Here is a 107296-nt window from a genome sequence, read left to right on the forward strand (position 1 = left end):
GAGCAATAACCCCACCCCTTTAAGTGTTTTGGTTTTTTTAAAAAGAAAACAGATTTTTCTTTTGTACTTTTTCTGCAACCTTTGAAGTTCCACCATTTGTGACAGTCATACCCTTTTGTTTCCCAGTGTTCCCATTTTGGCACTTGCCACCTGTGTTTACTATTTAGAGGGAGTGATTTGTTAGAAGGCTTCTCTGGGCTAATTTGTCATGAAAGAATATGGGTCGTGCATACAAGCATAGACCTGAGACCCTGTCATTTAAAGATACCTTATTAGCAGAGATAGGGAGCCTGTGGTCTTCTGGATGTTGGTTGGACTCTGGCTCCCATCAGCCCCAGCCAGAATGGCCAGTGATCAGCTGACAATGGGTGTTGTTGTTTAACATCTGGAAGGCAACAGGTTCCCTGCCCTGCCTTTGAACTGATGTAGGAAGCTGCCTTACACTGAGTAAGACCTTCTCAGTTAGAATTAGACACAGGCTAGCCCAGGCATCCCCAAATTTCAGTCCTCCAGATGTTTTGGACTACAATTCCCATCTTCCCCAACCACTGGTCTTGTTAGCTAGGGATCATGAGAGTTGTAGGCCAAAACATCTGGAGGGCTGCAGTTTGGGGATGCCTGGGCTAGCAGAAGTTTTTAGGATGTTGGACAGGGGCCTTTCGCAGTCCTTCCCTGATGATGTCAGGGATTGAACTTGGGACCTTCTGCATGCAACACATGCTATAAACTGTACCATTGAACTGCAGGGGTTGGGCTAGATGACCCTTTGGATCCCTCTCAACTCTACAATTCTATGATTCTGTGATCCAAGAGGCAATATTGAGCTAGCTGGATTCTTGGCCTTATCCCACTTCATGTATTCCTTTATATAAGACAGCAACATTACATTGAAGTTGCTTGTTCCTTTTTTAAAAGTGGCAATTTTACAAAGTATACTTAGTCCTCGACCAAACAAAAAATCACAGAGGAAGGGCTTCAAACTGAAACAAAATCAGTTTAATAAAAAAACAATGTACCAAAAACAAGACAATATACAAAACAGAATTATTATTATTATTAACCTGTCTCAGATGTTCTTCTACTACAAGGATTCTTTTCTGAAAAGGAAATTCCAAATCGAAACAAAAGCCAAACTCATGCAGGCAACTTATTTTAAGAAACGAAGTTTAAAATGACACTGCCAGACCCAATTTTTAAAAAAGAACTCTTCCCAAGCCCCATACAACACCTTCGATCTTAGGGGAAATAGACCCCGCTCCCCGCAAAAAAGCTTTTTGTAGCTCCCCAGTAGAACTAATGCTCTGGTGCCTCACTTCAGGCCTATTTTGCCACTTTCCCAGCCCTATAATAATTACTTTCCCTAACAACCAAAAGAGGTGCAAGTTTCTGTCTGTTCACAGCCCTCACCCTTCAGCTGCTCTGCCAAGGATTTTGTTGCTCTGGGTAGGAACAAGCGCCCTGAAACTGCCTGGAAGTATATGTGACAGAGCGCTGACTCTTCCAATTTTCTGATGGGGCCAGAAATGGGAGCCTGGGAAATGGCTGAGGCAAATTTTATGGCCCAGGACAGAAAAGCAGTGGTAGATCCTTCCCACGAATGGGCCACAAGGCCGTATCTCTGGGATCGCAGCTGTCTGCTGAATGGAGGGCAGGCATTCCCCTTTAAACTTCCCACCTCTAGTTTAACAGTGTGACCCAGCGAATTAATGGAAAAGTAGATGCAGCAACCCCACACTGCCTGCTGCGGGGCAGCTCTTTGCTCATAAATGCAAGACACTGGTGCTGTTCCTTTCCATGGGCTACAGAGACGAATGCGAGGCTACCCTGGCCGGCTCTCCTAGTTTTCAATGGTTCGATGACGGGGCATCGCTGCAGCGTTCCACCTATGTGGGTGCTTCGGAGAGGGGGCATACTATGTATCTGAAGCCAGGGTGGGAAACCTTTGACCCTCCAGGTGTTGCTGGGACTACAGCTTCCATGCTGGCATTGATGGGAGTTGGGAACTGGGAACCCAGGTGTTATGGGGCTCCAACCAGAAACCAGGCCTGTAGTGGAACAGAGGAGACTTTCATACTGACGTGATCTTCATCAGTCAAAGCCAGGGTTGTGTGGCCCTGCTTGTGAGGCCACTGCCAGCTATGCTTCTCCTGTCCCTTCTTTCTTTCTCCTTTCTTCGGCAAAGGGTTTTGCTTAGGAAAGGCAGTCACCCATGCTGGATTATCTGGCCAAAACATCCTCCTGCAGCAAACTCGCCTTACTTTACCCTGTATGTGAGTTCATTAAGCAACATTCACCAACACTCTGCTTGGCACAAGGTGGCTAGAATCCCCCAGGTCTAGCAGGAGGACACAATGCACCCATTGGCAGAGAAGATGGAGAACTGTGTTGGTCTGTTAGCTGCCAGACACAGCTAATACAAACCCATAAGCTAAAGTTTGCCCACCTTGCCTATGGAAACAACTCCAAAAGGATTCTGCCCAATCTCTGCAAACACATTTCAATACAGTTTCATTTCTCTCTCAACTTACTCGCAGATCTTTTGTCTACTTCAGGGCTGGGGGGGGGGCTGGGGCCCTCCAGGTATTTCCTGGACTCCAGCTCTCATCAGCCCCAGCCCACGTGGCCCATCATAGTCAGAGATGATGGGAGCTGTAGTCCAGCAGAAGTTGGAGGGCCACGGGTTCCCCTACTAACAGAAAAGGTATATACCACCCACAAAGTTTTATAAAACTTGTACTGTTTAGGCATTAAAAAAAAAAACCCTACTCCCTCTCCACCGCACACTGCTATAGTTTTAGGAAGTGTTTGTCCCAGACAACTCAACTCTGGATTCACAATAGTTTAGAAATCTGAAGCATGTAGCCATGGCCAGGCCAGTGTGGAAATCTGATTACGGCTTGCATCAGTTCATTGGCTTGAAGATAGCATGCTTGCCCTATATTGATCAACAGTTGTTACCAAACAAGGCACCAAGAACCCACACAGATAGTGTTATTTGCCTGTAAGCAACTATACAAGAGATGCTGCGTGTGTCTGGGTTTGACACCAACAGCAAATGAGAAAAAGGGCCTTTTAAGTAGCAGTTAACGTTGATGAAAGGAGGGGGGGTGTGATTCAGCAAAATTAGGCCAAAATCTCATTGTCAAAAGGAACTCAAGCCTTGGTATGCTTTCAGTTTCACTGCTCTCATTGAAGATTTTACAGAGACTCACGTTTGCTGAACCGGAGCTAGAGGCTTGGTTCAGATTTCATAGCTAAAGCACAGTGTGACTGTCAGGGTCCTGCCTTGGGGCTCACCAGCTCTCAAGTCTTCCTGTGTATGCTCCGACTCCCTCTCCAGAACTGGAAACCCATTTCAAGCCATGGGTTCAAATCCAGGTTTGCGGTCAAACTCTGGTTGGCTGTAACCACCAATCTGCACAAATCGAGGAGGAACACCAAACTACTGTTACCACAGACTAGGAAGCAAGGGAACACCCTGGAGCTTGCAAACAGGAGAAGGGAGCTCTCAGTTTGGCTGTGGCTTCGGATCAGAGAGCTCTGTTCTCCTGTTTGCTAGCTCCAGGCTGTTCCCTTGATTCCTAGTCTGTGGCAACATTAGTTTGGTGTTCCTCCTCGATTTGTGCAGATTGGTGGTTTGGCTAAACAGCCTAACTGCCATAGAGTTATAAAAGACAATTAAAGCACACCCACACCCAATTCATTGGCAGCCATCCTTCAGAGTCTCCCCCCCAGTCAGTTTCATTAATGGTCCTAGTCCTTGTGATTGTCGCTGGCCTCTGCCACCTCAGTCTTCTCCTCCACTTTCTCCTCATTTGGTTTCCCCCCATCCAGGCCCCCCTCTTGGGACACTTTGGAAGCATTCTGCTCCCCCTCCCCTTCCTTGCTCTTCACCACTTCCTGGAGGTTGTACTTCCTGAACAGAATGTAGTCCTTCACCACACTCAAGCAGCAGATGTTCTTTATGATCCCCACCACGATGGTGAACTCGGGGTTGCTCAGATCGACTTTGTTTTCTGGGTTGAGATGGCCAACGACTCCTGCCAAGGCAACAAAGAAGGGTTGGGGAGGCAGAAAGCCATCTGATAAGCCTGTAGAGTAATACTTTTGATCAGCCACAAATGAAGAGACGGTGTCCCATAAGGGATAAGAGACTAAGGACAGAAGAAGAGCTCTGCTGGATCCTGGCCAAAGGCCCATCTGTTCTCACAGAGGCCAACTAGATGCCTCTATGGGAAGCCCACCAGCAGGACCAAAGAATCCTGGGAGTTGCAGTTTACCCTTCACTGAGCTACGATGCCCAGCACCCTCAACAAACTATACAGTTCCCAGGATTTTATGGAGGGCACCATGCCCTCTCATTCTGTCCTTCAATAGCTCACGACTGCAGAAACGGAATAAGGAGCTATCGCTGCCAGGCTTAGTACCCGGGTAGCGTTTTATGGCCCTCCCCCCCCCAAAAAAAACCTGGCAGAACTATGATGTCGCCCCCCTAAAAGAAATCTGAACAACTTTGGCCTGCCGCCCTAAAAAAAAACTGAACTTTGGCTTGCCCCCTCCCCCAAAAATGGGTAGATCACTGCCAGCTCTTTTCCCCTGGGAGTAGATCGCAGTCTCTTGGGAGTTTGACGTCCCTGCCATAAATGTATGGCATGGATGTGACCCAAGTTTGTAGCCATAGCTACCTCCCACAGGAGGTAGTAAACTGCAGTTTAACAGTGTGCTGCATTGTCTTTAGCAAGCCACCATCCTCTCATCTTCAGCCACTTAAGAACTGCCTAATGATGAGGGCCAAACTTGGCATGATGAGAATCACACATATTTTATTTCATCTTAAGTATTTAATACCTTCCTCTTCCATACAAAGGACTGTATCCAGATTAAGGCTGCAATCCTCTACCTGGGAACAAGCCCATCTGAACTCAATGGGGCTCACAATTAAGGATACGGATTTTTAAAAAGTGGCGCTGTGGGCTAAACCACTGAGCCTAGGGCTTGCTGATCAGAAGGTCGGCGGTTCGAATCCCTGTGACGGGGTGAGCTCCCGTTGCTTGGTCCCAGCTCCTGCCAACCTAGCAGTTCGAAAGCACATCAAAATGCAAGTACAGTGGTACCTCGGTTTATGAACACAATTGGTTCCAGAAGTCTGTTCATAAACCGAAGTGTTCATAAACCGAAGCAAACATTCCCATTAAAAATAATGGAAAGTGGATCAATCCGTTCCAGACGATGAAAAACACCCCCTAAAGCTTCAATTTAACATGAATTTCACTGTCTGCCAAGAGGTTTCCGAGGCCTATGGAGGCCTCCACGGAGGCATCGGAGCGTCCGCGACTGGGACGCAGCCACAGAAGCGCTCCGATGCCTTCACAGAGGATTACTGTGTGGAAAGGAGCCCTGCGGCTGCGGCCGCGTCTCTTTCAAAGCGGGTGGGGGGGTCCCTTTGGAAGCGCTTACCTCGCGCATAGAAAACAGCGGTGAGAGGCTTGACTGCGCGGCGGTGGCGCTCGCAGCTCTCCTTCCCTCTCTACGTGGTGCCAGCCGGGCGACCTTTCTCCTCCTCAGAGCAGCCGCCACCACCACCAGGCGCCAGGACTGGCTGGGGTGGCTCGAGGTGCGCCTGGCTCTGGTTGGAGTGGCGGCGGCGGCGGCGGCCTCGCGGAGGGCTCAAGAGAAGCGGGCCTTCGCCGTCGCGCTCCTGCGACGCCTCTCCACATTAGCGCGACGGCGAAGGTGGAGAGACGTCGCAGGAGCGCGACGCTGAAGGCCCGGCCTCGCGGAGGGGTCGAGAGAAGCGAGGCCGGGCCTTCACCGTTGCGCCCCAGCAGAGTGGAGAGGCTCGGGCTTGAGAGAAGCCGCCGCTGCTGCTGCCGCCGCCGCTCCAAGCACAGCCAGGCGCACCTCGAGCCACCCCAGCCAGTCCTGGCGCCTGGTGGTGGTAGCGGCTGCTCTGAGGAGGAGAAAGGTCGCCCGGCTGGCACCACGTAGAGAGGGAAGGAGAGCTGCGAGCGCCACCGCCGCGCAGCCAAGCCTCTCACCGCTGTTTTCTATGCGCAAGGTAAGTGCTTCCAAAGGGACCCCCCCCACCCGCTTTGAAAGAGACGCGGCCGCAGCCGCAGGGCTCCTTTCCACACAGTTAGCCTCCGTGAAGGCATCGGAGCGCTTCTGTGGCTGCGTCCCAGTCGCGGATGCTCCGATGCCTCCGTGGAGGCCTCCATAGGCCTCGGAAACCTCGGGTTACTTACTTCCGGGTTTCGATGGTTCGTAAACCGAAAGTTCGTAACCCGAGGTGTTCGTAACCCGAGGTACCACTGTAGATAAATAGGAACCGCAGTAGCGGGAAGGTAAGCGGCGTTTCCATGTGCTGCTCTGGTTTGCCAGAAGCGGCTTTGTCATGCTGGCCACACGATCTGGAAGCTATACGCCGGCTCCCTCGGCCAATAATGCGAGATGAGCGCGCAACCCCAGAGTCAGTCACGACTGGACCTAATGGTCAGGGGTCCCTATTTTTAAAAATACACTGTTAAGTTGGTTGCTAACTGGTTCACTGAAATCAACGAGGAACTCAATTAGCTTAGGCTGCAACCCTGCACCCACTTACCTAGGAGTAAGCGCACTGAACTTGATGGAACTTACTTCTAAGCAGATATGTTAAGAGGGATGTATTGTTAGTCTGGGTCCAACCCACTGTTCCACCCCACCCTGAAAGCACTAGTGTTAGAAATGGACATCTAAAAGAGAGATAGGGAAGCTGAAGGACTCCAGATGTTGCTGCACTCCAACTCCTGTCAGCCCCTGCTACTACAGTCAATGTTCAGGAGGACCACCAGTTCCCCATCCCAGATCGAAAAAATCTGCCAACCCAAGTCATGTGAAAAATAGTGGCTGAGAGATGTGACAGAGGCAAGGAGAATGGTGCCCTGGAATCTGTTTTCAGTCTCAGAATAGACCCCCCAGTCCTTTTCGCACACAAATCCCACTTGTCGTCGCCCCCCCCCCCCGGCCTAAGCATGTTTTGTTTCAGCAACTTAAAAGCAAAAAACTAACCTGTTTTTTGTTGCTGTTATTAAACAACTGGGAGTCAGAAACCTTACTACAAATCACCCAGAGATCCTCAATAGATCCTGACTTACCTTCTGCCTATTCCTGCTACTACGAAATAAATCACTTACCTGCCAGTTCTTTGATGACTTCTTCCCGGCTCAAGTGGCTGTTATTTCGAGCCTTGTAAACAATCTGAAAAGTGCCTTTACGAGGACTTTTAAACCAAGGTTCAAAGAAGGTCTCTGAATATTGTTTCATGTCCTCCAGGAAAGCTTTGCAGGTGCCCGAAACAGGTAACATGCGCAAGATGACTCTGGTCTTCTTCTTCTTGGTGGCTTTCATGTCCTGCAGGATGTGGTGTACCAGCTTCTCTGGCTCTGCAAGAAGGAGGCAGTGCGACAGACTTTTTCATTCATTGCTCTGGGTGAAGAAAGGGCATCTCTAAAGGCATGGAAGTCTAGGCGCAAACACAGGAAGATGCCATACCGACAACCGGGCAGAGCCACCTCTTTTCTCTCTCTTTCTACCACCTCTCTGTCTCCCCCTCTGATGTCCATCCTATCCCACTTAGTGTATTCAGGACTCAGAACTAACGCTCTTGCCCATTACGCTACCTCTTCCCATTCCATGCACGCTTACCTACACCCAGTGTCCTAATGAAAACTACATTGTTGGCACCGCTCTCCACCGACTGGAACCGTCGCAGCTTCTGCTCTGTTGAAGTGCGAATCTGATCGACTTCTTTTTTCAATGCAGCTTCAGCGTCGTCGTCATCCTCCTCATTTCCTGACAGTCTGCTCTCATCTTGATCTGTTAACTTTACAGACACATGCACACATATTGTGTTTGTCAAGTCAACCCAGTGAGGAAAGCTTCTTTAGAGCTGGTACAAGCTTAAATTCTTATACAGTGGAACCTCGGTTTACGAACACCTCGGTTTACGAACTTTCGGTTTATGAACTATCCTAACCCGGAAGTTAGTAAACCGAGGTGCCCGAGGCCTACTGAGCGTCCGATGCCTTCGCTCCGATGCCTCCTGAAGGCCCAGAGCGAAGGCCCGGCCTCCCCGAAAGCATCGGAGCAAAGGCCAAACCTCCCTGAAGGCATCGGAGCGTCCGATACCTTCGGGGAGGCTGGGCCTTCGTTCCGATGCCTCCCAGAGGCTGGGGAGTGTTTCCGCGACTGGGCTCCAGCCGCGAAAGTGCTCCCCTGCCTCTGCGAAGGCATTGGAACAAAGTTCCAGCCTCCGGAAGGCATCGGAGCCGGGACTTCGTTCCGATGCCTTTGCGGAGGCCGGGGAGCACTTTCGCGGCTGTAGCCCAGTCGCGGACACGCTCCCCGGCCTCCGCAAAGGCATCGGAGCGAAGCCCCAGCCTCCAGAAGGCATCGGAGCCGGGACTTCGTTCCGATGCCTCCCAGAGGCCGGGGAGCACTTTCACGGCTGCAGCCCAGTCGCGGAAACGCTCCCCGGCCTCCGCGAAGGTATCGGAGCAAAGCGGTTAATCCGTTCTAGACGAGGAAAAACACCCCCTAAAGCAGCAGGGCCTTCGCTCTGATGCCTTCGCGGAGGCCAGGGAGCGCTCCCCGACCTCCGCGAAGGCATCGGAGCGAAGGCCCTGCTGCTTTAGGGGGTGTTTTTCCTCATCTAGAACGGATTAATCAACTTCCCATTACTTTCAGTGGGAAAGTTCGCTTCGGTTTATGAACACTTCGGTTTATGAACAGACTTCTGGAACCAATTGTGTTCATAAACCGAGGTTCCACTGTACAAATTCAATAGGTCTCTCCTTTTAAAATAAAAAATGAAAAAGTCAACACAGCCGTGTTAAAAAAGCAATACGGCTGAGTTAACTCGAGTCTCCACAATTTCTAATGGTGTGAAGCAAGGGGAAGTTTTCTCTAGCCATTTTGGCCTTACCACACAGAGCTGTCTGAATTTCTGTCATCTTATTTGCAGTTTCTCTTAAACGAAAAAATCCCAAATGCTGCAGCGTCTCCTCACGGGGGTGTTGCTTCGTTCCCTTGGTCCTTTTTGGTCGCCCTTTTCTGAAGCTTCCCCAGCTCTACAATATCCGTTTTGAGGGGAGAAGACCAGGACAGCACACAGTATTCCAAAAGCAGCTGCACCACAAATTTGCGTAAGGGTTTTACGATACCAACGGTTCTTCTCTCCCCCCCCCCTTCCCAAGCGATATATAATTTTATAGACTCCTATCGTGCCGCATCTTGCTCCCCTTTCCTCTAGTCTACAGGTGAAACTTGGAAAATTAGAATATCGTCAAAAAGTGCATTTATTTCAGTAACGCAACTTAAAAGGTGAAACCAATATATGAGATAGATGCATGACATGCAAAGCGTGATATGTCAAGCCTTTATTTATTGCAATTATTTATTGTTAGGCGGGTCAATGATAAATGGAATGTAATAGCGATGTTTATTTTTGTATTATTATAACTATTTGTTTTATTACTGCGGAATTTCCAGAAGCATTTGTAAAAATTAAAAGAAAAAGAAAAAATAATACGTTGCATTACTGAAATAAATGCACTTTTCGACGACATTCTAATTTTCCGAGTTTCACGTGTAAACCCAAAAGTCCCGCCGGCCTTTGCTCCTCTTCCTACCTGCTCGGGCCCGTAGAGCTGCTCGCCGTACTCGCCCAGCAGGCTGTAGGCTTCGGCCACGCACTTGCGCTCGTTCATGTTGCAGGTGATGAGGATGCCGCACATGCCGGGCTCCAGCTGGCGGGAGCCGCCGGGCCGGGCCCGCTTGGCCGCGTGCAGGTACTGCGCTTTGGGCCGCCGCTTGCGAGAGGCAGCCGGCGCAGCTCCTTTCGCGGCAGCGGGCGGCGTCTCCACGGCAGCCATCGCGGGCGTCGGGAAAGGCTTACCGCGGAGGCGGTGTCAACGGCTCGTCCCGCAACGGCGCGCGTGTCGGCGCCCTTTCGATGGCGTCATCGGGACGCGCCGGGGGGGGGAAAGCACCATAGAGATAGGAAACAAAGCCTCAGAGATAGAAAATATTTGCAAGCTTAATTTTTATTCATTTATTTATTTTTCTGCCACGGAGCGGGGTGTGTGGACCTGCGGTTCTACTGGTGCTGCCCCATCGGCTTGGCCACCAGGGATGGTGCGGGTGGTAATCTGACAGCATCGGGCCTACACCTATCATAGAGGCGCCAAGGGATAGAGTGGCGCCGCCCTGCAGTCATAGAGTATCGAGGCTCTCCCTTTTACTCTGTTTTTGTTAAAGGATAGAGGTGCTAAGGAAGCGACACCACTCTCTAGTAATGCGGAAATCGGTGGCTTTCCTCCCGGAAGTACAGGCCTTAGGCTTTCCCCTTCTCCATGGCAACAGGCAACATATTTTCCGCCACGCAGTTCCGCGCTGTGCTCCAAAATAGTTTCCCGCCGGGTCCTAAAACCCGACTGATGCAGCAACTTGGGAAAAGCTGTTACGGAGCTAAAGTCTACACGCCTCCACTCCCCCGCTATATTTCTCAGTTATCCGTGTCAGTTTCCAAAAAGCTGCCTAATAAATTGCCCATTTAAACTACCAGCATATGTCGTATAAACCTTCCTCAGGAAACAAAGCCATGCATTGCCAAAATGGGTGATTTCAGATATATTTATCTCCTTATTGGAGAGAGTCCAGCGTAGCAAACTACAAAGTAGCAAAAGAAAAAAAGAAAACATATTAAATAAAATAAAAAGTATTTTAAAACATAAATAGTGCATGAACATAGTCACAATCCTAACTACAGCTAATTTTGTAGTTTCAAGGTTGCCTGGAATGGTGTCTTTCAGCCATCAAATGCTTGGGCAAACTGGGTATGTTTTTAAATCCCCCGTGAACATTAATGATGAGGAAGAGGGACACACCTCACCAGGGAGGGCTTTCCTCAAAAGGAGAACTACCACCGAGAAGGCCCTGTTCTGGGTCAGTGCCAACCAAGCAGCATCCAGCAGCAGCAGCAATATCAGTGGGACCCCTGAAAGCTACAGATTGTAGGCTTTTGATATCAGGGAACTTTAAAAAATATATCAATGTACACTAGTGTTACTGTACATGGTCTAAATCAGGCACCCCCAAACTGTGGCCCTCCAGATGTTTTGGCCTACAACTCCCATGATCCCTAGCTAACAGGACCAGTGGTCAGGGATGATGGGAATTGTAGTCCAAAACATCTGGAGGGCCGAAGTTTGGGGATGCCTGGTCTAAATAACTGGCCCAGGGTGGTGGGTGAGCTGTCAGGGTAACAGTGACCTGCCCTTGTTTTTATGCTGCTGGCTTAAAAGTCACCAACCACCAGTGACGTAGCACAGCTTGACAGGGCCCGGGGCGGGCACATGCACACTGGGGGAGCAGAGGGTGAACGGAGCCTGTAACAGAAGAGGAGAAGCAGGGAAATCAAGATTGCTGTACTGATCATGGAAAGACTAAGAAATGAACTAGACTGTCGGCACTCCTTCTCTGCTTCTCTCAGCGCAATTCCAGCAGAAAGCCAGGCCTTCCCATCACCTGAAGTTAGTATTTGAGAAAACAGAATAGGAGAGGCACTGAATCACTCAGATCCCCCATCCAACCATAGTGTTTGCTTTATGTTCTGCAGTCTCAGATGCAGATAAGTCCTCGTTGCTTGAATTGACTCCTGGCGTTTGCAATTTCAGCAAGTGGACCGAGATTTTTTTATTTTTTTTAGTTCTGGGCACTGAGACTGGACACTGAGGGACCTGCAGACAGTGGCTGCAGTCCAGTTGCCACCTGTGTCCGATGCTCCTGAAAAGGCCCTCAGGAAGGAAGGAAGGGGGATCTGGGCAGCAGGAAATCTTGACTAAGCAGCTTGAAAACCTTCAGAAAGAAAAAGAAGAGTTTAAAAGCATGCCAGAGGGGCCTGCAGACTGGGTTGTGCCAAAAATCTGGCCACCAAGAAAATTGTGGTGAGTGAGACGATGGATTGGGTAGGACTGCCATATGTCCGTATTTCCCCAGACCTTACCAGGATTTCAAAGGTGGAAGTGACACCCAGGGGGAATTTCCAGAAGGTGTTGGTCTGCCCTGGATCTCTGGCAAGTAAACAAAATATCATGGTTTTTTTATAGCATTTTTCGTTAAAAAGCTTGACAACAACCCTGGGGGTGTCCCGGCTTTTTCTTTTTGAAATATGGCAACCCTAGGATTGTGGAGGGGATGTTTGGTGGAAGGCAATTTGTTCTGATTATACAATAAAGAGGATTCATTCTGGTTACATTCTAGTTTGCTTGCATTGAGGTTATTTGTCTTTAACCAATTGTTTCTATCATACAATTATTTTATTGATTTGTTTTTAAAGAAATGAAACATAATAAAAAAGAGAGAGAGCAAAACATTTTAAAGCATCACACCCTGGAAGGACAAAAGTACATAGATACAGCACAGAAAGTACTAATTCATACAAAGGTTCTTTGCACCAGTAATAAAGATATGATTACAGAGTTGGTAGCTTTGGGGACAAAGGAGGGCGAACAGCAAGCCGCCTGTGCGTGGCAGATATTAATGCTCACCTTGTTGCTCCCATTATTTACTTCTCTCTGCAAAATGTGGGTGAAAAGGGAAGACGAGAAAGTGCTGAAGGTCATATTTCATTGATTATGTCAATTAAAAGACGATGCTGGCATTCAGCCCCAGTCAGTGTGCACTTTGAGCTGCCTCACAGCTGTTTATTGTGCAAGCACAGGCCAGAGAGCAATGGCACCACAATCAGGGTCAGACTTTGAGGCAGAAGTCCTGGGCCTCAGCAAAATGAGAAGGAGAGCCCCCAACACATTAAATGCAGGTGACATTTTGAAGTAAGTGGCAGGGGGTTGGACTGGATGGCCCTTGTGGTCTCTTCCAACTCTATGATTCTATGATTCTAAGTGAAGTATGGTAATGCAAATTACTATCTAATGCAGGGTGTGTGTAAAACTATTGCAGTATAGCATACTGTTACTCTGGGACGCAGGTGGTGCTGTGGGTTAAACCACAGAGCCTAGGGCTTGCTGATCAGAAGGTTGGCGGTTCGAATCCCCGCGACGGGGTGAGCTCCCGTTGCTCGGTCCCAGCTCCTGCCAACCTAGCAGTTTGAAAGCACGTCAAAGTGCAAGTAGATAAATAGGTACCACTCCAGCGGGAAGGTAAATGGCTCCCTCGGCCAATAACGTGAGATGAGCGCCACAACCCCAGAGTTGTCTGCGACTGGACCCATACCTGCCAAGTTCCTGCCTGAAAAATAAGGGATCGGACCGGAAGTAGCAGACCGGAAGTAGCGCTGCCGCCATTTTGGAACTGGGCAGAGCATGCTCAGAAGTGTCTTTTGATGCTGCTCTGCCCAGTTCCAAAATGGCCGCCGCACCAGAATAAACCGGGGGGAAACAAAAAAAAATCCGTTTTTTCGGCTGGAAACAGCCGGAAAAACAGGGGTTTCCCGGGGAATACGGGAGACTTGGCAGCTATGGACTGGACCTAATGGTCAGGGGTCCCTTTACCTATACTGTTACTCTAAGAAGGCTGTTATGTACTGAGCTGAATCCTAGAACAATAGGATTCAGAATCAGCGGGAGCTACCCAATCCAACTCCAGGTGGAAGTGAATCCGCAACCTGATTGGCCTGCTGGAGCAGCCAATCAGGCTGCAGGCAGAAGTCAATCCACAATATAATTGGCCCACAGGTGTAGCCCTGAAGTAGCCAATCACGCAAGGCCCATTGTGTAAATAATGTATATAAGTAGATGGTTTTGGGAAAAGAGCCATTCTTCTTCTCCTCTTCTCCTTGATGACTATGAGCTGAATAAAGAGCATGAAATTCACTCTCGACTCCGAGTACATTTCACTGGCGACGAGGATGGGATCCTGCTGAGCTGACCGCCACCACGCACTGCACCGCAGCACCGCCACCTGCTGCACCGCTGCATCGCACCGTTCATCCAGGCTTCAGCTCCAGGACCCAAGGAACCCAGAATGGCAACCGACAGCAGCTTCTCGCCATTCAAACCAGCATCAGGAGACTGGGAAGGGTACGCCGCCCGTTTCAACTTCCTCCTGCAAGCGAAAGAAGTCACCAACGATGCCATGAAGAGGGCGACATTCTTCAGCGTCTGTGGAGAGGAGACGTTTGAAATCGCCCGGGCTCTCCTTGCACCTAGAGATGTCGCTACCGTCTCTTACAAAACAATAATGGAACGGCTGAAGGAGCACTTCTCACCACAGCCCTCGGTGGTAGCTTGCCGAAATGCCTTCTACGCAAAGCGGCAAGCCCCGGGGGAAACCATAACTGGGTTTGTGACCTCCCTCCGCCAAGCCGCCCGGCTATGCAACTTCTCAGAGTTGGAGAACATGCTTCGTGACCGCCTCGTTGGTGGCCTGAGGGACGAGATGTTGCAACGACGCCTCTACGCCAAAAAAGACCTCACGTTCCAGATTGCTCTGGAGGAAGCCCTGGCAACCGAAGCCGCCGAGAGGTCAACGCAAGAGGCACGACCGGCCCAGCCATCCCAACCGAGGGTCTACCACGAAGACCTCACCGACGAATCCGAATCTGACAGGGAGGAAGTACACCGAGTACAGCGGCGCACTCAAGCAGCACACACACCACAGCAGCCTCGACGAGAAGGAGGGAACTGTGCAAGCTGCGGGGAGAACCACGAGAGGAGGACCTGTCGTTTCCGCAACGCAGAGTGCAGGCAGTGCAGAAAAGTGGGACACATCACCCGGGTGTGTCGGGCTCGACTCACCCGTCGACAAGCATCAGATGACCGACCCAGGAGCCCCAGGTCACACGGCACCATGCACCAAGGCAACTCGACGGAGATCACGGACTACCAGGTATTCCAGTTGCCCCATCCCAGCACAGAGAAAATTTATATAGAGGTACAGATAGAGGGAGCCCCATGCCGCATGGAGCTGGACACGGGTTCAACTCTATCCATAATCTCGGCCCGAACATTAAGGGAACTGTGCCCTAATGGGGGTCCCAAACTAAGGCCGGCCCCATTCACCCTCCGGGACTTCCAGAAACGTAAGGTCCCTACAATGGGGGTGGGGACCTTCAGGGTGCAATATCGAGGGCGAAAGCAACAATTGGACTTGCTGGTAGTTAAGGGCCCCTACGTTAGCTTACTGGGACTGGCATGGTTTGGACCTCTGGGGCTAGCCGTTACCGGGGTGAACCGCACTAGCTTACAAGTGGACGTGGACGCCATATGCAAAGAGTTTCCAGGGGTTTTCGATGGGGCATTGGGACGATATACAGGACCCCCCATTGCCCTACAGCTAGACCCCGCTGTACGACCCATCAGGCACAAGGCCCGCCGGGTCCCGTTCGCCCTGAAACCCCGCATAGACGAGGAATTGGACCGGCTTGTGGAGCAAGGAGTGCTGGAGCCGGTGCCCAACGCCCCCTGGGAAACTCCAATTGTCACACCCGTCAAGCCTAACGGTTCGGTCCGCATCTGTGCAGACTACAAATGCACCATAAACAAGGCTCTCACGGCCCATGCATACCCAGTGCCAGTGGTCAGCCATGTCCTCGCCACCCTGGCTGGGTCAAAAATCTTTGGCAAACTGGACTTGGCCCAAGCGTATCAACAGTTGCCTGTGGACGAAGCCACAGCAGAGGCTCAGACGATTGTGACGCACAGAGGGGCATTCAGAGTAAAGCGGCTGCAATTTGGCGTTAGCGTGGCACCAGGCATATTCCAGAATCTAATGGACTCTCTCCTTAAAGAGATTCCTGGCGTCACCCCCTTCTTCGATGATGTACTGATCGCCGGGCCCACACCAGAGGAATTTGAGGACCGCCTCCGCTCCGTCCTGCACCGTTTCCAGATGGCGGGCCTCAAGGTGAAGCGGGAAAAGTGTTTACTGGGAGTGCCGCAGGTGGACTTTCTGGGATTTAAGGTGGACGCAGAAGGGGTCCATCCAACCGGTGACAAGGTACGGGCCATTTGTGAGGCCCCAGCGCCCAAGAGCAAGCCCGAACTTCAGTCATTCTTGGGACTATTGAACTTTTACCATGCCTTCCTTCCCCATAAGGCAGCGGTAGCGGAGCCCCTACACAGACTCCTAGATAAAAGGGCCCCTTGGGTGTGGGGCCAGCGACAAAGGGCCGCATTCCAGGCAGTCAAGGACTTGCTCGTCTCGAACTCGGTCTTGGCACACTTCGACGAGAGGCTGCCAGTGGTGCTGGCATGCGACGCCTCTCCCTATGGCATCGGCGCTGTCCTGGGACACCAACTCCCGGATGGAAGAGAGGTGCCGGTGGCATACTTCTCCCAGACGCTTGCTGCAGCCGAACGAAACTACTCACAGATTGACAAGGAGGGTCTGGCAATCGTGAAGGGCGTAAAAAAATTCCATGATTTCTTGTACGGGCGGCCCTTTACCATAGTGACTGACCACAAGCCGTTGCTTGGCCTGTTTGCCCCCGAGAAGCAGACCCCCCAAGTGTTGTCTCCACGTGTCCTCAGGTGGTCAATTTTCCTTGCCGGCTACCAGTATGCACTAATCCACCGCCCTGGGAAGGCGATGGGCCACGCAGACGCCCTCAGCAGGCTACCACTACCAGAAACAGGCCCCGACCCAGCGCCTGCGCAAGAGGTTATGACCCTGGAGCTGCTTCCCGACCGACCCATTCAGGCACAAGAAGTTGCGCACCATTCCACAAAAGATAGGGTCATCTCCCGGGTCCTGGACTGGGTGTGGCGAGGATGGCCCAGCAGCAGCCCCGGGCCAGAATTCGCTGGCTACACAAACCGCAAACATGAACTGTCGGCCCACAAGGGGTGCCTGTTATGGGGAAGCAGGGTTGTTGTTCCCCAGCCCCTCCGCAAAAGGGTCCTCACAGCCCTACATGAGACACACCCAGGGGTAGTGAGGATGAAGGCCCTTGCCAGGAGTTATGTGTGGTGGCCAGGGATTGACAGAGAGATAGAGGCCTGGGTACAACACTGCCAGACCTGCCAAGAATCCCGCCCGGATCCCCCAAGGGCCCCAGTCCAGCCCTGGGAGTCCGCCCGACATCCATGGTCACGCTTGCACGTGGACTTCGCTGGCCCCTTCCAGGGAAAAACATTCTTCATAGTGGTGGATTCCTACACCAAATGGCTGGAGGTCGCACTGGTACCGTCCACTTCTACGGCGGCAGCCATCCGGGTACTACGTAAGCTTTTTGCAACCCACGGGCTCCCTGACACCCTCGTCTCGGACAATGGAACCGCATTCACGTCAGAGGAGTTCCAGACCTTCACAGCGCAGAACGCCATCCGCCACATCCGCTCAGCACCATTCCACCCTGCCACCAATGGCCAAGCGGAGCGCATGGTGCGGACCACCAAGGACAGCCTCCACCGCATGACACAAGGGGACTGGGAATACCGCCTTGCCGCATTTCTTCTAGCACAGCACAGCACCCCAAGCACAACGACGGGCCGGAGCCCAGCTGAACTACTAATGGGCCGGCGCCTTGCAACTAGACTGGACCGACTTCACCCCGACAGAGCTCAGGATGAGGTAGTGGTGGGGAAAGGCAGGAACCCCCGGACATTTGTGGCCCAGGACGCAGTGTACGCAAAGAATTTTGGGGCAGGCCCAGCATGGGTACCCGCCACAGTCACCAAGGTGACCGGTCCCGTGTCGTACGAGGTACTAACGGAAGGGGGGCAATGTTGGCGCCGCCACTGCGACCAGCTACGGCGACGATTCCCAGGAGGAACCCGGGAGGAGAGCGGGACAGAGGGGTCCCAAGGGGACAGCAGGGCAGTGAGGCCTGTAGAGCGAGAGGGGTGGGCAGGGGAAGCAGAAGCAGTAGGCACAGAGGGGCGCCCCGAGGCTGGAAGGACAACGGAAGCAGAGCCACAACCTAGTGGTTCAGTGGCGCCAGACCAGACAGCCCCGGCACAGCCAGCAGCCTCAGAACACGAGCCAGAACCAGAACCCCTGACCAAGGAACACCCCAGGCCACAACGCACACGGAGGCGGCCAGCAGACCTTGGGGACTACGAATGCAACTTCCCGGGCAGGACTGGAACTTAGAGGGGAGGGGTGTTATGTACTGAGCTGAATCCTAGAACAATAGGATTCAGAATCAGCGGGAGCTACCCAATCCAACTCCAGGTGGAAGTGAATCCGCAACCTGATTGGCCTGCTGGAGCAGCCAATCAGGCTGCAGGCAGAAGTCAATCCACAATATAATTGGCCCACAGGTGTAGCCCTGAAGTAGCCAATCACGCAAGGCCCATTGTGTAAATAATGTATATAAGTAGATGGTTTTGGGAAAAGAGCCATTCTTCTTCTCCTCTTCTCCTTGATGACTATGAGCTGAATAAAGAGCATGAAATTCACTCTCGACTCCGAGTACATTTCAAAGGCCCACTGAAATTAATAGACATAAGTTATTCATCTTCATTTAATGCCAGTGGGTCTACTCTAACTAACATTGGTTACTACCAATTAGGAAGAATTAAGCATCACACTAAGGTGAGTTTTTGTCTTCATTGCATGGCCTTGCATTATAGTATGAGGAAGAAAAACTACTCCGTTTCCCCCACACACCAGTGCATAATTTTTATATGCCTCTATCATGTCCCCCCATTAACTCGTCTTTTCTATAAACTAAAAGGCCTCAATTATTATAATTTGCAAAGGGATTCTTCCAATCCCTTGATCAACTATTATTTTCATTTGTGGGAGTTGGAGCCGTTTTTTTCTGAACTTAATTATATACTCTGACCTTTTAGCAGCTTGAAATTTAGGAACATGCGAAGCATGAGTCTTTGCGGCCTGAGCGTCTTAGCTTTTGAAGTGTGTCTGAATCTTTCTGCAATCATAATCAGAAGTACAGTATTGGAGAAATGTAAAATTCATAAAGGTTAGAAAATAGCTTTATTTCCAGCACTCAAAATATTGATTTGGTACAATTAGAAACTTTCCTTTGGGAATTTTTCCCCCAAAAACCAAGGTTACAAATACATCGGCACAGTTGATAGAACAAAAATAAAAGTTTAGTGACATAGTTTTTGGTAAAACAATCTCCTGTTTCACCTGAAAATATTTACTTGTTGGTGGCTGCAAAAATGGTCATTCATATTAGCCCTAACCAGGGCCGTCTTAAGCCCATCCAGCACCCTGGCGCTAGGGTCCCTCCAGCGCCCCCCTCCAGAGCCACTCCAAGGACCCGGGAGTGCCAACCGGACCGCGGCAGCAGTGGGAGGCTACCTCCGAGGACTCTGCGCTGCACCTCCTTCTCGTTACCCCAGCGCTGGGTTCCTCTCAGTCAAGTTTCGCCACCAGCACGCACACCGCGGGACCAGCAAGAGCTGCTTGGGTGCTGTGGGAAACGAGGAGGCGCAGCGCGGAGTCCTCGGAGAAGGAGAGAGATGCAGCGCAGCCTCTCATCTCGTGGAGCGTGGTCCTGGCCAGATCGCCGGAACCCTGCACTCATTTGGCGCCCTTCCAGCGCCCTCCAGCGCCGTGGTTCTCCGCACCACTAGCCTCTATGGCTAGGACGGGCCTGGCCCTAACTTGGGTCTTGCATCATCAGCATTGTTTTATTTTTGGAACATTAATATTTGCAACCAATCCACATGCAAGCCAAAGGAGGCTGACCTGCAACTGAGTGCTTACATTAACATGGGAAGAGTTTCTGAGAGGCCAGCTTGAAATAGATCTGCCTGCCTGCAACATGAGATGTATGATGGTTTGCTTTTTAAAAAACTGGGAATCTATACCAGCCTCAGCCTCTCCCTTCCTTCTGAAACATTAACTTTGGACTATGTTGCAACCCTGCTGTTGGTGTGTCAGGGTGAGCTACACAATAGGGCTATTGCAGATTACTTTTTCTGCCAAACATACAATGTGGGGAGAAACGCAGTGAACAACATTGCAGGGTGGTTGTCCTCTCTCAACTTCAGTCCAACCTAAAACAGGAGGTACCTGTTTCCTGTAGAATGACTGGTTCTTGTAGCCCTTATCCACCCCCAGGGTCTGTGTGCAGAAACGATGCTTCACCCCAAAATGACGCATCAGGTAGGCCAAATCGATGGTCCAGATGCTCTCCGTCATCTGGAGGTCCTGAAACCATCTGGAGGTACAGATGGTTAACACTGCAGGGTTTGCGTCCTAGGGTTTTCACACAACACTTCTTAGGGATTAATTCTATCTACTAGCACCCTCAAACTCCTATTTGAGTTTGATCCTTGAGGTGATCAACATTTGTAGCATATTTTATATCGGCAACAAAAAATATTTTATATTAGCTAATATTGTATATTAGCAACAAAACATAAAAACCATGACATCTGTCAGGCCTTTGGGAACTAGGCACAAGATAGGAGTCTGGCCTCAACTCATCCACTTTCTGCCTTAAGTCCATATCAGGGAAGGAGAATCTGCAGTCCTCGAAGATATTTGTTGGACTTCAACTTCTGTCGTCCCCCTAACCACAAGGCCATGCCAGTGTCGATACTCGCTCCCATCAGCCCTAAAACTCCATCTGGAAGACCACAGGTTCTCTATCCCTGGTCTAGACTGGGTGGCAGCAATCCCGGGGTTTTAGACAGGGGTCTGTTCCTAACCCATCAGTGGAGAGAATGGGAACAGGATCTGACCTGCATGCAAAGCATATCCCCTACTACGGAACTTTGGCCCTCCTTATCAAAACTCTTGATGTAATTGCACATACGTGAACAGTGTTTTTGGCAATGTTTCATCAATGCAACTGTGCTGATCAGTTAAGCAGAGAAAGGAAATCAAATGAAAACTGGATGTTTGTCTCTACTACAACAAGGCTTGGGGATCGTGGCCCTCAGATGTTGCTGGACTCCAACTCGCATCACCCCTGACCTGAAAGAGTGTCTCCACTCCCATTGTTCGGCCCAGAAACTGAGATCCAGTTCCAAGGGCCTTCTGGTGGTTCCCTCACTGCAAGAAGTGGAGCTACAGGGAACCAGGCAGAGGGCCTTCTCAGTAGTGGCACCCACCCTGTGGAACACCCTTCCATCCGATGTCAAGGAGATGAGTAACTATATAACCTTTAGAAGACCACTGAAGGTAGCCCTGTATAGGGATGCCATTTAATGTGTGATGTCTTACTATGTTTTTACAGATGTTGGAAGCTGCCCAGAGTGGCTGGGGCAACCCAATCAGATGGGTGGAGTACAAAAAATAAAATGGTTGTTGTTGGCTGGGACCAATGGAAGTTGATCATCACCTGAAGAGCTACAGGTTCCCCAATCTCATTCAAAAAAAGGGGGGGAGAGACAGAATGATTGAGGGTTCCTGACACATCATGGTTCCACTTTGGAAAGAAGGGAAACTGCAAGTCCAACATTTCAGGTGAGGGAAGAATCAGATGAGACTTTTAGAAGCAACCTTAAGGGAGAGTATTTGCCAACAAACAACAGTACTGCAGGAAGGTTCTTGGTTTGCAGATGTTCAGCCAGAGCTACACTCTTCCCCATTCTCGGTTCCTTAATACGTTCCTTCGGATTTTCCCTGCTGCCGTCTTGGGCAACTCCTGGACAAACTCAACCTGGGTAGGCAAAACATAAGAGTGCATCTCAGTTTTTTGCAGCCTTGGACTAATTCAGCCGCATGACCATAGCTGCTCAGAGTTTGCAAAACAATTTAAAAGCCAGTCAATTCCTCTTCACAATAGACACATTGAAATTAATGAGTCTAAATTAGTCACGTTCACTGCTTTCAATGAATCTACAGCCCATTTTAATTTCCCTGTTAAGACCTGGGAAGATACTTGCCTTTCTAGGATACTTGTAAGGAGCGGTCACCTTTTTCACATGTTCTTGGAGCTCCTTGATTAATTTTTCTGGATCATGCGATTTAAAGGCAGGAGACAGGATGACAAAGGCTTTCACCACCTATGGGATGCCAATCATATATGCATTAACGACTCAGAAGGGGAAATAGGCATCAGTATGACTGGGTGATTGGGATAAGATATTGATCATTAGCCAAAATAAAATACTGCGGTGTGGAGTGCTCTGTGCTCCTGTTCAGAGTTCCAGCTGGCCATGCCATTTTCAAGGTAGTACGGTACTGCATTCCCTTCTCCCTCCCACCAAGCATGCTCAGTCCTCAACAGGTTTTCCCCTACTTTGGATTCCCCCCCTAAATGTTTTCTATGCCTGCAAACCTTGGGGGTTTCTCTGAGCCCCTTGAGGATGAATGTTGCTGTTTTAGCAGCAGGCGGATCCTCACTTAAAGAACTAGAAGCACACATAGATCAATCCTTAAATGTTGGGTTAACCATAGGAATGAGCGAGCAGGGAGAGAAGAGGATTTAGGAACTCATGGAAATTGGCAGGGTCTCAAGGGGATATTTAGAGCCTACTGTGATCCTGGTAACATCAAAAACTGGGCTTTGGGGATGCAACTGGTTTTTTCACTTTTATACCTCCTCTGCTCAGGCATGTCCCTGAAATACAGCACCATCTGTACTGCTGCAATGTTTCAAGATTTATTAGGCTTTCTCCGAGCAAGCAAACTGCACGCGACTTTTGCACCCTGAGGATTATGTGTTGCAGAATGTGTTGGCTGCCTGAATCTCGGTTACCTCTCCTCTCACGGGATCTGGGCTGCTGACCACAGCTGATTCCACCACAGCCGGGTGCTCTATCAAGGCGCTCTCCACTTCAAACGGGCCGATACGATACCTAAGAGACAGAGGGGGGGGTCACTCCTGCGCCTTTTGACGCTTAAGAGCACAGATCAAAGGGGGAAAGCCAACCGAACTGAACCTACCCGGCAGAATTAATCAGATCATCTGATCTTCCGACAAACCAGAAATAGCCTTCTTCATCTTTAATCCCTCTGTCTCCAGTGACATAAAAATCGCCACGCTCGGTGGCTGCGGTTTTCTCAGGGTTATCCTGACAACAACCAAAAATTGTTCAATATGTTTTCTGTCCCTTTTGGCAATGGTGCCCCAAGACAAAATAGCAAGGTGATTTGCTCTTGGTTTGAAGACTGCCATAAAGTGCTGACTCCAGATCTCAGTGGGCCCTTGAACGAGAGGCTCTCCCTTCCTCAGCCCTACCTGAGTGGGTCCTCCCTCCTCCCCCTCTTTGCTGCCTCTGCAGCCGCCTAATAATAATAATAATAATAATAATAATAATTTATTATTTATACCCCACCCATCTGGCTGGGTTTCCCCAGCCACTCTGGGCGGCTGCCAACAGAATACAGTGGTGCCTCGCTAGACGAATTTAATTCGTTCCACAGATCTTTTCTTATAACGAAAAAATTGTCTAGCGAATCCCATAGGAATGCATTGAATTTTTTTTATATATATATATTTTTTGCCCATAGGAACGCATTAATTGAATTTCAGTGCATTCCTATGGGAAACCGCGATTCGCTAGACGAATTTTTCGTAAAACACATTCGTCTAGCGAGGCAACCTCCACTAGAAAAAACCTTTCGTTAAGCGGAAATTTCGTTAAGCAGGGCATTCGTTAAGCGAGGCACCACTGTATTAAAATACAATAATCTATTAAACATTAAAAGCTTCCCTAAACAGGGCTGCCTTCAGATTTCCTCTAAACGTTTGGTAGTTGTTTTTCTCTTTGACATCTGGTGGGAGGGTGTTCCACAGGGCAGGTGCCATTACCAAGAAGGCCCTCTGCCTAGTTCCCTGTGACTTGGCTTCTCCCTCGGTGCTGGACCTCAGTGTCCGGGCAGAACGCTGGGGGCGGAGATGCTCCTTCAGGTATACTGGACCGAGGCCTGTACTGTCCACCAGAGTCTACACCAAACCACCACCCGAAGGGAAGAGGGCAAGATGTGCAGAGGATGCTACTCTAACTCCTTGCTCTTGTCATTACAGGAGAGGGCAGGTGAAGAAGCAGCAACAGCAAGGCAGAGGAGCAGAGTCAGGAAGACGAAAAGAGTTAGCAATGGGTCCCAAGCTGGGATGTGGGCCTTGCCAGCTGCCTGATAACACCTACCCCTGACAACAGCCAAGTTTGTTGAACTACAGGGCTGTGAGCTTCAGGGGTAGGAACATAGGAAACTCCCTTATAATAGGATCAGGTTATTGATCCACCTAGCCTAGTATTGTCTCCACTGATTGGCAGAAGCTCTCCAATGTTCCAGACAGAGATCTCTTCCAGCCTTACCTAGAGACACTGGGGATTGAACCTTAGCCTATGGCATGCAAATGATTCCATACCCTGCCTCAATACACTGTACAGTGGAACCTCGGTTTATGAACACCTCGGTTTACGAATTTTCGGTTTACGAACGCCGTGGACCCACCTGGAACGGATTAATCCACATTCCATTACTTTCAATGGGAAAGTTCGCTTCAGTTTATGAACGCTTCAGTTTACGAACAGACTTCCGGAACCAATTGTGTTCATAAACCGAGGTACCGCTGTATGTTGTACTACCACTGGACCCTGTAACACAGCAAAAATCTAGACCTGGAGCTAAATCCAACTGATGTCCTCAGCTTGGTTGCAAAGTAAAGCTGTTCTATCTATCAGTACATTGTTGACATGCTAAAAATAATACTTACTAAGTACCGTGAGAAAAGGAAAGAAGGCCGCTTCGGTTTGATTCTGATAGCAATGTCCCCTTCTTCCCCTGGAGGCTGAATTTTGCCTTCATCATCCACAATCTGTAGAAGCAAAAGATTAAAAAACCCTGCTTTTATTGTTTCAGCCAACCAGTGTTCATTTAAAAGTCACACACATATCTCCATGAACAATGGTACACTTCGCGGTTTGGCTTGGTTCTCAATGCCTCCCGTTAAGATAGATATCTATGCAGCGTTCCATTATAGGCCAGTATATATATATATATTTTAAAGGGAAATGAATTAGAATATTTAGATTAGTGATGGTGGAAATACGTTCCCAGTGATTTCCATTAAGTTCTATGGAATACAATTTAAAAACCCATTCCCGCCCCCCCCCCAAAAAATCAGAGTTTTGGAAGTAAGGAAAGTGACAGGAAGATACACTTGAAAATGTGGGACTTCCTTGATGCAGTGTCGCCCAACCACCTCACAGCAAAGTAGAACGAATACTCAGTAAACTGCGGACGTCGTTTAACCTCCCTGCAAACTCTGTACAAACAAATCAGGGTGAGTGCTCAGTAAACAGGTTGCCCAGTCTTCAGACGGACACCAGTCTGGTAAGTTTATATTCGTCCTTGTACCTGGACTTCATATGGTGGAGACGCCACTCCCATGGAGCCCGGTTTGATTTTCATCCCTTTAACATTCGTACAGATGGCTACCTGTAAGAGCAGAGAGAGAGAGAGAGAAAACAAAGCCGAATAACAATCGGGAGAGCTTTCACTAGTTTGGGAGGGTAATAAGTTCTCTCCACTGCTGCTTGAGCAGAAAATATTGCCTAGTCTCCAACTGCCCCCAAAATGTTGGGACCGTCACGAAAACCCTTAAACTATCACGGCTTCTCAGTTGGCCATGCAGAGTCCCGAATTACCGAATGCAAGCCTTTACTCCCATGGCTGCTTCAAAACAAAGACAGATAGGAAATATAGATAGACACATTTTTTTTGTCTGGGAGCAAAAGGGCTACAGATGTTTATGTAGAAACCAGCCTCCTGTACAGAGGCAATTTCCGTGTTTCATACTCAGCCCATTTTGATCTCTGGCCCCACCCGCCACTGGCATGCGGCCCTCGGAAGTTTTCTCAGAAAAGGCTGTGCTGAAAAGGCCTTCCCCCACACCACCCTTGATTTAAAAGATCTAGCAACTGCATTGTGGTGAGCTTGCAAGATGCACAGCCACGCCAGAATGAAGATAGACATACTGTTTCTGTTTGTCCATAGCCTTCATAGATATCCACCCCTGTTTGGGTCTTCCATTGCTGCAACACCTCTGCGTTGAGCGGTTCCCCTCCCGTCACACAATGCTTCAGGCTTGGGAATTTGTAGCTTGATAAGAAATGGCGACAATTAGTAATCCCACAAGTGAGGCTTGCACCCATGGGTGCCTGCAATAATTTTTCTGGGCAGGGGTGGGGGCAGACAAAGTGAAACCAAAAGCAAGGAACTGGCTAATTAGAGAGAGAGAGAGAGAGAGAATGTTGCCTGTACAGTGGTACCTCGATTTAAGTACACAATTGGTTCCGGAAGTCTGTACTTAAACTGAAGCGCACTTAACCTGAAGCGAACTTTCCCATTGAAAGTAGTGGAAAGTGGATTAATCCGTTCCAGACGGGTCCACAGAATACTCAACCTGAAGCGTACTTAACCTGAAGTATGAGTGTAATTCAGGCACCCCCAAACTTCGGCCCTCCAGATGTTTTGGACTACAATTCCCATCATCCCTGACCACTGGTCCTCTTAGCTAGGGATCATGGGAGTTATAAGCCAAAACATCTGGAGGGCCGCAGTTTGGGGATGCCTGGCGTAATTGGTTCTGGAAGTCCGTACTTAACCTGAAGCGTACTTAACCTGAAGCGAACTTTCCCATTGAAAGTAATGGAAAGTGGATTAATCCATTCCTGATGGGTCCGCGGAGTACTTAAACTGAAAGTACTCAAACCGAAGCATTCTTAAACCGAGGTATGACTGTATGTTTTGTCTCAGGTTCTACGAATGTACTCTATTTTTTTTTATTAAAAAAATGAAAGGTAGGAATCTATGGGTTATGATTCATCCAGGGGCAGCAACTGCCCCACCCCCCATGGACACCCATGACTGCAACAAAATGTTGCAGCGGGAAGTGTTCCTGCTCACTCAGCCATACTCTCCCCAAAACCTCCATGATTTAAAATGGACACACAGCACTATCTGAAAAAACACTATTTATCCTATAGGAAGTTAATGAACATAGAGAGCTGCCTTATACAGAGCCGGCCCACTGGTCCATCTCACTCAGTATTGTTTTCACTGACCAGCAGCTGTTCCCCAGGGTTTCAGACAGGGGTGTCTCCCAGTCCTACTTGGAGGTGCTGGGAACTGGGACCTTCTGCATGCAAAGCAGATGCTCCACTACTGAGCTCCGACCCTTCTCCATACAGTGGTGCCTCGCTTAACGAATGCCCTGCTTAACGAAATTTCCAATTAACGAAAGGATTTTTTGAGCGGAAGTTGCCTCGCTAGACGAATTTGTTTTACGAAAAATTCGTCTAGTGAATCGCGGTTTCCCATAGGAATGCATTGAAATTCAATTAATGCGTTCTTATGGGCAAAAAAAAATTCTAAAAAATTTCAATGCATTCGCTAGACGAATTTTTCGTTATAAGAAAAGACCCGTGGAACGAATTAATTTCGTCTAGCGAGGCACCACTGTATACTGGATGGATGCCACACTCTTAGCAGTGACACACGGGCATTTTCACATGCACTTCCTAGAACAGGGACGGGGAACCCCGATCAGCCCGAGGGACACAACCCCCCCCAAGGGCAACATTCTGGAGGGCACCCATCAGCTCACACAGGGCCATTTCCCCTCGCATTCTCTTTTCCAGTTAGCACAGTGAAAAGTACCTGGCAAGATCCTGCTGCACCAACATACGGAATCCTGTAGGAGCTGTGCAGAAAGTGGTGATTGGGTATCGGGCAAGAGTCTAGATAAAGACAACCAAATCACAGCCATCAAAGCACTCTCCCCAAATGTGTTGCTTGGCACGCTGTCTCCACCAGCAGTGAGTTTAGGTGGAACAGTATTGATACTGTTACAGTGTCAAAACGGGGACAATCGGAACTTTGGAAGAGGTCCAACATCCTGTTCTCCCAGTGGCCAGCCAGGTGCCATAAGCCATCAGTAATTTTTGATAGCCTTGTACTCCATGAATTTGTGTACATGCTTTCCCAAAGGATGCTTTAACAGGCAACAGGGGCTGCCGCTAGCAAACAGGGGAAATTGGAGGGTGCCTTTTTTGTTTTGGGGTATGTGAAGACCAGGAGAGGAGAAGATTGACTGGGGAAGGTGATATCACCGCTTATGGCCCTGCTACAAAGAAATAAGCAAAGAGTTATCCTCTTTTGCCCCAGGAGGCATGACTATGTCTACTGGGTTTAAGTGAGGACCACAGGATGTTGTCTTACACTGAGCCAAGCTATTAGACAAATCAGCTTCAATCACCAACATGTGCACTTTGAATTGGGCCCCGAAGACAAATGTGCAGCTGTTTTAAAACAGGATTTATATACAAGCTCCCAGCAGAATCACAATCAGTAATGCGGTTGCTTCATTTAGGGTCAACTGAAGTTTCTGAACCATCGCCCTGCAATGCCCTCCACGCTTACGTTCAGTACGATGGCAGGTTCGAATTGCGGCAGGCGATGTACAAAGACGCATGACCCATTGATCCACGGACCAAAAACACCACTCCAGGTCGTCTTAATCCATCCTGGGTCCGACGTGTTCCAGAATATAGCCGAAGGAGACAAAGCCATGCAACGCCTATGTAAGTGGGAAAGGAGCAGAAGATGGGGAACCAGTTGCCGACTCGGGGCATCAGGATTCTGGGAAGCGTGTTAAAGAGTGACTCAGCAAAAGTGCAGCAAATCAGACTAAAGGAGGCAGAAGGTGAGTCGGCTAAAAAGTGCAAAGTCCATACAGGAGGCGAACTGTGGACGCCGACAATGGAAAGCTGCCATTAAGCATTACAAAACACTCTACTTAATGATGTTTAGAAGATACCAATGTAGATTCTTTAAAAGTAAGCCAGATCATATTCCTCCTCCATCCCTACTGACCAGGGGAAGGGCTCAGAATATAGCCCAGCAGAGACAATCCTATTCCCCACCCTTGTCATTAGAGGATCCCCCAAGAAGGGCCCAATCCAGAATGCCATGACTCATCCATTCCCTGCTTTTGCTACCATAGCACTTCAAAGCTTTACCTGCTGGCAGATATCAATCCAATGCCGTGGCAGCAGTGGGAATGTTCCACCATTTTGGGAGCTCCCGTGGTTCCGCTTGTAAAGTAAATGGCCACTGTGTCCTCGCTCTTGGTCTTGGCGCAGTCATGGTCGGCAGGCGCTGCTCTTAAAAAGCAATCACATTGCGTGGGATTGACAGGCAACACTTCCCCCTTCCGCAGCAGCCACACACATCATGAGCAGAACCTAGCAGCTGGAATCCTGCACCCATTCGGTAACCCTTGGCAGAAATCCAGTGGGTCATTGGCCACATCCACACCATAGGCTGAAAGCACTATGGTACTACTTTATATTTATTATTATTGTTGTTGTTATTATTATTATTATTATTATTATTATTATTATTATTATTATTATTATATACCACCTTTATCTTCCAAGGATCTCAAGGTGGTGTACATGGTTCTCCGGGAGCCAGTGTGGTGTAGTGGTTAAGAGCAGTAGTCTCCTAATCTAGTGAACCGGGTTCGCTTCCCCGCTCCTCCACATGCAACTGCTGGGTGACCTTGGGCTAGTCACACTTCTCTGAAGTCTCTCAGCCTCACTCACCTCACAGAGTGTTTGTTGTGGGGGAGGAAGGGAAAGGAGACTGTTAGCCGCTTTGAGACTCCTTCGGGTAGTGATAAACAACCCTGTGAGGTGGGTTATGCTAAGAGATGGTGACTGGCCCAAGGTTACCCACCAAGCTTCATGGCTGAATTCAAACCCTGCTCTCCTAGTGGCTGAAAGCCTCCCCTCTCACCAACTCGGCAGGAGACCTCTGTTGCCAGCTCCTCTCTGCCTCTAGAGGCCAGGGAGACTGGTGGCAGAAAAGGCATGCCATCCCTTGGGGAATGCTGCCTGATCCAGCTGCCTCACCCAGTCTGGTGGGTGGTTCAGCTCTGCTATTACGTATAAATCAAAAGTGAAAATGGATCCCATGTTGCAGCTTGGGAAGTCAGACCTGGGTATTAATCTGGACCAACTGAAGACCACTGACCTAAATAATATCTCTACTGCTATCCATTCATGTCTGTTGCAATACTTACTGGACGAGATCCTTGAAGTTCAGCCAGCCATCTCTGCTGCTGTCGGACACAAGAAGCTTGGTTTTCAGAAATGTGCATTCGGACAGGACCAAGTCCACTGCGGGGGCCAAGGCGTCGCTGACCACGATGCATTTGGCTTTGGAAGCCTGTAGCCTGTAGGAGATGTCTTTGGCGGTTAACTGGGGTGTCCCTGGGATTAAAACAACACCTAGAAAAGAAGCAGAGCATGATGTAAGAAGGAAACCCAGAAAGTCACCATGCTTGGGGAGGCTGCACACACAGTGGTGTCCCATTCTAAGGTGGTGCAGTGGTTAGAGCAGCTATGGAGAACTTTGGGTCCTTCAGATGTTCTGTCAGCCCCAAGCAGTATGGTGAATGTCCAGGAATGGTGGGAGTTGTTGTTTTATTCATTTATATTTTATTTTAAAAATTTAATATACAGTGGTGCCTCGCAAGACGAATTTAATTCGTTCCACAAGTCAATTCGTTTTGCGAAAAATTCGTCGTGCGAATCGCGGTTTCCCATAGGAATGCATTGAAATTTCTTTTTTTGCCTATAGAAACGCATTAATTAAATTTCAATGCATTCCTATGGGAAACCGCGATTCGCAAGATGAATTTTTCACAAAATGAATTCGTCTTGCGAGTCACCATCACATCACAAGACGCATTCGTCTTGCAAAAAATTCATCTTGCAGGGCATTCGTCTTGCGAGGTACTACTGTACACTCCAATACATAATGATTTTTTCTTTTGTTTTATTGACTTCCCACCCTGTTTTCCATGGTGCTTTTTTATTATTATTTCTCCCCTATGCTGCACCTTATCTCCTCTCTCTTATATCATAACAATACAATAATCTTTAATTCCTTCTGTTCCCCATAGTTCAAATGCTGATCATGAATTTATTTATTTCAATAATCCAAAAGAGGCTTCTACTCTTCCACAAAACAGTCATCATTGGGTTCTCTTATTTTAGCTGTTAGGGGCTGATGGGAGTTGTAGTTCGAAAACACCTGAGGGCCCAAAGGTTCCCCATTCCTGGGCTAGACTGTTGGACTACCTCTGGGGAGACCAAGGTAAAAATTCCCAGTAAGCTGTCAAACTTGCTGGGTGACTCATTGGACCAGTCACTATCTGAGCCTAACCTTCCTCACGTGTGGAGAAAATGGCGGGGGAACAAGTTTTAGCGTCCCGACACTTGTAGGAGGAAGAGGGGCAACTTAGACCCTGCAAAACAGGTATGGGGGACCATTTTCAGCCAAAGGGTCACATTCCTGTCTGGACAGCCTTCTGAGGGACACCTGACATTGGTGGGTGTGGCCAAGGGCTTAAGTGAGGAGAGCAAAACCTACAAACTCCACACCTTCTCACACCCCTCAAGATCCTCTTTCCAGGCAAGCAAGAGGCATCATGGGAATTCAAGGACACATCCGGAGGTGTGGCCAGGGAGAATTCCTAGGGCCAGATAAGAGAGGCTTAGAGGGCCATGTTTGCCTCCCACCCCTGCAGTGAATAAATACGTAAATAAAATACTTATCCATTCTAAAAATGCAGACATCTGAAGCTAGTCAGGAAATGAAAGAAGGGAGCACATGGGTTTCATCGCTTCTGTGCAGCTCCTCCTCCCTCCCACACAGTAATTTATTTTAAAACTGAAATCTTGATTTCAGTAATGCTTTTGATAATGTTCCCCGTGGTATTTTTTCCAAGGAAGCTGGTAAAATGTGGGATTGAACAAATGTGAATTGTTAGGTGGATTTGTAGCTGGTTGTCTGACCAAACTCATTAATCTCACGATGCTTTCGCTGAGATTCCTGCAATGCACACCCTTTCCTCCCAATTTTTCCGCAAATTGTGTTGATATTGTTGTTTTTTTGTCAAGTTGTCAGTGGAGAATATTTGCCTACTGCTAAATTTTCTCACTGGGGAAGACAGCACTTTTCCTGGGGAGGGGGCTCCCTCTTTTCTTTCCCCGAATCTTGACTGACCTGTCCGGATACAAGCCACGTTCATCAGCCACCATTCAGGAACCTTGGGGAGAACCACCATGACCCTGTCGCCCGCCTGTAAGCCGCAGGGATCGACCAGCATGTTGGCAGCTTTCCGGGATAAGACTCCTAGCTCCTCAAAGCTCCACTTCACCTCTTTGCCCTGGTCGTCCACCCACCAGAGGGCTGGGTTCGGAGGCCTCTTTCCATCCTAGCAGAGAAGACGTTATAACAACCTAATCCACAGAGCCATTTTATATGTATGAATCATATAGCAGTGTGTGGTCACTTGTGGCTGATGGGAGGACCTTGGGTGAGAGACAGGGAAATGCTGGTCTCTCAGAAAGGAAATGTCCCAGGTCAGAGCTGGGAGAAGCAGGAGCTACTGTTCTCTGCGAGTGGCAAGGGCCGAGAATTACTTTTAAGAGAGGACTCCATATTTTACTTATTTGATTTTTATTTTCTGTAGTCGTAATCTTACTGTATTATGGGGAATTCCTCATTAAAAAATCAAATCTTTTTTTAAAAAAGAAAGAAAAAGGAAAGTAGTGGGGTGTGTCTGTATGTGTGTAATAACTAGGAACACACTTGCCAAGATCTTACTTATGTGTTGTTGTTTTCAAAGTATTTTTTTTACTGATTTTCAAGGATATGCAACAAAAGATAACTAGACAGATAAAGATAAGCATTGAACATCAGCAGGCATCAACACCCCTGGCAATCTCGTCAGCAGTCAGGTAAGTATTCATTTATTATGATTATTATTGTAATCATCATCATCATCATCATTACAGTAAATCATTTATCACTCCCCCTTGACCCTAAGGTCCTAGGATGGGTTATAGCAGCACCCCCAAACTTCGGCCCTCCAGATGTTTTGGACTCCAATTCCCATCATCCCTGACCACTGGTCCTCTTAGCTAGGGATCATGGGAGTTGTAGGCCAAAACATCTGGAGGGCCGCAGTTTGGGGATGCCTGGGTTATAGCATTAAAAGCAACATTTAAAACAACTTCATGTCCTTCATATCAGGTAGCTGAAAAAAGCAACTGTTCTTCTCTATTCCTGTCATTACTTTGCGGGTTATTTCCTCAGCTGCAGCCAACCTCCATATATGTTTATTTCGCAGGCCTACATCATAGGAACATAGGATGCCTTATAAAGAGTCAGTCCGTTGGCACATCTATCCTGGTTTTCTCTACACCAGTGGTGTCCAAACTTTTTTCAAAGAGGGCCAGATTCAATGAAGTGAAGGGCCGTGAGGGTCAACCAAAGGGCCGTGAGGGTCGACCAAAGGGCCAACTTTATTTAGGATTGAAGCTGTTGACCTTTTTATAGGGTTGAAGTTGTGAAGGCTTTGTTTTATTATTTTACCCCAGGAAGTAAACTGCCACAGGGGCCGGATTAAACCAACCGGCAGGCCGGATTAGGCCCCCAAAACGGACTTTGGACAGGCCTGCTCTACACTGACCGGCAGCAGCTGTCCAGGGTTTCAGGCAGGGGAGCCTCCCAGCCCTAACTGGAGATGCTGGGAATTGAACCCAGGACTTTCTGTGTGCAGATGTTCTATCACTGAGCTAGAGCCCTTCCCTTAAGTGGCCTTCCCCCCCTCCTATGTGTGAGAGAAGGAACACAGGAAGCTTCCTCAGACCGAGTCAGACCATTGGTCCACCTGTCTCAATACTGGCCGCAGCGACTGTCAGAAGCTCTCCAGGTATTCAGATGGAGGTCTCTCTAAACCTGGGGCCTTCTGCATGCAACACACCTGCTCAATCACTGAGCTACAAGTCACCAGAGGGAACAAACAGCAATTTAAGGCAAGGTGCAGGCATCGTGGAGGATGAGGCTCTTGACACAAGAATCAGGCGGTCTTGGAGGGTAAAATCCAAGACTTCCCTGCATCTTTCAGTTTGGGGAACACATCGCTGAACGAAGCCACCGGCCTCTGTGCTTCGCTTTTAACTACATTGCAAAAAAATATTTTGTATATTATTGATGTTTCAAACTGTGAAATATGCTACTATGTAGAATTCTTAGTAACTTTTCCACTTTAAATGAGGATATTGTAAGACTTTGAAGGCATCCTGATATTTATGAATAAAAGAAACCCTTAAAAAATATTACTACCCTCAAATACCAGCAATGCTAATCAAAATATTTTCCCTCCAGGGAATGTGAATGAAACAACCCATATATATATATATATATATATATATATATATATATATATATATATATATATATATATGGTCCATGGGATCACAAAGAGTCGGACACGACTAAACGACTAAACAACAACATATATATATATATTTTTAAAAAATCATTCAATTGCATTGTTTTTTTCTTTATTCTTGGCCATTATTGAAGCATTTGTTCTTGATGCAAGTCTTAATCTGTTTTAGTAGTCTATTGCTATTTAAAAATTTCAAAAATCTCAAGTTATCGTTATTCATTCTTATTGATAATTTGTTTTATCTGTTTTATACACCGCTTTGGGGGTTGTGGTGGTGGTGGTGGTAGTTGTTGCAATCAAGAGGTGTATAAACTTTGCGAAGTATATAAACGTTACTATTGTTTAATTTTTATTTATTTATTATTTTAAAATATTTTTTATTCATTTCCCACACGTATTCCTTTACACCATTCATATACACAACAAAAGTGAAAATATAATTTCCATTCCATCAATTATGAAACTTTCAACATATATTATAATATCCAATAGCATTAAAGAAATTATATTAATGTAATTTTTTAAAATTATTTTTTTAAAAAAATAAGTCGCAGGTTCCTCTGTGCTCCAGGGAGACCAAGTGCACCACAATACTATTAACATCCGGTTTTCCTACCTGTCCCCCCCCAACAGCCAAACCCCTACCTTTTCCTCTTGGGTCCACCTGTCCAGAACATCCCTGGCAAAATTAAAGTACTCGGGCACATCCTGTTCACCATGGTTTATAGCTTCATAATGCGAGATGATCGGATGGGCCAGGTGTCTCTTGGCTTGGCGAAAGAGAGTGTAAGGAGGCGGCCGCAGGCTCCAGAAGCATCGAAGCAAGGTCTTCATGGCAGCTCGAGGGCATCAACCAGCTTGGTCTCTCTGCAAAGACATGTTTTGAAAGCAGAAAAACCCTGTAAGCCTCAAAGCAGTCAATATAGCAGCAGAGCCACAACCTTATGGATCCCAAACACAGGAAACCGACTTATATTGAGTCCATCTAGCTCAGTGCTGTCTACACTAACTGGCAGCAGCTCTCAAGGGATGTTCTCAGCCCTACATGGAGATGTCAAGGACTGAACAAGGGGCCTTCTGCACGCATAGCAGATGCTCTACTCCTGAGCTGCCGTCCTTCCCAAACCTATTGGCTCATCTCCCAAACTCCACCCTGCAAAATGGATGAGTGATGTTTGTGCAGGAAGCCCTGTTTTCACATGCTGCAGATGTTTCATATATGTACAAAGAAGAGAGGAGGGGCTGACTCCTGATTTTCTGAGGGTTCTGGACTAACAAATTATACAAGGGACTTAGAATCATAAAACTGTTGAGTCGGAAGCATAGGTACCAACTCTCTAGGGCCCTGGGTGCCCGAGCACCCACAAAATTCCACATAAAGGGGCCGGACACCCGCAAATTTCAGTGCCAAGGCCATGCACGCTACATGGCACCCATGGTCTCAAGCACCCATGGTCATGAGGCCAAGTTGGCACTCCTGGTTGGAAGAGACCCCGGTGGTCATCTAGTCCAACCCCCAACAATGGAGGCATTTTTGGCCCAATGTAGGGCATTGGATGTCAATCAACCCAAGGCCTGGTAAAAGAGGAACACTTTTATTTGCTGTTTTAGAGAAATTTTGTTAATTTTACAAATAAAAAAATACAAATACACACACATGGATAAAGTAACACTGTATGTGGAGATTCTCCAAATCTTGTGACTTCCCCCCATTGTTTTAGAACAGGCACCCCCCAACTGCGGCCCTCCAGATGTTTTGGCCTACAACTCCCATGATCCCTAGCTAACAGGACCAGTGATCGGGGAAGATGGGAAATGTAGTCCAAAACATCTGGAGGGCCGAAGTTTGGGGGTGCCTGTTTTAAAACATCTACAACTGCATATTAGTTTGTACTCCAGTTATTATATCAAAACATATTATCTATAATATTTTTTTACACTACAAGGGTGTCAAAATCCTGCTCTTGTTTCCATCTGCTTACAGTGGTCTCCTCAATAACTTGTAAATTTCCCCCATTCTTTTATAAAGTTTTTAAGAGGAACGTCATTATAGCGGCAACAGATATGGCTAAATAAACAGAAGGAAGAGAGAGGATCAAAGAGAGTTTCACAGTATCGCTGTGCATCACGTGGGAAACACTTTTATGTAAGCAAAGTAAGACACATGACATTGAGCAGGGGCAGGGGATGGAGGGAAGCCAAGCCATCCAAATTACCTGACTGAAATCTCTCAGACAATCATGGTGCAATCACATTAAAGCAGAGCAGACCCCACCCTCTCCACCAAGGCACTACTGCCCAAAGAATCACAGAAATGTAGAGCTGGAAGGGTACCCCAAAGGTCCTCTAGTCCAACCCCCACCTTTTAAAGATGCTTGCAATGGTGTCCACCGGTCATCCTAATCAATGGGCATGGCTAGTTCAATAGGACTGCTTCCGATAAAAGTTAGCTGGAAGCAACCCTTCGAAGCTCAGCTTTCATCATGATACAGAGCAGGGATTTCCAGGCAACCGGTTTATTGCACTGTGTCAAAACGAGTGCCTTGCAGGGGGTTGGGCTAGATGACCCTCAGGGGTCTACTACAATTCCATGATTGTAAGTGTTCTCTTGCACTTTCCAAGAGCACTTCCCCATCACTTCCCTTCCTGCAAAACTTTGGAAGAGCCTCCAGCCTAGGCAAACTCGGCCCTCCAGAAGTTTTAGGACCACAACTCCCATCATCTCTAGCTAACAGGACCTCAGGGATGATGGGAGTTGTAGTCCCAAAACATCTGGAGGGCCGAGTTTGCCTATGCCTGCTCCTGCCCGACAGAAACCCTGGAGAGCTGCTGCCAGTCAGTGTGGACAACACTGGGCTAGATGATCCATTGGTCTGCTTTGCGATAAAACAGCTTCGATGTTCTACGGTCCTTTGTGGATCTGCCTACTTTCCTCCTTTTTCCATCCCACTAGACCCCCGTGGACATCCAAGGATGCTGAATTTTGGAAGATTTAGGGCAGACGGATGCAAGAACAGAATGCTGGATGGGCCGCTGGCCTGATCCTGCATCTTATGCCCTTTGATTGCGCAAGCTGAATTTGCAGGTATGCGACTGAATCCCACCGCGAAGCAGCGAGAGTCCGGGCGGGCAGTCCAGAGTTCACTGACCTTTGCTTTTTCCTCGGGGGACTCCGCGCAATGCCAGGGAGGCGGCCAAGGAAATTCCACCGGACCAGTCCGTCCTCCTCTGCAACAAGTGCCTGGGCGGTCCAGCCTCTTCCCCCAAGGCAGGCAGGGACTTCCCCTTCCTCTTGGCCCGGGGCGAGTGGCGCCGTCGAGGGATCGAGATCAGCCAAGTTGCCTCCGCCAAGCCCGTCCAACAAACTGTAGGCGACGGCGTAAGTGTCTCCTCTCCCTCCTCCTCCTCTCGCCCTGGGCGGTGCTGCTGCTGCTCGCTGAACTTCGCGGAGGCCGAGATCGGGGCAATCGAACAGCTTCCGACGTGGCGGGGCTGCTTTCTCGCTTTCGCTTTCTTTGTCCCAACTTTCTCCCGTCCAAGCGCTTCGGCAGCGGCCCCAGAGCGCGCAGCCTTTCGCTTGCTCGCTGCTGCCGCTCTTCGGGCAGATTGCTCGTTGAAAGAAAGGCAAACACAGTTGATGTACTGTAGATAGATTCCTTTTAAGGGGTTTCTTAACCGACCTTCACTATGAGGTCCCAGAGCAGGTCACAACAACAACAACCATTATTAGTATTAATTAATAAATAATTAATAATTGGACTAGATGATCCTCGTTGTTGTTGTTGTTGTTGTTGTTGTTGTTGTTGTTGTTTAGTCGTTTAGTCGTGTCCGACTCTTCGTGACCCCATGGACCATAGCACGCCAGGCACTCCTGTCTTGCATTGCCTCCCGCAGTTTGGTCAGACTCATTTTCCTAGCTTCGAGAACACTGTCCAACCATCTCATCCTCTGTCGTCCCCTTCTCCTAGTGCCCTCCATCTTTCCCAACATCAGGGTCTTTTCCAGGGAGTCTTCTCTTCTCATGAGGTGGCCAAAGTATTGGAGCCTCAGCTTCAGGATCTGTCCTTCCAGTGAGCACTCAGGGCTGATTTCCTTCAGAATGGATAGGTTTGATCTTCTTGCAGTCCATGGGACTCTCAAGAGTCTCCTCCAGCACCATAATTCAAAAGCATCAATTCTTCAGCGATCAGCCTTCTTTATGGTCCAGCTCTCACGTCCATACATCACTACTGGGAAAACCATAGCTTTAACTATTCGGACCTTTGTCGGCAAGGTGATGTCTCTGCTTTTTAAGATGCTGTCTAGGTTTGTCATTGCTTTTCTCCCAAGAAGCAGGCGTCTTTTAATTTGGTGACTACTGTCACCATCTGCAGTGATCAAGGAGCCCAAGAAAGTAAAATCTCTCACTGCCTCCATTTCTTCCCCTTCTATTTGCCAGGAGGTGATGGGACCAGTGGCCATGATCTTGGTTTTTTTTGATGTTGAGCTTCAGACCACATTTTGCGCTCTCCTCTTTCACCCTCATTAAAAGGTTCTTTAATTCCTCCTCACTTTCTGCCATCAAGGTTGTGTCATCTGCATACCTGAGGTTGTTGATATTTCTTCCGGCAATCTTAATTCCGTCTTGAGTTTCATCTAGTCCAGCCTTTCGCATGATGAATTCTGCATATAAGTTAAATAAGCAGGGAGACAATATACAGCCTTGTCGTAGTACGACAAGATGATCCTCTTGGTCCCTTCCAACTCTACGATTCTGTGAATATTCCATGATAAAAATAAATAAATAAAACCATTGCAGTTATACAAGTGTTTCCAAATGGGACAGAATGGTATTTATTTGAACCTAATTTCTTTTGTAAAGTCTCTTAAGGCTGGACAAACTGGTTTCCCCAGAATAAATCCTAGCATTAACCTGGAACAATATACATCTCTTCGCAGTTGGCCTCCTCCCTGCTTAAGGCCGGCTTCTGGATTTTGTAATCTCCTTTAAAAAGCATAGTTCCTGAGATAAGACATCCCAAGGAACATTGGGGTCTAAATAGCGGGCTGGCCCAGCTATGTTGTTGTTGGGGTGGTGGTGGTTGCCCCATTCTTCTGCCAAACAAAGGCTCCCACAGCAGCTTAAAAGATCAGTGAAAAGACAGTCCCTTCCCTCAAGCTAACAACACAAAAGGAAAAAGGGACTGGGAGGGAGAAGGGAGAAAGAACAAGCTCAGGCATGAATTCTTAGTAACAAAATCTTGCAGGTAACAGCAGGAATAGAGAGAAGCCGAAAAGTTGCTAGTTTTTCCGCAGATGCCATGGAGAGACCTTGCCATTTCATCTCTCTCTCAGCCTGATGGAATAGCTGCTCTAGATGCAAGTTCAAGGAGGGAGATCTCTAGATCAAGTAGCTGTTTCTGGAGGGCTTTACTCATGAGTAGACCAGCTGGCTGGGGGTGTTTTGGCCTACTGCTCGACATGAGAGAGAGATAGTGGACAAAATGCAGTACCCTGTTCGGTTTTTACCCTTGTGGAAAAGTGTAAATAATTTTTAAAAGTTTTTGAGCTGTCTGCTAACTGTTGTGTTCCTTCCGCAAGCACCGTTGCATTTGACCTGGATTAATCCTGGCCACGTGATGACAAGGCAAGGAGGAGAAGAACTTTGAATGGGTTTATAAGTGACTGCTTAGAGTAGTTTAACTATCAATCCCTCTTTGCGAGGAACTCAGAATTATAGCTCTGTGAGGGGAATAGGGGTTTCCTAACAACACTCAACACCTTTAACCAGTGCATTTTTCTGGGGGGACACAGGGATACCCATACTCCTCAACATTTTGTCCATTTACTGTATTTATTTTTCTCAGTCTGAACTATAAAATTGTGATTTTTCTTGAGTCAAAATGTGAGTACCCCTAAACGATTATTTTTTTTAAAAAAAAGCACTGCCTTTAACAAACCACAGCTTCCAGGATTTTGGGGGGAAGCCATGACTATTTAAAGTTGGTAACACATCACTTAAAATGTGTGCAGTGAATGTGACTAAAGGAAGAGGAAAATGATAACTACCCTACTATTCCTTTCTGTTTCTTCCCCTTTGCCAATGTTGAACAGATGTGCATTGATAAAATGCACACACCCTCAAAGGCCATATTTGTAACTATGATTATATCAAGATTTTTTTGTGTGATTATGTGACCAGTGGGCAGGAACACATGTGAGCATCTAGAAGACAAGTCAAATCTTTGTCTATCTTTTGCTCATCTCTTTTACATATTGTGAGGGTTTTTTTTCTCAAGGTGTGTTTTCAAATACCCCAGAAGAAAATGCCATAAATCACCCAGAATCTAAATGGGAGGGGAGACTTCGTAGGGTTTGAGAAACAAAAACTTGGCTTCCGTTCCTTTGTTTGAGCCCACTCTTCCTTGACGTAGCACAGGATAGCAAGCATGATCCCCACCCTTCAGAGATAATCTGAAGGTTTACATCAGGGCAACTGTATGAACAAACATGTCATTGTAGCTTTTCCTGCAGTGTTTTATAAATGTGGCTTTGTAGGCTCCAGTTCTGGAATTCGTTGTCGACATTCTTCCAGTTTAAACCAAAACTCAGACGTGGGATGGAGGGCAGAACAAATCATTGGAACAGTAGAGAAAGGACAAGAAAGATTCACTTGCCCCATGACCATTGTCCCCCCCATCATCCACAGCCAGCTTAGCCCAGAGGTCAAGGATGATGGGAGTTGTAGTCCACCCACATCTGGGGACCCAAGGTTGAAGAATACTGCACTAGAGCCCACTGCCACCAACCAGGATCCCCTGGTAAATCACAGAGTCTCAGTCAGGATTTAAGTTAAACAAAGAATCAAGAGTTTATTTTAAACACCAACAAACTTTAAGTATTAGATACACTGTTACAAGTTATCCTCTCAATCTCAACCCTGTCTTTATCTCACTCTAACTCCTCTGCCACACCACCACCAAGTGTCACGCACCAACCCTCCCAACCACCACTCCCAACTGCCAACTCTAAACTCCCAAACTCCCCCCTTGGGCTGAGTCTTAAAGCCCATAAGCTCCCGCGTGCAGCTTCCTATTGGTCAGCCGGTTAACCCTATTATTTCCCCAGGGATGGGGAAACGCCACATAGAGCAATCGATAGTCAGGTGAAGAGGGGCAGATTCTACCTCAGTGATTTTGTTTACCTGCCACGGATGTTTTAACACATGGAATGTTTATTGTGTTCTCCAGATTTGCTTTCTAACTGGGTTTTTTGTTGTCGATGTTTTCAGGGGATGATTTTATTTTTTTGCTAATTGTGTGGCTTTAAATGCAGATCTTTTATCATATTTTCGTATCCGATTTCCATTTGTAATGTTCTGTTTTCTTATAATCTTGTCATGTTTTAAGAGAGTCCCCTGCCCCAAATAAAGAGCAGTATATAAACAAACAAATGGATGTGAATTATCATCCACTGATTGCTTCTGACATCTCGTAAAGACATCCTTTCTCTCCAGAATTTCCTTAACCTATAAGACTGGACCCTGTTATTACCTAATTCCTGTTTTTATTATAGGTACTGTTTTATTGTGTTTAGGTTTCATTTATTTGTATATACTGGTACTTTTATATATGGCGGTTTAGAAATGTTTTTGCATAAAATAATACAGAAAAAGAATGCTGAAATTCTCAGCGAGCTGAAGAAATCAGTATTTTCTCTGTTGTACAATGGTTTCCCTATGTATTTCAGGTAGGCAGCTAATGAAAAATGCACTGAATGTAATACACTGTGGAAGGCCTCACTATGGCTTGCGTCACCTCGATGATATTATCGAAGACCTCGGCCTTTCGAGCTCTCCGGACTCTTCGTCTGTCTTCTTCCAGAAGCTTCAGCAAATGGCAGATAGCCCTGGCTGCTCAGAACTTTTCAGGCTATGAATCCATACAAGCACAATACAAGCCAGAGGTGCCAGAATACTTCAACTTTGCAAAAGATGTGGTAGATAACTGGGCTGAGGCGGAAAAGGTAACATTTTCTGTCACTTTTCATGCTTGATGTCAAGTCTTTCAAATGTGGCGCATCAACACAGCAGTCTGATTCGCACATAACACTATGCCATGGTTTATATACCTTAGCAGTTTGGCCATGGTTCGTTAAACACAAATTAACCATTCCTTGTTAGCCATGGGTTGTTGTTGGTTCATAAACCTTGTTTACTGTGGCTTAGTGTGGCTTAGCCTGTGTGTGGTGGGTGTTTTAAATTCCACCCTATATTTCAATAGCTCCTTTGCTCCAGTGTTGTTTGACTTCAACTCCCAGCGCATGCCCAATGTTCAAGGATGATGGGAATTGTAGTCCAACATCATCTGAAGGGCCACAAGCTAGCCACTTACGTTTTAGTACCCAAAACTGCACCATACGCCCTCAAAGAGGTATCAGCAGGTCTGAGGGATACAAAGTTTGTAGAAGTACAAAATACTTTTTTTGGGGGGGGGGAGGGACTCTTAAGGGAGGACAAAACAGACCAATGAGGACTGAGCATGCTCTGTGGGTTCAGAATGCAGATTGAGCGGACCTAGAAAACCAGTGGGGAGGGCAATGGAACGGAGTATGCTGGAAAAGGGTATAGCTGGCTGGCACCTTTTAACAGGAGCATTACAATATTCTGGTACCGGTCCCACTAGTAGAGACATCGACAAATGTTAAATTACCAATTAATGACTTTAACTAGGGACGGGGCAGAAATTCAGCTCAGTTCACATTCAAAGGCAAATACATCCTAAACTGCACTTTTCAAAAAAACATATGGGACGAAACACTTTGAAATCCAAACTTTTTTCAGTGCCATTCTCTAGCCCAAGTAATGTTTAGAGAAATCAAAATACTAGAGTAAAGTGTGAATATGAATGCTTATATTAGTGGGCACAACAAACAAAAATGTATTAGGGAAGATTGCTTTATAAAATTGTGCATATTGGGCAAAATTGCATCCAAATATGTGGATAGTGAGAGGAATTTTGCTGAGGAATTTTCATGATAACTGATTTTTTTTTATAAGAAAAACTAAAAACAAAATTGCAAACTGATGTGGAAATGTAGATAACTAAATCTAAAACTGAAACATGGGAAAGCAAAAATTGACAGGCCTCTAGCTATAACCAGTACTTCATACTTGGCCGTAAGAAGCGTTCTGGCAACTGAGCTGACTCTCATTCCAACAGGAAGGAAATCGACCGACAAGCCCAGCTCTCTGGTGGGTCAATGACCAAGGAGACCAGGTGAAGTGGAGCTTTGTGGAGCTGTCCCACATTTCCAAAAAAGCGGCTAGAGTGCTCTCTGAGCAGTGTGGCTTGCAGAGGGGAGACAGAGTCATTGTGATCCTACCACGGATTCCTGAATGGTGGCTCCTGAATGTGGCTTGCATGCGAACAGGTTAGCAGCATGCGGAGAAGTGCTGGTTGGTGGAGGAAGCAGGACGGGCCCTCTCCATATGGGATCAGGATCAATCCCTCCCCATTTTTCTAGTTCAGGGGCTGACCTCTGCCCTTACCTTCCAAGTCCCGGACTGCAGAATCCGGGACTGGCAGCCGCGTGACACCGGAAGTTGCGTCGACGTAACTTCCGGTGTCGCTTTGCCCTTCTATGGGCACCAAAAATGGCCGCCACCGGCTTCGAAAGTCGCTTCTACGCATGTCAGGCAGTGCATCGACGCAACTTCCGGTGTTGCTCTGCCCATCTATGGGCACCAAAAATGGCCACCGCCGACACCGGAAGTAGCATCTATGCACTTCCGGACATGCGTAGATGCGACTTTTGAAGCCGGTGGCCATTTTTGGTGCCCATAGAAGGGCAAATCAGAAAGGAAAAAAAATGGCCGCCGGCAGGAGAAAATAACGGAGAAAAACGGGAGATGGTGATACGGGGGACCACCGGGAAAAGGTAAGTAAAAAAGGGGGTTTCCCAGGGAAAACGGGGTACTTGGCAGCTATGCCTCTGCCTAAACACTTGAGCCATCCTTTCGTGTATAATGTTCTTTATTTATACAGATGTTTTCCCCACCCTCTGCTTCTCTTCTAGCCCTCACTTGCACTATACATTTAAAGCAGCATCAGACCACTTTAACCAGTCATGGCTTCCCCCAAAGAATTCTGGGATCTGTCGTTTGTCAAGGGTGCTGAGAGTTGCTAGGAGGCCCCTACTCCCCTCACAGAGCTGCAATTCCCAGAGTTCCCTAAGAAGAGGGATTGCCTGTTAAAACACTTTGAGAATTGTAACTCTGAACACTTCCCAGCACCCTGAGAATTCTTGGGATTCTTTGGGGGGAAAGCCATGACTGTTAAAGTGGGATAATACTGCTTTAAATAGATAATGCAGATGGGGTCGTAGTTTCTGTTCTGTTCCCATATACGTCTGCGCACACTTAAAGGTAAAGGGTAAAGGGACCCCTGACCATTAGGTCCAGTCGTGACCAACTCTGGGGTTGTGTGCTCATCTCGCATTATTGGCTGAGGGAGCCAGCGTTTGTCCGCAGAGAGCTTCCAGGCCATGTGGCCAGCATGACAAAGCCGCTTCTGGCAAACCAGAGCAGCACATGGAAACGCCGTTTACCTTCCTGCTGTAGCGGTTCCTATTTATCTACTTGCATTTTGACGTGCTTTCGAACTGCTAGGTTGGCAGGAGCTGGGACCAAGCAACGGGAGCTCACCCCGTTGCAGGGATTCGAACCGCCGACCTTCTGATCAGCAAGCCCTAGGCTCAGTGGTTTAACCACAGCGCCACCTGGGTCCCTTATAGAGCACACCCTTAATAGAGCTTAAATTTGCACCTCGCAGAGCTCTGTTTTGCAGCTGGATGCTAAATATTAGCCACAGTGTAGGGGTCAGAGATTGGATCCAGTCAGCGATTTGGATCCTTAACTCCCCCTCCCCTGCGGTACAACTCACCCCCCCCCCCATGCAGTTTGAAATCCGAAGCCTTCAGTGCTCCCATTGCAATGTAGGAAGCTGACTCGGACCGTTGGGTTTCAAACCAGCGACTTTTCTAGCCTTTTGTGCGTGAGATGCCAGTGATTGAACTAGAGATTGTTTATATGCACAGCAAATGTTCTAACCATTTCTTTATCGCTCTTAAGTTGGAAACATGTGGCTCATTTTTAATCTTAGTTTGGTCCCTTGTTAGGAACCGTTCTTATTCCTGGGACAACACAGCTGACGGCGAAAGACATTCTCCACCGAGTCCAGACTTCAAAGGCCAGATGTATCATTACTGACCAGGTTCTGGCCCCAGCAGCAGATAGCATAGCTTCCAAATGCCCATCACTAGAATTCAAGCTCATTGTGTCAAGGAGCCACAGGGAGGGCTGGCTAAACTTCAGCGACTTATTGAAGTAAGTATACAGACTTGTCTCTATACGTAATCTCTTTGCGGGACAGAGTCGTGGCCTTGCAGGCTGCGGTTCTTTAGATCACATGGGCTTCAGTTTATTCTATGTCTTACAGACTTGCACCTGCCGAGCACGACTGTGCAGTCACAAAAAGCTGGGACCCAATGGCTATCTATTTCACCAGCGGGACAACGGGGACTCCCAAAATGACTGAACATTCTCATGCAAGTCATGGCCTTGGCCTCGGTGTAAATGGAAGGTATGAAAGGGTGTGTGTGTGTGTTTGTACGTGTACTTTTTGCACTTTCTTGCCATCACACTCGGTTTCATGAGAGCACCTAGATAAAGAATCATTCTGATCATTTTGCAGAAGGATACAAGCACATACCGTACTTTTCCGTGTATAAGATGAGATTTGTTGGTTTTTTTAAAAATTAATCTGAAAAACGGGGCGGGGGGGGCATCTTATACACAGACAGTGCATAGTGGGGACGTGGGATTGGTTGCTGACGCTAGCCGGAGATTGTCAGCGGCTATACGGCATGTTATTGTTGGCTGCAGCAAGAGCTGGTTTAGATTGGCTGTCGCTGCGGCAACCGGGCGGGCAATTGACGTATTCTGCCGGCGATGTGAAATATGATTGGCGGCTCTTGCGTCGCATACAAGTGGCAGCTCATGTCAGGTGAGTGAGCGATATTCTGCAATCCCCCCTAAAGGAAGCTCAACAACCCTTGGCAATCCTCCCCCCCAAAAGCTCAACAACTCCATTTTCTTAATTTTTAGTCCCCCAGAACAGGGGGCGTCTGATACACGGGGCGTGTTATACATGGAAAATACGGTACCTTTTTAAAACCGCTTTGAGGTGTTTGTAAAAAATAAAATAAAGGAGTGTGTATATGTTGTTGTTATGTTGTGTTGTGTTGTGATATGCATACATACATCCCGGCCTTCAGGTTTGTACCTTCAAAATGAACTCAAGGGTTCTGCTGGCCTACCACAACAAAACCACTTTAAACCTGGACTTTGGAAAGTGACAGGAAAAACACTAAATGAATGATTAATGGGAAGACACGGAAACACCCCACAAGCAAATCAGGATGAATGCTCACGGTCATGTAACCACCCCGTAATCAAATCAGAACAAATCCTCCATGAAGACCACATCTAGTCTAACCACTTTGTGAAAGTAAATCAGGAGGAATGCCAAATGAAGAAGTTGTCTTAAGATAGTTCAAGAACAGATCTTCACAATGCTGTGGCTTGCAGTTACAGGCTGCGTAGGTATGCCAGCAATCCTCCTCCTTTGCTGGGGTCAACTAACTGATCCCACTAGTGGAAGCCCACATAATGATTTCAGCTAGCACAACGGAGCTTCTCCCTTCTCCCCTGCCCTTGGGCACAGGATTTTTTGTGGGGGGGGGGAGGAGAACCCCACAACAGCGCGGGGGGGGGGAGAGGGAAGAGAAAGCAGGCAAGCAGAAATGCTTGTTCTGATGGAACATTTCTAACAGTGTGACGTTGAATTCCTAACATTTTGTACTTTTTCTTCTTGTTACATAGGTATTGGCTGGATTTGACCCCCTCGGACATAATTTGGAATACGTCTGACACAGGCTGGGCAAAATCGGCTTGGAGCAGTGTTTTTGCACCCTGGATCCAAGGGGCATGTGTGTTTGTTCACAGCATGCCACGCTTCGAGCCAACCCCTGTACTCGAAGTAAGGGACAAGTATTATACTAGTTACTCAAGAAACTTTTCTTTCAACATTGTTTGGATTCATGCAACTGAACTGGTTGTGTGGGATGTTGGCTGAGTAGACACATAGAATTTATCTCACAGTGAAGCCATCCTGTGATGGCTGCAGTATTCACCTCTCTCTCAGCCCAGCTCACTTCTGCAAGTTCATCTTCTTAATCTACTTTCAACAGTATTGTGGCAACTATCAGTACCTAAATTCAGACCTCATGCACAAATGATCGCTTTATTATTTTCTTAGACTTTATAAATCACTTGTTACCTAAAAGGGACTTATCTTGAAAAGCATCAATATACTTCTAGCTGCTGAAATTAAGTGACTTGTGGATTTCTTGTCCCGTGCATGCGTGTTGTTGTCCTGGAATATATTTAATACAGCTAGTTCTGGAGATTCTTCTATTACCTGTTTTGTTATTTTGGAGATTTCCTGCAGCACTGTTATCCAAAAGGATTGAACTCTGGGACATTCCCACCACATGTGGAGGTACGAGGCTATGGAGCTGCAGCCTTGCCAGCATTTAGATGAGGTTCCTGGCACACATTTTCTTATTTTATTTTATTTTATTTTATTAACTCACCAGCTTTTTACTCATGAGAGGCTGGTAAAAGTAGGAAGGAGTCCCCCATTCATCCTCAACCTGCCCGTCTTATGAGTAAAAAGGCGGGCAAATAAAGCTTTTACAAGCTAATAATGGTTTTTGGAGGCTAAATTACAAGGATGAAGAGAGGAGGGCTTCCCCTCTCCAACCCCTAGAGAGCTAATTTATAGGAACTGCCTTGGGGGAAGGAACATCTGTTCCATTAGTTGTTTTGCTTTTGAACATGTGGTTCTTGATGCATCTGTTGTCTTTATAAATGTTAAGCTGCTTTGAGGACTACTTGAAAAGCAGAATACATATCCAATAAATACTTAAATCAACCAGCTGGAGAACGGATTAGCAAATATGTCTGTATGCCACATCTTTTTTAAAAAAATTGCCTACCGATAGCTGCAAAAAGCTATATATTATGATCTGTACACAGCACTAAACTAGATTTTGATCCATTGTCTTTTATAATCATCTAGGCTTTGTCCAGGTTTCCCATAACAACATTCTGCTCTGCTCCAACTGCTTATCGGATGCTAATCCACCACAGTTTAAGCAGGTAAAGAAGTACTATACTGTACTGTACAACTTTTAGAAGACATCTGAAGGCAGCCCTGTATCGGGAAGTTTTTAATGTTTGATGTTTTATTACATTTTTATAGGTGTTGTTGTTATTTACTACTAGTCATGTTAATGTGCTTTAATATTGGCACCACTTATGATTGCATTTGCTCAGACAAAATCCCAGCCTAAGCAGGAAAACATTTATTGCCCTCCCTGGTGAGGAGAAGCCAGTGAGAGCCAGTGTGGTGTAGTGGTTAGCAGCCTTTCTCAACCTGGCATCCCTAGATGTTGTTGGACTACGACTTCCACCATCCCTGAGCACTGGTTCCTGCTAGCTAGGGATGATGGGAGTTGTAATCCAACAACATCTGGGGACCCAAGGCTGAGAAAGGCTGGGTTAGAGTGCCGGAGTAGGACCAGGGAGACAAAATCTTCACTCAGCCATGCAACTCACAGGGCCAGTCACTGCTTCTCAGGCTAGCCTACCTCATGGACTGGTCATGTTGTGCGGATGCCTGATAATCGTCTTCCAAAGCAACTACTCTATTCCGAACTTAAAAATGGAAAGCGTAATGCTGGTGGTCAACAAAAGAGGTATAAAGACTGTCTCAAGGCAAATCTTAAAAAATGTAGTATAAACACTGACAACTGGGAAATCCTGGCCTGCGAGTGCCAGTTAGAGAACAGCCTTCATCAAAGGTGCCATGGGCTTTGAAGAAACTCGATCTCAGGACGCAATGGAGAAACGTGCTAAAAGGAAGGCACGCTTGGCAAATCCACACCATGATCAACTTCTGCCTGGAAACCAATGTCCCCACTGTGGAAGGACGTGTGGATCCAGAATTGGCCTCCACAGTCACTTACGGACCCATTGTTAAAACCGTGTTTATGGAAGACAATCTAACTCGGCTATGAGTGATCGCCAAAGAAGAAGACCTCACAGGGTTGTTTTGGGAGGGGTTAAATGAGAAGAACCATGTACGCCCCTTTTGAGATCCTTGGGGAAGACGGTGGGATATAAAGGCAATTGATCAATGGCAAGTCTAGGATGAAAGACTGGCAGGAATCTATAGCTGCCCAGGCTGATGTTAACAAGCAGCACTACACAGATATGCAGATTTCCAGTTCTAGCTCTGGAAGAAAGAGGAAAGATAAAGTGGGAGATCTTATACTATGGGGTGGAAAATTGGAACAGGAAACCTTATTGCTTCTAAATCTCCATGGACCAAGTCTGGCAGGTGGGCAGAGGTAAAGCTTCCCCCTCTCCCCCTATAAACCAGTTATATTTACATAGCTTAGCTGTGTAAATAAATGTTTCCTGAATCCCCCACCATTCAGCTTTATTAGAAGAAACGCTTCTTTCTATCCATGTTCTCCAAACCATGGTTAACTGTATAACTTCATGATTATTAACCCTTTTGAAATCTAAATGTTTCTCTCTCTTTCCTTCCCCATTTATCCAAAGTTATAAATTCCACAGCCTGAAGCATTGCGTGAGTGCAGGGGAGCCCATGAACCCAGAAATCATTGAGCAATGGAAAACAAAAACAGGACTGGATATCTACGAAGGCTACGGGCAGACAGAGACGGTAACGCTGGGCAGTTTTTTAAGTGCAGCAACAGGGTGTTCTTTCTGCTTTTGGAAGGTTCATGAAGCTGCAATGGATGTCCATATTCTGCTACATAAAAAGCAAAAAGAAGCAACTTGCATGCCACCCCCGAGTGGTGCAAAATTTCAGGGGGGTTCAGGCACTTCACCCTGGGTTTTTGTTTCCTTTTGGGAACATATTTGTTTATATATTAAATCTATATACCACTCTCCATCATAAGATCTCAGGGCAGTTCACAGAATGAGGCACAGCGGAGACTGCAGTGTCTTTATCATAAATGGTTTATTTACACATATATGCAACCTGAGCCGACTGGCAGAGGAAGAGGGGGTGGGGGTGCGCATTGCCCCCGGCAGTGCAATCCTGGTTGGGTGCCATCGCGGCTGCTCCCCCCCACCCGTGCTGGACACCACACACCACAGGCGGCGCACCACGCCCCCTGGACGTGTGCCACGCTTCCCAGATGTGCGCCAGCCACGCCCCTGCCTGCTTTCCTCCCCCTGGTGCTGGAGCATGAAGCTCCGCCACTGCCTGAGCCTGCAATGGAGGGGTTCACAGCATTAATACTCCAAGAGGGTCTTGCTTCTCCCATAGCTGCAGCTCTGGATCCAGACAGACATCAGCCATGACTCTGATGCTCTCTCCCACCCTCCTATCTTTACCAGGCTGTAACATCTATTTTCCAGGTCACACTCCAGCAAACTCCAAACCCTGGTTTTTGTTCTTCTAACTAACTCTGAGCAGAGGGAGGGGTCCCATTCACTTGTTGTCTGGCTTGTTGCCTTCCTAATGGCCCATCGCCCCAGGCGATTTCCTGGTCAGGAAAGTAATCTGGGTTATATTTGAATACTTCCTTTGATTAAATTCTAACACCTACTGGACCCAGGAATTTAGGGTGTCTAGCCCCCTAAACTCACAACCGTATAAAATATAAAGGCTTAATGTACCTGTTAACAGGGCTGCAACATTTAAACATTGATTTAATTAGTGAGACCAACAAATTAATTGTCTTGACAGCATGCAACCAGATTAGTTACATGAACCTGAGATGCTGCCTTTTGCAGAGTCAGACCACTGAGGCTGATCTAGCTCAGTACTGTCTGCACTGACTGGCAGCAGCCCTCCAGGATTTCAGGAAAGGGTCTCTCCCAGCCCTAACTGAGGATGTCAGGAACTGACACTGAGAATTACTTGCAAAGTAGACACCGTAACGTGACGCCATACCACTTCAGTGCTTTTAGAATGCCACTTTTTCTACCTTCTCACTGACAACATGTCACCTATATAATAATAATAATTTATTATTTATACCCGCCCATCTGGCCGGGTTCCCCCAGCCACTCTGGGCGGCTTCCAACAAAACACCAAAATACAGAAATCCATCAAACATTAAAAGCTTACCTAAACAGGGCTGCCTTAAGATGCCTTCTAAAGGTCTGGTAATTGTTGTTCTCTTTGACCTCTGGTGGGAGGGCATTCCACAGGGTGGGTGCCACTACCGAGAAGGCCCTCTGCCTGGTTCCCTTTAACTTAGCATTAGTAACACCTAGCATTTCTGTGCCCATAGGAGCCAGCTGCTAGGGACTGATGCCCCTTCAGCCCCCCCAATAAAATATTTGAGGGGGCCACCCCACACAAAGTTGATGGACATTGCCATTCAAATGGCATGTGTGTGCCGCTTCTTGTGATCGATTATTGCAGGGCAGGGCCTACCTAGGCCTCCCCAATATTTTATTCAAGTTAGCACCCTTGTCTATGCCTCTGCCTCCCAACCACCAAAATCTCATCAGCCACGCTTTCCTTTTCACTACTTGAAACAGGCGCTGGTTTGTGGAACTTTCAAGGGGATGAAAATTAAGCCGGGCTCTATGGGGAAGCCTTCCCCAGCCTATGACACACAGGTACAGTATGCAGTGCTGGTTTTAGGAGTTTTTATTTGGGGTGGGGGGAGAACCTAAGGGCTGGAGGTCACAAAGTTGGCTACCCCTAGCTTAAGCAGCTGGTCTTTTTCTTTCTCAATTTTTTTTACTCATTTTATAATAACACAACATAAACAATTAAAGACTTAATACAACACAATGAACACTAACAAATTCACATTAAAAAATTCTTAATTAGAAATCTCTTTTCTTAATATTGTAGGGTGACTTCCTCAGATCCCCCCTTTCTGAGCTTCACAGTAGTATATCATCTTTAGCAATTTCTAAATCATCATTTTAACCACATTATCTATCTTATCCTTACATAATTTCTTTCATTATTTAATTCACTTCATCAATTTTCTTAATTACTAACAACTACTTCTACACCTACAGCCTATAACACCTTCCAAGTATAATCCATAATATCAAATATTGCAATATTTTATATATATATATATATATATATATATATATATATATATATATATATATATATATATTTCAAATTTCTTCCAATCTTGTTCCACTGACTCTTCTCCCTGGTCACCCAGTCTCCCAGTCAGTTCGGCTAGTTCCATAAAGTCCAACATCTAAGCAGCTGGTCTTTAACTGGTGGGGGTTGGGGTTCATGTGCAAGGCACAAAGCAGCCTAAAGTGGACCATACTGGGGTGCCTCGTTTCAAGTTACCATTGGCCAATCTGGTTTAGCATTGTCTATATTGGCAGCAGCTCTCCAGGGTTTCAGACATCATCCTTCACCAACCCCAACTCCAGGATGGCTGGGATTGAACCTGAGACCTTCTGCATGGGAAGCAGATGCTGTAGCAGTGAGATATTGCCCTTCACTGTTCCACCTGATCCCCACCCCCCCTCCCCGAATCCAACTTTGTAATGGATCCTATGACTTTTGAGTATTTCCTGTTTGCTTTTAGATAATAGATGAAAACTGCAATATGTTGCCTCCTGGGAAAGAAGGTGATATTGCTATCCGGATAAAACCGGCACGGCCATTTTGTCTTTTCACTCGATACACGGTAGGGATGCAAACTGCACAGCTAAGTAAAAACTAGAAGCTGTTAAGTTATTTACTTGGAATTGGATCAAGTTTTCGGAACGCCAGGAATTAGAGTAGAGTAGCATCTTGCCCTTCCAGCTACAGACGTAAAGCTGGACAAGATGATCAAGTGGCAGAAACTCAGAAGCTATTGCGGGGGCTGAAGTAGCTTGGTAGCCATTTGAGGGGCTCAGAATGAGAGTCGGAGAGCAAGGAAGACCAGGTGTCTTGTCTTGTAGGACTATTGACTGAACGGAAAGAAACATAGCACTGAAAGTTTGAGCAAAGGCATGCGCGGGAAGACCTTACTGGGCAAGGCAAAGGTTAAATGGTGATCCCCCACACCACAAATTCCATGTACAGACACTGACCAGGCAGAATTATAGGGCTGTACGTTGCACTCAGGGCTGACCAACTGAAATGAATGATCCTAAGTTACTCAATTCTATTACTTTCAATGTGCTTACTCTGAGTAGGACTAGCACTGGATACGCACCTTCCCATTGTAAGCATGAAACAGCTTGGGGTGGTATGGAGCAGTAATGACCAATCTTAATTTTGTGTTATGCCTTGCCCCGTGGCAGCCGTGGCATTTTCTTCAATATCTATCCTGCTGGTCCAGAAAGGTTTGTTACCCCTATGTTTAACTCTGGATTTAGTGCAATGTGCAAGCACAGCATGCCTTTTCTTCTGGTTTTCTTGCAATGTTCACCGTTGACCCAAGGGCTGAATACTTACCTGCCCCCACAAATGGTATAGTTCAGTAGCTTTACATATGGCACTTGCGTTATCTCAGTATTATTAACTCAAGTCTTATGGCGTGTTAGGGTAGAAGGGTGTGTCAAATAGCATCGATACACCAGGAGGAAAAGAATAAAAATAATAGTCGTACCTTGGAAGTCGAACGGAATCCGTTCTGGAAGTCCGTTCGACTTCCAAAACATTTGGAAACCAAAGCGTGGCTTCTGATTAGCTGCAGGAAGCCATGGACGTTTGGCTTCCAAAAATAGTTCACAAACCGGAACAGTCACTTCTGGGTTTGTGGCGTTCAGGAGCCAAAACGTTTGAGAACTAAGCTGTTTGAAAACCAAGGTATGACTGTAGTGATATAAATATAAATATAAATATAATAGAATCATAGAGTTGGAAGGACCCCGAGGAACCATCTAGTCCAACCCCCTCCAATGCAGGAATCTCAGCTAAAGCATCCATGGTAGATGGCCATCCAACCTCTGCTTGAAAATGTCCGATGAAGGAGATCCCACAACCTCCTGATGGAGATATAGTATACATAAACATACACACATATACACACACTCAGCTATGCCTAAATTTGCTAGCATGAGCATGCTTGTGCTTTTTATAAGTACCTATTCACCTATCCCAGGATGATCCAGAAAGAACCAATTCAACTGTACGCGGGGACTTCTACATCACTGGGGACAGAGGAATGCGAGATGAAGATGGCTACTTCTGGTTCGTAGGAAGAGCTGATGATGTCATCAATTCTGCTGGGTAACACACCTATGTGGTGCTACTGAGCGTTTTCTGCAGACCAAGTATCAGAAGGTCCCTTCAAAGCCTTCTCTTTTGTTTCCAAGATACCGCATTGGACCGTTTGAAGTGGAAAGTGCATTGATAGAACACCCGGCGGTCATAGAATCCGCTGTTGTTAGCAGCCCAGATTCCGTCAGAGGGGAGGTAAAAAGAGTCAAGCCGTATTACAGTACGGAGTGTTTTTAAAATGGAGGAAATAATATATTTTATTATTCATAAATAATAATTACTTATATTATACTACTACTACTAATTTTATTACTTATTACATTTAGTTGGATTGCCCCAGCCACTCTAGGCAGCTTACAACACATATAAAAACATTATAAAATATTGAACATTAAAAACTGCCTTCTGATGTCTTCTAATAGTCAGATAGTTGTTTATTTCCTTGACATCTGATGGGAGGACGTTCCACAGGGCGGGCACCGCTACCGAGAAGGCCCTCTGCCTGGTTCCCTGCAACCTCACTTCTCACAGTGAGGGAACTGCCAGAAGGCCCTCGGAGCTGGACCTCAGTGTCTGGGCTGAACGATGGGGGTGGAGACGCTCCATCAGGTATACAGGGCTTTAAAATTTAGGGCTTTAAAGGTTAGCACCAACACTTTGAATGGTGCTTGGAAACATACCAGGAGCCAGTGTAGGTCCTTTAGGTTTGTAATTTCTGGTTTTTAAACTCATATAATTGAAATTTGATTTTTATGGTTCACATTTGTTATAAGCATCCTTGGGAGGACTCTGAAAAGATGAAATCCCGCTGGTGTTTACGTGTTCTTTTTAGAATTTGAAAGCCTATGAACTCCACAAGGAATTCATGTTCCAGAACACAACGGTCCATGCTGATTTGAACATCTTATGCTGGGAAGTACAAGTAGCAATCCCCCGAGCCACTTAAATTGGCACGCTTAGCTTTAAGCTGGCACAGTAAAATGGCTTAAGAGATTTGTGGCTGTACAGTCCATCTCTTCAGGTGCCTGTTAAAAAAAAACGGGGTGCAGCCACGACACACACACACACACACAGAGAGAGAGAGAACCGTTCTTTGGGTTGGTCATGGACCATTGGAAATGATCCATTGTTAAAATCTGCCCAAAGAATATTTTGCTAAGTCTTCATGATCTTTTATCAAACATATTTAATGTGTTAAGGTTGTGAAAGCCTTTGTGGTTTTGGCACCCGACTACGTTTCCCGCGACCCAGAAGCACTGATTAAGGAGCTACAGGATCACGTCAAAAAAGTCACTGCCCCTTACAAGTATCCTAGAAAGGTAAGCCATGATCTAGCTTCCTTTAGATCCCTGCACTGGCTCCCAAGCTCTGCCCAATTCCTGCGCAGGCTTCATGTCCTTGCCTTCAATACTCTCCATAGCTATGTCCCTGCACCTGCCAGGTTTTATATCCTTCCTTTGGGCTCATTCAGCTCTACCACCCTGAACTTCGTGGATGTGTCCTTTTCTCTAAAATGACCCCACCCTTGGTTTCCCCTTATGCCTGCAACTTCTACCCAGAATGCCTCTGTAAGTCCACCTCCCCTTTCCTTCAAATCAATCCTCAAAACTCATCTTGTCCAAGGAATGGAACGAACCCTTCATCAAATACCTTTCTATATCTAAACTGAAGTGCCTGAAACCGAAAAACACATCCACCTCTTATTTACTCCTGTCTTCATTGCCCTCCCTCTCCTTTAGTATTTCCCTTGTGCCTTAGTAAACTGTAAGTCCTTTTGGGGCAAGGCTCTGTCAAACCTTTGGAAAAATGCCATAGTCAATCTCATACATTTAAAGCATGTAGCTTCCTTCAATGAATCATAGGAACCACAGTTCACCCCTTACAAAGCTACAGCACCCTTAACAAACTACACTTCCCTGGACTCAGGGGCAGTGGTAGTATGCTTTAAATATTTGGGGTGTGCGTAGCCTGAGAGGAATGAGAAGATACCTTGCCGGGAGCTATCCTGCACACCTGAACCCAACAGCTTTGCCCTCACATCAGCTGGTGAACTGCTTTAACGTTTGTGTGGTTTTTAATTGTGTTATAATGTCCTGTTTTAATTGTATCATAATTGTTGTAAGACACTTTGGCACTTTTCAAGGAAACTGCGGTATACAAATATTTTTTTATAAATAAACGTGAAGGAGCCCGATCCTGGTTGGCACAATGCTTCAGAAAACCAGATGGCTGTTGGGTGCTTCAGAAACTGTGTGAGGGGGCTTTGCAGCCACTGCCCAGCATCTAAGCCCCTACCTTACCTGCCCCACACCTGCATCAGGTGTAGGGTGGTGTCAAGGTGGGAGTCAGGGCAGGTCAGCAATAACTCACAAAGTGTCTATGAAGTTAACTCTTCATTCAAAGAAGCAAACAGCACAGACCTCGTGATCATGGCAACCCTTCCCAGCAGGTCTTGCCCCAATGAAGCAGTTGCAAGAACTGAAGGTCCCCACCTTCCCACTGCTCTCTAAGACTCTTCCCCAGCCACCTGAGGCTCCTTCACCTTGCCACCCTTTGCTCTGTTGCCTCTTCAGCTTTCGACAGCTCCTCCTCCTCCCAGTCTGCTCCCTCTGACCCCTCACCCTCGTCCTACCACCAATCCCCTGGCTCTGAGCCATCCTCTCTTGGGGGTTCCCCAGCTGGTGCCTCTCACCACTCCTCGGCATCCAGCCAGTCCATGACAGGCCGTGTAGCTCACAGGCTGGAAGATCCTCCATCTCTGAAATAGGGGTAAGTAGAGCCCTACTGGCAGCCTTCCACAAGTAGACTCCGTATAAAAAAACAGCTTCGTATGTTTTGCCCCCGCTTTGGCTCACTGAAATTCCTTCTCTTGTCCAACAGGTGGAGTTTGTGCTACATCTGCCAAAGACAATCAGTGGGAAAATCAGAAGAAATGAATTACGCAAGGCAGAGTGGGGGAAAGCTTAGATTTAGCTGTTTACTTCCACAGCGCCTGTTCTGAGTTTTATATTGGATGCCATGCCAGCCTCTGTATTTAAATCCCAATGCTGCAGCTGTCACACACACACACACTGCAAAAAAAGAAAAAGAAGAAAAACCCCTCACACACCCACTCCCTTGGAGAGTTTGAGGTATATTACAAGCAGTGCAGGATCAGACATTTGGGGAATATCAGTGGTTGAGCATCTCCCTCCACCCATTTATATAAAATCCTAAAATCATCTTGCAAGGTTGAGCAAAGCAAAGTGTAACTCTCATTCCAGATGCTGAGTTGCATGCAGAAAAGAACACAGTGTACTCTGGAGAAAATGCCAACACCAAGTTGATTCAAGAGCTGAGAAGCTTAAACAATCACCACGAATCTGCAGGGAGCTACAAGAGCAAGCTAGACATGTAATCAAGCGCGTTAGCCAGCGCCTTTCCCCGCTCCCCTGTAGAGGCAGAATAGAAGGGTCTCGATCGGTTCAGATCTCCTGTTGACCCAACAGTTTCCAACACACAGGATAATGGAAATATCCACACCCAGGCCACCAAAAAAATCAGGGGAGTACAAGTTGTCCCAAAGCAAGTGAAGTGGACAGTCTGGGATTATAAATAAGGACCTTCACAGCACTGTTGACACATGTGCTCATTTCAACATTCCACGTAGTTGCTGGCAGCAAGCTTCTTTGGGCATCCGTGCTAGAAAGCCCTTCTAGAGACACAACCTGGCCACAGCCTAAATAAGTCTAGTCTCTATTGTGCATCAGGGTGATATAAACTACAAGGGATCCGGTGGTCACCATGCAAGAGTAGCATCCCCACCAAAGCTCTTCCCCAATGATGTACTATGCTGAATGATACCGGCATCATTGAAGCAGGAGAAAAGGCTTTTAATTCAGCTGGACACAATCCAGCCAATATTAAATTATTTTAAATCCCATTTAGTTCAATGGGAGAATTCAATACACACTGAACGCCAGTGGGGCCTGAAGCGTGTGATAGTGACTGATCATACCAGGAATATTTTTTGTTTCTGCAACAACCGGAGGCCCACATCCGTGCTTAAACATTCTCTCCCCCATCCGTGGTGTAAGCAAGCTCCTAGGATTATAGTTAAGAACAACTGAGCAGACTTTTAAGTATTAGTATTTCTGCATATGTAACTTCCCCACAGTGCTTAAAGAGCTATCAAAATCAAAGAGCTATCACCAGGCAAGATCCAAACCGTTAAAACAGAAAATCGTTTTTATTTCATATTTTATTTCACTTAATTCAGATCATAAAAAACGGTTAGCTAAAAAATTCCAGCCCGGACCAACATGGGCTATCTCCTGGGACACTGAAAGCACTATAGGCACAGTATTTCACAATCTTGGCAACCATTTTCAAGTCAATGCCAGGTTTCTCATGCATTCGAGAAGAAAGTCATGGAACTCTCATGGCATGCTATGCAACAACTTCATTCCATTTTGTTTAATTTGTTGTAGAACTTCTACCTCTTTACTTTCTGATTGATGTGGGTTTATGTTAGCTCCTGTCTTTGATTTAAACTCCTGACTTTTCCCACAGGCTGCACACCAGCCTCAAGTATGGTGGTGATGCCCCAAAGTAAACAAAACATGTTTTGACAGAAATAGAGCATCAAGATAAGAAAAGTGCTTCAGTTTTACTGTGGAATTTAAGCTGCCGTACTGGAAGGAAGTCAACCTCCAGAATTTCAGGACACACTTTTATTGTACTTCACTAATAAAAAAAATCAGTATGTCTATAAAACTTTAAACCACGATACCGCATTTATGCACTATTTCTTTTAAAAAGCAAGTGCTCAAAAGCCTGCGCTACTGATTCTCACGGAGAATGCATGTGTTTGCAGTTATCTAGTAATGGAGACATAATCTGCGATAAGCCTAGAATGTAGAAAAAGCAGGATAACTTTAAAAGGCAAGGCCACCTACTGATCCGCATTTGGTTTATCCTCAGCAATACTGTCAAAATCCTTTCAGGGACGCCCATCCTTTTACTTCTCACTTTAGAAGCTTATAGACAGCCCATTTGCAGCACAATTTGAAAGAATATTCTAAGATGGGGAAACAAAGCTAATAGCCTCTTTCATTTGTGACGGTGTGAGACATTTTTCTCCAGGAAGAAGGTCAAGGAGGTAGTCCTTGGCTAGGTTCGCATAGAAGGTCGGAGAATGAGGGTCTTCTTTTCAGAATTTCCTGATGAACTGAAACTGCGCCCAGTACATGGCAGCCCCAGAGCACTGGAGGGAGGGAGTGTGAGCTTCTCCTTTTGAAGAGCATGCTCCCATATGAAATAACCGCAGCCCTTTCTATTCCCCGCCTGCTTTCCAACTGGGCAGCTATAGAACGCTTTGCCATGATTCGGACCACCATTTGAAACATTTAGCCTTCTGGCCCTTCGACCGCATCTGCACAGAGGAGGGGTCACTCTCCCAGTCTCTGCAGCCTTTAAAGGCTGGTTTAAGTTGACTGAGGAGTTTAAGATGCCAGAAGGGACGCGGTAGGAACCCAGCCTCCTGACTAGCTGGGAGGTACTAGGCGTTGCGCCTTTGTCTTCATAAACTATAAAGGGTGGTTTCTTTGCTGGAGGAACTGATTTTGGACTGGAAGGCTTCCTTTTATGAGCTTCAGATGACAATCTGAAAGGGTTTCCATTTGACACATCAATGGAAGCAGCACTTGCTTTTGCAGCGGGGAGCTTAAACGCAGAAGTATCTGAGAACTTATTTGGGGCTATGCCAACGTTGTAAATCGTAGTGCTGGGGCTTTTGTACACAACAGACTTAGGGAGTTCCAGATTCAGAGTAGCATCCGCAACACTTTTAGATCCCAAGTTCATCATGTGAGACTTATTCAGATCCATCCTCTCTTCAACGGTCAATGAACTCTTATGGCTTGTGTCATCATCCTGCTGCAAACACCCCAAACCTTCATCATCTTGCGATGCTGGTATTAAAGCTACATCCTCCCAGTTGGCCAGCGCTGATAAACAATCTGGAGTGGTACTTATGTCTATATCTGAAATACTGACGGAGGAAAGAGTGGTTGAGACTAAAACCAGTCCTGGATTATGCACTGAAGAACTGGAAATTGGGTGCCTGTTATTTAGCCCACTCTGGATGCCCAAAGAGTTATGCGAAGGCTGAAAAGAGCCAAGAGGGGAATTGAGCCTTTCGATCAAGCAGCTTTGGACACTACTATATCCATCAGTCTTTGAGGCATTACTCGACAGAACATGGGCGTTTTTGTGCAGATGAACAGGAGTGAACTCTTGCTGTTGGTTTTCCTTCTTGTTTTTAATTCCCGTGGTAACTCCAGCATTTTTGCTCTCGTCCAGACATGACATTCCTGCACCATCGCTGCTCCCCAAAGGACTTCCTTCAGTAGGTTTCGGAGACAAAAATCTGGCAATGGAATTCTTCGCAGGAGGTGCCTAAAGAATCCATAAACAAATAAGATATTGTGGGAACCGCAGGAAAGAGACGTCAACAGCCAAGTGAGAAAATGTGCCTCGGAATCCTCCAGGAAGAAGATCAAGTTCAAAGTCGTTTCAGCAAACTCTTACTGTCTTCTTGGCACATATGTCAAGAAGAAAAGCCACTGACCTTATCCAAAGATTTAGTGATTTTCATCACACACCCATCGCATATCATCTTCCATGCAAGGCAGGCAGTATTCCGGGAGTCATCCAGCCCTTAGGGAAAACAGAGGTGGTGCTGTTGTTGACCAAGTCAGGCAAGTTAACTATTCTGTACTAACACAACCCTTTCTCACTGCTTCACAAAAGAATCTGTAGGGATACAGCTAGGCACAAAGCACCCTTGTATAAGAAGACCCTAGTATAAGTATAAGATTTGGTGATCTACACATGGCAGATAGTAAGTCCAGGGAGAATCGAGTTCCACTCCCTGCTTGGTCCTGAAGTGCACTAGTGACTTTGAGTAACTCTGCCTCCCAGTCCGGTCCAGCCCACCCCACCAGGTAATAATAATAATAATAATAATAATAATAATAATAATAATAATTTATTATTTATACCCCGCCCATCTGGCTGTGTTTCCCCAGCCACTCTGGGCAGATTCCAACAGAAAAATAAAACAGGTTGCTGCAAGGATAAAAACAGAAGGAGCTAGGCAACAGTAGGTATTTTCCTGAACTTTTTGTGTTGTTTTTTAATACTATTTTATTAATTTTTACAATAACAAAAAACATCACATACAAATAACCATGCTATGTATACAATCCATAACAACTTCCAAACATGGGATTTCTAAACTCCCTTGACTCCCCTTCTTGGTTCTTTTGTTTAAAATTTGTTCGTGCGCATCCATAATGTCTTAAATTCACAATTTCCAATTTTATACATTATTCATCATATTACAAGTGTTTTTCAAAATCCTGCTATTGTACACAATGCTTTGGAAATATGCAATAATTTTTTTTTCATTTTTTCAAATTATTGTCCTGAACATTTTGCAAATTATTTAACAAATTGTCCTGAACTTTTTGAAAGAAGGGTGAAACAAAAGTGGAATAAAACTCATTTAAAAGGATAAGAAAAACCAGCATTCTTGGTTTTAGAGCATGGTATTATTGAACAGTTTGGGTTATATTCCATGGAGTTTGTCTCAGTTTAGGCAGAGCTTGGAACAAGCCTAAAAACCTGCTACTGATGACTAGAAATACTTCCATACATACACGCACGCACACACTTAAAAACTCACTCACCAGAATGCTCCCGTCCTGCAAATATGATCCCCACATCCTGCAAAGCACCGTTTAGCCCATGTGGCTTCCGACAGTAAAAGAGCTAAGAGGAAATAAAGGTAAAGACATTAGCTGCTGTGCTCTGTTCAACTCGAATCATGGCGGGGGCTCATAGGCACAGCACAAAAAGTAGTTCTTCATATACGCCTTTCTTTAGCACTGGTGTGGGAAGCCTGTGGCCCTCTAAACATTGCTGAACTACACCTCCCATAATCCCTGACTATTGGCCATGCTTGCTGGGGCTGATGGAAGTTAGGAGTTCTGCAACATTTAGAGGGCCAAAGGTTCCCCACACCTGCTTTAGCAACTCAAAGAACTCAAAACATGCCCATCGGTGCTCTGATTACTAAATATTCAGGAGCGATCATAAAATGAATCTGTATTAAGTGATATTTATCACTTTTTAAATAATGAATATACTACGATCATATCCTTCCTCCGAAATAAATAAATAAATAAAATCACTGTCCCATCTTACTCACAGGGCTATCTACCACCAAAGGCCTTATATGACAAGGAATGGGAGAGCAAAGGAGAGAGGTAATGACCTAGGTGACCTCAGACTGCTCCCCCTCCCCACACACAGTGACTGTACTATGGAAGGCAGCCTGGTGACTTGTTATGCTTTTCAGGCATCTGGCTGGCTGCTGGGAATGGAACGCTGGACAACATGGGCCACTGTTCGGATCCAGCAAAGCTCCTCCTCTGTTCTTATTGCAGCCTTATTCAATTATTTTATTCCCCCCCCTCCCATGTATTTCTTTACTTTGCATCCTTAGAGGTGGGATATGGGTAATATAATAAATAATTAATACAGACAGGACCAGAGATGGGTCATATACCTAGGAGGGCTTATGTAAACATGTGATCTTTATGTCACCAGTGAAGGAAAACACTTAATGAATAAAAGAAAAGAAGAGAGATGGAAAGGAGTAAAACAGATGGGAGCATTTATTACACATGGGACTAACATGACAGTATTCATAGCTGCCAAGTACCCCGTTTTCCCCAGGAAATCCCCGTTTTTACTTACCTTTTCCCAGTGGTCCCCCGTATCACTTCATCTCCCATTTTTCTCCATTATTTTCTCCTGCCGGCGGCCATTTTTTTCTGATTTGCCCTTCTCTGGGCACCAAAAATGGCCGCCGCCAGCTTCAAAAGTCGTGTCTACGCATGTCCGGAAGTGCGTAGATGCGACTTCTTGTGTCTGCGGCGGCCATTTTTGGTGCCCATAGATGAGCAGAGCGACACCGGAAGTTGCGTCTACGCACTTCCGAACATGCATAGACGCGACTTTCGAAGCCGGCGGCGGCCATTTTTGGTGCCCAGAGAAGGGCAAAGCAACACCGGAAGTTGCGTCAACGCAACTTCCGGTGTCACGCGGCTGCTGGTCCCGGATTCTGCAGTCCGGGACTTGGAAGGTAAGCAGTATTATAAGCAATGTAGAAATGCAGCAAAAGTTACATTTCATCTGGCCAATGATCTAGCTTGCGGAGATGCAGACAGACTGCCAGTTACACCATGGCCACTGCAATTCAAACAATAAGCAGCTCTCAGCTAGCAAAATTGGCCATTTCAGCATTCCTTTCATGAATACTACACATATGCAGTCTGATCTCACCTTGTAAGTTGCCCGGAGATCAATCCAGGAGTTTAAAACATCTGGTTTTCTCAGTTGCTTTCTTTTACACTCGTATTGCAAACACACCCCCAGGTCCCAGTCTGTAGAACAAACAAACTGTCATAAACCTTTCATGTTTTATGCTTTGTTATTGTTTCTAGCTTTCTTCCATGTGGAATAGTAACTGTTTCTTATCAGACAGCCATTCCTCACCAGGCTAGAAACATGAGGAATTAAAGTAGGAAAAGATACCTAGGGAAAACATACCTGCGCTATGGTGTGGTCATGAAATGCACACATAACTGCTGAGGAGTACGCAACCCACAACTGTGCATTCAGCAGTTGCACCTCCCAACTCAGAGTTTTGTGTGTATTCTACCCAAGAAAAAATCTCATTTTTCTTTTGCTTTCTTAAACCAGTTTCTAGCACATGTTGCAAATACAGCCTTGAAAGATCGAGATTTTTAAAAAGGAAGTGGAAAAGCAAAGTCAAGAGGGTCGAATCACTTCAAACCACTTTCAGGGTAAGAAATCAGATTTTAAAAAAGGTACTATGAATTACCTGACCATGTAACAAAAGCGCACAATTTTCCTTCCGAAGAATGACCTGAACTGAAAACAATGTTTTTTTCCTTCTGCATCTTTTGAATCCATTTAGAAAACTGAGACAGGCATATATGAAGAGGGACGCCTTCATCAACTTGGTTCTTAGTAGAAGAGAACAAGATACATTTAGTATTTTTGACAGTATCCAAGTGTTGCTTTACACTCAGCCTTAACACAATTCATTGTCAGGCATAGTGAACAGGGTCAATAACATCTCTATAGTTTCAAAACCAACTGGAAACTATGAGCTTAGCTTGCAAATTGACTGCAACATGAAACAATAAAATTGTACCTGTTTTATGCCAGTTAGCTCAGTGCAAAATTCAGAGAGAATGGGATGTTCCTGAGGCTGCACGTACATGTGGAATTCAGATTCAATCTCTCCATTCAAGGTGTTTAATAGAACTGCTGGAAATTCAACTAAAGAAAGTGCATTTTCATTCCAAATCAGGTTTATTTTAAAGAAATAGCATTCTTAAAAACACAGTTTTACAGCTGGAGTTAAAAAGTGCTGGGTCAAAGGTTTAAGCCCACCCAATCACAGTCATAAAACACATTGGGTCAGTTATATTTCCTAACCTACCTCACAGGATTCTTGTGAGTATAAAAGGAAGAGGGAATTATATAAATCTTTCTAAGCTCCTTTGAGAGAGGAATAGATATAAATGCAATTAATTGCTACCGTGCTCCAGGTTTAAACAAACTAAACATTTCAGAATGTTTTAATACCATTGAGAGATCAATTCATATTTTTTAAGACAAGCTCATCTATTTGCTCCTAGGAATGCTTATAAGCCAGGATGTTTTGATCAATTGATCAATCAATCCCTAAGCTACTGTGTTTTGGCTGTCCTGGAGCGGGAGGTGGGTGGATTTTGTTTTTGTATCTTCTTCTCTTTTTTGTAATTGTTATATATTGGAAATCAATAAAACTATGTTGTTGTTTTTAAACACACACACACACAGAGAGAGAGAGAGAGAGAGAGAGAGGGAGGGAGAGCATGGTACCATTTAAATTTGTTTGATGTTTGGTACCATTTAAATTCCACTTGTATAAAAATGCTTATCTCATTTGGAACTTCCTAGTGGAACCTCAAAAGCTTCCATCTTGTTCCCTCTCCTTTATAAAGTGTGCATTAAATCCTTAGATGAGGAATCGTCAGTACACTGACAACATCTTCTCCCAAGCTCCATGCTCTTGGTCAGGCTTCCTCAAACTCGGCCCTTCAGATGTTTTGAGACTACAATTCCCATCATCCCTGACTACTGGTCCTGCTAGCCAGGGATCATGGGAGTTGTAGGCCAAAAAACATCTGGAGGGCCAAGTTTGAGGAAGCCTGGTCTTGGTTCTTTAGTAACCCCATCCAATAAACTCTAATTTATAAGCAAAGCTCTAATTTCCTAATCACAAGCTGCCTTGTTCTATCCAATCTCAAGAAAGTGCTGTGCATTCAACTGGGGTGCATGGGTCACATTGCCCAGTACTGAAGGGTTGGGGGAAGCCAGAGCATAGGTGATGCCGAATCCTTCATGTTCAAAGAAGCCTCATAAAGCTTTGAATTGTGGCCAATAGCAGCAATGGCCAGAGACTTCTTTGCATGAGCTGCTACATCTAAGGCAGTGGTTTCCAACCAGTGTGCCATTGGTGTTGCGGGCAACACTGGCCTCTGTCCCTCTTTCCTTCTCTCCCTCCTCTGACGCCCTCTCCTCTGCCTCCCAAAGGCTTGCACAGCTGTTTGTTGCAGCAGCCCTGGCTACAAGCTCCTGGGGCTGATCAGGGGGTACTCCCCAGGCCCCTATGGGGCAGTGTGAGGAGACACCTCACTTTGGGGCATGGGGGGCAGCTCAAAGACCAGGGGTGGCAACAGCAGCTATCTGGAGGACTCCCAAGGAGAGGAGAGGGAAAGGGAGGCTGAGGGAACACTCCACAAGGGAGGGTGTTTGAAAAAGGTGAGAGGCAGCCAGCTCTACAGGCAAGGGGTGACGTAACTGGGCTCCTGAGCTCTACAGCAGTGCTGCAGAAAGAATGTAGCTGGTCAAGGGAGCCATGGACTCATGGTTGAAAACCTCTGATCTAAGGGAATGGTAAGAGGTGTGCCCCAAATACCAGCTGCTGTTATGTTCCAGGACCCACCTTGAGTCATTCATGGAAATTATCAAAAGATGAATACTTTACATGTAGAGTTTGGGATGGGTAGGTTGGGAATTATATACAAATAAACGGCATGAACAATGTTTTGATAGCTCCATTATTAATTTACCGATCACACAGAAGCAGTTCTCAAACAATATTACTAAATCTCCACTTACTGATTTCTTGAGTGTAACATTTTCTGCCTTCTTTCCAGCACGTAGACTCAAAATCAATAATTACTAAGTAGTCAAACAATTGCCCTATGAAATCAAGCGAGGATTGTGTTATTTGTGGGGGTAAAGACAGTACCGGTAACTTTTGCTTTGCGATTCAGACACAATACTCACTCAGTTTGGGTTTGCCATGACTTTGGCCAGTGGGTGATGTTTTAGAAATTCTTCTGATAATGCCAAGCTGCCTACAAAAATAATAATAATACAAACACATACTGGAAGAATTAATCTCTCAATAGCAAAACGCTATTTTTGGGGGGGGGGTACCCAAGTGATTGAGATTTAGGCCTGAGGCTCCCGAATCCCTCAGAGAGAGGGAAAAGTGCGGAGAACAGTTGGGACAACTGGTAATTAAATGCAAGCGGCTCAACCTGTAATCTATTTACACAAAGCCCCCAAAAATGGGATAAAAGGGGAGAGAACAGGGGGGAAATGGGGGGCTTGTTCCAGACATCTGGCAGCATCTTTTCTTCTCACCAGCTCCCTCCACCCTTTATTTTAAACATCCAAACCTTCCCAAGGGAAAAGAAACCCACAAGGCTTGTTAACCAGGGTGGTGCAGTGGTTAGAGCACCAGACTAGGACCTGGGAGAGCAGGGTTCGAATCCTCACTCAGCCACGGAGCCCCCTGGGTGACCTTGGGCCAGTGACTGCCTCTGAACCTAGCCAACCTCACAGGGTTGTTGGGTGGATTAAATGAATAAAGGGAGGGGGAGGAACCACGTGCGCCATCTGCAGCTCCTTGGATGAAAAGGCAGTGTATAAATGAAAGAAATAATAATAATAATAATAATAATAATAATAATAATAATACGAGAGCCCACTAGGAAAATGGAGGAAAAGAAGGATGCAGCGCCTGTTGTAGGCCTCACCTGGCCAACTTCTTCGTCGCCATGGCTACGGCCTCCCACCCCCATCCCCCGACGCCCCACGCCCCACGCCCCTCACTCCTCTCCGTTTCCTGCCTCCGTTTTGAACAGCCCGCGGATCCCGCCTCTTATCGATGCCGTCGACAAATTGGCTACTAGGGTCTGGTACTTCTGACTTCCGGGAAGCTCTCCGTTCTTCTCTGGAGTCCCCGCTCGCGACTTCTCCAACAGCCTATGCGGCGCTCCGAGAGAGAGGGTGGGTGGGTGGGTGAGTAGCCTAGGCCGAAGGAAACGATTGCCGATCTGAAGCTTTTCCTCGATTCGGAGCTCCGCTCTAACCCCGCGAAGGCAAACGGAGGAAGAAGGTGAGGGTCTCTTTGAATGGCGTTTCTATGTCCCCGGGGGGGACGGGAGAAGCGGCTATTCGGGGTTTGCCTTCAGAGGGCAGGAGGAGGAGGAATCCCGTCCGTCCTTCCCCCATAAACGCACGTGGCTGCAGGTCAGTAGTGCTAACATTGTCTCTATAACCTGCAGTCTTGAGTCTCCACCATTATTGCACATGCCCCATGCTATTTAGGCTGCCATGCACACCATATGCTTAATCCTGGGACCTGTAGTTTGTTATGGGTGCTTGGAATTGCACACTACGGTTCCCACGATTGGAGTGGGGGGCGAGGAGAGGGAATCTGTTTAAATTGTATGGCGTGTATTACGGCCTTTTCACGACACAATATTTATTTACTCCCTTTATTATTACCGGTATTACCGTATACAGTGGAACCTCGGTTTATGAACACCTCGGTTTATGAATTTTCGGTTTATGAACGCCGCGGACCTATCTGGAACGGATCTGGAACGGATTAATTCACTTTCCATTACTTTTCATGGGAAAGTTTGCTTCAGTTTATGAACGCTTCAGTTTATGAACAGACTTCCGGAACCAATGACACCCATGTTTCAGTTTATGAACGCTTCAGTTTAAGTACTCCGCGGACCCGTCTGGAACGGATTAATCCACTTTCCATTACTTTCAATGGGAAAGTTCGCTTCAGTTTATGAACGGTTACTCCACGGATCGTCTGGAACGGATTAATCCACTTTCCATTACTTTCAATGGGAAAGTTCGCTTCAGTTTATGAACGCTTCGGTTTATGAACAGACTTCCGGAACAAATTGTGTTCATAAACCGAGGTACCACTGTACATGTAACATAATAATACTCGCAACATAATGATACCCTCGTTCCATATTGATAATTTTACTATTGATACCCCACACAGCTTACTGGGTGGCCCCAGCCACTTTCGGCAGCCTTCAACACATATAAAAACATTTTAAAAACCCACTTCCCTATACAGGATTGCATTCAGATGGCTCGGGGGTTCTTTAACTCTATACTCCCCAACATTTCTCCATTGAAAATAGGGACATCCTATCATACCCTCCAATATTTTCCAATGAAAATAGGGGCATCCTAAGGAAAAGCAGGACATTCCAGGATCAAATCAGAAACCAGGACAGCTTCTCCAAACCAGGGACGTCCCTGGAAAATACTGTAGACATTTGGAGGGTCTGGCATGTTGCTATGTGCTTGGCTCCACCAGAAGTATGTTTGTTCCATAATGGTGTCCCCTTCAGTTGTGTATTGGATCTAGAACAGACATCCCCAAACTGCGGCCCTCCAGATGTTTTGGCCTACAACTCCCATGATCCCTAGCTAACAGGACCAGTGGTCGGGGAAGATGGGAATTGTAGTCCAAAACATCTGGAGGGCGAAAGTTTGCGGATGCCTGGTCTAGAATAACACGACAATCCTAACCATGTCTCCTCAGAAGTCTGCCCTCTTGAAGTCAATGGGGTTTCCTCCCAGGTAAGAGGGATTATATTTGCAGCCTAGGTAAAGTGAGCTTTTGTTCTGTTGAAATCATTAATACAGATTAATTATGATTGTTAATTTGAGTGTTCTAAAAGGGGAGGAGGGCGTGCAACAGCAGTGTGGGGTGCTTCTGTTTCTAGGACACCCCATTTCATTGCCCCTTATTGAAGGCAATGGAGAAGTTGAAGACACCGAACTCCCCACTGCTTTCAGTGTGGTATAGGTTGCAATCATTGGCACGCCTCCTAGAAAGTAAGCCCCATTAAGTTCAGCAGGACTTCTGAGTGCACAAACGTAAAACATAGAACAAACGTATCCTGTCTTGTGACTATAAATAGCTTAGCTGGGTGGAACCATTGTGTAAATGCTCCCAGTTATTATTACTGTATTTATTAAATTTGTATCCGGCCCTCCATGCATATATCTAAAGGCAGCTCACGACACAAAAATACAAGATAAGAAAACACACACACACACACACACACACACACACACACACACACGAAGAGAATGAAAACAAAACAGTAGCCCCTACTCCCTCCCACAACACAGTTGCACTATGCTGAAACGCATTTCAAATGTGGCAGAACATTGTCCTGGTTTCTTCCCAAAACAACCAAACTTGTAAATAAGAAAGATGTCTTTATTTAGACAGCTAGCAGTACAGGCTCAGCAGCTGATACAGGGCTCAAGAGTTCAAGAGCAGGGCAAGAAGTTCAGAACCGTACAGAAGCAACGAAGATGTCACAACAAGTTTCCCCACCCCTCCCATCAAGCTTTTAAAGCTGAGGCGTGGTGTGCTCACTCAGGAGACTCTCTTGCCTTGCGGGGATGTTGAGATTGTGTGTGGTCTGGTGGGCTGGGTGGGTCTGCTTCCATCTGTGAAGGCAGCTCCAGAGTCTAGGTGACAAGCACTTTCCTGATCAGTTGCCACTTCTTGTCAGCCACAACCCCCTTGGCAGATAATAATAATAATAATAATAATAATAATAATAATAATAATAATAATAATAATTTATTTATACCCTGCCCATCTGGCTGGGTTTCCTCATATGGCGACTTACAACAGAAAAATAAAATAAAATCTATTAAACATTAAAAGCCTCCCTAAACAGGGCTGCCTTCAGATGTCTTCTAAAAATCTGGTAGCTGTTTTTTTCTTTGACATCTGATGGGAGGGTGTTCCACAGGGTGGGCGCCACCACCGAGAAGGCCCTCTGCCTGGTTCCCTGCAACTTGGCTTCTTGCAATGAGGGAACCGCCAGAAGGCCCTCGGTACTGGACCTCCATATGCAACCTCCACGGGGGCTTTCTGGTCCACATGTGGGTCGGAGGGGAGAACTCACATCCCTGCTTCCTCTTCCAAAGCAACTGTAGTTGAGTGAAAAGAGGAGATTTGCCTGCCTCAAACCCAGGTTCCCACAATCCACCCCACCACGCCATTTCCTCCTCTTCTGTCTGTGCCTGCCAAGGGATGCCAAATTGTGTTTCTGGGTTTGTTATATTAATAATAATAATAATAATAATAATAATAATAATAATAATAATATTTTGTTCAACTTAAATCTGTTTCCAGCTATTTTATTTCCTGCTTCTTCTTTTTGGCAGATACAACACTCATACCCCCAAGGAGAAAAAAAAAAACCCCAACCCCATACTGATGGACCAAATGGATGCAGCAACCCACGTCATGAAAAAGAAAAGGCCCCGTGAAGATAATGAAAAGACAGAGAAGGTTAAAAAGAGAAGGAAGGTTGATGAAAGCAATGTTTGCCAAAACCAGCAGAAAGCTAAAAGTGATGTAAGTGTGCCTGCTATTGCAGGAGATCTGCTGTCAGTTCTGTGGATGAGTGGATGAGCCCCTCAGTCTCCAATCTCAGCAAAAAGTAACAATAAGTTGTGTACTAGAGTAGACCCATTGGAAATAATGCCCCAACGTTAGTCAAACCTATTAATTTCAGTGAGTTTACTCTGAATGGGACTAGATACATCCCAGTGCTTTTTTTACCAGCTTTGACTGTTGCCCTGGCTACAGCCATTTCTGGACCAGAGTAGCCTGACTATAGTTTTCAGGGTGCTGGTCACCTCCATATTGGATTACTGCAATACACTCTTTGCAGGGCTTCCCCTGAAGTTGTCCCGGAAACTACAGCTAGTACAAAATGCAGCAGCCTGAATGCTCACTGGGGCCAAATCCAGGAGAGCTCTTGTAAGAGGCCAGACTTGATCAAAAGTGGGCATCGTTATAAAGACAGATCACCTCCAGGCCATGTTTGCGTGAAGCCAGTGTGTTCTTCCTTGATTTCTGCAAAATTATGCTTAAGCCTCTGGCCCTCATGAAATCAAGAAAAGATTGAAAGCACTTTGTGGGTCAACTTTTAAAATCTTGGAAACCGAAAGGTAGGAAAGCAGGGAGCCAGGTTTCCCCAAGTTCCCCCACCATTTCTAACCCTGCAAGGTCGTTTTTGAGAGGATGACTCATGTGTTTTTTCACAGTCAGGGTTGTTAACTTCCCAGCGGAGGATTTTTGCAAATGGCACGTCCAACTGCAGTCGCCTGGCATTTGCTGTGTTTATGTAAATAGCTTCCAAGTGATGTCAAGTTATGCATAATCAAAATACTGTATGCTCACTCTGTCTTCCCTGCTCGCTCATTTATTTTCTCTGTGCCCTTTTTGCAAGAGACGAGTCGTCCCCTTCTGGAATCCATTCAGTGGCAGCTCAGACACTTCAACGCTTTCTGCCTTTGTAAACAATCCTTGAGCACGGTTCTCTTGTTCTTTTCAGGAGAAGCAGCCCCGCTTGTCTGCCAAAGTGTTTGGAGAAGACTCTGAAATCAGCTACAACCAACTGTACAGATTCCTCAAGTATTCTGCTTTGGGGAAACGCCACGGTGCAGCTAATCCCAGGTAGTCCCTTGTCCCCTTCCAGGTGTTGATGGGCTGCCAACTCCCAAGCTCTCATTGAGGTTGAGAGCTGTTGTTCAGCAACATCCTGGCAGACTGAAGGCTGCCCATCTCTGCTGTATGTTCAGTCTAGGAGTCCATCCTACATGCTCCCAACAGGAATAGATCTTACTAAAGGCCATCACCTAATGCCGTTCTCATGTGGATGAGCTGTAAACCATTCACCTTTGACTCCTCCATTAGCCTGTGTCAAGTTTCTGGCACCGACATAGCGTAGATCCCATCAGCACCAGGCATTTAAAACACATGGCTTCCTCCGAAGAATCCTGGGAACTGTAGTTTGCTCCTTGCAGAACTGCAATTGCCAGGATACACAGTTCCCGGGGATCTTTGGGGGGAAATAATGTATTTTCATTGCGTATTGTGTATGTGAATTTAGTCCAGGGAAGGCTTCAGTTCAGCTCCCCTCCTGGCTGCATCAGAACCCCAGGATGGCCCTGCAGGATCAGGCCCATCTAGTCCAGTGGGGATATTGATTTCCTTTGTTTTGTTGAACAGATGGATTGATTTGCTTGATTTATTACAGTTTCATTCAAGAATCCCAAGGAGGATTACAAACAATAAATAATAAGAACATGGTTGAACATAATGAATGCAGCATAAATCATATGGGATAATTAATGGCATTAAGGGGAAAGTAGCAAAATTTCTGAGAAATGCCACATCACTATAAGACTCGAGAGGCACTTTTTAACCTCAGTTTTATCTTAAAGCATCTCCTTTTATGAAGAGATGCCAATTGTACGCTTTGACTTATATACTTCTGCATCCTGTGCATGCCAGTAAGTGAGATTGATGGAGAACATCACAAATGCAGCTTGAATCATCTAGAACAAGTAACAAATCACCAGTGAAACAATTGCAGTCTATAAAACACTGTTAACAAAGCAGCAACTAAAAAATAAGCGGGACGCTACAATTAAAGCAGAAGTCGTGTTATGCGATCAACAAATCAGTACAGCATTTATAAACTAGGAAGCAGCAGCAGACAGACACCATGCCTCAGACTGCTTTTCCAAGTTCCTTGCCTTTCAAAAACAGCTTTGCCATGCCCTATTGGGAGGGTATATTGTGAGGGGTGTGGTCAGGAGAGAGTCCTGGGGGCCTGGTAGAAATACCTGGGGGCCGCATTCAGCGCCTGAGCCTTACATTCCCCAGCGGTTCTGCAGGCCTTCCCTGCTCTGAATGCACATTCTCCTTCCTCCTTAACTATGCTCAAGAGGGGCACAGCATGCGTTCTTAGCATGCAGAAAGTTCCTGGTTCGGTTCTTGGCATTACCTCTCTCTCTCTCTCTCTCTCTCTCTCTCTCTCTCTCTCTCTCTCTCTCTCTCTCTCTCTACAAAAAAAAAGGCTCACATAGCAGGTGATAGGAAAATCTCTTTGACTGAGAACTGGAGAACTTGTGCCAGTCAAAGTAAAGGGCGTTGGACTAAAGAGGCATAAAGAACATATAAGACATTATTTCTTTCTGAAGGAGTGTCTCCACCCCCATTGTTAAACCCGGACACTGAGATCCAGCACCAAGGGCCTTCTGGTGGTTCCCTCGCTGCGGGAAGCCAAATTAACCAGGCAGAGGGCCTTCTCGGTAGTGGCACCCGCCCTGTGGAACGCCCTCCCACCAGATGTCAAAGAGAACAATAACTACCAGACTTTTAGAAGACATCTGAAGGCAGCCCTGTTTAAGGAAGCTTTTAATGTTTGGATTACTGTATTTTAATAATAATAATAAATAAATATTTTTTATTTATACCCCACCCTCCCCAGTCAAAACCGGGCTCAGGGCGGCTAACACCAGTAAAAATTACAATAAAACGTAAAAGAAAGAAAAACAATTAATTAAAATACAGGTTAAAATACAATTTAAATTTTTAAATGCAGCCTCATTTTAAAGTAGCCCAAATCAAAACCATAAGGGAGGAAAACATAGGGGTCAGACTGAGTCCAGCCCAAATGCCAGGCGGAACAGCTCCGTCTTGCAGGCCCTGCGGAAAGTTGTCAAATCCCGCAGGGCCCTGGTCTCCTAATACTTTGTTGGAAGCCGCCCAGAGTAGCTGGGGAAACCCAGCCAGATGGGTGGGGTACAAATAATAAATTATTATTATTATTATTATTATTATTATTATTATTATTATTATTATTAAGTTATGTGTCCCAGTGCTGCATCAACAGCAACATTGATCAGGACTGGAAACCAGGTCCTTGTCCCTAAAATACCCAGGACCAAGGAACCCGCCTTATCCTGAAACACAACGCAAGAAGGGCCAGTGGCCCATCTAGTCCAGCCTCCTGTTGTCACATTGGCCAACCAGATGCCTATGAGAAGCCCACAAGCAGACCACGATCACAGGATGATCTAGCACAGGCACCCCCAAACTTCGGCCCTCCAGATGTTTTGGACTACAATTCCCATCTTCCCCGACCACTGGTCCTGTTGGTTAGGGATCATGGGAGTTGTAGGCCAAAACATTTGGAGGGCCGCAGTTTGGGGATGCCTGATCTAGCAAGCTTAGTATGGTCCACACTGACCCTCCAGGGTTTCGAGATGCCTGGGGATTTGAACCTGGGACCTTCTGCATGCAAAGCAGATGCTCTGCCACTGAGCTGCAGACCTTGCCTCCCCGATTACCTTGCTTTCTTGCCGCCCACCCAGAGAAAGGCAGGGGGCTCACCGGAGTGCTAATGGCTTTCCCTCCCCCCCCCCCTGCTTTGTGGTGCAGCTGGTGCCGTGTTCATCACCGGAGGCGTCTGGCTGGCATAGTGGTGGTGGTCCTGGGGGACGTCGGTCAACTCCACTTCGACCGCTTCTACCTGCAGTTCAAGCACCTCCGGAAGAGATTCAGACATGTAAGTTCGCCAGGCGTAATCCTTGAGGCATCTGGGCAAGCTCCTATAATCGGGATGGAGCTCTTCAAGTTCCAGAGGGCAGCAAACTAGGGATGGCAAACCTCAGTTCTGTGGGCCAAATGTGCCCCCCCCTTGACCTTTCTGTTTGGCTCCTGGACATGCCCCTTATCAGCTTTGCTTTGTACCCTCTTTGGATTGTTTTTGCCTGGCTGGAATGAGTCCCTATATCTCCATCCGTCCATATTGCACACTTGGATAGAGGGGGAGTGCGTATGTTTCAGTTTGTGTAAAATTCGCATCCATTGCACCGCCCACTTTCCCCTCTGGCTCTGCCCCCTCAACCCCCTAGAACAGGGGTCAGCAAACTTTTTTCAGCAGGGGGCCGGTCCACTGTCCGTCAGACCTTGTGGGGGGCCGGACTATATTTTGTAAAAATAATAATGAATGAATTCCTATGCCCCACAAATAACTCAGAGATGCATTTTAAATAAAAGGACACATTCTACTCATGTAAAAAACACCAGGCAGGTCCCACAAATATCCCAAAGATGCATTTTAAATAAAAGGACACATTCTACTCATGTAAAAACATGCTGATTCCCGGACCATCCGCAAGCCGGATTTAGAAGGCGATTGGACCGCATCCAGCCCCCGGGCCTTATGGGGATCCCTGCCCTAGAAGTCTGTTGAGAAGGGAGAGTTACCTTCAGGCCAGAGAAACTTCCCCACCTCTGCTGCAAACCTTTTTCCAGGCTGGCAGGTTTCGTTGCCTGATTTGCAGAAATGAAATAAAGTGACGAAATGGACATGCTATTCTCCCTTGCTCTTCCCCCACTCTCTGGCCACAATCTGTGGCCTCTCAAGAGGGCACCAGATGTTATTGTTATTGCTATTTTCATTTGTACTCCGTCCATCTGACTGGGTTACCCCAGCCACTCTGGGTGGCTTCCAACGTATATAAAAACATAATTAAACATTGAAAATCTTCCCTATGCACTCTCCCCAAGAACTTCGTCTCCCAAGTCTTGGCACACGGGGCTCCAAAATCTAGCTGCGAATATGCGTTCGCGAGATGTGCTTTTCTTAACACAAACGGTACATTCTGTCTTTTGAAAGAGACAACTGTTTTCCACGCAGAATAGAGTCTGCTTTAATGTGCTCAATTTCTTTTCTTTTTCTTTTTGGTTTTCCTTATAAGTCTCCTCTGAACAGGATGCTTTGAATGAGTAAACTTTGCCCAAGTTGTGGGGGGGGGGGGTTGTGTGTTTTTTGGGCGGTGGGTGGATGTTGGGGGGGGGTTTCCAGTGGCAAGGAAACACATGTCTTTAATTGAGAGCAAATTCAAGACTTTCCAGGAATATGCAGCCGCCAGTCCTTGCCAGCTAGACAAAGACTGAGCTTTCTCTGGCTCCTGCCTGGAAGCCGAGGTCATTAATACGATAACGACACAAAAGAGGCCCGTTTTAGTCACTCCCATTTCCCTGAAAATGTTATTTGTCCCCCTGTGCAGTCTTCTCCACCATTAAAGCAACAATCACAGGCTCAAGAGTGAGGCAGTTTAAAAATGGCTGTATACTACTGCGTTTGGACTATACTAGACTATGACCTGACTCCCAGGATGTCAATATTTAGTCTTGCCATCTCATTTTTGACGTGCTATGGTCCATGGCGTGCTATGGTCCATGGGGTCACGAACAGTCGGACACGACTAAACGACTTAACAACAACAACAACAACAACAACAACAAACTATGACCTGGGAGATGAGTATTCAGAAAGATGGTGGTTCTATCACCACTGTTGGAGGGAGTATATTTCTGAATACCAGTGACTGGTAATCAGTCACAAGCAAGGGCTGTTGCTCTCGGATTCAAGATTCCCACGTGCATCTGGTTGGCGACTGCGAGGACAGGTTTCTAAGCTAGCTGGACATTTGGCCTGAGCTCTTCTTACAAGACCAGGTTTCAAACCCTTACTTGGCCAGAAAGCTCACAGGGTCAGCCTAACAACCTACCTCACATGGTTGCTGTGAGGAATAAAAAAAAGGGAGGGGAGGCAAACCCCGAAGGGGGAAGTAGAATGGAGTATCCTAGGCATGGGCACGGCTGGCTGTCCGGAGCGCTGAGAAAAGGAGCCCTAGTCGGCACTGCAACATTTTATTGCAGACCCCGCTTGTTTTCTGCCTATTAATAGGGGTCTGTTTATGCAGTGCGTCTGTTGCACATGCCTTTGGAAAGCGTTTGGGAGATTCAGCTAGCGGGGAGGTGAAACTCAAAAAGACAAAAGACCCGTATCAATCGGTGGACCCTCTTATCACGGGGAGAGAGGGAATCACTTGACTCATTTGCTCGATGTTTTGATGAAATTAAAAGTCCTTCCAAATGATATATATGTTTAAACCAAGAATAGCCCTGTTCAGTTAGGCTAAATCTCTGTCACATGGAAGAGGGAGCAAGCTTGTTTTCTCCTGCTCTGGAGGGTGGGACCTGAACCAATGGCTTCAAGTTACCAGAAAGGAAATTCCGACTAAATATCAGGAAGAAATTTCAGACAGTAAGAACTGTTTGATAGTGGACAGACTCCCTTGTTGTGGGGGAGGAAGGGAAAGGAGATTGTTAGCCGCTTTGAGACTCCTTAAGGGGAGTGAAAGTCGGGATATCAAGTCCAAACTCTTCTTCTTCTTCCCTGGGAAGGCGGTACACTCTCCTTCCTTGGGGGGTTTTAAGCAGAAGTTGGATGGCCATTTGCCATGGCTGCTTTAGTTGAGATTCCTGCATTGCAGCGGGTTGGACTAGATGGCCCTTGGTATCCCTTCCAACTCGACAATTCTGTGATTCTAGTCTAGCATCCTGTTCTCACAGCAACCAACCAGAAGCCTGCAAGCAGGACCTGGGCACTACTGCATGTTTGATCAAAAGGGAAATCCTGTGATTTTTCAGCTTTGGCCTTTCCTGGTTAGGCATCCACTTCTGGGCCATTAAACTACTTTTCGTTTTCAGGCTCTGTTATTTCCAGAACTATCAACCTCAGAAATTTTGGACTTGGGCCACACTCTTGAAATCCGAGTGTGTTGGGGGGGGGGGGTAAATCTACCACACCGCTTTCCTTAGCCTGTGGGACCCCCTAAGACATGGATAGGCAAACTAAAGCCCACGCGCCAGATCAGGCCCAATTGCCTTCTGGATCCAGCCCGCAGACGGTCTGGGAATCGCCATGTGGATTGCCAGCACGCACATTCTTTCCCTCTCCCTCACATGGCAGCGGCGGCGGTGGCGCCTCCTCCCTCCCTCCTCCTGGCTTCTCCCTGCCCTGCCTAGAGGAGGAAGGGGGCTGGGTTTTGTTGGTCCCAGCAGCAACAACGCTCGAGTGGCCGCCATTTTAAGCAGCCCCTCTCCAGAGCCCTTTCGCGCGCCTCTCATCGTCCCTCCAATGCCACCAGCCCCTGCCACTCGCAAGACACAGGTAAGCAGCCACCGGGTCTCACGGTGCTCTTGCATTATTCCCCCCCCCCAAAAATAGTCTGGTCCCCCAACAGGTCTGAGGGACAGTGGACCGGTCCCCTGCTGAAAACGTTTGCTGACCCCTGCCCCAAGACATCAAGCAGAAAAGAAAAATATTTGTTTTTGTGGGATTGGCACATGGCTTCCGTAGCAGCCCCTTAATTACTTGGCCTGATCTTTTGATCAGTTGTATGTTTTGGCACCTTCTCTGTCCGAAGATTCGGGAACTTACGTAGCTGCTATTCATTCATGTTGAATTTATTTGTATGCAGGGTTTCTGGACCCGACCCAACACTAGGAGTCGGTGAAATGTATTTTTAATTACTGGGGTACCAGAGGAACAAAACAAAACCCCACCCAAGTTTTTCCTTTTGGTTTTGTTTAAGCTTCCCTGCTTTTCCAGCTGCCGTCTGTGTCTCTGCCATATGTGTCTCCTTCGTTTGTTTTTAAAGTTACCTGCTGTTATTTTCCATGTCATTTTGAACTCCACTCAGCCATGGAGCTCACTGGGTGACCGGGGGGGGGCAGGGCAGTCCCTGCTTTTCTCAGCCTCTCCTACCTCACAGGGTTGTTGTGAGGATAAAATGGGGAGTGAGGAGATCAATGCCGCCACCTTGAGCTTCTTGAAGCAGAAGCCGGCCTCTAAATGTAATTAACAAAAAAAAAGCTGCCTTTGTTGCACTTTGTACATTTCCTTGGGGTGTGTTTTGGAAGGCGTTAAATAAGCAAGCAAATGGTGATCATTGGAGTTGTAGTGAGTTACAGGTTCTCGCATTCCTGCATACAAGACAAATCTCGCTGCGACGCACATGTTTCTCTGCGTTTTCAACTCTTTGGTTCGGCATGTCCTCTGTGTCTTCCAACAGCGCTTCTCTCTGCCCCCTGTCTCTGATGACTTTATGAAAGAACTTTGCGGCTCGGGAATAAATGACGCTCCGCAGATCAGCAGGCAAGGTATTGAGTATCATTTGTGTGTTTACTCGAACCCCGGTTGGTTAAAATCCCTTGCTATTCCAGATTGGCCTGTGTGGCTCTCTTGTGAATCTGACCTGGCGTCAGTCAAACACATGGTACAGCTCTGCCCAAATAGTTCAGTCCTGAAAGCACAGCACTGGCTGCTCGTGAGTCTCTGGGCCAAATTCGAGCTGTTGGCACTTGCATATAAAAAGCCTTAAATGGCTTAGGGCCCAAAAGAGTGACACAGGTTTTCTGCCTGACAGAAACGAACACCAACTGATGCACCTGAGCCTGCCACAGATTCTCACCATACAGCTCAGGATTCCCTGCCATAGAATCGTAGAGTTGGAAGGGACCATGGGGGTCATCTAGGCCAACCCTCTGCAATGCAGAAATATTTTCTCCAACGTGAGGACTGAACCCTTGACCCTGAGATTAAGAGTCTCGTGCTATAATCATAATAATGATAATAATTTATTATTTATACCCTGATCATCTGGCTGGGTTTCCCCAGCCACTCTGGGCGGCTTCCAACAGAGAAATGAACTAAAATTATCTATTAAACATTAAAAGCCTCCCTAAACAGGGCTGCCTTCAGATGTCTTCTAAAAATCTGGTAGCTGTTCTTCTCTTTGACATCTGATGGGAGGGCGTTCCACAGGGAAGGCGCCACTACTGAGAAGGCCCTCTGCCTGGTTCACTGCAACTTGGCTTCTCGCAACGAGGGAACCGCCAGAAGGCCCTCAGTACTGGACCTCAGTGTCCGGGCAGAACGATGGGGGTGGAGACGCTCCTTCAGGTATACCGGACCGAGGCCATTTAGGGCTTTAAAGGTCAGCACCAACACTTTGAACAGTGCTCGGAAACGTACTGGGAGCCAATGTAGATCTATTAACAACGGAACTACCCCAGAGATGTTTCAGTGTGCAGCCATAGGCCACAGGAAGGAGAAGTAGCGACCCACCCAACAGAGGAGCCAGAAACCAATAGTTTCCATCTGTGGCTGCCTGCTCCTCTCCTCTACACCGTCAGGGTTCATGCAAGGTGCCTAACAAAGGCAGAAATTCAACAGGTGAGGTATTCCGTCATTGCCTCTCCACCTGCATGAGACCTGCTTCTGCTAGATTTTGAAGACTTTCCTGTTTTTGTCCTCTGTTAAGAAAGAGATAGGGACCCAGGTGGCACTTTGGGTCAAACCACAGAGCCTAGGGCTTGCCGATCAGAAGGTCGGCGGTTCAAATTCCTGAGACGGGGTGAGCTCCCGTTGCTTGGTCCCAGCTCCTGCCAACCTAGCAGTTCGAAAGCACGTCAAAATGCAAGTAGATAAATAGGAACCGCTACAGCGGGAAGGTAAACGGCGTTTCCATGTGCTGCTCCGGTTTGCCAGAAGCGGCTTTGCCATGCTGGCCACATGACCTGGAAGCTACACGCCGGCTCCCTCGGCCAATAATGCGAGATGAGCGCGCAACCCCAGAGTCGGTCACGACTGGACCTAATGGTCAGGGGTCCCTTTACCTTTAAGAAAGAGATAAGTTGCCTTTTTATTTTATTTTAACACCTTACACAAAAGCTGCAGTTAATTTATTTTGGATTTTTAAAAACAAAACAAAAAACCAACAACTTTAGATTAGAATTTTAACTGAGGCTGCAATTCTCAGCAGACCCACTTGGATGAAATGTGCATGACTTGACATACTTGCAGTGTTGAGAACAGGGAATATTTTAATGCAACGTATGGAAATGCAAAACCTGGTGGCATGGAGTGCTCCTGTTCGGAATTCCAGCCAGCCATGCTCTTTTCAGGGCTCTCCATTCCATTCCCCCAGTTTTACACACACAAACACCTGCCAGTCAGCATTCTGTGTCCAATCAACACACCTGGTCCTAATTGGGTTGTCTTGCAATTCCACCCCCCCACCCCTGAGGTTTATATTCTGCAAACTGTCTGGCTCCCACAACCCTGCTGACCCTTCCCTTTGTTCTGTGTTTCAGTGACGAGGGAAGATCCCATAATTCAGAAATATGGAGAAGAGGGCCATGGGCTCTCCAGGTATGTCCTTACTGCGGAGGAGATGCGTCTCCATGATTACCCCTTGGAAGGTAAGCTCCTGTTATTGGGGAAACAGAAACACACATTTGTGATTACAGTTAATTTGCAGATTATTTGAAAAGCGGGGGGGGGGTGCTGTGGTTCGGTGGTGGAGCACATGTAGAGTTATTTTCTCTGTAGTTAATTTCTCTTTTAACTATTCAGCATCACCAATGGAATAAAATGAGGGTAGCTCGAGAAGGAGGTTCAGGTCAGACCCCATGGCAAACCGTTGCTTCCTTGCTAGCTGCTGTTTAGAACCCATACTGTTGTTAAAAAGCCGCTTGTCTGCTTTTGTCGTCTGCCACCTCATCGCTTACTGTTCTAGTCAGTTGTGTGGTGGCAAATTCAGAAGCACAGAGTCCCTTCGTGGCAATCACAGCCACGCCTTCTCAAAGCCACGTCCCTTCCACAATCATACGATCATATTATAATTATTCAGTAATCATAATTAGGGATTCGTTGCAACAATCGGCGCAGATCTCCTTGTGCTTCCTTTCAGCCAGATCTACCCTTATCTGGGCATAAAGAAGGTAAAGGTACCCCTGACTGTTAGGTCTAGTCGCGGACGACTCTGGGGTTGTGGCGCTCATCTCACTTTACTGGCCAAGGGAGCCGACGTTTGTCCGCAGACAGTTTTTCCGGGTCATGTGGCCAGCATGACTAAGCCGCTTCTGGTAAAACCAGAGCAGGGCATGGAAACACTGTTTACCTTCCTGCCGGAGTGGTACCTATTTATCTACTTGCACTTGATGTGCTTTCGAACTGCTAGGTGGGCAGGAGAAGGGACCGAGCAACAGGAGCTCACCCCGTCTTGGGGATTCGAGCCGCCGACCTTCCGATCGGCAAGCCCTAGGCTTTGTGGTTTAGACCACAGTGCCACCCACGTCCCTCTTTCCTGGGCATACGTGTGGGCAAATGATTTTCAGAGTACTCGGGTATCTTCTTTCAGACTGAGCTAAGTTTCATTTTCCTTGGCGTTCCATCGTACGTCACAGAACTTGCGCACCATTCTCTTGAAATGGAAGCGCCAACCACACTGGCTCTTGCCATTGGAGCTGAAATACCTTCGCTCCTTTCTCTAGGCCTCAGCAACTGCAGCCATTTTGTCCGCACCCGTTGTGATGGCCCAGCGACAGACAGCAGCCCCCTCTTTGGGCTGGACTGTGAAATGGTATGTTGACATGACACTCCCTGACAAACAAAAGAAAGTGAGTGTTGTGCTTTTGTTGTGTTTCCTTGCTGAGGCTTAAACTGTGGGAGACCTTCAGCGTGAAACGTTACACTGGTTAAAGGCATGGGTGGATTAAAAAAGAGCCCTCAGTTCATAGAATTGGAAGGGACCCTGACGGTCATCTAGTCCAACCCCCAGTAATACAGGAATCTGAACTACAGCATCCCTGACAGGTGGCCATCCAACCTCTGCTTGGAACCTCCAAAGAAAGTCCACCACCTCCCGAGGGAGTCCATTCCATTGTCAAACAGCTCTTGCTGTCAGAATGTTTTTCCTGATGCTTAGCATACCTGCCAAGTTGCTGTCGGAGAAATAAGGGACCGGCCGGAAGTAGCAGACCGGAAGTAGCGCTGCTGCCATTTTGGAACTGGGCAGAGCATGCTCAGAAGTGACTTTTGATGCTGCTTTGCCCAGTTCCAAAATGGCCGCCGCGCCAGAATAAACCGGGGGGGAAACAAAAAAATCCGTTTTTTCAGCTAGGAACAGCTGGAAAAATGAAGATTTCCTGGGGAATGCGGGAGACTTGGCAGCTATGATGCTTAGTCAGAATCTCCTTTCCTGTAACTTGAATCCATTGGTTTTAAGTCCTACCCTCCGGAGCAGGAGAAAGCAAGCTTGCTCCATCTTCCACGTGACAGCCCTTTGAGATATTTGAAGATATTTGAAGATGGCTGTCATAGCTCCTCTCAGTCTCCTCTTTCTTACAAGAAGATTTAACTCTTGAGTTAAAAAGGGTTCCCCAACCCTAGGGTAGACAATATGAGATGGAGCAACGGTCTTGCCTTGGTATTAGGAAGCTTCCTAAGCCTATTACCCAAAATGAATCAGGGAATCTAACCCTGATAGGTAGGTAGGAAGCAGTAAGGGGTTGGAGGAGATTACATGACTCATATTTTCCTGTTTTGCCAAGCCTGTCCTAAAAACCTCCTCAGGAGCTCTGAGTACTCGAACCAGCCCTGTGGAGGAGACCCCTTTACATGTGGCCTTGTACTTATGGGGCAGGGGTTTGAATGTAGTGGGGAGGAAGTCAAGGCCTCAGCCTGAGCCAGTTAAGACCTTTCTTGATGTTCTTTGCTTCTCAATGTTTTCCCCAGTGCCTCACCGATAAGGGATCCGAACTCACGCGAATCTCGGTGGTGGATGCCCGTGGTCGGTGCATTATGAATGAGCTGGTCAAGCCTGAGTTACCAATAAGAAATTACCTCACGAGGTACCCTGGTCACACATTTATTCTGTGATGGAGAATGGGCAGAGAACCACCAAGCCTAGACACTACAGGGGAGTGTGTGTGTATGTATCCCACAAATCGAGAGTTAGCACGTGGGACTTAGAATTGCTTCTGTTCAGATACTCTCAGCTACCCTGTCCCTAGATGTTGCCTGACTACAGCTCCCACAAGCTGGTCAGAGATGAGGGGAATTGTACTCCAACAAGAACTGGGGATCCAAGGCTGGGAAAATCTAAGCCATCCCCCATCCCTTTTCTGTTACCCTGCTCCTCCTTCCGTGGCCACTGAGCATTTTTCAGACTTGACAGGGCTGTTTGGACGATCCTCTCCCTGCCCTTAGGGTTTTCTTTCAATGATTGTTATACTTCTGCAAAACTCCCCCCACCCACACTGTGCTCATTCAGAGACCAGCTAATATCCCCCTCTCTTTTGCCTGGGTAATGCAGATTTGGCCGCATAAGTATTGGCACTCATGGACTGATCATTAGAAATTATGTGCCCTTTCTGGACAAGCCAACATTTCCCTCCCTGGCAGTCTGAAGCAACACAGGCCGTTCTGTGACACTCCTTCTCCCTGCAAAGGCCAGGTCTGAGCTGTTCCACAGGGAAGGTGGGATTTGTCCAGGAAAAGGAAATTCGGGATGTTTCAAATCAGATTTTAAACCAAGAGGCCGGGCGAGATTCTGTGCTAAGGATTCCCACCAGAGCTTTGCCTTGGCTTGAAAATGCAGCGTTCCTTCAAGGGCTCTGACTACCCCTCCTCTTGTGTCTTGAAGTTACTCTGGCATCACGGAAGAGCTACTCCTTCCCGTCACGACAACCCTCGCTGACATCCAGGTCCGGTTGAAGAAGCTGCTGCCCCCCGACGCGGTTTTAGTGGGCCACTCTTTGAATAATGACCTTCAAGCTCTAGAAGTGAGTCTGTGAGTCTCCTTTCCTTCGACAAGTCTCACTCCTCTCAGGGCTCGGACCTCTTGCGTAAAGGGCAAGGAAATTGAATCTGCATGTTTAACCTTAGAAACACAGGGAGATATACTGAGTCAGGCTCTCTGTCCATCTAGCCGTCTTGGGGCTATTACCAAGGATTGTTATTAATGCTGGGCGATATCTGTGATCTTGATATATACCAATATGTCATGACGTCTGAAATAAGGATGGAGCTGTGTTAGAGGCATTGGCTGGCTTCACGCATTTTACCCCACATTGTGATTTTTGCATAACACATGCACACAGAGAGAGAGAGAGTGAGAGAGAGAGAGACCATGATTCACAATGTATTGCCAGGTCAAAAAGTCTGAAACCAATATCATGATGTAGACTTGAAACTGGTTTTGAAAGATATATTGCCCCTGGCTTCCGGTTCCGGTCTGCCTTAATGGAGGGAGCTCCCACGACAACGGGAGACAGCTGGAGAAGGAAAAACAAGGATGATTAAGGATAATTAATCAAGGATATACCCTATTACCCCGCTCTAGTTGTACATAACTTAACAGCTATGTTCTACCTCCATTGTTGGAGCCAGTTTGCCTCTGCATACCAGGTGCTAGGAGTTGCAGGCAGGCAGGGTGCTGTTTGTTTGTTGCACAAAATTTATACACCACTTAGAATCGTAGAGTTGGAAGGGACCCCGAGGGTCATCTAATCCAACCCCCTGCAATGCAGGAATCTCAACTAAAACATCCAAGACTTGGGAACAGCTTAAAAATCTCTCGAGGGAGGAGAATCTATAACCTTCTGAGGGAGTCTGTTCCACAGATCTTAACCGTTCAGAATCTCGTAACTTGGAAGTTATTGGTTGTAGAAAACCTCAGAACAGCTTGCAGAAAAATAAAGAAGTAAAATGCAGGAAAAAAGTCACAACCACACTTTATAAAGAGTACAAAAGTTAAAATACTAAAACAGATTAGAAGCGCCTTAACTTTCTAAGCATCTTAAGTAGGATTTTCTGAACAAGAATGTGCTTAACAGGCGCCGGGAAAAGCACAGGAAAGGCACCTGTTTGATCTCAACAGGCATGGAGTTCTAAAGTGCCGTCACACTAAAGGATCAACGAGACTCAGCTACATTTGTAAAGATAAAGCGCTTTATATGTGTTATAACACTTTGACACCAGATGGCACTGTGGAGTCCTGTTTTTCAGCAACGGGACTTCCCAGTATGAAGTTTACAATGTGTTTAACTGAATCACTTCTTGGATGTGTCTAGATCCAGCCGTGGAGGAAGGCGATCGTGAGCCAGTGTGGTGTGTGAGCCAGTGTGGTGTAGTGGTTAAGAGCGGTAGACTCGTAATCTGGGGAACCGGGTTCGTGTCTCCGCTCCTCCACATGCAGCTGCTGGGTGACCTTGGGCTAGTCACACTTCTCTGAAGTCTCTCAGCCCCACCCACCTCACAGGGTGTTTGTTGTGGGGGAGGAAGGGAAAGGAGAATGTTTGCCACTTTGAGACTCCTTCGGGTAGTGATAAAGCAGGATATCAAATCCAAACTACTACTCTTCTTCTTCTTCTTCTTCTTCTTCTTCTTCTTCTTCTTCTTCTTCTTCTTCTTCTTCTTCTTCTTCTTCTTCTTCTTCTTCTTCTTCTTCTTCTTCTTCTTCTTCTTCTTCTTCTTCTTCTTCTTCTTCTTCTGTCCTGCTTGCAGGCAGATTCCCACAGGTATCTGGCTGGCTGATGTGAGAACAGGATGGGCTGCTGGCCTGATACAACAGGCTCTTCTTGTTCACTATTAGTATTTTTGCAGTTTGCAGGCTGCAAATCCGGGCCAGTAGCAAAGGATCAAGTTTCCCAGCCTCGTCTGCGACTTAAAAATGTCACCCTTTTTTGAGTCATGTATTCTAACACCCCTCTCCGCTTCTTCCAGATGGTGCATCCGAATGTTATAGATACTTCTCTTCTTTTTGCCAGGAAGGGTGGCAAACGATTCAAGCTCAAATTCTTAGCAGAAGCAGTTTTAAGGTAAAGTATTTCCCCTGTCACTCAGACATCCTGACCTGAGACATTCTTCATGCAGAGCAGATGCTCTATTCCTGAGCTACGGCCCTTTTCCAACCTGGGGGGGGGGGGTCAGATTGTGCCAACTTCCACCCCAAGGTTTGGAAAACAGAGCAGATCCCGGGAAATCACAAGGAGATTGTCTTTGCTCTCGGCCAAAGCCAGTCAGAAGGGGGGTTCTTTTTATTAAAGAGCCATTTTGCAAGGCAGTGTGTGCTGTTATCAGGCGCCACGGCCCTCGCTGCATTGCTGCACTTAAACCTGCACATTTTGCTTTTCTCCTTTGCAGGAAGCAAATCCAGCGCACTGACGGAAGCGGCCACGATCCAACCGAAGATGCCAAGTGTGCCCTTGAACTGGCCCAGTATTTCATCAGCCAAGGACCCAGGAAGGTATGTGGCTTTGCATCTTTCGCGCTTCTTTTCCTTCCTTCCTTCCTTCCTTCCTTCCTTCCTTCCTTCCTTCCTTCCTTCCTTTTTTCGAAAAATATTTGCCTGCAAAAGGATTGTAGGCCTGCTGACAGGTTGAAAGGGTGTGTGGGGAGGGAGAAAATGCCAGGGAGCTACAAAAGAACAAACCCTAAATGTTTGGGATGCAATTACATCAAAGCGGGAGAGGAAAGTAAGGGCCTGCTTGCTTTGCCTTTGAAATAAGCTTGTGGGATTTAATTCGTTCATTTGCATCGCCGGGGTTGGGCTTGATGACTCTTGGGGTCCCTTGCAGCTCTACGGTTTTGTGGTTCTGATCAGGTGGGGTTTGAGTCTGACACTCTAGGGTGACTGCAAGCCCATTTCGACACATTAGTCCTTTTCAAGCCCGAGTAATCTAGAGTCCTTGGGAACAGTTTTGACGACGACACTCCTTTGTGGAATGCAACAAATTCCTCCAAATGCATCACTGACCCATAGAAAATGTTTACCTAGAGCAGCTGCTTTCTTGATGAATTCTTCACTCTGAACCATAGCCAAATGTTATATATCCCTCCCCCCAAATGCAAATAATATAAGAACAATATTCATGCCAAATGCTGTAAATAGGACACTTCACTCAAATTACATTCCCTGGAGCCAAAGCAGCCGAGGCACGACTTCCATGAAGCATATTTTATAATAGCTGTGAACCTGCTGCCTTGTGTGACTGATCATTCGGAATAAAAACAGATGCTGCAAGTATGCAGATAGGTCAGGCTTGTCACCACGAGGTCCCAGAGCAAGTTACAGCACTGGAAATATTTAAATCAGTTAAAACGATCTGCAGTGAGAAAAATCAGGCTGTGTCTTAAATCTGCCTCCCTCTGCCCAATGTCAAAGACCAGGTTAAAGAGGCACGTCTTTAGCAGAGAACGAAAGCTCTGCAGGCAAGGTGTCAGGCAGACCTCTGTGGGGAGGGAATTGCACATCTTAGGGCCGCCACAGAGAATGGCCTCTCTTGGGATACCCACCCCACACTAAACTGCCAAGAGGCAGTTGCCTCTCTGAAGACCCGAGAGGGGCTATAGAGAAGGGGCCGGATGGGGAGCTCTGCTGATAAGATTTACGGGCCCCCAGAATGGATGTGGTTAATTTGAGTTTAATCTGGAGAGTGCAAAGAGGAGCTGTCACTAAATCCTGGAGACAGGGAATCGTTCCCTCGCAGAGCCATTGGTGTGAAGGTCGCTCTGCAGAGTAAGAAGGCAACAAATCCCTGCCCCAAAGAGCTTACAATCTCGAATGTGACCCCCGAGGAGACAACAGGGAGAGGGGGAGGGTGAAGTATATGGGGGAAAGGATAAGTGCTCAGTTCAGTTCGGAGTTCTTAGGCTTATTAGTAAACACTGCATGTTGTTGTAGTAGTATTTGTTTTGCAAATTTATAAACCACTTCACAACCTGAGACCACCGAAGCGGTGTACGTCGAGATAAAAATAATATTAAACTGTCTTGACAAACCCTAAAAAATAATTCAGAATGGTTGAAAATAATTTAAACCATTCCAACATCCTACAGGTGTACAATTAATGTTTCATAGATGACCCAGACACACCTCAGGAAAAGCCTTCTTAAAACCATCACATCTTCCGTATGCCCTAAAGATAATGACCCCCCATGACGTCTGCCAAATTCCAGCTGGTAATTGAGTCCAGAGGCTTAGTTTCAGTAGGAGGTGAGGGATTTAATTTCTGCTCTGCCAGAATGTTCCCATTTTGTCCGCCAGCAGTGGCCTTAACTCTGGTTTCTCTCGCCACCTCCTCCCACATAGTGCCCTCCGGATTCTGTTGAGCTTCCGCGCCCCGCCCCCTCATCATCTCTGACCGTTTGCCCCAGCGACTGGGGCTGGTGGGAGTTCAAAATGTTCAGAGGGTTCCAGAATGGGGAAAACGTGATCTAGCGCAAGCCCCCTTTTCTTTTTGGGTGCCAAGACCTCGCCCTGGTTCTTAATATTGTACAGGCACATAATTTGCAAGGGGAATCTGTGCAAACGCTCCCCCGCGCCCCTAGGAAAACTCCAAGATCAGAAACCTGCAGACTCTGGAGAGGGGAATGTCTGGTGAAATTCTGTTGGCTTCACACCAGGTAGCAGAGCTGAACCTGGAAGCAAGACAGCTAAAGCAAAGGGAGACGGGAGAGGCATGGAACGGTGCCTTGCCGCAGCAAAAGAACGGGGTGAGGAAACCCATCCAATGGTAAATTTGTGTTGCTTTTCATTCTCTTTTGGGGGCAGCCTTTGCCTGAGCGATGTGTGTATCTCAGCCTTCTGTAGCACCATCACTCCACTTTGTTGCTGTTGTTTAGTCGTTTAGTCGTGTCCGACTCTTCGTGACCCCATGGACCAGAGCACGCCAGGCACTCCTGTCTTCCACTGCCTCCCACAGTTTGGTCAAACTCATGTCCGTAGCTTCGAGAACACTGTCCAACCATCTTGTCCTCTGTCGTCCCCTTCTCCTAGTGCCCTCCATCTTTCCCGACATCAAGGTCTTTTCCAAGTTACTATTGTCTTGGCAGAGTCTCTGGAAAGAACGCTGTGCAAATAAGCTACCCGCACCTTTCAGGACACATTGTCCGCATGATAATTTGCTTGCCTTCATTTAACGATCCGTGCTCTTGTCAAAATCGCCAGTTGTTGATTTTGCGAAAGGAGTCGGACTTGGAAACTCAACATTTCAGCGCTCTTGGCTGTCTCCATTCTCGCTATTTAATCTGGAATTGCCAACCTTCATTCACTCACTTTGTACAGGAAATCCAGATGATATCATCCTGCTGCATTTTGGATTTTTCCTGTGTTGGCCTCCATGTTTTTTCAGACCTTATTTGTTGTCACTGTTTTGAGATGCAGTGCTATTGCATCATCCCCCCCCCCCCCCCGTCCAGCATGGACTCAAAAAGCACTATTGAGGTTTCCCAGGGTGACTGTGCCTTTGTTGGAAACTTCCTTGCAAGTTACCACTTGCCTTTAATTAAATGTTTCCTCCTTGCATTATGAAGCATAATAATATTGGCCAACTTACAGGGTGGTTGTCCATTAAGGACTTTTGAGTGTCCTACAGAGCTATATAAGTATTAATCATGATTATTATCTAATCAAAGTGAGTAGTCAGTTGTAAACATGACAATGGGTTTGTTTGTTTGTTTGTTTTAAATAGACTTTGCTTTCATTGTTGGTGTGTGTGTGTGTGTGTGTGTGTGTGTTACAGCCTTCTAGACATCTTGCACTCTGTTGGTCAAAAAACATTGCTTCTGGGAGGACAGAATGAGGAAGCTTTCTACAACTGTCAAAATCAAACTGGCTCTCCAAATAAGCAAGTGAGTTATAAATATCCCTCCCAGCCTTGACATTTTATCCCAGCTTAATATTCATTTTCCAAAGCTGAGAAACCCCCCACACTTTGGTCCTTCCCAACAGAAGCATAGAGAACTGATTCAAGCACTTGGAACCAGAATGTTTAAAAGAGGAGGACTAGGACCCAGGAGACCCGGGTTCAAATCCTCATTTGGCCATTAGGCTCCCTGGGTGACCATAGCCTGAATAAATGAGACAGTCAAAAGGACTGTACCTATTCAGATTTTCAGATGGGGGGGTGTTGCATGCATGGTTAGTATGGTTTTGTGCTCCTTAGTGTTGCAATTACACAGAGCCCTTTAAGAGACTGATCCCCATCCTGAATATTCTGCTCTCATTATAAGAAATATATATGAGGAAGAGGGGTGTGCAAAGAACATTCTCCCTAATTGCTAAGTAAGAATTTTGCCTCCTTCTGGTCTTCAGTTCAGGCCTGTGATTGGACAAGACACTGCTGTAACTTGGATGGTACAAATAAACTTTTAAAAATAGCTAATAAATAACTTCTATAAATAATAAATAAGTGTATCTGAAGAAGTGTGCATGCACATGAAAGCTCATACAAATGACAAACCTAGTTGGTCTCTAAGGTGCTACTGGAAGGAATTTTAATAAATAACTGCAAGTGTATTTTGCTGACACAGCCTTTGCCAACCTGCTGCCCTTCTGGTGTTTTGGGCTCCTGTCAGTTCCAGCCAGGCTTCTGTCTCTGGCCTTCAGGACTCTCCACAGGCCACATCCCCTTTCTGAAGGCCACACCCTTCAGTGGCTGTGCTTCACACCCTCCTTGAGAGTTTTTGCTTGGCTGGGAATGTGTCCTTGGAACTCTGATAATGACTCTTCCTTATCCGGAGGGTGTGTGAGCCTGTGTGCAGAATCTAGCTTACTGTACAAAGGTAATATTTGCATCCATTGCTCCGCCCATGCTTGCATCTGGCCCCACCCACCACTGCCATGTGACCCCCAGAAGGTTTCCCCAAAAGGAACACAGCAGCGCTGAGACTGAAAAGGCTTCCCTACCCCAAATATTCATTTTCCATGCAGCCAGATTTTCACTTTTATTGACCCTGCAGCCCATGACTCCAAATGTCTCCTACCCAACTTTCTCTCTGTTTAGGTACTCCAGAGAGCCCTGGAAGAGATTCCCAGGTCCTCCTTCAGTGTAATTCAGTTTGCTTTGGATTCTCAGCATGCCACACCCAACCAGGTTGCAGAAACAGTTTCCAAGGTAAACAGCACTTCCCTATGTCCTTCCACAGGGGTGGCCAAAGCAAGACCCACAGCGGGTGTGGGGAACCTTTGGCCTTCCAGCTGTTGCTGAACTACAGCTCCCATCCATGCCAACAAGCATGGCCAGAGGTGATGGGAGTTGTAGTTCAGTGGCATCCGAAGGGCCAAAAGGTTCCCCAAAATCTGATTGACAGGAAGCTCTCCGGATGATTTGTTATTGTTTGGATGCTTTCTGAGTCCCGATTTTGATTTTGATCATGTGTTTTTAACAACAGCAGCAGCAACAAAATATTCTCCTTCCCCTAAATTAGGCTGCTGAGAAGAATAACTTTTTTGTGGGGTGCATAAAACCAGGAGTGGATTTGTGGGTGGCAGTTCTGTGAAATCCCACCTTGAGTGAGCATTCCTGAACCAATGAGAAGTTGGAATGACTCAGCAAGTCATGCACTCAACCTAGCTGGTGTTGCTATGGTAACCCAGTGCACCTGGCAGCCTTATCTCAAGAGCATCCAGACATGGAGAATGTGCTCCTCAAAACACGAGCCTAAGTACTGTGTAATTTAACCCATTATTCACGTTACACCAACAGAACATAGGCTTCGTGGCCAGCAGCCATTCATAGCCTTGTCCTCTGTGATTTTGTCTAATCCTCTTTCAAACTATCCATTGCCTCCTGTGGGAGCGAGTTCCAGTGTTTAACTGTGTGAAGAAATGCTTCCTTTATCCGTCCTGAATCTTCTCCCAAAAAGTCTTATGATTTGAGGTGGGGAGCAAGTTACTTTAAAAAAAAGATATCCTGAAGGGTCCCAAAATGCAACCAGCCTTGTTCTGGAACAGAAGTGAAAAACTAATGTTGCTTTTAAACCCTCCCCTTATTGCAGATGAGGACCAAGCTGGCCAACATGCTGACACTCTACGCAGGCCCATTTGCCAAAGACTTCTGCCTGAAGTCTCTGAAGAGAACCTTCAAGAAATACGGCCATGTTCTATCAATAAGGGCCATCACAGAAACATTTGAGGTAAATAAACAAAATAAATTCTGCTAGGATGAGGGAGGCAGCACATGTATTCCTTCTAGTTACACCTGATTTTTTTTTTTACTTTTATGATTTTATTATCAAAAGCCTTGTACTGAGTTCATATTATTTTTTTTATTCTCAAATGTTTGCCCTTTTTCTCATTTGCATTTTCTGTTTAATAAAACATTTTTTTAAAAAAAGAAACCCCTGTGTTGGGCGCTCTTGTAGTGGACAAATGAGATCAGGTTTTCTAAACACAGTTGCCAGTTGCTTCTGGTTTCATATCATGGTTTGCAAATGTGGCTTAAACCACAGTTGGGACTCACAGGAAACTATGGTTTGACGAGCCAGGTACATGGGGGGGGGCCACATGGCTTGTTCTGAGGTTGGTAAAACCACAGTTTATGGACCTATGACCTGGGCTGATCTGTTTCAATATTCTCTTTTTTCTAAAGCCCCACATCTGTATCCAGTATGAAGTGCTTGAGGCTGCCCAGCTTGCCATGGAGAGTCTCAATGGCGCAGAAGTAGCAGGATCCTCAATCAAGGTGAGCTCGTATCTCGCCCTCGCATTCATGACATAGTTTTGGGCAGAGAGCAGCTGTAATGGTGCCGTTAACGGCTACTCTTGAGTAAAGACGCCCAAGTCCGCTCTGTCTTTAATAGTTTTATTGTGCATAGTATTTACAGTGCAGAGATAGCAGAAAACATGACCTCGCAGCCACTCGCAGAATCCGGGAGTGGACGTTTCCGGCTGCGGGACCAGCATAAGAGCTCGGGCACCCCGAAACGCCTCCTCCCGACCTTACGTTTGGTGGCGCGCCTTGATTCGGGCGCCGGAAGGGGCTGCATGTTCCCCTCCACCTGTTGGTCAGGGCGTTGCAAAGGCTCTCCAACCTCACTGAGCCATGACACCTCCGTCCTGCTAACTTCCTGATTCCCCTCTGCTGACCCACTGCTGCTGCTGCTGCTCTCACTGGGCGAAGTGCTGGTGAACAGGAGACGGGGAGGTTCCCTGTAAGAAGGCCCTCTGACAGCAGCAGTGGGCAGGCATGGCAGCATCTTGTCTTCCGCCATCGTAAGTTTCGTAATTATCCAGTACTATTCGGATAAGGGACCCAGGTGGCGCTGTGGTTAAACCACTGAGCCTAGGCCTTGCTGATCAGAAGGTCGGCGGTTCGAATCCCTGTGACGGGGTGAGCTCCCGTTGCTTGGTCCCAGCTCCTGCCAACCTAGCAGTTCAAAAGCACGTCAAAATGCAAGTAGATAAATAGGAACCGCTATAGCGGGAAGGTAAACGGCGTTTCCATGTGCTGCTCTGGTTTACCAGAAGCGGCTTTGTCATGCTGGCCACATGACCTGGAAGCTATACGCCGGCTCCCTCGGCCAATAATGCGAGATGAGCGCGCAACCCCAGAGTCAGTCACGACTGGACCTAATGGTCAGGGGTCCCTTTACCTTTACCTTATGCTCCGGATATAAATTGGCTCCCACTGAGCACACACAGAGCAAAATATTTCCACCAGACCTGCATGTAGCCACTCGCCTATGGCGCATACAAATTACCTCCAGGTGATCAGGCTGCGAAAAGAGGTGTGTGTCGGGGGGAAACCCACCCTCTGCTCTGACCTGCATCTTCCAAATTCCTCTCAAGCATTTCATGCCCATTGCAAGCCCACCAGCCCCTTTAAGTAATGCCCTCATGCACACAGGGTAGAAGGCCTCTGGACTACAGGGCGCCAGGTGAGTTTCAGTTTCTCCTCTGGTGCCTTTCAGCTTCAGAGACCCGTCACTGAGGAAACGCTCGATTGTGAGATGCTGGTGAAGGAGCTGGAAAGAGATGCAGACAATGAAGGCGTCCTTTACCTGGCAGGATTGGGGAAAGCCCAGAGCGAGGCAGGCTTGCGGGAGAAGCTGGGTTATTTGAAAGACTTAAACGCCGTTTTCCTGCCAAGGGATCCCAGAACCGGAAAACATAGGAATTACTGCTTTCTCAGTAAGTAGAGCACCTGAGGAACTGGATTCTAGGCGCAATAATAATAATAATAATAATAATAATAATAATAATAATAATTACTATTTATATGCCATCTATTCCTGCTGTTCTTGGATGAGCGGAGGCAGGCTCTTGAGCAGGGGTCAGCAAACTTTTTCAGCAGGGGGCCGGTCCACTGTCCCTCAGACCTTGTGGGGGGCCGAACTATATTTTTTGGGGGGAAATGAACGAATTCCTATGCCCCACAAATAACCCAGAGGTGCATTTTAAATAAAAGGACACATTCTACTCATGTAAAAACACCAGGCAGGCCCCACAAATAACCCAGAGATGCATTTTAAATAAAAGGACACATTCTACTCATGTAAAAACACGTTGATTCCCGGACCGTCCACGGGCCGGATTTAGAAGGCGATTGGGCCGCATCCGGCCCCCGGGCCTTAGTTTGGAGACCCTGCTCTTGAGCAAACAAACACCATCCTAGGAATCTCCCCCAGCAAAAGTTAATCTTTGTTATTTGTGCTGGCTGAGGAAATAGCACTCAATTGATTTTGTGTGTGTTCTAGAATTCCCCACACCAGAAAGCGCCTCCCATGCTCTTGAAGCCATAAGGGAACAGGCAGCCAGAGGAAGCAAAATGGAGAGCAGGAGGGCTCTCACGCCTGCACGTCTCCACAAATGGTTTCGTCACGTGAATCAAAATGGCGGGAAGCTCCTTGCCTCACAGCCACCCCTTGAAGCTCCCTCCCTGGAAAAGGAGCGGCCCTTTGCTTTGGTGAGCTTTTTGCCTTGCTCTCAGTGTGTCGTGGGAAAGTGGTTTGAATGCAGAGCTTGGGACAAAGGTTACCTCTCTGATACCTTCCTGAGCTTGCAGCATTGATAACGGACTCTGCCAGTGGAGTGTTCTTGATGACTGGTCTAGAAACTTCATTTGGTGTCGGAGGATATAATCCTAACCACCCGCACTAGCTTCCTGTTATTTTACGTTCATGCGTTACTCATAACCTTGGGACAATGTGTACCGGAGGTGGCAAATTCACAGTTGGTCTGCCAGCTCCATCCACTGACATTTTCCTGCACTGGGGTGGGAGGAGAGCACAGAGCAGGGCTTGATGGGAAGCAGCAGTGAGGAACTTGTGGCCCACAAGCCTACTCAGGTCCATTGCACCTCCTCATTTCCCCTGTGGCGTGGGTTTGCCCGAAACCACCCCCTCCTTTCCATCACCGGACATCGTAGGATGGCCAGCTGTCCAACAGACAGACCCGCAGGGCGGCTTGTATAGTTCGGCACCTCATTCAGTGCAGAATTATATCTGGAAAGGCAGAGTTGGGAGTGCCGTCTAAGTGTTCTCCCTTTCCAGCCCAACTTGAATTCAAAGGGGAACGTCTTCCTTTGTAGCCAGGACTTGAATTCAAGACATGACTGCAAAGGAAGAATCAGGAGTGAACTTGAATCAGCTGAGATCAAAGTTGTGTGTGTGTGTGTGTGTGTGTGAGAGAGAGAGAGAGAGAGAGAGAGAAAGATTTTTGTATGCATGAATGTCCACCGTTGAAGGCAACGTACAGTTGAATACCGGTGACTGTGAATTGCAAGTGGGGAGAATGGTGTTGTGCTCAAGTTGCACTTGCAAGCATCCTTTGGGCATCTGGTTCAACACTGGGAGATCAGAGTGCTACACTAGCTGGCCTGATCCTGCAGGGAGCTTCTGAACATTCTGCCCATATGCGTGGGTAAAGGTGCAAGAGTTGGGGCACGGGGGGACTGTGCCAATTTTGGCAACACCCACTTTTGATTGGGCCGCACCTGTGGCTGCTATGCAGTCCTCAGAGAGAGGACCAACATCATTTGTCGTCCTTGGGCCAAAAAAAGAGAGAAAGAAACAAAAAAGCCATCCCTGACTTAAATGCCCACAAAGCACTTAGATAATCAGTTTGTCATGGGTTCTTTTTTAATTGCAAATTTAAAGTACTGGGGACCCTACTACCAATGCTCTTTTGCCCACTGTACAATAGCTTTCTGATGCCCTTCCCAGTGTCATTGTGGTTATTGGGTTTTTGCTTTATGGACAGCCTTCATGTTAATCCTACACAGGAAGAAGATTTAAAGAAAGCCGTGAAGACATTAGACCGTAGAATCAAACAGCTGCATCGGTGCTTGCCGAACCACACGCTCTGTGTTGTTTTGTTGCCAGGCACAAACAGGTAAAAAACTTTGCAGTTTTTTTTCTGCTTTCACTGAATTCTAATATTGAAAACTAAGCTCATAATCTAGAGCAGGCATCCCCAAACTTTGGCCCGCAAGATGTTTTGGACTACATTTCCCATCTTCCCCAACCACTGGTCCTATTAGCTAGGGATCATGGGAGTTGTAGGCCAAAACATCTGGAGGGCCGCAGTTTGGGGGTGCCTGATCTAGAGCACTGTTCTTCAACTTTGAGTCCCCCAGATGTACTCGAACTTCAAGTCCCATCATCCCCGACCATTGGCTAAGTGGCTGAGGATGATGGGTTTTGTAGTCTTAACAACATCTGGGGACCTAAAGTTGAAGAACACGGGTCTAGAGCAGGGGTTCCCAAGCTGTATTCCACGGACCACCAGTGACCTCCATGCTTCATTCAGGCGGTCCACAGGATTGTCTGCAGTAAGTATTTGTAGCAATTTTCAATTGCCTTTTTATGTTTTTCTTCTGTGGAATGCAAACGGTAGCACAATGAAATGCAATGTAAGAAAATAAAAGAAGCAAAAAAAAGAAAGAAAGAATGCAATTAAAAAGCATACTGCATCTAGCACATTGCAATTGCTACAACAGGCACGAAAATCATTAAGTGGCCCTCGAAAGACCATTGCAGGGCGTTGGACTAGATGGCGCTTGAGATTCCTTCAAACCCTACCATTCTGTGGACCTTGACAAGGTGGTGGGGGTTTGAATCCCCCTGAAGAATAAACCAAGACATGAAAAGGGGTGAGAGTGGGACAGGCTCTGGTGAATACAAGCAGAAATTTATTTATTTGGAGAAAAGAATGTAAGTCTGTGCCAGTTAGATAAAATGTACTAAATGATTCAGTTGGAAAAGCAAACCTCATCATATTCAAACCAAATCTCTCCCCCCCCCCCCGGCACAAATTTCTTATCTCCATTTCCTCTCCCCAGTCTGGATGGATGACCTGCTTTCATGATTTTTTTTTAAAAAAATAGCACCTTAGAGACCGACTAAGTTTGTTATTGGTATGAGCTTTCGTGTGCATGCACACTTCTTCAGATTTAATGAATGAGCCAATAGCCATGACAGTCAAAAATTTGCACAGAGCACTAAGGTTCCAATCCACCGGGCCTCAGGGGTGGCCTGAACAAATGTGGGAAGGAAAATTGGGAAATGCCTCAGTTAGCTTGATGGGAACAAGGAGCCCTTAAAACTGACCGCAGTCCTACCATCTCAAGCTGGTTGGAGTCTTCCGGCCCCGCTCTCGACAGCTAGCACAAAATATCTCGGTTGCTGCTTTATGGCTTTTCAGTTATCTCCTCCCTGCAAGTGTTACATGCTTTGGGCTCCTGTTATTATTTTTCAGGGGCTTAAAAGAAAGGAAGCTGAGCACCCTAGAGGCTAGACCGGCTTGGCTGTTCTTCAGTTCACTGGGGTATAGGGAGGGGGGGGTCTCTTGCTGCTGCTACAGTTTTTTCGCTTGTTTGCAATAATTCTTTTAATGTGCTATATCAGTAGCTATAGATCTTTTCTCCAGCCCCCACCCCAACCAGCTCCCTTTCCTGAGCTCCGCATGCAACGCCACATTGGCTTAATCAGCCCCAGGGGAGGACTGAATGCAGGGATGAGCCCTTGCAGGCCTTTTAAAATTCACTCTGCCTCCATCCTTTGATCCTAAACCCTCGCTGCTGATTATTTGAAGCCGGGCGTGGGGGTGGGGGTGGGGTGGGGGTGGGGGGTGGCAGGGAAGTGTTAGATGCTTCCCAAGCAAGTCATTTTTTTTTGCTCCTGATAAGCCTGGGGTCGCAGACAGGAATTGATTCATGGCTGTATTTTCCTGCTCTTTGTTAACTATTGAAAGCTTGCCAGTGTGCCGTATTCCTTTCTTTCTTTTTGCACCAAAGTACATTGCGCAAAGGGACGTGGTTCGAATCCCCACAACGGGGTGAGCTCCCGTTGTTCGGTCCCTGCTCCTGCCAACCTAGCAGTTCGAAAGCATGCCAGTGCAAGTAGATAAATAGGTACCGCTCCAGCGGGAAGGTAAACGGCATTTCCATGCGCTGCTCTGGTTCGCCATGCTGGCCACATGACCCGGAAGCTGTACGCCAGCTCCCTCAGCCGGTAAAGCGAGATGAGCGCCGCAGCCCCAGAGTCGTCCGCAACGGGACCTAACGGTCAGGGGTCCCTTTACCTTTACATAGCGCAAAGCTGTTTGGACCAACAAGGGTAGATTTCCAGCTCAGCCCCCCCCCCCCACGTCTGGAGGCTGTCATGAAGACTGTGGACGCAGCCACATGGCACATTTGAAGCACAAGGCTTCCCTCAGAGAATCCTGGGAACTGTAGTTCACCCCTAGCAGCGCCCCACACCCTCAACAAACTTAAATGTACGCTGGGGATTGAACCTGAAATCTTCTGCATACAGAGGGTTTGCCACTGAGCTGCAGCTCTTCCCTGTTAAAAAATGGGCATACGTTATGTAAACTATAATTCTCTCCCCTTTGTCCCCATTCTCCCCACGTTAACTAAAAAGCCCCAGATGGATGTTGTTCCACCCCCACCCACCCCGATCATTTTGCTTTCCCTATTGCGCCGTCCTTCCATCTCTACAATATCCTCCGTTCAGCAACCAGAACTGTGTACAGTATTCCAGGGGGGGGGGGGTGTGTGGCCTGACTCAGGGAGTGTCCTTTCATCTGACACACGCTGCAGCTGCCAAATGGTGATTTGAGCAGTTAATATATAGTAGGGCAATGATACTTGCTTAGTATATCTTTGTTCCTTTGGTTAATCACCCTCCTTGGTTTTTAAATCTGCAGGCATTCACAGAATGAACACATAGGGGGGAGGCTAGAGAAACACCCCATCCCAGAAAAGTACAATTGGGGAGGTGGCGCTGGTATTAATCCTCAGTATGCAAATAAATACGTAATATGCATGCCCCTATTTTTCATCTGTGAAATGTTTGGAAGGTATGGCAAAGCAAGGAAAAGAATGTGCTTAAGTTTGAGAAATCTTTTACGTAGCATGGATGGGCAGACTTCACTCTTCTAGGGTCTACATTGTTTTATTTTTACTATAATCCCAAGATCCACCAACCAGAGGAGCATACGAATGCTGAGCCCAGAAATTGGTTTTAATGTCCAAGCTGAACTAAGTGCAATAGTTCTTCGACACAAAACTTTCCTCCTGGTCACCCCTTCCAAGATTTCTCACCAAGCTCCAACAATTTGACATAAAGGTGTGAAAAGCAGCCTGCATGCTCCTGAGGATGTTGGAGACGGGGCTTGCTTAAACAGGGCTCCAGAGAATCTGCCCTAAGGGTCAGGATGGCGTAGTGGTTATAGTGTCAGACTAAGACCTGGGAGACCAGGGTTCAAATCCCCGCTCAGCCATGAAGCCGACTGGTTGGCCTTAGAATCATAGAATTGTAAACCATGCCACAGTGGGAAAATTTGTGGAAGAATAATTGGAAATTCACAAACTGTTATGTCTTACCGTAAGAGAAAACTTCCTAAAAATGCAACACTGATGGTATCCAACACCTTGGAAACTGTCAAAGATGTACAAAGTGTCCCAAGTAACTGCTGGAGGTGTGGAGATAAATCAGGCACTTTCTATCACATGTGGTGGCTATGCAAAAAAATCCAAGCATTTTGGGAGAGTATCCACTTAGAAATACAAAAAATGATAAAGATTTCCTTTAAGAGAAAACCAGAAGCTTATCTTCTGGGGATCACAAATTTGGATATCCCACAAAAAATGAAGAGTATATTTTTATACGCCACAGTGGCAGCAAGAGTTCTTATCGCTACAAAGTGGAAGAGCGATGAAATCCCCTCTATCCATGAATGGATCCAAAAGCTAACAGATTATGCGGAGTTAGGTGGTTTATCAGAAAAAATAAAGAACAAACCAAAACAGGAATTCATCTCAAAATGGGAAGTCTTCAAAGTTTCTTTGAAAAACAATTACAGTAGTTTAAACTCTGTCTCAGCATTTGAATAACTTTAGTAGTAGATTTAAGAAAGATATGAAACTTAAGATAAATCAATAATTAGTTAATTTAAGATAAACATGTGTATTGGCAACAATTAATAGATAATTGAAATAAGGAATGGACGGGAGGTCGGGTCTATAGTCTAAGGAGCACTTTTTGCTTTATTGATTTGTAATTAATATTGTCTTTATCACTGTTTTGTTTGTATTTTTGTTTTCTTTTTTTGGTGTATAATTTTTTTAAAAAAAAAAATCATAGAATTGTAGCGTTGGAAGGGACCGCAAGGGTCAACCAATCCAACCCCCTGCAATGCAGAAATCTTTTGCCCAACATGGGGCTCGAACCCACGACCCTGAGAATAAGAGTCTCATGTTCCACGGCTGAGCAACCAAGGCCCGGTTGCTTTTCTCTCAGCCTAATCTTACCTTGCAAGGTTTATGTCAGGATAAAAGGAGGGATCACGTGCGCCAGCTTCAGCTCCTTGGAGGGAAGGCGGGATATACTTATAATAAATGAATGAACGAATGACTAAATAAATAAATACCTTCTGCCCACACAGGGCATCTTGTTCAGCTTTCCGTTTGCCTGCAAAAAGCAGAGTTTACACAGCCCTCCACCTTTCAGCACTGTGTCCCTGGAAGGCAAGTAACTCTGGTTCCTGTCGCTTGCTTTGCAGAGGCTCCGAATCGTTCCAGGGCTTAGTCCTGCTGGGAATCAAAGGAGAAAAGCCTGCCTCTTGAGGTTCCTGTTCGCCTTCACAGCTTTTAACGCCCTGGTTTTGCTCAGAGCTCCAGTGATTTCATTGAGGCCCTGCGTCCCGAACAGCAGCAAGTCGTGTCCCCCCCCCCATTCCTTCAGTGTTTTAAATATTAAAATCGGTCAAGTCAAACATGAAAGAAGCTGATCCAGTTATTAATTCAGTAAGCTGGGTTCCCCCTCCATTTCACCTCCACTTAACCCAGGCATCCCCAAACTGCGGACCTCCAGATGTTTTGGCCTACAACTCCCATGATCCCTAGCTAACAGGACCAGTGGTCGAGGAAGATGGGAATTGTAGTCCAAAACATCTGGAGGGCCGAAGTTTGAGGGTGCCTGACTTAACCTCTGCTAACTGCTAACCAAATCTTTAGGTGGGGGAAAAAGAGCATGGAAGAAGCTAATTGGGTCTGGGTTTGGTGGAGCTCAAAGAAAACTTCCATTCTGAAAAATTTCCACTCGGTTAATACTGAATAAAGCTATGTTGAAGGGCCAACACGCCTAGGGCTTGCTTATCGGAAGGTCGGCGGTTCGAATCTCCGCAATGGGGTGAGCTCCCGTTGCTTGGTCCCAGCTTCTGCCAACCTAGCAATTCGAAAGCACATCAAAGTGCAAGTAGATTAATAGGAACCGCTATAGCGGGAAGGTAAATGGTGTTTCCATGCGCTGCTCTGGTTTCGCCAGAAGCGGCTTAGTCATGCTGGCCACATGACCTGGAAGTTGTCTGCAGACAAACGCCAGCTCCCTCGGCCAGTAAAGTGAGATGGACGCTGCAACCCCAGAGTCGTTCACGACTGGACTTAACTGTCAGGGGTCATTTACTTTTACCTTTTTTAAGAGCCAACATTATCTAACGGTTGGATTCTAACGGTTGTCACCGAAATTCACCACCTGGATTTGCAGGAGGCAAATTTTGAGTGGGAAGGGAGAGTTTGCCACATATATTCTTCTTGTGTGTAAAATTCGCCCAACAAGTTAAGGGTTTGCTCAAATGAGAAAATTCTCAGGACATTCTTCTCTAATAAATATTGGCCTTTGTGTGTGTGAGAGAGAAATTTAACAAGAAATAATGTTAACTGTTGGAAGTTTTAAACAGGAACACCATCATGGATGTAAGAAAATGCCGCCCACCCACCCCTGGGGCCAAAAGGTGCATAGACAAGGGCTACCCACCTATCTCTGCCTCTTAGGTCCCATAATTAAGCTTTTCATAAACGTATGTAGCATTTTCAACACACACACACACACATACCATCCAGCCTGCAGGAAGTAGCACATTTTAGAGCAAAACACTTAACTTTGCCCATGGGAAAATGGAATCTGTGATTCACACATTTTGGTCTTTTTCCATCTTCATAAAAGGAAAGGTTTCAGCTTGAGTGGGGTGGAGGAACACCGGGGGGGGAGGGAGGGGAGAGAGAGAAAGAGAAACTCTTGCCGAGGCAGGAATGTGTATAGACTGAATTATTTATTTATTTATTCCAAATATATTTTGGAAGCCCACATGACCATAGCTCTGGTAGGCTTGCAGCCCATTTGGTTTCTAAAAACATTGAGCAAAGGCATTGAGCCCCTCTGAGCATGCATAGATTGCCCTGTGCCCCCAAAAGAGGAAAAAAATGTCGAAAACTGGATTTAAGAGCAAAGGGCCTCTTAGGGAAACCAACTAATCTCTGAATACATGTTTTGGGGAGAAAAGAACTCTTTGAACTAGATTTGTTTTCAGGAATAAGATGTCGTTGATGATAACACACCCAATGACAGCTCCAAGCTGGAAACAACTGTGGGCCGTCGACATTTCCAGGCAGGGCTAAGAGCATCCCCTACCTGAAACCTCTTGAGAGCTGCTGCCAGTCAGTGTAGACAATATTGAGCTAGATGCAGCAAGGATAGCTTCCTGTGTTCCTGGGGTTGGGTGCGGGGCCGGAAATAGACTTCCTCCAAAGGAAGCAGCCACTACTTCCCCTTTGCCTAAATGCTTGCCCTCCCTCTGGGCTCAATCCGCACAACTGCCCAGAGGGAGAAGCCAAGGCAGGTTGGAGAAGCTGTTCCATCTCCTCACTGTATCCACACTTGGAATAGGCAACTGAACGGACAGTGACCAAGAGCAGGAACAACGGGACCAGTACATTTTGTAGGTTAGCAACAGGCCCCCAGGCGTGCTCAGCACACTGATGTTTTGCAAGAGGGCGGTACATAAACACACTTTTATGAAAAGCTAGAAAAGCAGCATTGGGGGTGGGGTGGGGACAGCAGTCCTCAAGCTACTGTTAAGACTGCATTATCCTTGACCACTGGGCATGCTGGCTGGGGCTGACCAGGATCCCACCTCATCTGCAGGCCCAGAGGCTGCCCATCCTTGCAACGGGAGCCTCTGAACTGCGCCTGCATCGAAACTGGTGCGGCCAGAGAAGTAGAGAGGTTCGATGTGCAGAAAGCAGTAGGTGGGAAGAGCCAGTCTCGTGTGGGGCTCAGCATCAGTCTGGCTTTGAACACCTGGCTTCAAAACCTACGCAGCCATGAAGATCAATGGGCCAAGCGCTACCTCGCAGGGTTGTGAGAATAAAAGCAGGGTAGGGGGAAACCATGCTTCAAGCTCCCGGGTGAGGGAATGCAGACCCTCAAAGTGTTCCTATTTTCCAGGGACAGCCCCAGACTTACAGAAGCCGCCCCAGTTCCTGATCTGATCCTGGAATGTCCCACCTTTTCTTAGGGCACCCCTATTTTCATTGGGGAAATGTTGGAGGGTATGGAAATGTAAATAGGTCATAAATATCATGAGCTCATGACTGCAAGGCATGTTTCAAAAGTGGGGCTGACTTAACAATGCTTGAGCTTAGATCCCCAAGCCACACTTCAGATGAGACCCCAAATCCCACTTTGGGAAGGGGGCCTGGGGTCATGAGCCAATGCAATTTCACCATCTGTCTGGCTACAAACCTACGTTCTTGTCCATGTACTCTTTTTCCTGTGAGGGAGGTCATGTAACACACTTTCCATGTGGAGGCCAGCAACCAAGGCTGAGCTTCATCCCCTCCTGGCCTAATTCCGGAACATTCCGGGCAAATAAAAATGGCAGCCGCCTGAGGGGAAAATAGGCAAAGGTGAAGCGAGGAGCTTAACTGAGTCACCGACCATTTCACCGGGTTCTCGCCAGAAATGTATTCAAGCAGCTAAATGGTGACAACATGTAACGAAAGACAGGTACATTCTGCAGTTGTGTAGGTGAGAAAATGTCAGCAGATGGGCTTTTTGCACCTGTGCTCAACAAGCTTTGCCTGCTCTAATTCCCCCATGTCTCTTGCTTCCACAGACCTTGGTTGCACTGAGCTGTGATTGTGGCGCATTTTGGAGGCACAGAGCTTTGTGTAGCAACAGGAGAGGTGACACCCTTATCCCCAAACGCACGCCAGGCTCGTAGGGCTGTATTCAGTGCTAGTAGACTGTGCAGAGTAGACTTTTGGGACACGCTGAGGAAAAATATGTTGGCTACAAGACATAACCATGGGGGGCAATGGTGGAGGAAAACCAGTGCAAAACAGGCAGGATGGAAACACCAGCTAACTAATTGTATTAATTACAGTAGTTGTATTTTTTGTCATTGGGAGAAAAGCAATGACAAACCTAGACAGTATCTTAAAAAGCAGAGACATCACCTTGCCGACAAAGGTCCGTATAGTTAAAGCTATGGTTTCCCCAGTAGTGATGTATGGAAGTGAGAGCTGGACCATAAAGAAGGCTGGTCTCCAAAGGATTGATGCTTTTGAATTATGGTGCTGGAAGAGACTCTTGAGAGTCCCATGGACTGCAAGAAGATCAAACCTATTCATTCTGAAGGAAATAAACCCTGAGTACTCACTGGAAGGACAGATCCTGAAGCTGAGGCTCCAATACTTTGGCCACCTCATGAGAAGAGAAGACTCCCTGGAAAAGACCTTGATGTTGGGAAAGATGGAGGGCACTAGGAGAAGGGGACGACAGAGGACGAGATGGTTGGACTGTGTTCTCGAAGCTACGAACATGAGTTTGACCAAACTGCGGGAGGCAGTGGAAGACAGGAGTGCCTGGTGTGCTCTGGTCCATGGGGTCACGAAGAGTCGGACACGACTAAACGACAACAAAGTTGTATTTTTTAAAGGGGGACTCAGAACTGCATGCCCTCCCAGAGTTGTGATTGCTGTCACCATTGATCAAGACAGTGGAAAGTAAACATGGAAGCTGCCTTGTAGGTAGGTCTAGTGAAGTGTTGCTTACATTGACCAGCAGCCATTCCCAAGGATTTCAGGCAGGGAATTTGCCCAGCCCTAGCCTGCATCTTGTTCATTATTATCTCTGAAAGGGAGTACTGTAGAGACTTTAATGCAAGATGAAAATTATGGGGGAAAGCCTGGGGTTTCCATAAGGGAACTGCTCTGGCCCCCATTCGTCACCCTTCTGTGGCTCCAAACCTATTACAGCTCTTCATTTTCCATCTCTTCTGTTTCTGCTCCAAGACTAAATTCCACCCTCCATTTTACAGTAACAAAGGGAGGGGCCCAATCCAGCCCTCCAGGTTTCCCCTCAAGAATCACAAGGCTTTACACTTGATTTTATACAAAAACATCTAAAGCATTCTTGGCAAAGTTTGCTGGATGCTTCGAGCCTGCCCATGGAGCAGTGAGAAACAAATCTAAGAAACAAATCAATAAGGCATCAGGCTTTCAGAAGAGATAAATCACTGTGAAGGCCTCTACGAGAAACTACGAGGCATTTTAAGGCTTCTCAGGCTGTTTCTAGGCTATTGCTCTTTTGTAGCTGAGATCCAA

General features: G+C 46.7%; 6 protein-coding genes across 15 annotated transcripts; 3 read left to right on the forward strand and 3 right to left on the reverse strand.

Annotated features, from left to right (window-relative positions):
- Positions 1 to 2754: 2754 nt before the first annotated feature.
- On the reverse strand, positions 2755 to 9984 carry THUMPD1 (THUMP domain containing 1). The gene is made up of 4 exons (XM_035131638.2): positions 9669 to 9984; positions 7684 to 7861; positions 7173 to 7421; positions 2755 to 4040 (listed from the first exon to the last, which is right to left on the reverse strand). Exons 1-4 carry the CDS (start codon positions 9909 to 9911, stop codon positions 3754 to 3756), a joined length of 957 nt encoding a protein of 318 aa, XP_034987529.2. The 5' UTR covers positions 9912 to 9984; the 3' UTR covers positions 2755 to 3753.
- Positions 9985 to 13664: 3680 nt separating this feature from the next.
- LOC132593198 (uncharacterized protein K02A2.6-like) lies at positions 13665 to 17832 on the forward strand (the record flags this gene model as incomplete). Its single annotated transcript, XM_060282820.1, has 1 exon — positions 13665 to 17832. A coding segment is annotated over exon 1 (3810 nt), but the record flags the coding sequence as incomplete, so codon positions are not given.
- Positions 17833 to 19997: 2165 nt separating this feature from the next.
- On the reverse strand, positions 19998 to 37487 carry LOC118092472 (acyl-coenzyme A synthetase ACSM5, mitochondrial). Of its 2 annotated transcripts, XM_035130501.2 has the most exons (14): positions 37348 to 37487; positions 34844 to 35065; positions 31963 to 32173; positions 29972 to 30179; positions 28905 to 29048; positions 28306 to 28462; positions 27544 to 27623; positions 25860 to 25983; positions 25240 to 25320; positions 24596 to 24697; positions 22819 to 22946; positions 22631 to 22730; positions 21816 to 21935; positions 19998 to 21589 (listed from the first exon to the last, which is right to left on the reverse strand). In XM_035130501.2, the coding sequence occupies exons 2-14, from the start codon at positions 35030 to 35032 to the stop codon at positions 21503 to 21505; spliced, it is 1731 nt and encodes a 576-aa protein (XP_034986392.1). In that variant the 5' UTR covers positions 35033 to 35065; positions 37348 to 37487; the 3' UTR covers positions 19998 to 21502. The 2 variants fall into 2 exon arrangements, 1 of the variants encoding a protein (XP_034986392.1); XR_009558558.1 differs by lacking the exons at positions 19998 to 21589; positions 22819 to 22946.
- On the forward strand, positions 37450 to 59338 carry LOC118092473 (acyl-coenzyme A synthetase ACSM3, mitochondrial). 8 transcript variants are annotated; one of them, XM_035130502.2, is made up of 15 exons: positions 37450 to 37577; positions 41927 to 42202; positions 43399 to 43609; positions 45356 to 45563; positions 45676 to 45819; positions 47121 to 47200; positions 47468 to 47487; positions 48382 to 48461; positions 49932 to 50055; positions 51897 to 51977; positions 52931 to 53032; positions 54440 to 54567; positions 54654 to 54753; positions 55758 to 55877; positions 57439 to 59337. In XM_035130502.2, the coding sequence occupies exons 2-15, from the start codon at positions 41981 to 41983 to the stop codon at positions 57523 to 57525; spliced, it is 1707 nt and encodes a 568-aa protein (XP_034986393.2). In that variant the 5' UTR covers positions 37450 to 37577; positions 41927 to 41980; the 3' UTR covers positions 57526 to 59337. The 8 variants fall into 8 exon arrangements, with proteins under 8 accessions (XP_034986393.2, XP_060138808.1, XP_060138804.1 ...); XM_060282825.1 differs by lacking the exon at positions 47468 to 47487 and having other exon boundaries at positions 47121 to 47277; positions 57822 to 59338; XM_060282821.1 differs by lacking the exon at positions 47468 to 47487 and having other exon boundaries at positions 47121 to 47277; positions 57439 to 59334.
- Positions 59339 to 59457: 119 nt separating this feature from the next.
- ERI2 (ERI1 exoribonuclease family member 2) lies at positions 59458 to 67832 on the reverse strand. The gene is made up of 9 exons (XM_035130500.2): positions 67797 to 67832; positions 67039 to 67109; positions 66868 to 66951; positions 64850 to 64977; positions 64514 to 64658; positions 63952 to 64052; positions 62292 to 62373; positions 61169 to 61257; positions 59458 to 60996 (listed from the first exon to the last, which is right to left on the reverse strand). The coding sequence occupies exons 1-9, from the start codon at positions 67817 to 67819 to the stop codon at positions 59710 to 59712; spliced, it is 2010 nt and encodes a 669-aa protein (XP_034986391.2). The 5' UTR covers positions 67820 to 67832; the 3' UTR covers positions 59458 to 59709.
- Positions 67833 to 67971: 139 nt separating this feature from the next.
- On the forward strand, positions 67972 to 103795 carry REXO5 (RNA exonuclease 5). Of its 2 annotated transcripts, XM_035130497.2 has the most exons (20): positions 67974 to 68158; positions 71278 to 71470; positions 72456 to 72577; positions 75353 to 75479; positions 79846 to 79933; positions 81929 to 82036; positions 83111 to 83199; positions 84354 to 84469; positions 85264 to 85402; positions 87345 to 87439; positions 87765 to 87867; positions 90027 to 90136; positions 91145 to 91253; positions 92408 to 92518; positions 93402 to 93539; positions 93995 to 94087; positions 95316 to 95535; positions 96102 to 96310; positions 97628 to 97737; positions 102412 to 103795. In XM_035130497.2, exons 2-20 carry the CDS (start codon positions 71330 to 71332, stop codon positions 102473 to 102475), a joined length of 2292 nt encoding a protein of 763 aa, XP_034986388.2. In that variant the 5' UTR covers positions 67974 to 68158; positions 71278 to 71329; the 3' UTR covers positions 102476 to 103795. The 2 variants fall into 2 exon arrangements, 1 of the variants encoding a protein (XP_034986388.2); XR_004693526.2 differs by lacking the exon at positions 96102 to 96310 and having other exon boundaries at positions 67972 to 68158.
- The last annotated feature ends 3501 nt before the right edge of the window (positions 103796 to 107296 follow it).

This window comes from Zootoca vivipara, chromosome 14, assembly GCF_963506605.1.
Source record: "Zootoca vivipara chromosome 14, rZooViv1.1, whole genome shotgun sequence".
Classification (NCBI taxonomy): domain Eukaryota; kingdom Metazoa; phylum Chordata; class Lepidosauria; order Squamata; family Lacertidae; genus Zootoca; species Zootoca vivipara.

What these genes read in the sequence shown, in the direction of transcription:
- LOC118092472 (XM_035130501.2), bottom strand. Translation starts at nt 35,032, where the DNA reads ATGAAGACCTTGCTTCGATGCTTCTGGAGCCTGCGGCCGCCTCCTTAC. An exon ending in CGTGGCTTGTATCCGGACAG is followed by an intron (nt 30,180 to 31,962) that starts GTCAGTCAAGAT and finishes CTTCTTTTCTAG; the next exon opens with GTGTTGTTTTAATCCCAGGG. An exon ending in GCTATGGACAAACAGAAACA is followed by an intron (nt 25,321 to 25,859) that starts GTATGTCTATCT and finishes CTGCTCTTACAG; the next exon opens with GTAGCCATCTGTACGAATGT.
- LOC118092473 (XM_060282821.1), top strand. Translation starts at nt 41,981, where the DNA reads ATGGCTTGCGTCACCTCGATGATATTATCGAAGACCTCGGCCTTTCGA. An exon ending in GTCTTTTCACTCGATACACG is followed by an intron (nt 53,033 to 54,439) that starts GTAGGGATGCAA and finishes CACCTATCCCAG; the next exon opens with GATGATCCAGAAAGAACCAA. An exon ending in CAGATTCCGTCAGAGGGGAG is followed by an intron (nt 54,754 to 55,757) that starts GTAAAAAGAGTC and finishes TAATGTGTTAAG; the next exon opens with GTTGTGAAAGCCTTTGTGGT.
- THUMPD1 (XM_035131638.2), bottom strand. Translation starts at nt 9,911, where the DNA reads ATGGCTGCCGTGGAGACGCCGCCCGCTGCCGCGAAAGGAGCTGCGCCG. An exon ending in AGCTCTACGGGCCCGAGCAG is followed by an intron (nt 7,862 to 9,668) that starts GTAGGAAGAGGA and finishes GTGTCTGTAAAG; the next exon opens with TTAACAGATCAAGATGAGAG. An exon ending in AGTCATCAAAGAACTGGCAG is followed by an intron (nt 4,041 to 7,172) that starts GTAAGTGATTTA and finishes TTGCCTTGGCAG; the next exon opens with GAGTCGTTGGCCATCTCAAC.
- REXO5 (XM_035130497.2), top strand. Translation starts at nt 71,330, where the DNA reads ATGGACCAAATGGATGCAGCAACCCACGTCATGAAAAAGAAAAGGCCC. An exon ending in TTAGCAGAAGCAGTTTTAAG is followed by an intron (nt 87,440 to 87,764) that starts GTAAAGTATTTC and finishes TCTCCTTTGCAG; the next exon opens with GAAGCAAATCCAGCGCACTG. An exon ending in AGGAGCGGCCCTTTGCTTTG is followed by an intron (nt 96,311 to 97,627) that starts GTGAGCTTTTTG and finishes AATCCTACACAG; the next exon opens with GAAGAAGATTTAAAGAAAGC.
- ERI2 (XM_035130500.2), bottom strand. Translation starts at nt 67,819, where the DNA reads ATGGCGACGAAGAAGTTGGCCAG. An exon ending in GCGACGAAGAAGTTGGCCAG is followed by an intron (nt 67,110 to 67,796) that starts GTGAGGCCTACA and finishes TTATTTTTGTAG; the next exon opens with GCAGCTTGGCATTATCAGAA. An exon ending in ATCTCCGGGCAACTTACAAG is followed by an intron (nt 62,374 to 63,951) that starts GTGAGATCAGAC and finishes ATTTCCTCTTAG; the next exon opens with CTCTTTTACTGTCGGAAGCC.